Below are 125,814 nucleotides of genomic sequence, written 5' to 3' on the forward strand. Positions count from 1 at the left end.
ACCTACACGGGAAGTTGGAGAGTTAGTGATGAGTGAGTCAGTGAGTCAGTCAGTCAGTCAGTGAGGGCTTTGCCTTTTATTAGTATAGATACTAGGGGGCTCCGCCCCCTGCTCGCTTCGCTCGCCAACCCCTGGCGTTGGGACATGACAAAGAGTGAGATGTATGAATTAGATATAGAATAGTGTGCAGCTTTAGATGATGCGCATAGAAATAACAAATTGAGTGTTTGGCATATGTTAATGTTTTATTGGAATATTTCTTTGTATACAACATTAGTAGTAAAGATGGTGTCTTGTCCTTGAATGAGTCTTCCTTGGCATGGATCATTTATAATTTTAACTCTAACGTCAGATGAACGTCGAACACGTGAGAAGGCAACATAAAGTTGTCCATGTCCAAAAATGGGTTCAGAGAGGTAGATGCCAACCTTGCGTTGGAATGTAGGTGTGTTGTTTTTATCAGGACGTAAATGTAGAACAATATCTCTGTGAAATGGAGGCTCACCATCTTTACTTTGAAAGACAATTGCCACTTTATTAACGACGGGCAGATTGTATCGTCTTGGATCTTGTTCTTTGTCCTTTATCAAGACCAAAGCAATTGTAGTTGCCGCTATACCTTCTGCATTTGCTTTTGTATTTGCCTCCTTTTCAACTTCATGTAGCATTTTTATAGACTTAGCTAATGGGTGATTGTTTATGACATGAGTGACGTTTCTCATTATAAGCTCTGTGCATTGTTTGTTTTCAGGAAGGTTCATGCGTTGATAGATTGCCTCATCTGGATCTAGGATGTAGATTTGTGCAGATTTGCATTGTTGATTTGTTTCAGGGTGCACTGTTCCAATGCGATGCAATATTTGTCCACATATGCGAAAGCAGTATGGGCCATTGCCTTTTGGTGGCCTGATATGTACTCCGGTAGATGCAAAAGCAAATGAACTATTGTAGGATCTAATGCAGTTCATAAAGTTTTTACTTTCAGGCACATCGTTAGTTAGAAGCTTCTTTAGATATTCAGGATATGAATGTAAAGGAGGCAGTCTAATCTCACCTTTTTGACAACAACGTGTAAATTCATTATTTGTATTGCCAGTTGTTTCTTCTGTGAAGTTAAGTGAATGACAATGATTGTAAATGACATTCATCAATCCCAATGAATTTTCCTCAATAGTGGATTCCTTATTGAAGGCGTTTTCAGCCATTTGGCGTAAGCGTTTAACAGGTGTGTGGCGTTGATGTCCGCGACGGGAATGTTTTGCTTTTTGCGTTTGATTGCCTTTTTGTTGCATGTCCATTATTTGTGACGCGCTATTTTTTTCTTTTTTTTTATTCGCCTCCGCTTTGCGCAAAGTCCGTTTCAGTCTACGCCGTGCATTGTTTGTATCGAGCCTTGTCCGTTTTTGTATGTCAGTCATTTGAGCTTTCTGCTTTTCGCGTCTTGCTTTTTTTTTTCTGTCAGTTCATTTGCGCGTTGTACACGTCTCCGTTCATTTATTCTGTCTCTTCGCTCCCTTTTTTGTATGTCTGATACGCGAGCTGTTTCGGTTTGAAATCGTGCTTCTTTCGATGTAGCACTTTGACACGCGCGCTGAATGCGTCTACGTTCATTGTGTCTGTCCATTTGGGCACGTCTCTGTAACGGTGTCACTTGTGCTTTGCGTTTTTTGATCCGAGACATTTTTTCTCCCGGTGTTTCAGAAGCGCGTTTTATGCGCCGCCGTCTATTTTCTTGTTTCTTTCGTGTTCATGTGTTTGTTCCCGTTATCCTTTCCGAATCGTTTTGTACCCGTGACCGTGTATTCATGACTTGTTTCTTTCTCAGCATGCGAAATATGGATAAGTAATAAGAAGGATCGCACTCACTGTTAATATGTAGCCTTTTCTGCAGTCGAACGGTTAATAGTGCTTTATTGAAAGGACATCCACCTATGCTGACACGTATGCCGACACCTATGCTGCCTAGTGTGAAGGTGTCGACGTTCACTTTAGAATATGTGGCTTTGGGTGTCACTTGTTATGGATGTGTGGGGGGGATTGTTGTTGCGCGAGCGTCTTCTTTCTTTTTGTGTTCCTGTGTCTTGTTTGAATCCCCCCTCTTTGTGTGTGTCCCGTCCCTTGCTTGTAGGGTCTGTGGGGTGGTTTTGTGTTCTTTTTTTTTGTCTTCCATGGGCTTGTTGAATCCCCCTCTTGGTGTGTGTCCCGTCCCGTCCCGTGCCTGTAGGGTGGGGGGGGGGGGGGGGGTGTGTGGTCGTGCCTTGCTGTTGTGCGCTCGTCTGTTCTTTTTTTTGGGGTGTTTAGTTAGTTTAGTTTAGTGCTTGTTGAGCCTCATCTCTGTGACTCCTTTTTGTATGTGCTCACTCCTTTTTTCTGTGGTCTTGTCCGCCTCTCGCGGCCCCTCATCCGCCTTTGTCGCCCTCTTTTGTCCACCTTTCTCCGACTCTCGCGGACTCTTTTTGCGCCTGCGCCTCTCGCGGACCCTCATCCGCCTCTCTCGCCCTCTTTTGTCCGCCTTTCTCGGCTCCTCAGCCGACTCTCGCGGACTCTTTTTGCGCCTGCGCAGTACGTCTTTTTGCAGCTACGGCCCATGGCCGGATGTCCCTGCGTCCATCATCTGGTTTAGCATTCTCGGTTAGTAATATGGATACCTATATATATATATATCTATAGGTATATATATATATATATATATATTATATATATATATATATATATATATATATATATATATATATATATACTGTATATCAATAGATATATCAATAGATATAGATAGATTATATATATCTATATGTCTATATATATATATATACAGTGCATCCGGAAAGTATTCACAGTGCATCATCTTTTCCACATTTTGTTATGTTGTAGCCTTATTCCAAAATAGATTGCAGAAATCCACCAATCAGGCCTGTATGGTAGAGTGGCCAGACGGAAGCCACTCCTTAGTAAAAGGCACATGGCAGCCCGCCTGGAGTTTGCCAAAAGGCACCTGAAGGACTCTCAGACCATGAGAAAGAAAATTCTCTGGTCTGATGAGACAAAGATTGAACTCTTTGGTGTGAATGCCAGGCATCGTGTTTGGAGGAAACCTGGCACCATCCCTACAGTGAAGCATGGTGGTGGCAGCATCATGCTGTAGGGATGTTTTTCAGTGGCAGGGACTGGGAGACTAGTCAGGATAAAGGGAAAGATGACTGCAGCAATGTACAGAGACATCCTGGATGAAAACCTGCTCCAGAGCGCTCTTGACCTCATACTGGGGCGACGGTTCATCTTTCAGCAGGACAACGACCCTAAGCACACAGCCAAGATATCAAAGGAGTGGCTTCAGGACAACTCTGTGAATGTCCTTGAGTGGCCCAGCCAGAGCCCAGACTTGAATCCGATTGAACATCTCTGGAGAGATCTTAAAATGGCTGTGCACCGACGCTTCCCATCCAGCCTGATGGAGCTTGAGAGGTGCTGCAAAGAGGAATGGGCCAAACTGGCCAAGGATAGGTGTGCCAAGCTTGTGGCATCATATTCAACAAGACTTGAGGCTGGAATTGCTGCCAAAGGGGCATTGACAAAGTATTGAGCAAAGGCTGTGAATACTTATGGACATGGGATTTCTCAGTTTTTTTATTTTTAATAAATTTGTAAAAACCTCAAGTAAACTTTTTTCACGTTGTCATTATGGGGTGTTGTGTGTAGAATTCTGAGGAAAAAATGAATTTAATCCATTTTGGAATAAGGCTGTGACATAACAAAATGTGGAAAAAGTGATGTGCTGTGAATACTTTCCGGATGCACTGTATATGTATATATATATATATATATATATATATATATATATATATATATATATATATATATATATATATATATATATATATATATATATATATATATATATATGTATATATATACACACACAAGTATATATATATTTTCCACCTCATTCATTACGATGAATGTGATATGCTTTCTCAATACAATGAAGGGTATCTAAAAAAGTGCTTACATTTTTGGCTCAAGAGAATTAACAGCAGATACTTAGATAAGTAGTGGTATACTTATATAAACATCAAATAACAAATTACAGATAACAACAGAAGATTTAGAGTCAATACAGATTTGTAAACCTGTCCACAGCTTGTCTAGACTTGCACTACAGTATTCTCCAGACAGACTTGCTGTCCACAGCGGTTTTCACCCGGCACTGCCTAGAATGCATAGAACTAGCAATACGGTGGCTCAGCAGCCAGGTCCTTGTATATTTTTGAGGTTCAAACTTGGAAGAAGGGGGGCCATTGATGTTAATCATCATCAAGTTTGATATTTTTGAAACCAGTAGGACAATCCTTTTGTCTGTGTTTATATTGTTCATAAGGCTGAAGTTCCTCTCACACTCTGCTGTGCTGACAGGGAATGTTTTCATACAGTTAATGAGTGGAGTGGTTTTAGGTCCTTGGGCTTACTGTTGGGCTCTTCCAGCAAGTGCCACATCCCATTCAGTGCTTGGTCTTTGCATAACTTATATCGCTTGCAGAGTCTCTTAATTTGTCATTCACCATGGCGAATGCTGGCATTTGATGGCCATTTACTCTGATCAAGGATGCTGAGGTCCTTGATGATCTCATCTTCAAAAGACAAGCATTTTTCAAGATTGTTCACAATGCATTACAAGAATTGTCTGGGATGGATAGAGATGAGCTCTGCATTTTGTTTCAAGGCAACAGACCGATACATTCCCCTGTCTTTTGCTTCTAAAGCCTCACTGTATTTTTGCCCTGGACTCTCTTTAAATGAATATATCACTCTTATTGTGCATTTTAGTAGATGGTCTGCTCTAAGTAGAGTAACAGAACGAGCCTGAAGTTCCTGTAACAGGATACTTAGTTCATGAAGTGTGTCATACATGAGCCCAAGATCACACAGAAACTCACAACTTTGAACATGGTCTAATAGACCTCTGTACATTTGCTTCTCTTTGTTGGATCTTGTCTCATCATGTCAAGCACTTTTAAAGTGCTGTACAAGAGCTCTCAGTGATGTCCAAACTGTGCAAACAGTCCGAAAGCTACCGGCCACCCAGTGTACATCTAAAACTCTGCCAATATGAAGAAGTTGTGAGTCTACTTCAGCTGCCACATCTTTAAGTTCATGCTCATTTTTGTTTGACATACTATACAGAGAGTACAGCTTCTGCATAAAAGCTTTAAAGTGACTGACAGAGTTTACCTCATCAACTGCATCTGACACAGCCAGCTCAAGTCTATGGTTCATGCAGTGCCCTACAAAAAGCTCTGGGAATTTCGAGGTCAGCCTTGTTGCTACACCTGACTTTTATCCTAACTTGACACTGGCTCCATCACATACAAATGTCACCCACTGTACCTAGCTAGAAATGCTTTAATGTCCAGGCCATTTGGACACCGACAACGGTGTAAGTATAACGTTATAAACTCTCCCTAACACCTGTTAATCTGTCTATACTCAAAAATAAGCACTGATGTGAAAGTCAGGTTGAAATATCTGCGTTTTAAAATGCATCCAACCGAAATTATTGACAGCTAGCAGCTTTGATGCTAATGAAAGTCAAGGAAGCTAACTTAACACTAGCCAAAGCATGAGCAAATTGGAACAACAAAAAGTAAACGAAACGAAATAAAAAAAGCTGCTAGTTAATGCTGTAGAAACGCTGTATTAAAATAATTTACAAATTTTGCTATTATAAAGTACTCACCATGGTTGACGTGTTCTTCCATTGAATTTGCAATGTCGATCGGAGATTTAGCGCCTCCACCGTCAGCGCCCCCTCCAACTGGGGTTGGGGACTGAGAGGCTGTGGCTACCTGTCCGGCTGGATAGTAGCAATAATGTAGCTTCACGAGGTCGTTTGTTTTGAAAGTTAATTTTGGTTTGTATGGTTCACTTCATTTTCACTATTAACTTGGTTATATTAACTTTTCACGTGAGGACACCTTTTGGTGTGTAACAATGGACTGACAGGAAGGTGGCGGCAAAGGATATTTATCCCGGTTAAGCAAAGGAACAGCATGTCCCACCCTACTCTGCCTCTGATTGGCGTAATCCATTTGCCCTAACCAATCGTTAGTTCTCCCAAAACACAACCAAAACAGACAACAATGGCAGAAAAAAATTGACATGCTTGCAGCACATACAGTAAATACGTATCAGCGTGTCAGTGTGGACGTAGACTGTCACAGTGTGTGGACTGAAAAGTGCCGTATACCCGCGTATACCCTGTATTACACTGCAGCGTATAGGCTACCCATAACAGGGGGATTTAGAAGTGGGTATACACTGTGATGACCTAATAAGAAGTGGGTATACGCCGTATCCCTGCGTATACCCTGGACTAGAAACTGCCTCTGTGAATGACTCCCCCTGTGTCACCACACTTCTGTCTATCGACGCCATCCAGTGACATGTCTGTTCCACTGCGCCTGAAGTATGAAACTCAAAATGTAGCTGTGATAATACAAAAAAAATGTTTGTACAACTTTATTGAAATTCCAGGTGTTGTGATGTAAAGCCAGAAATCACAGGGTGTTTATTATGATTATTATTAACTAATCTAATTATTGCAAAATATAAGTGCAGCAAACACAGCTACAAAATCTGATTGAATAAGTGTGCATTATGTATAGGTCTAATGAGAGAAATATTAAATTTTTTGGCCATAATCATAAAACATACGTCTGGGGCAAAGGCAGTATGGCTCATGGTGTGTCAGCATCACAGTTTGAGATTCCTTCTGCTCAGTTCAGTCAGTCTAAACACAGTAGATGGGATAAGGACTCACTCCATAGATCAATATACAGTACATTGGCACAGAACCAGCTGGCTTCTGTAAGAAAGCCGCAGACACATTTCACCTTCCAACGTGACAATCAGAGCACAAAACTAAGGCAAACAAGGAAGAGCTTCAGAGACCAAACATCAAAGTCTTGGAATGACCCAGTAAGGGACTTACAGCTTTATAAATGTGCAACATGCTTCCAGAAAGTGTTATCATTTGGAACATGTACACACTTACACAACGAGTATTTTTTTCCAAATAATTATCTATTTGTTTTCTCTTAAATTTTGTTTCTTGCACTTTAAATATGGAAAAAGTCTTTATTTGTGGTTTGTACATTATGAAACACTGCCACTTTAATAAGTGTATGCAGACTGTACAATGAGAATCTTACTTCAAAAATAAAACAGCATGCCTACCCAGGATAATCAATCAGGGACTGTCAGGTAAAGTTCTGGACCTCTCAATTTCAGCAACAGAGATAGAATCCTGTAGGCAGCAAAATTTCTTGTTAAAAAGAAACAAAAGCAGTTTTGTTGACTCAAAGTCAACATCATGCCATATGCACATGCCAGTGTGCCAGTCTCTGCCAGTCACCACTAAGGAGGGTGAGAAAGGAATTAAAGAAGATGTGAAGAATAGGACAGTGTAGATGGCCATATGGCAGATAACTGTTTTGTGTTCTTTCTCATGTGAGATCCCGGAATAGTAGGGGAATGAAACGGTGAGTGCACCTCAAGATGACTTCATTGTAACCCAGACTGTAGACATCAGGCACATACAACCATGGCAAACTGAAAGAGGGAGACAATGGCAGAGCCCAATGGACTCCTGCACTTGACACTCACAAACACCATAAAGAAAAGAGTCCAAAAAGAGGACCGTAATTGAGGGCTACCTCAATAGGGAAGGACCCCTGGAACTATAACTCACATATAACTCAACAGCCCCCTGGCAGTAGTTTCAGATATGCTGACATCAAAGATAGAGAACCAGAAAGAACACCTGGAGTACCAAAACCTATTCATCACTCTTTAAAATCTCAGTAAAGCACTCCACAAACATTTGTGTCCCAATGTACTTTTTTTCCAAGTCGCTACACAGTACCATCAAAACACAACATTACTGTATGTTAATAGGAAGGCTTTACTGCTTAAAATGTTTTACTTGAAAATACAAGAATGAAAACCCTGTACACTTACCTCTGCTCTTTAAAGTGTGCCCTTACTGCCCCAAGAACATGGCGAGGTGCCACACTGCTGTTTCTTCTTGTCAGTGCCGCCTTGACTGCCTCATTGGTAGGATTCTGTCTGAAGAATTCCATGATGATTCTCCATTGTTTCTCAAGGGCTGCTTCTAGTTTTCTCAAAATATTAATACCTGTTAAAGTGTCAAAATGAGCACACATACTTCTCGGAATACACAGGTAAGGCCACTGAGATTTGAAATATTCAATGGAGTGGCCTTGTGTCGCATTTATCGTCTTGTGCTGTGAATAGTATGTTGTTGCCATGAGTTCCTGTAGCTCTCCTCTTTCAGTTCCAGATAATCCTTCATGTGAGTAGATCTCCAGGATTCTCTGCTTTTTCTCTTCCAGTGTGCTTTCTGTCCCTTCAGGTGGAAGGTCAGGTTGCCATCGTGTGCAGCCTTCGCTATCTGTGAGTAATGTTGTTTGCTTTGCTCCAGTGCCAACTTTAACAGATCTCCGCTGTGCCATTGTGTTATTCCTGTTTAGATGCTCCACATGAACCTGTACCTGTGTCAGATGGGATGAATATCCTCCCGCTGCGTAACAACCATCTTCTAGCATATCTACAAAGGACTGTAGAAACTGCTTGATCATTTTTTCTGCAATTATAAGACACTGATATCTCATTGGATTGGCCTCCTACTTCTGCATTTCACCAACCAACACCCAAACCATTTGCCTTCTATCTGATAGTGAGGGTCTCTTCCCACTGGAAGTGGATACACAAATTCCAGGTGGCATTTTTTCCCAAGGGACCTGGAAGGTTTCTGGCCAGTTTCATTTTATTGAAGGTGAAGGAGAAGACAAAGGGCTTCTAGACACTGAGGAGCTTGAGAATGAAGTGCACGTTGAGGACGGCTGGAGAGGCGTAGAGCAATCTTTGGAATCTGAAAACAAACAAAAAATAAGAAGTATGAGCAGTGACAAAAATAACCACATAAAACCCAGAATATTTTTGATTATTTCAATACAAAATAAGCAAGTGCATACATTAACATTAATTTACCTGAGAGACTTCAGCAGTAAATAAAGGTTATTATCTTGTAATTTCCATGCTTTTAACAGTTTCCTGCATTGGACTGGTCGAATAAACTCAACAATGTCCTCTTCTCTGATAATTTCTAAATCTTCTTGGCTGTCCACTCCCTGGTTTAAAATCTTTTCAACTAACTGGCCAAGTGTTTCTTCTGGCATACTACGGAGGACAGATATTATGGCCTGCTTGATGTCCTCACTTATGTCAGACATCAGAGTGGTGCTTGGCAATAAGAGAAAGGCCAAAGACATCACCGCACACTAGCAAAGGCGAATAATCGTGCAGATCAGCACGTTCAAGGCAGAAATCATTTGAGAACGGGGTCTCTGAAATTGTCTTTAAACAAAAAGGAAATCCGAATGTCACTTCTCGGTGACAAAATAAACAGAACTGTTGCAAACAAGAATCCATTTTATGTTTCCAAAGACCTGCAGTCCCTCGTCATCCTTCTCTAAGACAACACACATGCCTTTCTTGTTGCTTGTTCCTTTAACTCTGATTTCATGACAGCAACAGTGTTATCTGACTGGAGGCCTAGATGATGCACCGAGTTTTTTATGTTGTCATTGTAGTCATTTGGAAAGAAGACAGAACCGATTTTTAAAAGCAACACATTGTGAAAAAATCTCACCAGCAGAGAGATAAGCTTGCAAAAGCTGACGACACACAGCTGGTGTGGAGCACAAGTTCTTAAAGTTGTGCAATTTGTGAGTACTCATCTCAAAATAAGTGTGTTTGTTTTCAAACTTAAGGGTCCATAAGCGAATAAAAGACCCAAAGGAAAGTATCAGTTCTGGGTAGTGACATAAATAATGACATTTTGGCTTAAGAGGGTGGTTTGAAAACGTCCCGTGTCGACTCTGCAAATACTCCTCAACAAGGACTTTCGAGTAGGTGACCTTGCTAGTTGAAATGGCAGGAGCACAAATGAATTCAACAATTTTTCTGAGCTGCAACACAAGTTACCAAACCTCATTCTGCACTGGATTTTCAATTTTGTCCCCAATTAAGAGTGGAAGAAGTTTAAGGAAACACCAATTCTGGACAGCATGCCCGCTTAGTTTCTCACTTCCAGGATTAAGTTCACTAGGCTTCTTGCTGGCATCACTACCAAGGTATCTGAATAGATTAAGCGTACCATTCAAATCTTTATATGTGAACGGTTTCTAGTTATGACAAGATCTTCAGGTCATATGCCACAACACCCTCAAATAGGTCATGGCCCAAACAAGGAGGAAGACCAGGCTGGCACACATGGAAATGCATTAATTCATTAAATTCTGAATCAAATTTGATTCCCACAGATGAGTCTGAGCCACTTACATCAAAACACTGTACACTGGAGTTGTATGACTCTTTAGTTCTCTTTTCACCTCTTGTAAAGGAATGATGATGTTGCTCGGTCTTTATTACAAAATCTGCAGAAATAGTTTCTTTTGCTGAAATATTCATTAAAGCCACCGATGTTGTTTGAGCCAAGGTTATCACCAGCAATAGCACACAGTGTGCTCGGCCCACATGTCCATCAGGATGGTCTATGCCATTTTGTTCTTTTTGTTCATTTTGTCTTTTAGGTCTGAGATTAGTGAATTAAAGACTGCATCAGGACCAGAATACTTGTAATCTAGGACATGGTAAAGCATAACCAGCTGCCTTTGATCCACAATGGATGTGTTGTGAGATGGTATGTCCACTACAGTCAAGCAGACAGCCAGCACTTTATGCTTTTTCTTGCCAGAGCCCAGTGGATTTACCACTTCAAAGGCATCCTGGAACAGTAACAAACCCAGTGATCCCTCATTATTCTGAAAAGTTTCATTTGCAGCCATATGTCTTCCAAGACACCTCTTGACTTAGACCAAGACCTCACCTGTCACTTAAAGTAATGAAATTGCTGCATGACCGACTCACACTGAAAGAGTGACTTCAGTGTCTCTTTTATTGCAACGTACTGTCCCAAACATTCTTATCCTAAAATATTCTGATCAAGATAAAGAGGTCCTGGCTCTTATAATTAAACTGATTTTTAAACGCTGGTTTTCATCTCTAATTGATTTTCAAAACCCCAATGTTGCATGCCCAAAATAAATCGTTTGAATTAAGAATTTCTACAATATTCTCTTTCTCCATTAGAGACGCCCAATGCAATAAGCTTTTCATCCAACTTATAAAGTAAAAAAGATTGACTGATGTCATCTACTTCTTGAAAGTCTTCAGTAATGGACTGTATGACTGATAATAATAATTCTTTGCATTTATATAGCACTTTTCTAACTACTCAAAGCGCTCAGCAATTGCAGGTTAAGGGCCCAACAGAGCAGAGTCCCTACTGGCATTTACGGGATTCAAACCTGCAACCTTCTGATTGCCAGTGCAGATCTGTAGTCTCAGAGCCACCACTCCACCTGATGTAGGCAGTAAGAGTTTTGCTTGTAAGTTTATAAAAATAGAGTCAAACTATCCAAGAAAATGGACTCTTCTGCTCTCTCCGGTGTGATTTCTGCTTGGTCTCCCTCTTTATCGGAATTTATAATCCTCCTCCACCACTGAAGGATTCTCCACTTGTTCATTTGTGTCTGCCACTCTTGTCATTCTCATTTCTGTTACTGACAACTCACGGGTTAAAAGATCAAATGTTGTACAGGACTTACGCACTCTTGACAAATGAGAAGTAAAAGAATATACAACGGTAAAGGTTGTATGACATTGCTGAAATGTGCAAACTACTGCCTGGCCCTCTCTGATGTGAGACTTCAAATGGTATGTTAAATTGGACAAATCACACTGCACAGTCCTACATGGCAATACACGAGCTCAGTCACGGGTGCTTCTGGCTTCCTCAGATCTTGTCGATGGTCTCTCTACATATATATGATTTTGTGTTTTTGAACAAACAAGTGCATTTAATAAGGGGACATTTAAACAAGACGTTCGGGAGACTCTCGTGGATTTTTACATGCTGAAAATACGCGTACTTTGTAGTGCACTCAAAATCACAAAACTGACACATCACCATGTTCGTTTAGCCATGTTGAAGCAGCGTTAATAGTATCAGTACTGAAAATGTTAACATTACATTTGCATTTACTTTTTTTTTTAATTTCTTTTAAATGCAGACACTCATGGCCTGTGTTCGCTGCTAAAATAAATAAATAAATAAAAATATAGAATATTACAAACAGCTTAAATCAAAAAAGAAAAAGTTCAATAAAATTGCTTTGAAATGTGTTAGTATTACATTAAAATCGAATAAATTGAAAAAGATTTGGATTTATTGCAGTTTTTGTTGTAGCTTCTTCTTTTTTTTAAAATTTTATTAATTTTTTTATAATCATTCCATACACATAGATCAATTTTTACAAAAAAATAAGATTAAAAACAAATCAAACCCCACCCCTGAGAAGGAGAGCATAGCCTAAGGAGTAATACTTAAAGCATGTAAACATACCTAAATTGTTGAGTTTAATAGGGTAATAAAGATAAATGGAGAAGGAAAAGAAATGCGGAAACAATTATTTCTTTTTATTCTAGAATATTATTGATTAGATCCTGCCAGGTTTTGAAAAAGTTCTGTACAGATCCTTTAAGTGAGAATTTGATTTTTTCCAATTTCAAATAATATAAAACATTGGTTTCCCACTGACTTATCAGAGGAGAGTTAGGATTCTTTCAATTTAATAAAATAAGTCTGCGTGCCAAAAGTGTAGTGAATGCAATCACCGTTTGCTTGTCCTTCTCCAATTCAAGTCCATCTGGAAGAACACCGAACACAGCTGTTAATGGGTTAGGAGGGATTGTGACACTAAGGCTGTCAGAAAGGCACTTAGTACTAGGGTGTTGTACCGCGTTAGCCATTATGAATGTAGAGAAAAGCCAAGCAAAATGACACCTTTTATTGGCTAACTAAAAAGATTACAATATGCAAGCTTTCGAGGCAACTCAGGCCCCTTCTTCAGGCAAGATGTAAACCAAACACAGCTGTTAGTGGATTAGGAGGGATTGTGACACCAAGGCTGTCTGATAGGCATTTAAAGATTTTGGTCCAGAATGATGTTAATTTGGTGCAGGCCCAAAACATGTGACCCAGTGAGGCAGGAGCTTGGTTGCAGCATTCGCAGGTTGGATCTTGCCCTGGAAACATTTTGGACAGTTTTAAGCGAGACAGATGAGCTCGATATATAATTTTGAGTTGAATAATTGTATGCTTTGCACATATGGAGCTCGAGTGAATTCTCCACATTGCTACCTTCCACTCCTTTTCTGATATATTAATTAAGAGATCTTTTTCCCAATGTCCTTTTGGATCTTTGAAAGGGGGGGGTTCTAGCTGCTTCTTTGTCTCTTCACGTGTTTGTTCTCAACATTCATTGCCATCCCCAGTTAATTACTGTATTTGAAGACAATTTGAATGAATCGCTCTAATAACACAGAAGCTACCCATAATGCTTTTCTCTTTACAGTGATATGCAGTATTTCAACAAAACAGTATACTGCTGTAAGAATTTCCTGTAAATTTACATTAGTTGGTTACAGTGTATGCCACTGGCTTCCATTCTTCTCTGTGGACCTGAAGTAAAACTCCACCAACTCCATAGCTGCTTGCATTAGCTGAAACTGCTGTGGCTCTGTTTGCATCGTAGTAAAGAAGAACTGCTGCTCGTGTCAACAGCTCTTTAAGGCACTCAAATGCTACTTGCTGTGCTTTATCTCAAGTCCACGCTTGGTTATTCTTCAAAAACTCAAGCAGTGGCCTTGTTGAGAGATTCAGGATATGCTTCCCTAAATAATTGACCATGCAGGCTTTTTCAGCTCTTGGAGGTTCTCTGGTGGAGACAGTTGCTTAATCGCCTCAACTTTGTCTGGATCAGGTCTTACACTGGTCTAATGAATTAGGCGACCCAGGAAGTGTAATTGTTTCTGTCAGAGACCACACTTTTCTTTATTCAGCTTCAATCCAGCTGACTCAATCCTCTGTAAAACCTTTTCCAGATAAGTGTCATGCTCCTCTGTGGAATATCATCCATGAAAACAGTAACTCCCTCCACACTCTCTAGTGTCTCTCTCATTTTCCTTTGAAAAATCTCTGGAGCGCTTGCTATTCCAAATGGTAACCTTTGGAAACAGAATCTGGAAAATGGAGTAATAAATGTGGTCAACTTACAGCTCTCCTAATGCAGGGGTATTTGCCAAAACCCACCCACTACATCCAATAAAGGAAACATAGCAGCTCCATTAAGTTTTGCAATAATCTCCCCTGGGGTGGGAAGAATAAATCTTTCTCTCTTGACTGCTTCATTTCGTGTTTTCAAATCCACACAAATGTGCACCTCCCCATTTCTCTTTAGAACTGGCACCATAGGTGCACACCAATCAGTTGGCAGTGTTACTTGCTCAATAATGCCATTGTTTTCCATCCTACTTAGCTCCCCCTTAACGTTTTGCACTGCATAAGGTTGTGCCCCCTCTTTTAAATGAATTTTAACAGGCTCAGTTTTTAGTGTCCCATGCTCACCAAATATCTTGTGGACCTCCTGAATTCTTTTTACAAGGCCCATTTATGCTGCTGTGGACCTGCTTAGTAAATTATTCACACTGTGTCCTTGAACCACATAGACTGGGAAGGAGTAAAGATTGCCTTTAAACTCTTTGCTGACTTGGAACTGCCCTAAGTACTCCAACGGACCCCCAGGGCTATAAAGTGAGATGCTGGATTGCTGCAGTGCTCTTTCTGGAATAAGCATGTTGAAAGTCTCTTCACACATTATACTGGCATCAGCCCCTGTGTCACTCAATCTTGAAACTCACTGGAGTGACACCAATGAGAAGCTGCACTGTGCACTGCTCTTCACTCCTATCCAAATTAGTCACAGATCCCAAGGAGTACGCAGGTTCTTCTGTATGCTCCGTGACTTGCCTCACTGTTTTGCTGTGACACCCTCTTGACCATGCAGTGTCCAATTTTGTGACATTTATTACAAGTGGACATCATTGCAGAGCACCTTTCCTGCTTTCTGTGTTGTATTTTCCCACATTTACTGTATTTTCTTTCTGTTTAGTTTCTGGCATGACTTTACTATGACTTGGTCTCCCAGAGCATTTTCCTATTTTCCCATAGATGCGTGCAATTTCATGCACAGAAGCCGACGCTTCTCCTTGCAGACTAACTTGATAGATAGATAGATAGATAGATAGATAGATAGATAGATAGATAGATAGATAGATAGATAGATAGATAGATAGATAGATAGATAGATAGATAGATAGATAGATAGATAGATAGATAGATAGATAGATAGATAGATAGATAGATAGATAGATAGATACTTTATTAATCCCAATGAGAAATTCACATTCTTCAGCAGCAGCATACTGTTACAATAAATAATATTAAATTAAAGAATGATAATAATGCAGGTGAAAAACAGACAATAACTATGTATAATGTTAAATGTTAATGTTTACCCCCCCCGGGTGGAATTAAAGAGTCGCATAGTTTGGGGGAGGAACGATCTCCTCAATCTGTCAGTGGAGCAGGACATTGACAGCAGTCTGTCACTGAAGCTGCTCCTCTGTCTGGAGATGATACTATTTAGTGGATGCAGTGGATTCTCCATAATTGATAGGAGCCTGCTGAGCGGCCTTCGCTCTGCCACAGATGTTAAACTGTCCAGCTCCATGCCAACAATAGAGCCTGCCTTCCTCACCAGTTTGTCCAGGCGTCTTTCCTCTTAATGCTGCCTCCCCAGCACACCACCGCGTAGAAGAGGGCGCTCGCCACAACTGTCTCATAGAACATCTGCAGCATCTTATTGCAGATGTTGAAGGACGCCAGCCTTCTAAGGAAGTATAACCGGGTTTGTCCTTTCTTGCACAGCGCATCAGTATTGGCAGTCCAGTCTAATTTATCAACCAGCTGCACTCCCAGATATTTATAGGTCTGCACCATCTGCACACAGTCACCTTTGATGATCACAGGGTCTATGAGGGGTCTGGGCCTCCTAAAATCCACCACCATCTCCTTGGTTTTGCTGGTGTTCAGGTGTAGGTGGTTTGAGTCGCACCATTTAACAAAGTCATTGATTAGGTCCCTATACTCCTCCTCCAGCCCATTCCTGATACAGCCTAAAGAACAGTTATAAACATTTCAGAACTTTCAAAGGCTTTTATTTGGCAAATAATCAAGTTTACTCAAAGAGTCAATATTTACAGTGTTGACCTTTGACACAAGGCTGTTATCCAAAAGTCTTCACCTCACTCACAGCCACTGAGCCAGCTCTGCATGGGCGGCAATGCCATTCTATAGCGGGCTTCACAGGAGGAGACGGTCCTGACACTTACTGGGCACTTTGTGTCAGCTGATCATTTTGTGCCAGGGGCAAAAGAAGTGAAAATGCTAATAAAGCTCTTGGCAATGATCTGATCACTCTGCATAATAATATAAAAACAATAGGAATTGGCACCACAAAAATTGAAGCTGTAAATTTTGCAAAGCACAACATTCGTGTCACTGCCAAAACTTCTGGCCACTACTGTACATGTGTGTGTGTGTGTGTGTGTTTATACACTCACACGCTCACTATATTTAGACTAATTTAGTAGCCTATCCCAATAATGTAATGAAAAATCATATTATTCTAATATTTATAGCTTATTTTAAATGATTTTTTAGTTGTTGTTTTAATAATCAATATATCCGAACAGCAAGTCAAACAAAAGTTCATGTGTGCACACTTTCCTCTGTGTGTTTTTTTAAGATTAGAGGGTGAATTTTGAATGCCATAATCTCGTGTTGTTATGGCTGGCATTAAAGGCAATTTGTTTTTGTGCCAGCCACTTGTACGGAGGCCTATTTTCTGACCTTCCTGTATCTTTGATCTCATTAATAAGTCCAAAGTTGTTTGGCTTTGGTTTCACGATATCTTCACTGTTTAAATCGTCACCATTGCTGCCTGTGCTGTTCCTTTTGCTTTTCTCTCGTGTGCGTAATATTTTATATACGAAGAAATCAAAGATGTAAAATGTGCAAATAAATATATAATAGGAGAGTCCATCAGTTTTGCATATGTATGCAAACAATTTAATACAATTTTAGCTGACTTAGTTTCCCCTATTTTTCAGATGCAGAATCCTGTTGGAAAGATAGTAAGTTGTGGATATTTTTGTTATTGTAGGGGGCAGAAATTCTTTCTTTTGAAATGTAGTTAGTTAAATTAAAAAGTCTCAGAAAAATAAAATACTCAAAGATACAGATAGCCTACATAAATTCTACCTAAGAATAGTAACGGAGTTGTTTTACTTTGTTACTTCCCACCTCTGATCCATTGCAACTTTGTGAATAAATGCTTTACTTTTATTCTGTGCACAATTTTTCCTCTTCGTTTTTTCTGATAAGCTTTTTAGATGCCATCTTAGGTATCAATGTGGCTTTGGCTCCTGTTATTGTCCTCCTGACATGATGTGCGGCTGTCATTCCATCACACCTGTGGGTAAACGTCACGCGATTTTGAGTTGATTTGCCCACAAACACAAGCCCCAAGCTTCCTTATCACTGCAGCTTAGTTTTGTTTATATCCTACATGTAATTTTTAAGCATATAAGTGCTTCATTAAACTAATGATACATCATTGTTGGCTACAAACAGACAGGTAATTTTAATACTCCACAAATATATTGAGAGTGAACTTGCAGCTTGAGGAGCCCATAGTAGCTTCAGGGGCCCTATGCATCTGTGTAGTCCACATAAAGCAAGAAACGGCTCTGCAAACAATTCATTCACAAATTCTCCTTAAAAATGCCTGAATGATTCTGATTAAACCCTTTCAAATGTGTGGGTTGTAACAGTTTACACCCCACTGAGTGGGAGCTATAGGGCCATACATGGATCCCAAAGGTCAGCGGACCCTCGTGAAAGTTAAAATCACTAAGTCTCTTTTTACCAATGTAGGAAGCATTTTAAGATGGAGAATCTTTTATCTGTGGCACCTCTACATGAGTACCACCTTTTTCAACCCTCACAAACATATGCAGTTTTTAATGTCTTGAAAACATTTGGGATTAAATCACTTAGAGATCTGTACATAGACAACATCTTTGCATCCTATGAACAATTACACTCTAAATGTAACTTTCCAGCAACACATTTCTTTCACTATCTTCAAATTAGAAACTTTGTTAAACAGAACCTGCCTGATTTACCTCATCTCGCACCTTCCTCTATGCTGGAAAAAATATTCAGTTTCGAGGACTCAGACAGTATTTCTACAATATATAAAACTAGCCAACCCGCGGCGTAGCATACACCACATAATTATGTATTGATGGGTGAACACTTCCTGAAACACACAGTTGTCCAAATGAGGTGGGTTTGAGAATACGACTGTAAGTGAATGAAAAGATGGCACTCTGGAGAGAGCAACATACAATTGTCCGTGACTGAAAACTGGGTTTGGCAGATACAGGCATAGCGTTTTGAAAGTTTGTCCCTGCGCCTTATTAATTGTCATTGCAAAGGCCAATCTAACAGGAAATTGTCTGTGTGTAAACGTAAAAGGCAAATTTGAATCTGATGGGGTCAGGGATTCTCTCTCTCGCGCCTGTGTGTGTGTCTCTCTCTCTCTCTCTTGCGTGTGTGTGTGTCTCTCTCTCTGTCATGCGCCTGTGTGTGTGTCTCTCTCTCTCTCGCGTGCATGTGCCTCTGTGTCTGTGTGTGTGTGTGTGTGTTTCTCTCTCTCGTGTATGTGTGTGTGTGTCTCTCTCCCTCTCGTGTGTGCGTGTGTGTGTGTGTGTCTCTCTCACTCTCGCGCACGCGTGTGTGTGTGTGTGTGTCTCTCTCTGTCATGCGCCTGTGTGTGTGTGTCTCTCGTGCGCACCTGTGTGTGTGTGTGTCTCTCTGTCACGCGCCTGTGTGTGTGTCTCTCTGTCTCTCTCTCACTCTCACTCTCTCGCTCGCGCGCCTCTGTGTGTGTGTGTGTGTGTGTGTGTGTGTGCGTGTGTGTGTCTCTCGCGCGCACGCGCACGCCTGTGTGCTATAAGTGAATGAAAAGATGGCACTCTGGAGAGAGCAACATACAATTGTCCGTGACTGAAAACTGGTTGTGGCAGATACAGGAATATCTTTTTGAAAGTTTGTCCCTGCGCCTTATTAATTGTCATTGCAAAGGCCAATCTAACAGGAAATTGTCTGCGTGTAAAAGTAAAAGGCAAATTTGAATTTGATGGGATCAGGGATATCCGGGGAGGACAGTTTGTGAAGTAGGAGCTGCGATTGTTTTACACTGCAGTACATTGCGGTGAATGCTGAGAACAGTCAGTCTAGTGCCATTACAGAGACTTCTTGCTGGCATGAGGTTTCTGAGAAGCATGACAACTGAACCAATTTTAAGTTTGACTTTATGCGGAGGCATGCCAGTGGGAGTAATGGCTGCCCAGCGGGTCATGGGAATAACGCCGCCGGATCGCCAGTCAGCATCGTTTATGGTCGGAACTACGACGGTATGTGATCTTCTTCGAACCTCCGACTTTCGTTCTTGATTAATGAAAACATTCTTGGCAAATGCTTTCGCTCTCGCACGAATTGTTGGCTCTGTAGTGTATGTGCCATTGTCGGCTGCTTAGTGAATTGTTGGTGGGTGGGGTTCGGTCTTGCGTGCGTCTTGCTTGCCACGGACTTTCGGAAACTGTTTTACACACCGCATACAGCAATTCACATCCGTGAGAAACATGCCTCTTCTTAGATGGTCCTGCCGCGTCCACCCTCGTTCTCGAAGCATACACACCGCGTGGTCATGTGCCCACTCGCAAGAGAAACTCACAGAGACCTGCCCACCAACTCTAAGACCATGGCGTGTAAAAAAGTTTGCGATGGTGGACGCGGTCATGCGTCATAACTGAAAAGAATACAGTGGAACCGAAGCAATTTCTCCCATAGAATTGTATGTAAATACAATTAATCAGTTCCAGACTGTACGAACTGTATGTAAATGTATATTTTAAGTTTTTAAGCACAAATATATTTAATTAAACCATAGAATGCACAGCGTAATAATAAACTAAATGTAAAAACATTGAATAAACAGTGAGAAAACCTTCAACAACAGAGAAAACTAACACTGCAATAGTTTGCGTTATAGCGCTACCAACTGCTGGCTAAAAACTTTTTTTTTTTTATGAGTTTTAAGCACAGGGAAAAAAATGAACATTTGAAAAAATCTGTAATTTAATAAACCACCAAGAAAAGTAACATTGCAACAATGCACACTACGAACTGATCGCTGGAAACAGAAGTGAAAACAAAATCAAGCCCAGTGCATTCTTTAACTGCCTTCCTACATTATGAGTCCAGCCCTCTCTCTCTCTGGCGCTGCCTGTGTGTGTGCGCGGCTCTCTCTCTCCCGCTGCCAGTGTGTGTGCGTCTGTCTCTCTCTGGCGCTGCCTGTGTGTGTGCGCACCTCTCTTTCTGTCGCTGCCTGTGTGTGTGCCTCTGTCTCTCTCTGGCACTGCCTGTGTGTGTGCGTCTGTCTCTCTCTGGCGCTGCCTGTGTGTGTGCGTCTGTCTCTCTCTGGCGCTGCCTGTGTGTGTGCGCGGCTCTCTCTCTCTGGCGCTGCCTCTGTGTGTGCGCGGGTCTCTCTCTCTGGTGCTGTCTGTGTGTGTGCGTTGCTCTCTTTCTCTGGCGCTGCCTGTGTGTGTGCGTCTAACTCTCTCTGGCGCTGCCTGTGTGTGTGCGTCTAACTCTCTCTGGCGCTGCCTGTGTGTGCGTCTAACTCTCTCTGGCGCTGCCTGTGTGTGTGCATCTAACTCTCTCTGGCGCTGCCTGTGTGTGTGCGTCTGTCTCTCTCTGGTGCTGCCTGTGTGTGTGCGCGGCTCTCTCTCTCTCTGGCGCTGCCTGTGTGTGCGCGGCTCTCTCTCTCTGGCGCTGCCTGTGTGTGTGCACGGCTCTCTTTCCGCTGCCTGTGTGTATGCATCTGTCTCTCTCTGGCACTGCCTGTGTGTGTGCGTCTAACTCTCTCTGGCGCTGCCTGTGTGTGTGCGTCTAACTCTCTCTGGCGCTGCCTGTGTGTGTGCGCGGCTCTATCTCTGGCGCTGCCTGTGTGCGTGCGTCTGTCTCTCTCTGGCGCTGCCTGTGTGTGTGCACGGCTCTCTCTCTCTGGCGCTGCCTGTGTGTGTGCACGGCTCTCTTTCCGCTGCCTGTGTGTATGCATCTGTCTCTCTCTGGCGCTGCCTGTGTGTGTGCGTCTAACTCTCTCTGGCACTGCCTGTGTGTGTGCGTCTAACTCTCTCTGGCGCTGCCTGTGTGTGTGCGTCTAACTCTCTCTGGCGCTGCCTGTGTGTGCGTCTAACTCTCTCTGGCGCTGCCTGTGTGTGTGCATCTAACTCACTCTGGCGCTGCCTGTGTGTGTGCGCGGCTCTATCTCTGGCGCTGCCTGTGTGTGTGCGTCTGTCTCTCTCTGGCACTGCCTGTGTGTGTGCGCGGCTCTCTCTCTTTCTGGCGCTGCCTGTGTGTGTGCGCGGCTCTCTCTCTCTGGCGCTGCCTGTGTGTGTGCACGGCTCTCTTTCCGCTGCCTGTGTGTATGCATCTGTCTCTCTCTGGCGCTGCCTGTGTGTGTGCGTCTAACTCTCTCTGGCACTGCCTGTGTGTGTGCGTCTAACTCTCTCTGGCGCTGCCTGTGTGTGTGCGTCTAACTCTCTCTGGCGCTGCCTGTGTGTGTGCATGGCTCTCTCTCTGGCGCTGTCTGTGTGTGTGCGTCTGTCTCTCTCTGGCGCTGCCTGTGTGTGTGCGTCTGTCTCTCTCTCGCGCTGCCTGTGTGTGTGTGTGCGGCTCTCTCTGGCGCTGCCTGTGTGTGTGCCTCTGTCTCTCTCTCTGGCGCTGCCTGTATGTGTGCGCGGCTCTCTCTCTCGCGCTGTCTGTGTGTGCCTCTGTCTCTCTCTGGTGCTGCCTCTGTGTGAACCAAGGTTCCACTGAGGTTGACTAATGAAAAATCAACGTGGCTCAGAGGTGTATGTGGAGTCTAGCAGAGACGGATGTGAATGATACCCTGTATTGTGAGTTGCTGCGTCCGAGGTGGTGGGCGTGGCTCGGCGAGTTGTCGTCGTATCCAATGGTCTTAGAGTTGGTGGGCGTGGCTGTCTTGCGTGCTTTCCATGGGTGGCTACTTGTCGGCGGCTTAGTGAATTATATACATAGATTATTTTACAGTCCCTCCCTTTTAAAAATCCAAGAGGACAATGGGAAAAACATCTCTTAATATATCAGAAAAGGAGTGGTATGTAGCAATGCAGAGAATTCATTTGAGCTCCATATGCGCAAAGCATACAATTATTCAACTCAAAGTTATATATCGAGCACATCTGTCTCGCCTAAAACTGTCCAAAACGTTTCCAGGGTGAGATCCAACCTGCGAACAGTGCAATCAAGTCCCAGCCTCACTGGGTCACATGTTTTGGGCCTGCACCAAATGAACATCATTCTGGACCAAAATCTTTAAATGCCTATCAGACAGCCTTGGTGTCACAATCCCTCCTAACACACTAACAGCTGTGTTTGGTGGGCTCACAGAGGGGCTTAAAGTGGAAAAGGACAAACAAACTGTGATTGCCTTCACTACACTATTGGCATGTAGACTTCTCTTGTTAAACTAGAAGAATCCTAACTCTCCTCTTTTAAGTCAGTGGGTAACTGATGTTTTATATTATTTGAAACCGGAAAAAATCAAATTCTCACTTAAAGGATGTGTGCAGAACTTTTTCAAAACCTGGCAGGATCTGATCAATAATATTAATAACAATAAACTCTTAAAGCACTGAGGAAGCAGATTCTCTTCCCATTTCTTTTTCTTCTCCATGTATCTTTATCCACCTATTAAACTCATCAATTTTCTTATTTTTACTAGCTTTAAGTTGTACTCCGTTAGCCATGCTTTCTTTCTCAGGGGTGGGGATTGATTTGTTTTCAATCCTATTTTTTGTAAACATTGATCTATTGGTATGGAATGATTTCAATAAAATAAAAAAAAAAAAAAACACTCAGTCTCAGAAGTTGAAGTCAGGTGGTGAGGACTTCTCTAGCTGTGATTTCTAACTGTATTTAGACCTGCTCATTGGCCATTGTGGACCATGTGACCTCGGGCTGCCCAAATCTGCTCATACTGACAATGGCATCAGCGTCTCATATTTGTTATCTGATGTTTCACTTCATGCATTAGCTGTTGTTTGTTCTACACTCCTGTCAGTAGCCAGTGGGAGACATGCCAGTAAGTATTTGTTCTATCATACACTGTATATATGAGAATAAACTTAAATTGACCTGGAAGTTTAAGAGGTTTAGCCCTGCCATATCCCCTGAGATGTTATTCTGTGCCACTGTATGCTGCAATACTCTGCATGGATGGAATGACAATAAACCACTTGACTTGACCAGCAGTCTAACAAAATGCCAACCGATTGCCAGCATCAGTCTCGTTGTTCATATGGAGGACGCTTTGTGTTGAGGTGTCTTTAGAAGATGTCACCAGCCACATTCATGTGAGAGCTGAAGAGATCATGTCCATCAGCAGGCCTCAGAATGACTGGGCATCACCGAGCAGGATGAGGGTCTGTTGGTGTGGAGGAGGACATCTGGTCTGACAGTTCATTTTGTTAGCATTGTGTTAGCACTCTTATAATTGTATCTCTGGTTGGCCTGTAAAAGAGGAGCACTGGGTGGTAAAGTGGCACCCAGGGGGACTGAAGCGGACTCACCAAACAACATTTCTGTTTATATTTTAATCACAAGACTGCGCTTCCTGCTTTCAGTTTGTTGGAATGTAGAAGAACAGCCTGAGAGCTGACAGACAAGCTGAGCCCAGCCACAGTCTCGGGTGCGGCTTCACAACTAACAACACCTGCCGGAGTCGAGGGGTCTGCTGCTGCTTCACGGCTGTAAGTCAAGTCTTTCAGTTATTTTTTCTGGAATTTCTTTGAGTTGCTGGAGTTTCTTTTGAGGCAATGAGGATGGCACAGATGTGCTGCTAGGATTGGAGATGAGGTCTGTGCTGCAGGGGGTGTAAGCAAATGTCAGCTCAGTTGGATATAATGACGCGGCTCAGTGCTTTATTAACAAACTGGCTGCTGCTGATGTTACTTAACACAAAGTTCACCAGCAGTAAAGCACTACAACAGTCAGATTCCTTTTGGGTTGTAATGTTGATAAACTTGATGAGCCTGCATCTCTGAATGAGGCGACAGAATGCGGGCCTGTCCTCCTCACCAGTCTTTATTCTAGTGGGTAACTCTAATTTAATCATTAATATCTCTACATATAAGCTGCAAAAATTGTGTTATTTATTCAGTGTTTTCTTCTGGCAATTTCTAGCTCTTTTAGCAATTTTGATTATTTTCCCAGTGTATTGTTTCTAATTCTAATTCAGAACTTTGTCTTTCACGTGTTTATTTGTATGTTTTTTGTTGTTTAATGTTTGGTATTTGTCTCTATCCTATGTTATTCAAGTGATCTTTATCTTTGCTTTTATTTCTACTGTACTTTGAGTCTTTTATTGATAAAGAAGATCAGTTATAAAGGGATGACAAGCAGGACAGCTTTAGGAGATCTTAAGAAACCATTTCAACATTTAGTTTTTTAGAACATGCTAATCTATATGTCGAGATGAAAGTGCTTTACAAATCGAAAAAGTAAAATTAAAATTAAAAAGAGGTCAAATGGAGGAATCCCTAGTTAGTTTAGCTTATGGTAATCATCACATCTAGAGAGTACAGTGACATTCACACGTGCGTGTTTAATCACTGCTCCCTGCTGAGTGTTTAATGTTTTATAGTGTTGATAGGGAAATAATTATATAAACTATGTAAATATAATATATACATGATGATTGTTTAAATAATAAATGCCTTTTGGGACAGAAGCCATCATTTTCAGTGTTTATAAAGGCTTACAAAATAATTTGCTTCTCTTCTGCAGTAAATAATGAATAGCATTAGATGAAAAAATATATAGGACAAAATTACTTTCTGCTTTATTATATCTATCTAGTATATAAAAAAAATCTTGGGTCGAGACGTGATCATCTCGGAGAGACACTTTGACGTCACGCGAGACTAGACATTACAACCTTAGAAAGCAAGACCTGTGAGACGGTGACTTTTGCACGTCACATCCTACTTAAAAAACAATTTAAAACAAGTTCACTGACGTCTAATCTCACAGTTGTTTGGAATGCTTCTGGTAGACACACTTCATGTAAAAATGTTATACGTTCTAGATCAGGGGTCCCCAACCCCCGGTCCGCGGCCCACTACCGGTCCGCAGCCGTCTGACAGCCGGGCCGCGAGAGAACTGCCGGCAACGGCGACTCACTCAGACTTTTCAGAACGCTTGGCGCGGGGCTTTGCAGCGGCGCAGAGAGAGGAGAGAGACCGAGGTGAGAGACTATTACAACAAAGTATTTTTATGGTCCCGACAGTTTCCCCATATGACATGAGTCTATAGAAATCGCGTTACTACGAAGTACATTCAACAGATGTCAACAAAACAGAAGTCAACCTCCACTGCATAAAAAAAGGAAAGCCAAAAAACAAATCTTTTCACCCTTATGTTGTCATATGAAAAAGTTTGGAAACCCCTCTCAGCCTGCATAATGCTCTCCTTTCAACAAAAAAGATAACAGTGGTATGTTTTTCATTTCCTAGGAGCATCTGAGTACTGCTGTGTTTTCCAAATAAAGATTTTTAGTGAAGCAGTATTTAGTTGTATGAAATTAAATCAAATGAGAAAAACTGGCTGTGCACAAATGTGGGTCCCCTTGTCATTGTGCTGATTTGAATGCCTGTCACTGTTCAATGCTGATTACTTGGTTGGATGAGCTTGTTAAGCCTTGAACTTCATAGACAGGTGTGTCCAATCATGAGCAAAGGTATTTATGATGGTCAATTGCAAGTTCTGCTTCCCTTTGACTCTCTTCTGAAGAGGGACAGCATGGGATCCTCAAAACAACTCTCAAAAGATCTGAAAACAAAGATTGTTCAGTCTCATGGTTTAGGGGAAGGCTACAAAAAGCCGTCTGAGAGGTTTAAACTGTCAGTTTCAACTGTAAGGAATGGAATCAGGAAATGGAAGGCCACAGGCACAGTTGCTGTTAAACCCAGGTCTGGTAGGCCAAGAAAAATGGTTACAGATCACCTCCAAAGACATGCAAGAACATCTTGCTGCAGATGGTGTATCTGTATTAATTTGCACAAAGAACATCTGTATGGCAGGGTGATGAGAAAGAAGCCCTTTCTGCACTCACGCAACAAACAGAGTCGCTTGTTGTATGCAAATACTAATTAAGAAAAGCCAAATTCATTTTGGAACAAAATGCTTTGGACTTATGAGACAAAAATTGAGTTATTTGGTCATAACAAAAAGCACTTTGCATGGCAGAAGAAGAACACCGCATTCCAAGAAAAACACCTGCTACCTACTGTCAAATTTGGTGGAAGTTCCATCATGCTGTGGGGCTGTGTGGCTAGTTCAGGGACTGGGGCCCTTGTTCAAGTCGAGGGTCAGATGAATTCAACCCAATATCAACAAATTCTTCATGATAATGTTTAAGCATCAGTCACAAAGTTGAAGTTACGCAGGGGTTGGATATTCCAACAAGACAATGACCCAAAACACAGTTCGAAATCTACAAAGACACATGCAGAGGGAGAAGTACAATATTCTGGAATGGCCGTCACAGTTCCCTGACTTGAATATCATCGAAAATCTATGGGATGATTTGAAGCAGGCTGTCCATGCTTGGCAGCCATCAAATTTAACTGAAGAGATTTTGTATGGAAGAATGGTCAGAAATACCTCCATCCAGAATCCAGACACTCATCAAAGGCTATAGGAGGAAAGCGTCTAGAGGCTCAAAAGAGAAAAAGGAGGCTCAACTAAGTATTGATGGAATATCTCTGTTGGTGTGCCCAAATTTATGCACCTGTCTAATTTTGTTATGATGCATATTGCATATTTTCTGTTAATCCAATAAACTTAATGTCACTGCTGAAATACTACTGTTACCGTAAGGCATGTCATATATTAAAAAGAAGTTGCTACTTTGAAAGCTCAACCAATGATAAACAAAAATCCAAAGAATTAAGAGGGGATCCCAAACTTTTTCATATGACTGTAAATGCAGTTTCTAAAATTTTATTAATTATATAGTATCGTTAAAATAAAGTTTTGAACAGATCCTCCGAGTATTTGATTTTTTTCAATTTCAAATAGTATATGTCACTTACCACTGACTTATAAAAGATGGACTGAGATTCTCCCTGTCAAGGAGGATAAGTCTATGTGCCAGTAATGTGGTGTAGGAAATTACCATCCTTCTCCTTCTCCTTCTCCACTTAAAGCCCATCTTGAAGCCCACCACACACAGATGTTAATGGGTTAGGAGGGATTGTGACACCAAGGCCATCTGGTAAGCATTCAGAGATTTTTGTCCAAAATTATGTTAATTTGGCCCAAAACATGTGGCTCAGTGAGGCTGGAGCTCGATTGCCACATTCACAGTTTGGATTTTTGCCCTGGATACATTTTGGAGAATTTTAAACAACATAAGTGTGATCGATGATAGACTTTAATTTGAAGGATTGAGTGTTTTGCATATATGGAGCTGGAGTGTATTCTGTGCATGGCTGACTTCCACTCTTTTTCTGAGTTGTTAAGTGAAGACCCTTTTCCCACTCTACCCTGAGATCTTTAAATGGAGCAGACCTCGAGATCTTTTTACATGTTACTAAGATGCTGTCTGAGTCTTCAAGACTGATCAGTATTGCCTCTGGAATAGAAATGGGTGGGGGGTGTGGAAAATTGTGCAGGTTCCCTTTAGTAAAGTTTATGATTTGAAAATTCCACTGGGCTGAAATCAGGGCCTGCTACTTTCCCACTTTGGAGTGAGTTTACATATTCTGGTAGTTCTGCAGACTGTTAGAGGTTTGTCCAGTTCCCCTGCACTGAGAGTATCAAGCTGTGAAATTTGTATTGTGTCAAAAAACTCTCATCTTCTTTAAATTGAATAGATTATAAGGACTTGTAAAACTCCCTATACATTTGAGTTATATTTGTCAAGACTTCTGTTAAACCTCCAAATTCTACTCACCCACAAAAACCACGCTTAGTTACATTAGATACTGCATTCATTCATAAAGGTATGTTAAAGAAGAAAAGATAGAAAATAAAACAATACAAACATATACTCATTTACCAATTACTCTTTACATTTTCTCACCTCCACTCCAAATACAGATCCTTCCACAATGCTTCCCCCTCTACTACTCACAACCACACACAGATACATCAGAAATGACTAACAAAACTGAAAACAGTAGTGAGTACAAACTCCAGGGATCAAAAGCAGTCACAAAGCTTTGATAAATTGACAACAGTGGTGTAAAACATCTGAATAAAATGATTGCAAAATCAACGGACCAGAGAACAAGTGAACAGTTTGATCATATGATTTTGTGGTACAGTGGGTCCACAACTTAACTGTTGGTCAGACTTAGTGCTGTTATTATTTGATTTGAGTGCAGTGACAGGGCCACACCACGGACCTGTGCCAGTAGTTGTACTGGTTTGGATGTGGAATGGAACCTTCCCATGCATCTAGTGGATTAAGGAGGGGGAGGTATGTGGGATGGTAGATCTACGAATGAACTGTTGGTCAGATTTTAAATAAATATTTCTTCCGCAAAAAGTTCAGGCTCCAATCAGGCATGGGTGTGCGTGAGTGTGTTATGCTCTGTGGGTAATTGGGGTGCTGACTGATCGTGCTGTAAACATGTACAGAGGTGGGAGGAACAGTCAAGTGTCTCAATAGTGCCACGGAGGAAGCAGCTCCTCGCAGCTGCACCCAAATAGGCAGGCAATAAAAGGGGGATTTGAGCACTGATGCCTGTAGTGCTCATCACTGCACAACAGTCTAGACAACAGGTCCGACATTTGATTTGTATGGAGATTTATTAAGTGTTCAGAAGACTTTTAATAAGTATGCCTTTAATGTTTCATTAAGACTTTTATAAAGTATAGCCAACCCGCGGCGTAACATGCGCCGCATAATTATGTATTGATGGGTGAACACTTGCTGAACGACACAGTTGTCCAAATGGGGTGGGTTTGTGGATACCACTGTGAGTGAATGAAAAGATGGACCTCTGGAGAGAGCAACATACAATTGTCCGTGACTGAAAGCGGGATCGTCTGTGACGATGGAGGCCATGCTGGTGAAAGTTACTTCGTCGGTAGGGATAAGTTTCAGCACTTGTTCATTAAGGTGTAGTGAGTCTTCGTTGTTGACGCTTAATATAGCTTGCGTACTGAGTTGTTCCGGAGTCACAGTTGAGAAACACTTTTTTAATGTCTTTTTAGCACAGGGAAAAAAATTAACATGTGAAACATCCGTAATGTAATAAGCCACCAAGAAAAATAACTTTGCAGCAATGCACACTACGATCCGATAGCTGTAAACAGAAGTGAAAACAAAATGGAGCCCGGTGCATTCTTTAACTGCCTTGTAGCGCAATGGTAGTGCTGCTGTTTTGCAGTAAGGAGACTGTGGAAGATTTTGGGTTTGCTTCCCAGTTTCTTCCTGTGTGGATAGCGCTTGGAATACTGAAAACACCGGTATATCAATGTAATGAAGTATTATTATTCTTATGCATCCAGCGCGCTCTCTCTCTCGCGCGCCTGTATGCGCGTGTGCGTGTGTGTGTGTGTGTGTGTGTGTGTGTGTGTGTGTGTGTGTGTGTCGCTCGCTCGCTGCACGTGTTCCTTCAGGCATACCAGTAAGTGAATGAAAAGATGGAACTCTGGAGAGAGCAACATACAACTGTCCGTGACTGAAAACTGGTTTTGGCAGATACATGCACATCTTTTTGAAAGTTTGGCCCTGTGCCTTATCAATTGTCATTACAAAGGCAAATCTAACAGGAAATTGTCTTTGCTCAGATGCACACGCAGGCTCTCTCTCAACAGCACAGGAGCCTTCCCAGCCCCCCAAACACCCAAAACCCAATGTCTTTTTCCTCGGTTATACTGTTGAATAAAAGCGCACTTGTTTTGTTATACGTGTACCTTTTGTGAAAGTGTTTATTTGATATTTGGACTTCAGTCTTCACACATCATACACTTCATGTCAAGCTTTTGTTGTTAGTACTATATCATGAAAAAAGTTTCGGTTTTAGGTATGTGTTCAATATTTCTTGCATTTCTCGCATTTTCTGTCATCCTACATTTACACAGATTGTTGTAGACATGAAACACACATGAAATACATGTGTTCCAAATAACAATAAATTACTTACTCTCTACAGCTCCAGGTACTTCAAACCGAGATAAACAGACTTGAGGTAGGAGAACTTTTTGGCCTTTCTGTGGCGGTGGGGGGATGGGATAGCAGTCTGCTTGCTGCTTGTGCTGATCGACACATTTACAAACAAAAGATGCTGATGGAGAGGTGTGAAGGAATTTAAAGTGACCCGGGATTACAAGTTTTTTGGTGCGCTTCAGGGATTCTAGTGTTAAAGACCTGAGGTGCATTAGTATACAGAACAACCAGCTATCAATAAAAGTTTTTCTTCATTATATCCTTGTTCTTCAATAGCTGTTGAGTTCAGCTCTTATTCTATTATGAAAACTTTATATGTGCCAGCTAGCAAGTCTTACTAGGTGTGTGTTACATTAGCTAGTTTCTTGGGCCACCCCCCACCCCGGAACATTCTGCTTTTGACCATTTAACAGTCTCTTCGTGACATTTCTAAGACAAATGCTTATATATTTCACTGTGTACTGCAAAACAAAATACTTAACTACTGTTACTTCCAAATTGTTCTGTCACACCTTTGAGCTTATTATGGTCTCTACTGTTAACAGTGAGAAAATGGCAGAGCAACTCGTCTCCATTACAACTGCTGCTCTTGGACGGCCATTCCAGTTGGGGATGCTTTATGACTGTCGCAGTGATCAGCTTGTCCCAGGTAACGTATGTCACCTCTGGTTTATAAATGGTCAGAACTGAAAACATTTCTAAAAAGAAACAGCAGACTGGGTTTGACGTCTAAGTTATACAGATTGGATGATATGCTTGTATACAAATATCTCTGGGTTTTAGGTGGGGTGCTGAAAAGAAGGTGGTGGCATACACATCATCAGCTTTTGTTTTATAAGAATGCACAAAAATTCAGAAAGGAGAAACTGACCTAGTTCACGGTAAAGAAAAGGTCTTCTTGTTCTCTTTCCACCACTGTTTGGTTTGAGTTAATCTCAAATTATACCTTGAAAGGACATTTGCAAATAGATGCAGCACCTTCAAAAAGTATTCAGATTTTGTTTTGTTTCAGTCTTGTGCTAAAATCATTTCAATTCATTTCTTCCTCAAGCAACACTCTAGAATCAGAAAATGAAAACAGGATTTTAGAAAGTTTTGTCAAGTCATGTCACTATCTAACCCATTTAGTCCTGAACAGGGTAGTGGGGGGACAGTGCTGGGGCCTATCCTATCCAGCATCCAGCCTAGGGTGCAAGGTAGACACAGACATTGGACAGGGCATCAGTCCAACGCAGGCTGAACACACACACATACACACTAGGTCCAATCAGGCATCACCAATCCACCTAACTTGCATGTCTTTGGTCAGTGGAAGGACACGTGGGGAGGAGAACATGCAAATTCTATGCAGGGAGGACCCAAGATGAGAACTCTTGTCCCTTTACTGCGAAACAGCTGCAGATCTTATGGTTTGTTAAAGACCCTTATAACTATCATGATCACAAGTTCTACAACTTTAAATAATTCAAAAAGGCTTGAATACTTCAAGTAGGCCTTAAGGCCAACACCCTCCAAAAGTCCAAGGCATACAAAACAATCATGTAAGGGAGAGAGGAACTGGAAAATCCCTAGCAGAAAAATCAAACTATTATTCTTTAAATAATACATTTTTTTAATTGGAAACATTTAAAAGTAATAAGACTCCAAGGATGAATGATTTTGAATCAGTAATTCAGAAAGGTTCCAAATGAACAAAACTAGAATGTAAGTAAAGGGAAAATTTCTAAAAACTAGAGAAAAGATCAAAATACCAACAATACTTGCAAATTTGTGAACAGATAAAAAAAAAAAAGGGCGTCAAACTCATCATAAGAAAAATTATAAGAAAAAGACAAAAACTAAAATGGGAATTTCAAATGAAACCTAAATTCACACTTAACCAAGAAGTGTCCTTTTTACTTGGCTGTAATAATCTTCCATGAATGACTCTGTCCCCCCTTTTGTACATTTTATCTGTCGCTGGCAGAGGTATGATAGGGGATGCAAGGTTATAACAAATCCTGAAAACAGGGTACCTTTACGCCACCGGATATACTCAGGTGTCATACATGAACACTCCAGAGAGAGTGACTAGGTCACTAAAGTGTGTCACCACGCTGGTTACCATAATACTAACATGCAGGACATTTTAATGAAGAGTATTATAGATCAATGCTGAAATATAATATATACAATTAGTTCATACAGGATTCTGTCAAACTACAAATATATTTGCTTCCACAGGGGTGACACTCTGGAGTAAGTCCAACCTGGAGAAAGACATCAGCGTTAAATCACAACGTCTTACGGAGTATTCACTGGAGACCTCCAACTCTCTGACTGATAAGTCCAAGGCACTTGAAATAAACGCATCATTGAGGGGGAGTTTTGCTTGCGGCCTTGTAAAGGTTGAGGGTTCAGCCAAGTACCTGTACAACAGCAGCTCCTCCAAGAATCAAGCTAGGGTGACCCTGAATTACTTCATGACCACCGTGTTTAAGCAGTTGACAATGAGTCAGCTCAGTAGAAACAACGTCACATATGAAGAAGTGTTCAGGCAGGGGACAGCGACTCATGTGGTTACGGCGATTCTGTATGGAGCTCGGGCCCTCATGGTGTTTGACAGAGATGTTTCAAAAGATGAATCTACTCACACCATTGCAGGAGAATTAAAAGCATCGATAGAGAAAATCCCAAAGTTAGTCATTCATGGCAAAGGATCACTGGACTTGTCTGCTAAAGAGAAGGAAGAAGCTGAAAAAATCCGGTGCACTTTCCATGGAGACTTTTATATTCGTGAACTTCCAGTTGACTATTTAACATCCCTGGATGTGTACAAGAAACTGCCCACTTTCCTGGGTGAAGATGGTGAGCATGCAGTTCCCGTCACTGTGTGGCTGTACCCGCTCAGTCTGCTGGACTCCAGCGCTGCCAGGCTGATGTATGAGATCAGTACTGACCTGGTCACCCAGGCAGAGCGTGTGCTGGACTCTTTACTAGAGGCAATGGTGATGTGTGATTATCTTTTAACAGATCCCACAGTCAAGATCTTCTACAACATAGAAAAGAAAATCAGTAAATTCAAAACTCTGATTGAGAGGTACAAGCTGTACTTTCAAAAGAGGTTTGCTCAGATTTTGCCATCAGTTCGGGGAGGAACAACAAATGCAACTGCACTTGGTGACATCCTTGAGGCACACCGGACATCACCATTCAGTCAGCACAAGTTAGAGGGCTGGCTGTGCTCACTGCAGACCGAGATTAGGGTGATTGAGGCCGTGATTAAGGGTATGGAAGACAGCAATGTATCACTTCTAACTGGAAGGTTTGATACAATAGAGCCTTTGATTTTTAAGCCAAACATTAACTACATTGTGAACTTCAATTTGAACTTGTTAAGCAAAAAAAGCAAAAGTTTAAACACAATGGAAAATTATTTTATATCTGAAGATCAAAATAGTATTAGAATTACTGATATGAAGAACAATGACGAGTGGGTACATTCACAGGCAGACTGTGACAAAATACGACTGAGAAGACAACTGTTTCTTGATTTTGCAAGTAACAACCAACAGAATGAATCCATCAAGTTTGTGGTTACTAGCAGGCCTGTTGAGACACAAGAAAGCAGTTCAGTTCTCTTGTATTGTAAAGGGGAGCTGCGTAGTTCAGACTTTGAGCCCCCTTCAACTCCAGATGTTCCTAAAGTATTAAAAACATCGAGTCAATCAGCAGAAATAGAGCTCTCCCTCCCGCCTCATGGATCAAATGAGACAATAAAGTACCTGGTGCAGTTCAGAAAACACACTGAGAGACAGTGGAGGTCACAGGTGACGAGAGACACAGAGAAATGTTGCACTCTGGAAGGTCTTCAGAGGTCTACACAGTATGACGTGAGATATGCAGCCGTCTGTGAGGCCGGAATGGGACCTCCTAGTGAAATCATCTCTGTGAAGACTGGAGAACCAGGTATGGTTTTGAACTACCTTGATGACTTTAGAATTGCTAGAAAATGTTTATCTTCATATAGTGTCTTTCAATAGTAAAGGTGTTTGATAACTACTGGGATGAGGGCAGCTGTGTCCATCATCACTATGACTAAAAACACTTATAAAATGCTGGTTATTCAAGGACGAGTTTATGTGATCTCTATACAGTATGTTAAAGTTAATATACAGTCAGTTAGTTGTAATTAATATAGTGTTTATTGCTTTTATGAATTGATTGATTGTGATTGGTCTGAAAGCTCAGCCTTATTTTTTATGGTTAGGGTTAGATGAATTAAAGATGAGTACATTACTTGGTGAGCAGACATAGTATAAACTATAAAACATGATGTTAAACTTACAAGTACGGAGAGCTGGAGTGTTTGTGAGCGGCAATCCCAGTCAAAGGAACACACAACATGAGGAGTGCAGTGAAGAGCAGGTTAGGAGCCCACCATACGATTGTGCAGGAGGAGGGGATGTGAAGTCCACTGGCTTTGTTTGCTTAAGTTTACCTTCATTAATCTTTCAAGTAAGTTGGAAGGAATGAAGTTTTGATGCCTTTTATATTTTTTCCCCTTTACACTTTCTTTTTTATTATTATTTTTATTTATTTTCTTTTTTATTTGTTACCTTTATAAAGAACATTGTCCATTTATATTTATCTAAATTGAATGTCCTAGGCAGGAGAATGAAAGGGATCCTCCATAATCAAGTCCATTAGTTTATTGGGAGGGTTCTTCTGTTTGGTGTTCATCTTTTCTGATATGTGGACATTTATATCTGAGTGGGTTTTGAAAGAGTGACGTTTACTTGAACATTCTGAGCAGGCTGAAGAACAGTGTAGTTAATGACGGCATTTGCTGTGAGTGCTTAAAACACAGGGTGTCCGTACTGTATATGGCAGAAGCGGTCATTTCTTCTTCCTAATTAACAGCCATAGCATCTGCCCTTCTACCACAGTGCGGCTGTGCAGTTAAAGACATATTTTACTTGCTTGACTAAATATGAGAACACTTTTGAGAGTGGGCCAAGGGGATGAAGTTATTTTGACAGGTGTTTGAAGTTGTAGCCTTCCTACAGCTGTGAGGCTTTCCTTAATTCCCATCGTGATGACCCCACACCCTACTTTGCTTAGTTAATGTGGAATTCCAGATTAAAAAAAAATCACATTTTTCATGAACCTGAAGTACACACTAAATTTATTAAAAGTGTTTTGTATTTCCCCAAAATGCAGTATAACTGAAAAAAATGAATTTTTGTCTGATCAGGCAGTTTTTTATTTTATATTAAGGACAGAAATTATAGTTCAACATTATTTCTCATCCCAGACAATTCAGCTTTCTTACTGGAAGCTTCCACTTCAAAAGGTATTTATGTTAAATCCAACTTTCTGATAACAAGAGAATGCAGCATGTAGGCGATGGTTGATGTAGGCTGTAGGGTGACCATGTTCAGTGTGGGCTCCGGGGACGCCATCTAAAATGTAGGACACAGGGCAGCCACATTGGTGACAAGCCACATGGAGGCCTTGTTGGAGAAAGACCATTTAGGAAGACAAGCACTCTCTTATGAGAGGAACGATTGCTGGGGAATGCTGGGATAGGATGGCATCAACGTCATAGGCAGCACATGAACAGAGGTTCATGAAGGTAGAACAGAGATTTGACCCATGGTGACAAACCCAGAAGACGTTAGAGAGATCCTATTACACTCCTAAGGGTCCTATTACTATTAGTGGTGTGTCTCACATCACACACCTCTACCTCTTACCTCATCCACACAAACACCTACACCCACCCATATGTGATCAGCACCAACGCTTTTATTACAATGCAGGAAAAGTGACAACAATTTTGTCTTGAAAGACAAAACTTTATTAAAAAACTCAACTACACACTACTCGACATGAATATTTTACCCTCACATATACACATATAAGGCCTGTTTTTGGCTTTATTATTAATACAGAAGGAAAAGTATCTCAAGATGCATTGAAAAGCTAGTTAAGGTTAACAGTCTAAGTCTTGAGCAGTAAATAAATGTCCCTACTTAACCAGAAGCAAAACTGAGGCACGTATAAAGCAAAAGAAGCTAAACTGCGATGTCATTTCATTAACAAAGGAAAGTCAGATGGAGGAACTGCTGTGAGAAATTAAGGCGTGAGGGTTACCCTGGACATGACATAAGCTGCATGGCCACAATGCCATATGCAATAACTTTTACACAAACTGGGACAGCAGCTCCTCAAGAGGAAGGTAACAATGCTTAGCACAATAAGGAAAAATAAGCCAGAGCTCCCATCTCAACTGCTGGCCACACGGAATAGGCCGGTGAAGACCTTAAATTTTTGTCTAAACAAATGACACATCCTTGGTGAACAATGTGATCTGCACTGGGATAGGAGATTCCATGGCCAGAAAGGATAATGGACTATAATGCTACAAAAAGAGGAGTGGAGAATTTAGACAAAACATCACGCTGGATGCTGGCCACACGCAATTTTTTCAACATATTGAACATCTCAGAAAAAAATACTTTTGTCATCTCGACAACCTTGAACTGAGACTGGAACAGGGAGAAGGAGACAGAGCCTTCTTGAGGAGCAGAGTACACCACTGGTGACACCTCACATGCTACTGGGACGACATGTGCCAAAGACCCCAGCATGCACAGCCATTGTGTCGATTCAACAGTCCAATCCACAGGGGAACCAATGACGGCACCAGTAGTGTGTGTGTATAGTGAGTGTGTTTGTGTGTCTCACTGTGTGAACTGTACAGTTATTACAGTATTGTGTAGAAAATGAAAATATTCAGTTCTGCTTGATAAACACACAGAATGTGATCTGAGAGTAAAGAGTAAACAGGTTATTTTTTTATTTTTATACATTGCTTTTTAAAATAAAGCGACCATCTGATTTAAAAACAAAAGTCCCTCAATAGTACATTCGTAGCAAAAATGTAATCATAAATTGAGATTCAACTCAATTATTTTTCATGCTTCTCAAAGAAAAATTAAAATACGATGTTTGTAAACTACTGCATCTGTGAAGTGTGAGATGATATCTAAAACTATCATTGAGTGTATTTCAGTAATTTGTGTAGTGACTTCTAAAACCACAATATTACATTAAAATATACTGTTCAAAAAATAAAGGAACACTTTGTAATGAGAGTATATCATCAAGTCAATGAAACATGAGGGCTATTGATCTGGTCAGTGAAGTAGCAGAGGGGCTTGTTCATCAGTTTCAGCTGCTTTGGTGCACTAGAGGGGCAACAATGAGACGACCACCAAAACAGGAATGAATGGTTTAACAGGTGGAGGGAGCCCACGGACATTTTTCCCTCCTCATCTGTTTTGTCACTCGTTTTGCATTTGGCTACGGTCAGTGTCACTACTGAGGCGATACCTGGACCTACAGAGGTTATATAGGTAGTCCAATTTCTCCAGGATAGAACATCAATAGGTGCCATTGCCAGAAGGTTTGCTGTGTCTCCCAGCACAGTCTCAAGGGTATTGAGGAGATTCCAAGAGACAGGCAGTTACTCTAGGAGAGCTGGACAGGGCCAGAGAAGGTCCTTAACCCATCAGCAGGTCTGGAGGAACAGGATGAGCTGTGCCAGAACATACAAAATGACCTCCAGCAAGCAGGCCACTGGTGTGAATGTCTCTGACCTCGGACAAAAAGAAACAGACTTCATGAGGGGGGCCTGAGGGCCTGACATCCTTTAGTGGGCCCTGTGGAGCTTGATTGGCATTTGCCATAGAACACCAGAATTGGCAGGTCCACCACTGGTGGGCACCCTGTGCTTTTCACAGTTGAAAGCAGGTTCACCCTAAGCACATGTGACAGATGTGAAATGGTCTGGAGAAGCCATGGAGAACGTTATGCTGCCTGTAACATCGTTCAGCATGACCGGTTTGGTGGTGGGACAGTGATGGTCTGGGGAGGCATATCCATGGAGGGACACACAGACCTCTACAGGCTAGACAGCAGCACCTTGACTGCCATTAGGTATCGGAATGAAATCCTTGGACCCATTGTCAGACCCTATGTAGCTTATATCATGTCCAGGGCAACCCTTATGCCTTAATTTATAATAATTAAGTTATCTTAATTTTATAATAATATAATCTTATATCACAGCTCCAGCTGATTCAAAACTCAACTGCAAGAGTCGTGACACGGACCAACAACAGCGAGCACATCCCAGCCATCCTGCTGCACCTTCACTGCTCCCTGTGTCTTACAGGACTGAATATCAACTTCTGTTCTTGACCTGCCACTAAGGTCCTCTGATTCTGTGCCCCCCACTAACCTGCACTCTGTGGTTGACAGCAGGGCCTTCAGCTGTATATAGCGCCCTGACTGTGGAATGACCTCCCGACATTAATGACATCAGCTGACTCCATTCATTAGTTTAGGAGGACATTAAACAGACCTGACATTCTGCCCCTTCTTTCAGTTTACCCCTCTGTCTGTCCAGGTACTCAGGGTTTGAATTTTTATCACAATTTATGTTATTGGCTCAAGATTTTTTTGAAGTATTAGATGTTGTATTTTAGTCTTCATTATTGTCTTTTATTCTATTTGAATGTTTTGTATATCCTGTATTCATCTTTATTTAGCGAAGATATTATTTGTAGCCAATGTTATATAGGTCCTGTTGTTCTTTTTGAATTTTGGGCATTGTGCTATATAAATACTGTAAATTGTGTTCTAATTAGTATTTTTATTTTTTTTCTTTTGATGGCCCATTGTTTATAATAATAAGTGACAAAAACTAGAGCAGTTCTATATAAGGCAATTAATATATTGCATAATTCAGTGTAGAATATGTATTGCTGTTTTCTTCACATACATGTTTAAAAATATTAGATTGGCTTAAATATTTATTCTAAATTGGTTTAGAACAATATTGCACACATGCAAAGTACATTTTAAAAAACGTAATCACTTTTATTATTAACGTTTTACTAAACTCTAACATGGTGTGAACATTATAATTATATTGTATAGTTCGTTTCATGAATGTACAGATTTTGATGATTTTAATTTTTTCGACATGTTAAATGGTTCCCACAGACCCGAACACAACGTAAATGTTAATAATGTATTTCACAGAAACGATCCGTATTGTTTAGTTTGATGTATGTCACGACGTGATGGCAGAAACCCTCTGAACTTCACAATGATGCGTATTATTTGGTTTCTAAACGGGTCATTGACCCGACATTACTTTCCGGGCTTTGCCGAAACCTTCCAAAAGTAATTTTACGAAGTCAGTCCTGAAACGAAGGTGACCGCACTTCCGGGACTAAAACTGCGGGTCTACAACTGCGGGTCTGAAACTGCGGTGACGTATGGTGCTGTGGCTCTGCAAGTGGATGCTACTCGAACAAGTAGCCTTCACGTCACCAAGACAGACGGGTATGCGCATGCGCGTGCAAGCGAGTGCAGGAATGTTTAAACAGGGTGGACTGCACCTGAGCAGGTGCTGATTAATATTTCAGCCTGTCCTTCGTGAACCGTCTTGCAGCTGGTCGAAAGAAGAGGAAGAGAAGTTGTTTTTGTTTTTACATTTTTGTTTTGGAATCCACAGTAAATGTTGTAATATCCCTTCCCAGGCGGGCAAATAAATCTTGCAAGCAAGTGGTGGTAATTGTCCAAAAAAACCAATCAATGGTTTTATTTATTTTCTTCTGACTTCACAAGCCGAAATACAACGTAGTCAGGACAAATATAAGCACAATGAAACTCAAAAAAATATCCCACACCAAGAGTTAAACACTTCTCTTCTTTTACCTGCAGCTCCTTTTTCAAAAGTCCGTCCTCCCCAGCACCCCGAAGGCTGCTTATTAAGAGTGGCAGTTGTGTCTCTGCCTGCCCCTCTTTTTTTAACATTTTAGAACACACTGCCTCAGTGTCAATTTCTTTCCCAGATCGTTACACTAACCCCCATTCCCTCGCCCCTCGCCCCCGAGGACACTTCAAAATGTTGATAACGAGCTGGTAATTGGATGACTCGTCTAGGCCGCTCAGGGCACGTGACGTCGTCTGTAGAAGGCGTTTCTCTTCCTACCGTCTCCAGCGCCAAATCAGGCTGTTCTTGATTTACATCCCGGTCGGCTGGCACCTCAATCCTTTCATCAACACCAAACGTTCCCCGGTAAGGCACCAACCGATCCTGAGGCAGAAACACCCGACGTCCCCTTGGTGGCATCTGCACCCAGTACACCACTTCGCCCACGCTTTCGAGCACTTGGCAAGGACCCACCCACGCACTGTCAAGTTTGGGGGAGCGACCTTTCTTCCATCGGGGACTGTACGGGTGTTTCCTGGCTCTGATGTCATAATGCCGCTTTTAGGTAAGGCCAGCCTTGTGTAGATGCTCCCGTGCAAACACGTGAGCCCTGTCGATTTGGTCCTGAAGACAACGGGCATAATCTGGTCCAGACTGCTGTTCTCCCCTTTCCAGTGGCAAACCATATTCAAGAGAGACCGGGTTCTCAATTCTCGGCCCAGCATTAACATGGCAGGGGTGCATTACGTAGACTCCTGCACTGCTGTCTGGCATGCCAGGAGAACCAAAGGCAGTTGCTGATCCCAGTCACGTTGGTCCTTGTTTACCACCATAGCCAACTGAGCCAACAAGGTACGGATGAATCGCTCTGGGGGTGAAGCGGAGTGGTACGCATTTTTCGAATGTGTAGGAGATCGCACACATGATGAAAAACTTTACTTTCAAAATTACGTCCCTGGTCTGAATGGAGTTCTAGCGGTATGCCAAACCTACTAAACATGCCCTCAACCAGGGCAGTAGCCACGGTTTCCGTATCTTGGCTAGGAATAGGGTACGCCTCCGGCCACTTGGAGAAATAGTCTACCCAAACAAGGATGTACCTTATCCCCTGATGAGAATGAGGAAAAGGCCCCAATATGTCTATCCCAACCCGCTCCATAGGCAGACCAACTTTATATTGTTGAAGAGGAGCCACTAATCCTTTTCGCACAGTGCACATATTGCAATGGCGGCAATGATCTTCAACATCTTGTCAGCACTGTCCCCAGTAAAATATCTGTCGGAGCTGCTTCAGCGTCTTACTGACCCCAAAGTGGCCAGACCTCACACCCCCATGCTCCGACTTAAGAACATCATCCTGTTTCCCCTTTGGCACTATCACCGGCCAAGTGACCTCTCCAGCGGAAGGGACTCACTATCTTCTCATCAGCACCCCATCCCGAATGGCCAAATTGTCCCACTGAGCCCAGAGACCCTTAACAGTCATACCCTCTGGGACTACGTCCTCCCAACTAGGTCGGTGATTGTATTTCACCCAGGCTCTCACTTTCTTTATCTCTGGATCCTGGTTCTGCCAAAACCCCCAATCGCACTGCCCCTTAGACAGCGCTAACATGGAGTAAATGAGTCTCACCTCCCTTGTTCGCTCTCGGTCTTCCTGACGGTGGCAGTAGTCACAGTTCGTCTCAGCACACGGCCTGCGGGATAGCGCATCTGTGTTGTGATGTTGACCCCCCCGGCGATGTTGGATTTCAAACTGAAACGACTGTAGCCATTCCAGCCACCTTACCACTTGCCCCTCTGGATCCCTAAAAGACATCAGCCATTGTAAGGATGCTGTGGTCGCTGCAATGTGTAAATAGTGTTGTAAGTAGTGTTGAAAATGGCGGATTGCTTCCACTACTGCCAGGAGCTCTCTCCACATGATGCAGTAGTTTCCTTCTTCTCTGCTTAGGGCTCTGCTGAAATAAGCAACTACTCGTTATCCCTGGAAGTATGGTTGTGACAGGACGGCCCATAGGCCTACAGTGTTGGCATCCATGTCTAAAACAAAAGGCAGGGCAGGGTCAGGTGGGGCCAACATGGGAGCCTGTCATAAGGTATCCTTCAGGGTTTGGAAAATGGACTGTTCTTCTGCTCCCCAGCAGAAATACTGACCTTTCTTTGTTAGCCAGTGAAGGGGTGAAGCCACCGTAGCGAACCCAGGAACAAAACGCTGGTAGTAGGATGCCAATCCAAGGAATCCACGGATTTGCCGTACATTAACTGAATTTGGCCAGTCACAGATCGCTTGACTTTTGCTGTCTTCTGTGGCCACCCCCCTTTCACTTACTCGGTGTCCCAAGTAGGTGACTTCTCGGCGCAGCAATTGGCACTTATCAGGGTGTAGCTTAAGTCCTGTTTCCCGCAATTTCGCTAGTATGGTTCTAAGGGAGTGCAAAGTAGCTTCAAACGTGGGTCCATGTGCCATCACATTGTCCAAATATACCAGGCATCTGGGACGAGGGATGCCTGAGAGGACACGGTCCATTAGCCGTTCAAAAGTTGCCAGCGCATTGCACAATCTGAAGGGGAGCACTCGGAATTGCCAAAACCTGCCCCGGTCGAAAATGCAGTTTTTTCCTTGTCTTCCAGAGCCAACTCCACCTGCCAGTAGCCACTTCTTAAATCTAATGTGAAGAACCAACGTGACCCAACATCAGATCAAGGACCTCGTCGATTCTAGAAAGCAGATACAAATCTTTTCACGTAACTGCATTCAACCAGCGGTAATCAACACAAAAACACCATTCTCCTGATTTCTTTTTAACCAAAACAACAGGGGAGCACCAAGGAGAATCTGATGGCTCAATAATTCCAGAACTCAACATCTCGAGTACCAACCGATCTGCCTCGATCTGTCGTGCCAGGGGAATGCGCTGCGGATGTTGTTTGATCGGGTGCGCATCTCCTGTGTCGATGTGATGATGGATGAGGTGAGTTCGGCCAATGTCCTTAGAAGAGGTGGTGAAACAGTCTCCGAATTCCTCCAATACATCCTTAAGTCATTGCTGAAGTTCCTTTAATCCCTGGCAGCTTCTTTCCCAGAGGCCTTCCAGAGTATCATTCCATCACCCACCGTTATTGCTTGCAGGGGTGGGGGAGGCTCTCAGTTGATGGACAGAGTGGGGAGGTGATCCCAACTGAAACTGACAGCCCATCATTTGACAGGGTGCACTGCCAGGTATCAACAGGGTCCTGTGGCCAAAGTCAATCTGAGCCTGGGTCTTAGTCAAAAAGTCTACACCCAAGATGCAAGAGTCTCTAATTTTTGCCAGCCAAACAGGGAATGTCCAAACATGTCCTCCTATTCTTGGAAGAGCGGTGGTCCGGCCCTCCATCATAGCATGCTCACCCGTGGCGGTAAGGAATTGGCCAGGAATGGCTTGTAGGGAGCAGTTTTTAGGTAGCAGATCGCGTCGCACTATAGTAGACGTACCCCCGGTATCTATTAAAGCCTTCACATCCGTGTCCCAAATTCGAATAGGCAAATGACAATAATCTCCACAGCCTAGCTCATCCCAGCCTGCATTTGTTGTTGGTTGCAGCGGGACTACTAAAGGGTCTGGAAATGTCCCGCTTACTCCAAACCCTGGCCGTCTCCTGGCATTTCTCTGGAGCTCAGAATAGTTGCTGGACGGAAAGGACAAAATCGACGAAGATGCCCAGGTTGGCCACAGCGCCAGCAAGTAGGGGGTGACACAACACATGGTCGCGCGGTGGCTGGCAGCACATCCTTTCCAGCTCCCTCTCCCGACCCTCCGTATAAGCCGATTCCCCCTCACATACTAATTCAAACTCTACACCCCGCTCGAGCGCCTCTTTTAGAGTTGCTGGTCGGGCAAGTTGAGCATGGTGGCACAGCGCTTTAGGTTCAAGTCCGCGGAGAAATGTGTCAAGTGCCAACTCGTCCTGAACTCCATGGGGGAAATGTGCATAGGCTCATCCCACCAGTCCCTACACTTCCGCGGCAAACATTCCTAGACGTTCTCCAGACCTCCGAGTTTGTTCGTGCAGTTGTCTTTGCAGCCCTAATATGGTTTCTGTCCTCCTGAAACGATGCTCAATGGCCTTCAAAAGCAGTCCTAAGTCTGTTAAATCCTCCCACGGAACATCCTCAAGGGTTTTCAAAGCCACTGAAACTCAAAAACCATCCCACATCACGAGTTAAACACACTCTTCTTTTACTTGCACCTTCTTTTTCAAAAGTCCCTCCTCCCCAGCACCCCAGAGGCTGCTTATTAAGAGTGGCAGTTGTGTCTCTGCCCACCTCTCTTTTTTTTAAGTTTTTAGAACACACTGCCTCAGTGGCAATTTCTTATTATAAATAACACCTGCACTCATTTTTTTTTGAAAGTGTATTTAGAAATTTACCAATTAATAATTAAAAGTTAAAAAACAAAGCTGCAAACAAGGATTCAAAAGAACAGTGAAGCTGCACTAATCCAACTGTGTTTATTTTATATCATTTTATTTCAAATGTTTTCTCATGTTGAATGAAGGCAATCAGCAAGCAATCCATCTTAACAGGTAAGCTGAGCATTAAATGTGACTCAGTTCCTCAATGTAGAGTGGAGGACTTGGGATTTTCAAAACTTGACTTGATGTTATTTTGGAGAAGTTAAGTGGACAAGACTGGTGAGCTTTCTTGAGCCGAACGGCCTGTTCTCATCCAAACCCTTCTGATGTTCTCACAAAACAAACTCATTGACAGCAACATCTTTAATTATTTGATGTCTCATACTTACTGTACCTACAGTACGGGTGGTCTCATGGTCTGGTACCCCTGCAGATTTTATTTTTTTTCTCCAGCCATCTGGAGTTTTTTTTTTTTTTGTTTTTTCTGTCCTCCCTGGCCATCAAACCTTACTCTTATTCTATGTTAATTAGTGTCTGATTTTAATTCTTACTTTGTCTTTTATTTCTCTTTTCTTCATCATGTAAAGCACTTCGAGCTACATTATTTGTATGAAAATGTGCTATAGAAATAAATGTTGTTGTTGTTACATTTCCATCACCACACACACACTCAGAATTTGGAGCAAACAGTAAACCTTTGACTATATTTGAAGTGGTTTGTCCATTGACACACCATACCTCCCTCCTGTGATAGTTCAGCCATCCTAAACAAAAGATGTACACTCACAAAATGAAGTATCTCATTCTGGCTTTGGTGCTTAATGGAGTGATCTTCTCACAGTGAATGATACAAGACATTTAGTGAAGCAGTGAAGCAGGAAGAAAGTGTGGGTTCCACTGACAAAGACAGAAAAGTAACTGAATGACATGACAGCACAGCCTGAGCCAAACAGAACACCAGCACTTTCATATAGAAATCTGAGTTAACACCATTTATAAAACTGGTTCTGAAGTCACCATTCTAACTTTTCTATAAAATGCCCATCAAATATTTTTTATTAACCTGTTGGGGGTTTAGGTGGCATGGTGACCCAGTAGTAGTGCTGCTGCCTCGCAGTAAGGAGACCTGGGTTCACTTCCCGGGTCCTCCCTGTGTGGAGTTTGCATGTTCTCCCCGTGTCTGTCTGGGTTTCCTCCGGATACTCCGGTTTCCTCCCACAGTCCAAAGACATGCAGGTTAGGTGGACTGGTGATTCTAAATTGTCCCTAGTGTGTGCTTGTTGTGTGCGTGTGTGTGTGCCCTGTGGTGGGCTGGTGCCCTGCCAGGGGTTTGTTTCCTGCCTTGTGCCCTGTGCTGGCTGGGAATGGCTTCAGCAGACCCCCATGACCCTGTGTTAGGATATAGCGGGTTGGATAATAGATGGATGGATGGATGTTGGGGGTTTACATCTAGAAATGATTTGGTTTTGGCATAGAAAAAAGTATTGCAATTTTGGAATAATACTGCTGAAATCCTCATTATGCCTTTCCAATTTTGAAAATTAGAACAAATGATGAAAAAAAAAGGCCTGAATTTCTGACTCTTCTTGACACTCGTCTGTTGGTATAAACTCCAGGTGGAAAGCTGTGATGATATGGTAGGATTCAGAATGAGTAGAAGGCCGTGGTGGCCTTGGAGGGGTTCAGAGCATTAAATACAAGCTGACCATCTCTCAAGTGATATCTACGACACATCTGGGTGGGACAGAGAGCTTCGTAGGTGTATTAGCCCGCTCAGGAGACAGGATGGCTGGCAGCTGCTTATTAAACTGTAGTGAGCCCTCAACCCTGAACCTTAATGATCATTCATCATTATTTGAGATGCACCACCATCTGATTGTTAACAGTATTCTTCTTAATGTTTGTGTGAAACTTACTGTATTATTGTGGTATTTCCCTCTACTTACCCTTTACCGATTTTCTTCAGAGATAAGTGTACTCATCAGATTTGTTGCCGGGTTGGTCTACCGTTGCACCTTAAGATTAACACACACATACATAGATTTACGCACACACACAGAAACTCAACAGTGCCCCATGAATGACACACACACGCTGATTAATCTCTAGCACTTTAAACCACACAAGTGCTTCAGGAATAACACAACCTGTCACTCTCTCAGCACTTCACGAGACTTACTTATTATCAGCACAAATAACATGCAATGTTTTAAATATGTCTCAAATGTAAATATTACTTTAGTCTCTATGAATATATTCAAACATACAAAGCCTTGTCTTTGGATATAGGCCATTTATCAACCAAGAATGCCTTACTTTACATACTGATTACTAATATTGGGTGATGTTCAGTAGTAATATGTCAGACACCTTCTGTCAAACTGTCAATCAAAGATGACTGATGACTTGTTGAACCAGCCCCCTTTCCTCTGATTGGTGGATTTAAATGATGGCCCTGTCCCCCCTGTCTGTTGATTGGTGAATTACAATCTGTCCCCATCCTAATGTGAATTTCCCCCTGGGATTAATAAAGTATCTATCTATCTATCTATCTATCTATCTATCTATCTATCTATCTATCTATCTATCTATCTATCTATCTATCTAATCCCACCTTAATCCCACCCCCTCCACCTGATTGGCCATCCTTTGTGTCAAGAGCAGTTTGATGGATGTCGGTACCACCCAGACTCCCACCCCTCCACCTGATTGGACATCTTTTGTGTCAAGAGCAGTTTTGATGGAGGTCGGTCCCACCCCCAGCCCCACCCTCCTGATTGGCTAGGCATTGTGTCAAGAGCAGTTTGACGGGTGTCGGTCCTCCAGCCTGTCAACACCTGTTTGTTGGTTGGCCCCCCACCTCCCTGACCCTTCTCCCGAGGACATGTCCAGACAGGTTCCTTTAGATCAAAAGAATGAACTGGCCATGAATCTGAGGCTCGATCGACATGTCCCAGCATGAATGGCCTGCCTGTGACAGGTGAAAGGAACACGTTCAAATAAGTCCCCTCCCTTCTGAAAGTTGTGTATAAAACAGCAGTTCATCTTCTTCGGCTCTATCTATTATTTTAATATTATCATGAGATTAAAGTATCTATCTCACCTTTGCTAACTAATCTATCTAACCTTTTCTATCTAAGTACACTTATAGATCCAGCTCACAGAAAGGCCCTTTTGCAGTCTTAGCTGTGATTCTTTCATCTCACAGACATGAAGTGACAGGCTCTGCGTGTGCCCACCCCTGCTACTGCGTGGAGCGCACACTCGCCTGCATACATCTGTGTGCAAGCTTTCGAGCCACCGCCCCTGCTGTGTGTAGGCTCGTGAGCGCTCAGCCCCTCTTTCCATGATGGGTGGTGCTTTTTAAGGATCACGTGTAAAGCACAAGACAAGTAGTTCGATATAAGCCTTTTAAAAATCACACAGAGGTATACAGCAGTTCCCTTTTAAATCACTATCCTTTGCTTTATAATTTGTATAAAAAGTATATCTAAAACAAACCCTTTTCTATCAAATACCTCCCATTTTAAACAATCAAGTACAATTATGTATTTTCAGCTGAGCTAAGGACTCTGAGTTAAGCACTCTTCGCCACTCCATGAAAACTGGGATCTTTCTTTCAGCTCCATTAAAAACAGATGGGGACTCCTCTTCCGACACGGGAGGCCAGAAGGGCCGTGGGTCCTGCTCAAACATTTTGCTGATACGTGTAATTGGGCAGCTGACACAAGAAACAGGTTCACACATACAGGCCTTTAACATAAGTTCATATCTTCCTGTTGTCAATGTAAAGCAGTCTAAAAACGGATTGTAATGGCTTCATTATTAAAATTTGATTTAGGATTAGTAAAACTGCCTTATCTTCGTTTTTCTTAAAATTAAATGATTTAACTTAAATGGTAACACTAAGATCTGCTACAGCTATTTTACACCTTCTGTCCCCTTAAGCTCCTGTGCTGTTCTCCCTCTCAGCTGCCTGCTATTTGTCCATCTATGAGGTTAACTTTACTTTTCTCTGTCTCTTCTTCTAACTTTGTGCTCCTCTTACTTATAAGCTCTCCACTCGCACTGTTTGTATTTCCCTGTATTAACTCTTTGAGGGCTGAATTATTTTTCCAAAAAAGCACACAATGGTTTCACACATAAATCAACATAAAACATCTGTTGCTATGTGCTGTTGTTGGCACATGTTTACCATTACAGCAGCAGGGCTACGGTAGTGGTCTCAATGTGACACAATCTAGTTTGTACCTCTTGTCATCATAAGAGGTAGTCCTCCCAGGTAGATTGCTGCTGTAGGGGACCGATCAGAAGATGCCAGCACCTCACTTTCATTTTTGATATCCACCTCCAGATCACTTGCATCAAACTTAGAGTCTGACAAGTAAGAGTCCTATTCAACAAAATTATGTAAAATGTTCACGGAGTATTTTGCTTTGCACATTCGCTTTGGACTCTCGCCAGATGTTGATGCCATTTTAGAGGTTGTTTGCTCTTCGCTACTCCTGCCCGCGTAGGGAATCGAGGTTAAATCAGCAAAGCTACGTACAGTAACTCTCCTTCTAGCAAAGAGAGTTGAGCTAAAATGTAAAGGTGAGTTTTTTCATAGTTTACAGCTGATTACCATCCTCTACCCCTGAATTTTGACAAAAGTCAACATTAGCCCTAAAAGAGTTAATGAACCCTTCCACAGTCATCGACTTAACTGTTTTACCTCAGGACCGCTAAGAACTGTTCAATCTAAAATAAACAAATAAATAAAACTTTACTGCCTTATCTGCTCCTGCAGCCCCTTGTGCCTGATTGGCATCTTAACGCTGGCCGCTGACCTGTGCACCATTGAGCCTTCCCCCTTACTGCTTTGAAGTCAGCCATGGCCTTTTTTAATTTTCATTTAAACTATGGAGTCGCTGTTTCATAATGGTTATTTGCTTACAAATGCTGATTTCAGTCACTGCTGCTTTCTACCTTACCTCCTCGATGCTAATTCAAATACAGATAAGAAGGAGTACACGTACAAGTACAAGCAACTTTTGCAAGTACACCTCCAAACACCCGGCTACTTTTGTTCTTGTGCGGGTGAAAAAAAACAAAAAAAAATCCCTTCTAAAGCATTCTGAAGGACCAGTATGTCAAGAGTGCTCTGGAGGTGAAAAGAGTGTCAGACAGAGTGATGATTATGAAGCTGGAAATTGGAGGTGTGATGATGAATGTTAGTGCATATGCCCCACAAGTTGGGTGTGCAATGGATGAGGAAGAAGATTTTGGAGTGAGTTGGATGAAGAGATGATCAATGTACCCAAGGAACAGAAAGTGGTGATTGGAGTGGATTTCAATGGACATGTTGGTGAAGGGAACAGAGGAGACGAAGAGGTGATGGGTAGGTATGGTGTCAAGGAGAGGAATGAAGAAGGTCAGAGGATAGTGGATTTTGCAAAAAAGATAGATATGGCTGTGGTGAATACGTATTTTAAGAAGAGTGAGGAACATTGGGTGATGTACAAGAGTGGAGGAAGATACCCACAGGCAGATTACATCCTATGCAGAAGAGGCAATCTGAAGGAAATTGAAGACTGCAAAGTGGTGGCAGGGGAAAGTGTAGTTAAGCAGCATAAGATGGTGGTCTGTAGGATGACGCTGGAGATCAAAAAGAGGAAAAGAGTGAGGGCAGAGCCAAGGATCAAATGGTGGAAGTTAAAAAAGGAAGACTGCAAGGCTTTCCCATGGGCTCACCACCTATGGGAGGGGCCAAGGAGGTCGGGTGCAGTGTGAGTTGGGTGGTGGCCGAAGGCGGGGACCTTGGCGGTCCGATCCTCGGCTACAGAAACTGGCTCTTGGGACGTGGAATGTCACCTCTCTGAAGGGGAAGGAGCCTGAGCTAGTGCGCGAAGTTGAGAGGTTCCGGCTAGATATAGTCGGGCTCACCCCGACGCACAGCTTGGAGTCTGGAACCAATCTCCTTGAGAGGGGCTGGACTCTCTACCACTCTGGAGTTGCCCCCGGTGAGAGGCGGCGAGCAGGTGTGGGTATACTTATTGCCCCCCAACTTGGAGCCTGTACATTGGGGTTTACCCCGGTGGACGAGAGGGTAGCCTCCCTTCGCCTTCGGGTGGGGGGACGGGTCCTAACTGTTGTTTGTGCGTATGCACCAAACAGCAGTTCGGAGTACCCACCCTTTTTGGAGTCCCTGGAGGGTGTGCTAGAGGGCATACCTTCTGGGGACTCCCTCGTTCTGCTGGGAGACTTCAATGCTCATGTGGGCAATGACAGTGAGACCTGGAAGGGCGTGATTGGGAGGAATGGCCCCCCTGATCTGAACCCGAGCGGTGTTTTGTTATTGGACTTCTGTGCTCGTCACGGATTGTCCATAACGAACACCATGTTCAAGCATAGGGGTGTTCATATGTGCACTTGGCACCAGGACACCCTAGGCCTCAGTTCGATGATCGACTTTGTGGTCGTGTCGTCGGACTTGCGGCCACATGTCTTGGACACTCGGGTGAAGAGAGGGGCGGAGCTGTCAACTGATCACCACCTGGTGGTGAGTTGGCTTCGATGGTGGGGGAGGATGCCGGTCAGGCGTGGTAGGCCCAAACGTGTTGTGAGGGTCTGCTGGGAACGTCTGGCAGAGCCCCCTGTCAGAAGTAGCTTCAACTCCCACCTCCGGCAGAACTTCGACCACATCCCGAGGGAGGTGGGGGACATTGAGTCCGAATGGGCCATGTTCCGTGCCTCTATTGTTGAGGCAGCTGACCGGAGCTGTGGCCGTAAGGTGGTCGGTGCCTGTCGTGGTGGCAATCCCCGAACCCGCTGGTGGACACCGGTGGTGAAGGATGCCGTCAAGCTGAAGAAGGAGTCCTACAGGACCCTTTTGTCCTGTGGGACCCCGGAGGCAGCTGATAGGTACCGGCAGGCCAAGCGGAATGCGGCTTTGGTGGTTGCTGAGGCAAAAACTCGGGCGTGGGAGGAGTTTGGGGAGGCCATGGAGAATGACTTTCGGACGGCTTCGAGGAGATTCTGGTCCACCATCCGGCGTCTCAGGAAGGGGAAGCAGTGCAGTGTCAACACTGTATATGGTGGGGATGGTGCGCTGCTGACCTCGACTCGGGATGTTGTGGGTCGGTGGGGGGAATACTTCGAAGACCTCCTCAATCCCATTAACATGCCTTCCAATGAGGAAGCAGAGCCTGGGGACTCAGAGGTGGGCTCCCCCATCTCTGGGACTGAGGTCACCGAGGTGGTCAAAAAACTCCTTGGTGGCAGGGCCCCGGGGGTGGATGAGATACGCCCGGAGTTCCTCAAGGCTCTGGATGTTGTAGGACTGTCTTGGCTGACACGCCTCTGCAACATCGCATGGACATCAGGGACAGTGCCTCTGGATTGGCAGACCGGGGTGGTGGTCCCCCTCTTTAAGAAGGGGGATCGGAGGGTGTGTTCCAACTACAGAGGGATCACACTCCTCAGCCTCCCTGAAAAAGTCTATTCAGGGGTCCTGGAGAGGAGGGTCCGTCGGATAGTCGAGCCTCGGATTCAGGAGGAACAGTGTGGTTTTCGTCCTGGTCGCGGAACAGTGGACCAGCTCTATACCCTTAGCAGGGTCCTGGAGGGTGCATGGGAGTTTGCCCAACCAGTCTACATGTGTTTTGTGGACTTAGAAAAGGCATTCGACCGTGTCCCTCGGGGAATCCTGTGGGGGGTACTCCGAGAGTATGGGGTACCGGCCCCCCTGATAAGGGCTGTTCAGTCCCTGTACGATCGGTGCCAGAGCTTGGTCCGCATTGCCGGCAGTAAGTCGAACCCGTTTCCAGTGAGAGTTGGACTCCACCAGGGCTGCCCTTTGTCACCGATTCTGTTCATAACTTTTATGGACAGAATTTCTAGGCGCAGCCAGGGTGTTGAGGGGGTCCGGTTTGGTGGGCTCAGGATTGGGTCACTGCTTTTTGCAGATGATGTTGTCCTGTTTGCTTCATCAGGCCGTGGTCTTCAGCTCTCTCTGGATCGGTTCACAGCCGAGTGTGAAGCGGCTGGGATGAGAATCAGCACCTCCAAATCCGAGACCATGGTCCTCAGCCAGAAAAGGGTGGAGTGCCCTCTCAGGGTTGGTAGCGAGATCCTGCCCCAAGTGGAGGAGTTCAAGTATCTCGGGGTCTTGTTCACGATTGAGGGAAGAATGGAGCGTGAGATCGACAGGCGGATCGGTGCGGCATCCGCAGTAATGCGGGCATTGCATCGGTCTGTCGTGGTGAAAAAGGAGCTGAGCCGCAAGGCGAAGCTCTCAATTTACCAGTCGATCTATGTTCCTACCCTCACCTATGGTCATGAGCTATGGGTAGTGACCGAAAGAACGAGATCGCGAATACAAGCGGCTGAAATGAGTTTCCTCCGCAGGGTGTCTGGGCTTTCCCTTAAAGATAGGGTGAGAAGCTCAGTCATCCGGGAGGGGCTCAGAGTAGAGCCGCTGCTCCTCCGCATCGAGAGGAGTCAGATGAGGTGGCTCGGGCATCTGATCAGGATGCCTCCTGGACGCCTCCCTGGTGAGGTGTTCCGGGCACGTCCAACCGGGAGGAGGCCCCGGGGAAGACCCAGGACACGCTGGAGGGACTATGTCTCTCGACTGGCCTGGGAACGCCTTGGGATTCTCCCGGAAGAGCTAGAAGAAGTGGCCGGGGAGAGGGAAGTCTGGGATCTCTGCTCAAGCTGCTGCCCCCGCGACCTGACCTCGGATAAGCGGGAGACAATGGATGGATGGATGGATGCAAGGCTGAATTTAGGGAGAAGATGAGAAAGGCAATGAAGAATTACCAGACAGCTGGGAAACTACAGCAGATGTAATAAGGATGACAGCAATAAGGGTGCTTGCTGTGAAATCTGGACAGAGGAAGATGAAAAAGGAAACCTGGTGGTGGAATATGGAAGTACAAGAGAGTATACAGAGGAAGAGGATGGCAAAGAAGAAGTAGGATAGTCAGAAAGATGCAGAAAGTAGACAAGAGTACAAGGAGATACGGTGCAAGGTGAAGAGACGGGTGGCGAAGGCTAAAGAAAAGGCATATGAGTTGTATGAGAGGTTGGACACTAAGGAGGGAGAAAAGGACCAATGGACTACACAGAGGGACCGAGCTGGGAAAGATGTGCAGCAGGTTAGGATGATAAAAGGAAAAAGATGGAAACGTACTCATAAGCGAGGAGAGCACATGGAAAGAGTACTTTGAAATGCTGATGAATGAAAAGAATGAGAGAGAGAGAAGGTTGGATGATGTGGAGATAGTGAATCAGGAAGTGCAATGGATTAGCAAGGAGGAAGTAAGGACTTCTATGGAGAGAATGAAGAATGGAAAGGCCATTGGTCCAGATGACATATTTAGGAATAAGGGGGATGTGCAGGATTGTAATAACTACAGGGGGATAAAATTGATGAGCCACAGCATGAAGTTATGGGAAAGAGTAATGGAAGTTCGGTTAAGAAGTGAGGTGATGATTTGTGAGCAGCAGTATGGTTTCATACCAAGAAAGAGCACCACAGATGCAATGTTTGCTCTGAGGATGTTGATGGATGTTGATGGAGAAGTTTAGAGAAGGCCAGAAGGAGTTGCATTATGTCTTTGTGGACCTGGAGAAAGCATATGTCAGGGTGCCTCTAGAGGAGCTGTGGTACTGTATTAGGATGTCAGAGTGGCAGAGAAGTATGTAAGAGTGGTACAGGATATGTACGAGGGAAGTGTGACAGTGGTGAAGTCTGCGGTAGGAGTGACGGATGCATTCAACGTGGAGGTGGGATTACATCAGGGATCGGCTCTAAGCTCTTTCTTATTTGCAATGGTGATGGACAGGTTGACAGATGAGATTAGACAGGAGTCCCCGTGGACTGTGATGTTTGCTGATGACATTGTGATCTGTAGCAATAGTAGGGAGCAGGTTGAGGAGACCCTGGAGAGGTGGAGATATGCTCTACAGAGGAGAGGAATGAAGGTCAGTAGGAACAAGACAGAATACATGTGTGTGAATGAGGGGGAGGTCAGTGGAATGGTGGGGATGCAGGGAGTAGAGTTTGTGAAGGTGGATGAATTTAAATACTTGGGATCAACAGTACAGAGTAATTGGGAGTGTGGAAGAGAAGTGAAAAAGAGAGTGCAGGCAGTGTGGAATGGGTGGAGAATAATATCAGGAGTGATTTGTGACAGACGGATATCAGCAAGAGTGAAAGGGAAGGTCTACAGTACGGTAGTAAGACCAGCTATGTTATATGGGCTGGAGATGGTGGCACTGACCAGAAAGCAGGGGATAGAGCTGGAGGTGGCAGAGTTAAAGATGTTAAGATTTACATTGGGTGTGACGAGGATGGACAGGATTAGAAATGAGGACATTAGACGGTTTGGAGACAAAGTCAGAGAGGTGAGATTGTTTGGCCATGTGCAGAGGAGAGATGCTGGGTATATTGGGAAAAGGATGTTAAGGATAGAGCTGCCAGGCAAGAGGAAAATTAGAAGGCCTAAGGGAAGGTTTATAGATATGGTGAGAGAGGACATGCAGATGATAGGTGTAACAGAACAAGATGTAGGGGACAGGAAGATATGGAAAATGCCGAAACAAGAAGAATGGCTTCTTTGACTTTCATTTGCACAACTGTTGTCCTGATGTTGAACAATTGCAACTAAAGTATCCAAAGGGTATGAGCAGGCTGAGGTATGAAGCAATGAATCACATCTGAGGAAACACAAACACCTGTGATGCCAACTGTTCCAAAAGTTATGGTGCCTTGACATAGGGGGACAGTGTAGAAAAAATGTTGTGACCAAAATGTATGCAAATTCCCTTAAATGAAGGTCTGCAATGTGCACTTCAATACATAATAATAATACATTTTATTTATATAGCACTTTTCCCATGCTCACTTTAATTATTTAGATTTTTTTGATTTATCATTTAAATTGTGGAGCAGAGGAGGAAATCAAGGAGAATGTGTCTTTGTCCCACACTTTATGGAGGTCACTGTAGTTATAAACATAGCCCAGATATACTTGTGGTGGTTCAATAGTTTTATAGACAGAAGAGACCAACTCAAGTGATATCAAAAGGGCATCGATTGATGTCCTGTTATTGATGTGGGGGGTCAGAGAATAAGGTTAGAAATTCTTAAACATTACATTTTTAAAAGAAGAACCCAATAGAAAGTTAAAATCTCTGTTGAAGTCTCACTAAAAAATTGTCAGCTACTTCAGACCAGGAGAGATAAAGAGCTGGGGCCTCATGCATAACGCCGTGCATAGAATTCACACTAAAACATGGCATAAGGACAAAAGCAGAAATGTGCGTACGCACAAAACAATCTAGATGCATAAATTAAGTATTTATTGTAGCATTCTAAATATTCAGAGAGCAGGAATATCATGAAGTGAATGTATTCTGTGCAGCGATTGCTGCCTGCGCCTCCTCAGTGCAAGATGAAGTCAGTTTAAGAAGCACGTAGCCATTAACTGAGCCAGGAAACACTTAACACAAAGCATTTAATGTTCTACATTAACTTATGACAGGGTTTGAGAAAATCTAGTAAATTAAACATTGATTTTAAGATGAAGTTTAGTTTATGACATTCTACTTTAATGACAAAATAAACTATGAGAATAAAGTGGAAATGTTGATTTTAATCTCGAAATTTCCACTTTAATCACGTAGTTTATTTTGTCATTAAAGTAGAATGTCATAAACTTCATCTTAAAATTGCTTAATTTACTAGTTTCTCAGTTCCCATCGTAACTAAAGTAGCATGTTAAATGCTTTGTTTTGTATGTGTTTTTCTATTTGCTCTATGTGTGTGAATCACTACATGCTTTCTCTTCCTCCAACAGGACACAGAATCCATTACATTCATAATATTACAGCTCTCTGAATAATTAAAATACTAAGATGTATACTTGATATCATTTTCATGATGATAGGAGTTAAAGTATGTTATTAAACATGGGAACACGGTGGCGCAGTGATAGTGACGAGCTGGCGCCCCGTCCAGAGACTGCCTCACGCAAGATGCTTGCTGCGCCGTGTGCGACCTTCGAAGAAATACTTTATTGTAGCAGTACTGTCTCTTTCAAACGTACTAACCTCCAATTCCTGTCCTTTCTTTTCTTTCTCCAAATACCCAATCGCCACACAATCAGCTCTGTAATAGACATTAAGCCATCTGTAAGCTTAGAACGCAAATTCTTCAAAACTTTTAAGGAACATTGAAATATCTTTGTAGCACATGTTTAATTGACTATTAGCGCCTTCAACACCATCCAACCTCTGCTCCTTAGGGACAAGCTGACAGAGATGGGAGTAGATTCATACCTGGTGGCATGGATCATGGACTATCTTACAGACAGACCTCAGTATGTGCATCTCGGGAACTGCAGGTCTGACATTGTGGTCAGCAACACAGGAGCGCCACAGGGGACTGTACTTTCTCCAGTCCTGTTCAGCCTATATACATCGGACTTCCAATACAACTCGGAGTCCTGCCATGTGCAAAAGTTTGCTGATGACACTGCTATCATGGGCTGCATCAGTAGTGGGCAGGAGGAGGAGTATAGGAACCTAATCAAGGACTTTGTTAGATGGTGTGACTCAAACCACCTACACCTGAACACCAGCAAAACCAAGGAGCTGGTGGTGGATTTTAGGAGGACCAGGCCCCTCATGGACCCCATGATCATCAGAGGCGACTGTGTGCAGAGGGTGCAGACCTATAAATTCCTGGGAGTGCAGCTGGATGATAAATTGGACTGGACTGCCAATACTGATGTTCATTGCAAGAGAGGACAGAGCCAGCTATACTTCCATAGAAGGCTGGCGTCCTTCAACATCTGCATTGAGATGTTGCAGATGTTCTATCTGACGGTTGTGGTGAGCGCCCTCTTCTACGCAGTGATGTGCTGGGGAGGCAGCATAAAGAAGAGGGACGCCTCACGCCTGGACAAACTGGTGAGGAAGGCAGGCTCTATTGTAGGCATGGAGCTGGACAGTTTGACATCTGTGGCAGAGCGACGAGCGCTGAGCAGACTCCTTTCAATTATGGAGAATCCACTGAACAGGATCATCTCCAGACAGTGGAGCAGCTTCAGTGACAGACTGCTGTCACCGTCCTGCTCCACTGACAGATTGAGGAGATCGTTCCTCCACCACACTATGCGACTCTTCAATTCCACCTGGGGGGGTAAACGTTAACATTTTACAAAGTTATTGTCTGTTTTACCTGCATTGTTATCACTCTTTATTTTAATACTGTTTCTTTATCGGTATGCTGCTGCTGGAGTATGTGAATTTCCCCTTGGGATTAATAAAGTATCTATCTATCTATCTATCTATCTATCTATCTATCTATCTATCTATCTATCTATCTATCTATCTATCTATCTATCTATCTATCTATCTATCTATCTATCTATCTATCTATCTATCTAATTATTCCATCCATCTATCCTTCCAGTGTCATGCCAGTCCCAGCAAGCATACACTGTGAGGCAGGAACAATTCGTGAACGGGGCACCAGGTCGACGCTACCGCTGCAACACAGTGTCCTCACATGTTTAATTATTAACAATAGAGATTATTTAAATGATGTTAACATTTTATCTGTATAATGTAATAAACATATTTTGCTGCATTTCATCTTAAAAATGATATCGTCATCATATGTTAATAAGCGCTTTATAACGTGGCACAGGTTGTGCAATATTATAACTGTGTCACAAGTTTACAGTGAGGTGATTGTACTAATAAGTACAAACAATTCTACAATGAGCACTCGATGGACTGATTGAGTGTATTTATAGTTCTTGGGATGAAACTGTTTCTGAACCACGAGGTCCATACAGGAAAGGCTCTGAAGCATTTGTCGTAGGCTTTTCATGCAGTTCTTCCCTGTCTCTGTCTTCACATGCACATAATAATTGAGATACAGTCACATAATGGGAGGCGTCCTTCAAATAAAAGAGTGAGCTGAAGATTCCTTCCCTTCTCCAGCATTGTTCTTATATGCCTTTATGAAAGCCCCTTGTGTTTCTGGTTGTTTTGTGGTTGTGGCGACTCTAATGACTGACTTCTGAGTTTTGCCTTTCTTAACATGTTGGATCTTCTTCTTAACCATACTTGATTTATATATTTTTTCACTTTCTGTCATTTTTCTTTGATTACTGTACTTTGTTTATTTACTTTTAAGATTAGCACTGCTTACTCAAAAATCCTACGTCATGGGTTAAATCCCAGATGGACTCATTGACTGTGTGAAGGTTTAATGTGCTGCTCACCTGAGTTCTACAGGCTCGTCAACGTACGTGCTGACTGTCAACCCAAATCTAAAAGTGGGCAGAGGAATCCCACCATTTAATTAGAGGATGGGTTTGGACGATTTGTAAAAACCATACCTTAGTTTGGATTAAACGTAGCTAGTAAGTTAAAATTGCAGAGAAAATACATTACTAGAAAAACTTCCAAAAAATATTCATATTCAGTCCATTAATTCTTTAGCATTTTTATTGTATCACAGGGTCACTGGGGTCAGAGTCACAATGGCTATGTAGCCAGTTTATCTGAGGACACTCACTTAGGACCAATTTAAGGTATTCAGTAGTGATGAGTGAATCCTGCATTAGGTGAAATCACAGCAATGTTCTTGTAATTCGCCGAACTCCACAAAAGTGGCGACGTGGAGCTGGCTCATTCCATTGTTTAAAGCCGAGGCTCCATGCACAGCTGGAATGTCTTTTTTGTTTCCCATGTATCTGTGTGGATACTCCACACTTTTTAATTCAATCAAGAAGATACAAACACCTTTTAAATAATGATTCATTTTTTGTTACTTATTATTAATAATAATAACAATAATGATGATGATAATAATGATAACAATAATAATAATAATAATGTTTAATCACACAATGACATGTTTTTCCTTTCTCTGGGAGGGTGAGGACTCCTTTAAGGCTTGTTTTAGATTGTAGCTGAGGCACTTGGCTAATTATGCGTTCAAACATACGTGCACACGGATCAGTGTTATATATCCACTGCACAGCACTTCTCTTTGTGTTTTATTTTTAGAAGTCACTATGGAGCCAGGCAGCACTTTCAATGGCTTTTTATTATCCTCTATAAGAGGATAATTTTTTATTTTATTTCAGCTTCCCATTAGCAAAGGCACATTGTGAGTGAGTGCTGTGTGTGCATCTCAGCAGCAGATGACGTTATGGTGTGGCGGGTCAAGTAGCCGCAGTGGTAAAAGTGATGGAGAAGTCAGACGGTGTTGTGCAGCTCAGCAGTAGAACATCAAGTCATTAACTAGTCTTGAATCTGCTAATATGAAGTATGTGGCACTTGGAGAACAAAACACACACAAAAATGCAGAGTGCTTAAATAGTTATAACGTAGATAAAGACAAAAACACATTCAGCAGGCAGCTTACAGGCAAGGTTATTATAGTTTTGCCTTTTTACATTAGTTTTTATTTCAATATTTTTTCTGATCTTATTTGGAAATTGAATTCAGTTTTAGTTTTCCTTCATCATATATTTTTAGTTTTAATTTAGTTTTTATTTCACAAAGGCATTTCTATTTTATTTTTATATGTCTGATAGTTTCAGTTTTAGTAATTATGGTCTGGTTAAAGAGCTACTATGGAGTTTTGTTTTGTGTCACAATCAGACAGAACTTTACATTTAACGAGTTTGAATATAATACGAGTTTAATGTTAGTAGAAGCTTACTTACTACACTACATGGTTTACTATCTGGTTTTGTTTTTGTCTGATAAAAACAAGCATGATCAAAACCAGGTACTGAATATAAACAATTTTATACACTTTCATAATTTTAAAAATATTTCCTATGTTTTTTGTGCTGAACAAATGTGCACTGACTGTTGACCAGTTATCCAGTGGCAGTACTCATAATATTCTCATTATGATCAGCTAATGTACCCCTCAAGTGAAAATACAGCATTTCTTTTTAATGAAATCAGGGGGAAAGGCTGATCGGGTTGTGACATCATGCATGCCTGATTACAATAATTTAATAGTATGCATGCATCAAAGTCCTGTACATGGCCGTGTTATAAGAGGTCAGTGGCGAGCTGCAGTTTTAAATAAATAATCGCATCTCAGAGCATTCAGGTCCCAAACGGGTATGGGTGTGTGGGAGGATGTGCTTCTCTGGGTTGATGGGGGTGCTTGGCTGATAACTCACTCACATGAAAATGCAATCAGATCAGTCAGGTGTATAAAGGAAGCCTACAAGGCAGAGAAGGGGATCTGAACAGAGATAACAAGAAACCACAGGAAAAAAGAAAGATCAAAAACAACAAAAGAAAAGATTAAGAGGGTTAAAGAAAAGAACAGAAGAAAGTACAGAGGTTACACAACGAAGGAAAAGACGAAGGGCAATGAAGAACCTGTGTTATCTGGAAAGGAGTCAGGTAGTCAGGAGTAAACAGCATGGAAGTGAGTAGCAGGCCTGATCTTGATTGTGGGATTGGAGAAGAGACCTCCTTAGACCAATGCAGAGGAGTAGTTCGGCACTGTTGTGTGGTGTCTCCCAGATAGACACCAACAGCCTGTGTATGGGAGACATGCATGGAGTCCGGAGGAGTGTCCTATAACTGCTGAGGGACTGCCGGTAGGACCCCAAACCAATGTTTAAGGGAAGACTGCAAGCCCCTGATGAGATTAGCTGAGTAGACACCAGATTTTACAAGTAGTCATTTGGATTTGTGTCTGTTTTTAGATGAGGATCCTGCTGTGATTTTAACCTTGGATTTACTGGAATTATTTATTGTTTTTAACCTCCACTGGACACTTATTTATTTATTTATCAAAGATAATTTTTCCACTGCACCTTTTGCACTTTTGCTTGGACTTTAATAAAAGAACTGAACACTTTTGCACAATAACTTGTTGAATGTGTGTATCCTCATTTGCTTGGCTTATCTCAGTACATGACTATTGATGGTTAAGGATTTGAGAGCCTCCTGGAAGCACGAGGAAGTATGGAGGCAACCTGAACCATGTACAGCTCTGTGATGTCACACTGGCCTTGCAAAGCATCATGGGCCGCTTGGAAAAAAGATTTGTCTAAGCTGACCATGAGGTGAATTTCCAGGAAAATAACACGGTCACTGGCAAATACTGCACATTCACTGTGAAAAACGCTTTGACAAATTTCACCGATCACCACTTTTTAATCTGAGAGGTAGAAAACACAAATTGAAAATATGGGCCAGGATTACAGCAAAGGACAGGACTCTGTTTCTCTGAGACAACAGTGCTAAGGACAGCAGAATTGTTTTGCCAGTATAAAAAAAATCTGCAGAAAGAAAGAAGAATGTAAATGTCAAATTAGGGAACTTAAATTGTTGCTTGAAATGTGTCTTATAAAAATAAACAGGCAACAATGCAGTAGTTTATCTAATTTAACCTTTCATTAGTACACCCTGGGAAATGAATTTCAAGTGATTTCTCTTTTGTCAGAATCAGCCAGCTGCTGCTGTGAACAACTGGAGGAACTTGACCTGTCACTTAAAAATATCACTGAAGACTTCATGAAAATACTGGCTCTAACACTCCACCTCTACAGACGTGTCAGGTGAGTAACAAATTGTGGTGTTATGGGTCCACAGCTCTTCCATCAAAGGCCAGTTCGTTTTTAAATAAATAATCACCGCGTTCACGTCTTAGCAAGGGGGCGTGGTGGCTGTAGCGAGCCACAGGGTGATCTGTGGTGTGGGCATTTCTCACCTAAGTGCACAGGTGAGGGACTGCCCACATCCGTGATTGTTCTTGTGGCTAATGGGCTGCAGCTGCAATGTCCTCTCTGCATATATAGAGAAGCGCAAGCCGGTTAAGGGAAGTAAAAGAGAGACGAAGAAGGAAAGAAAGACGGAGGTTACAGAAGGAAGGAAGCATGCATGGAAGGGAGAGAGGGCGAGTGCGTCGGTGCGAGTGAGTGAGTGAACAAGCTCGCAGCAGCTGAATAGGCAACCTGGGTGTGAGGCCGACACCCCAGATATAGTAGTTGTTGTCGCTCCCGCAGAGTTTTATGAAGGACGGGAGTGTCTGGAAGGTGGAAGATTCTCCACAGATGACCGCGGGAATCAGGACTTGGGAACATAGTGTCCTCGACGTGAGAGCCTTGGCCGTATGGAGGATTTCCCAGGTCACTGTCAGGGGGAGCCTACCGGAGCCAAGGATCGGAAAGGCGACTGACAGTTGCAGTAGGAGTAGTCAGAAGGTCAGCTGCAATGAGAGCGTCTCTCCTGTAGAGCAGCCCAGATAGGCGTAGCAGGGGAGCCGCCAGGCTAAACAGAAGACACCGGGCTTTTTGGTTTTAACATGTTGCTTCCTGTGTTATTTTACCTCATGGTTTTTAGAAGAGTTTTTCTATTGGTTTTAACCTCCACTTCACAACTGTTTTATGGATTATTTATTTAATGAAGTTTATGAAAGAGCTGCAGAGCACTTTAATTTGAATCACTGCACTTTGTGGACACTGTTTTGATTTGTCTTTTAATAAAAGCACTTTGCACATTTTATACATCATCCCCTTGCTCAAATGTTATTGCCTCACTGTCTAGCTCATCGGTGACATTACCGACGGTGTTGAGTTCAAGGGCTCCCTAACAGCCGATGGGAGCGTGGAGCAGAACCCGCATCGTCACACAAATCTTCAAGAGTTTAATTCTACTGTCATTAAACACCACTTGATGTCACTTAATCCACTTCTAAGATCTTCTAGCAGAAGTGATGTCACTAAACACATTTAAAATTTTCTTCTTCTACCTACCCATTAATCTTAGTTAAAGATCAAAAATGTGGAACCTGCCCTGAGATCATGAGGCACAAGGCAAAAACCAACCTTGAATGGCTGACCAGTCTGTAACATGAGTAAATTAAATTGTTAAATCTTCGACAGGTGTATTATTGAGGTGCTTCTTTGTATCAGGAGATTGTGACAGGAGACTGTTCAAGACAGTCCATAAGCCACATGCCAGGTGAGACATTACTTTAACTTAGCATCTCATCTACTGACAGGTTCGCTCCATACCTGACTCAAGCTGGTGATCCTTGGCTAATGTGCAGAGCAGGTACTGACATTAGTCTTGTCTATGGATTGTGCTGAGAGATGAGTTATGTGTTTTGCTTCTGTATGAAACCTGACCAATGCAAAGCACTTCTCCTTACATTTTGTTTTTGGAGTCACTATGGAGCCGGGCACCACTTTTTAATGGCTTTTTATTCTCCTCTACAAGAGTTTAGAAGAGGTTTTTACTCTTTTTATCATCTGCCCAGTAGCAAAGGCACATTTTGAGTGAGTGCTGTGTGTGCATCTCAGCAGCAGATGACGTTGTGGTGTGGCAGGTCAAGTAGCCGTGATGGTTAAAGTGATGGAGATGTCAGAAGGTGTAGTGCAGCTCAGCAATCTGCTCATAGTAGCACTTAGAGAACAAAATGCACATAAAAAAGGAGAGTGCTTAAGTGCATATAGCATAGATAAAGATAAAAACACATTCAGCAGGCAGCTTACAGCCAAGGTTATTAGAGTTTTGCCTTTTTATATTAGTTTTTATTTCTATATTTTTCTGACCTTATTTGGAAATTCAATTTAGTTTTAGTTCTCATCGTATATTTTTAGTTTTAATTTAGTTTTTATTTCACAAAGGCATTTCTATTTTATTTTTATATGTCTGATAAAAAAAAGCATGATCAAAACCAGATACTGAATATGAACAATTTTATACAATTTTGTAATTTTAAAAATAACTATTTGTGCTGAACAAATGTGCACTGACTGTTGACACTTTTCATCATTTCCTTTAATTGCCCAGAATGGAAGAACTTGTGATGAAATTTAGGTGAATTTTAACATTTGAGGGTTAGGGCAGTGGTCCCCAACCTTTTTGACAGCACGGACCACTTTACTAGAAGCAAATTTTTCCAGGGACCGGTGGGGGGTGGGGGGGGGTGCGAGGTATGGGGTTTGAATGGGGGGGGGGGGTCATAGGGCAGTTACTTTTAAGTTATTAAGCAGTTCGCATACGTTTGCAACCCGAGATTTTTCTTCTTTTTTTTTGCATATAACAAAGACATATGCATTGCATTTGCCATTCCAACAGATTGCACATCACAAACATTAACACTGTTATCGTTTTTTCGTGTCTGTCGTTTTTATAGGAGGGTGACAATGAGTTAAATTCCAATGGATGTTTATTAAATGTTGACAAGCAATAAGCAAAAGGTATCACTGAAAACCACAGAAAACAAAAACAGCAAAAAAAAAAAACAGTACGAGGAAAGTTCAAAGAAATAAATTTTTTTTACAATGTTTCTATTTGGGTAACTGCTCTGTGGATGATTCATTCAAGCATTTCAAGGTCACTTTGTTGTAATAAAAGTATCTGCTGAATGTACTTCATAGTAACAAGATTTCTATAGATTCGTGTCATATGGGGAAACTGTCAGGACCATAAAAATACTTTGTTGTAATTCTCTCACACCTCGGTCTCTCTCCTCTCTCCGCGCTGCTGCAAAGCCTCGCCCACCAAGCGTTCTGAAAAGTCTGAGCGAGTCTCCGTTGCCGGCAGTTCTCTCGCTGCCCAGATATCGGACGGCTGCGGCCCGGTAGTGGGCTGCGGACCGGGGGTTGGGGACCCCTGGGTTAGGGTATATCCTGCTCCAGGACAATGTGCTTATAATGAAAGCCTTCAATATTGCATTCAGAAATCTCCTATACTGGGCTTTGTTATTGTCTACCAGCCATATTGATCTCTCATTCTGTCACATACACATTCAATTTATAGACAGAATTTTGCCACCTGCAGGCCTGAAAAGATGTCAATAATTAGAAAACATATTCTATTGTGTTCTGACAGGTGTGATCATGAAAATCATGGGGGCTTAGTAAGAACATGACTCTTAGGCTTGAATCAATTTGCAGACCCCACCTGGCTCTACTCTACTGAGAGAAACAAAGGAAAACAAGCAATGTAATGTGAAGGTAGTGACACTTGAATAGCCCATGAATAAGAACAGTAAACCATTAAAGAGCAGAACAAGAGTAGGTAATAGGTTTATGGTCTGGCAGAAAATGACAGAGACAGCATCTGAGATTAGGAACAATATGTACATTATCTAAACCTGTTTATCCAGAGCAGAATTGCTGGAAAACTGGAGCCTACTCCAAAAGGATGTAGGCAGGATGCAAGGCAGGAAAAATCCTTAGTATGCAATATGTCTGATATGGCTGATGTTAAGAACAAAAAGAATATGATATTTCTAGTATCTATTTTAAGAGAGAGAGAAAAAAACTTGAAAAAGGGGGAAAAATATTTTGAAAAGTAATTCTGCTACTGGATTATTTCCATAATATCAGGTATTTTGAGCTGTGAATATAAAATAAAAAAATATATAAATTAATAAATATAGAATAAATAAAAAACACATTAGTTGGTTTAGTTTTTCACCATTTGGCAGACTCTCTTCTCCTGCCTACTTGTAGTTCAGTAGAGATATTGCCAACTCAGGAATTTTATAAGGTTTGTATGGCTTCATTGTTAAACGACTTTTTTAAAGAAAAAGTGATTGGTCAGTAAAAATATGCTTATCTTGTACGATGACCTAGTCAGTCTCTCGATCAGTACTGTTTTATTTTCAAAAAGGATTTCTACTGTGCAAAGTAGCAGGTGAATTATTGTCAACAAAAAACAGCACCTGAGAAATAAACTGAAATGTTACACACTCGTGATTCTTCTATCCAAACGATAAAGATTTTGTTGACCAGCACATTCCAATTTCAAGTATTTGAATTACATATTGATTTATAAGAAGTGCAAAGAAAGGCACCAGAGTAAATCGCTTTCTATTTCACATGCTTTACATGCTTTACATTCAGCTTGCTCTGTCACCGCAAATGCTGTGTGAACACCGGCCCTCCGTCACCAGCTGCCATTCACTGGTTGAATACATGTGGGTAAGTCATGGTGGATTATTTTCTGTTTTAGTGTTAAAAGTTACGCGAGATGGACGTCCGAGGTGAAACTCCGTTAGCAGCTGTGTTATTTTTTGATTTTTATTTTTATAATTCCGAGATATCCTGTATTTATTCAACCTGGGGTATTCAATTACAGTATATACAAGCATATATAAGCATGAGTGGCAGAAAAAAGCCTCCAAAAGAAACAGAAAAGACAGCTAAAGCTTTATCCAAATCTAAACAAACGTCAAGTTGAAGCTCAAGGTACGGCCTGTCAGAGACTGACCTGGAACAGATAGTAGAAAGCACAGATTTCCCAGGACTTGTTTGCACTGCTGCATCATCCCCAGTCGAGAGCAAAAGTGAGAGCGAATGTGCAAGTGATTCAGGCCAAGATAATTCCAGAAGGCTCAGTAAAACTAAAAATGGCTTTACCTTCCATACTGTCATCTACCCCTCGCAAGCAAATAAAATTGGCTGCAATTGTGCATACTGCTTCATCTGTGGAGTTTGGGGAAGACCGAAACAATCTGTCCGAGCTGAAGGCAATGATCGCCACAATGGCTACTGCTCAAGACATAAAAGATTTCAAGGATAATATAAAGAAGGATATAAATGATATAAGGAAAAAGGACATAAATTATATAAGGAATAAAATTAAGGACATACACAAGACAAATGAGAAGCTGTTTCAGGATATTAACACTAGAATTACCAAAGCCTATGAAAAAACTCGTAATTCCTCGCCACCTTAAATCCCTTCGCACCCCTCTGTCAGCATCTATTGTCTTATAAATATCTCGATCAACACAAGTAGCAAGCAACTTACTATTCCATCCCCTCACCACCGCAGAAAAGGCAAAAAGTTCTCTCAGCTCAAACCTTGATTATCTCGGAGTGTGTGTATAGAGTAAATAATATATCGTTATACGACAGTTTCTATGGTTCAGTGGTAAGAACTGCTGACTTGTAATTAAGAGGCCGCCGGTTCGAAACAGACTGCCTCGCAAATTTGCTGTTTTGAGTAGTGAGCTGCTCTGTACATACATTTGATTTGCATCTGTAACAGTCGGTGTAAATTTATAGTACTTGCAAAAGTTAGCGTTTTTTTTTTTCGCTTTCATTCAGTCATGATCATGATACAAATTAATTAAACAGTCTTTGCATTCAGAACTCAACCTCTTCACAACAAAAGAAACAGAACAACTCACTTTTAAATCACAACATCATTACTGTGAACATGGAGAGAAAGCTTACAAGATCTTAACTCAACAAATCCACAAGCAGGAAGCTCGCAATGCAATCCCAGCAATTACCAACACAGATGGAGACAAAATCATTGATCAATAAAATATAATGCACACATTTAGAGACTACCATAAGGCCTTATGTTCTACTCAGATTAAAGAAGACAAGACACAACCTAAGGCATTGTTGGATGCATTACAGATACCACAACTAGATACTCTCAGTGCAGAAGAATTGGACAAATCTCTAGCACCATCAGAATTACTAGATGCTATGAACTCACTTGAGAGCAGTAAAGCAGCAGTCCTTGATGGCTACCTGCCGAATTATTCTCAATTAAGTTAGCTCCATTTTTATTAGCAACATTTAGAGAAGCTAGAGACAATAAAATTCTACCTTAAACTTTTTCGCCAAGCATTAACTCTGTTGGGGCGGATGTTGATTTTTGTCAACACAAGGGGCAGAGGGTAAAAGAAAGCTGTAAATGCTGATAACACTCACCGTCACATTATAGGTAGACCCTCTTTCCTCGGAGGACTATTAGACTCGTTGACTTGACGTTGAAACCCTGCATGTGCATGACTAGCATAGAGTAAGCAACATCTAGAATGGCATTGACATCGGGTGAGAGAGTGAACAAGAAAAAAATGCTATTTGCATATTATTATTTATTTTTTGTGTGTTATTGCTGAATCGATCTCTGACTTACCGAACTCCAATTTTAATATCAGTGATCTGGAGATCGAAAACGAAAGTCAGGTGCCTGCATCAGCTGACCGGTCGCCAGCTGATCGTAGTGCTGGACACGCTCAAGCAGCTGTCGCGCCAACAAAAATGTTTGTCCCGGGATGACTACACACACATTGATCTGTGAGAGACAAGCTGGCAACTGGACTTCACTAAACAACGCGGCCTGCTGGTGGACACTATGGATTAGCAGCCCCTCAACTACTTCAAGCCGTTTTCTTTTATCAGAAAGTGCCTTTCAGCTTATGAGTAATGAGACAAACACGTATGTAATAAATATGTGAATATGCCTATTGTAGGGGCTCCTGGAACATAAAACAGAGTGACATTTGTCATAGATAAGTATTTTATGTTGATTTATGCGTGAAATCATTGCTTTGTGAGCTTTTTAGAAAACTTTAGTTTTTTGGAAAAATATTCAGCCCTGGGGCAAAAAGAAGAAAAAATAATTAGCCCTAAAAGAGTTAATTACCACTTCTTTCAATGTTATATTAAAATACACTCCAAAGTCCTTGCCAGTAGGATTGAGAAAGTTCTTCCTTCGATAATATCACAAGACCAAACTGGATTTATTAAATGCAGACACTTGGCTTTCAATCTTCGTCGCTTGTTTAATGTAATATATTCATACCCATAAAGTCTAATACTCCAGAGATATTATTATCGTTGGATGCAGAAAAAGCTTTTGATATGGTTGAATGGAACTACCTTTTCACGACATTGGAAAAATTTGGGTTTGGCCCGAACAATTGTGCATGGATTAAACTACTGTATACCAATCCAGAAGCTTCAGTTTGTATTAACAACATTATTTCAAACTACTTCAAAGTAGAACATGGTATCAGACAAGGATGCCCCTTGTCACCACCGCTTTTTGCAATCGCCATACAGCCACTGGCAGTTCACTGTTAAAATGCTTATAAGATAAAGGGGATTATCAGAGAAGGACTTGAACAGAAAATATCTCTATATGCAAATGATATGGTACTGTATATATCAGACCCACAAAATACTGTGCCTGCAGTCCTAACAGCACTAAAAGAATTTCAAAAGATTTCTAGTCTCAAAATTAATTTGACTAAAAGTGTGCTCTTTCCAGTGCACTCTCCAGCACACAATATTAGATTGGACACCTTCCCTTTTATCATTGCAGATCAGTTTAAATACCTAGGGGTAAACATCACAAGTAAACATAAAGCTCTTTATCAACAAAATGTTGCTGTCTGCTTAGAAAAACTTAAACAAAACCTGTATAGATGGTCCACCATTCATCTTACTTTAGGTGGAAGAATTATCATTGTCAAGATGAATATCCTTCCTAAGCTTCTATTTCTATTTCAAAACATTCCAATATACACCAACAAATCATTTTTTAAGAAATTAGATTCACTCATAACCTAATTTATTTGGAATTCAAAACATCCACATATCTAAAGGGTGACCCTACAACGACCTCAGGCAGAAGGTGGCATGGCTCTACCTAACTTTCAGTTTTATTACTGGGCAGCAAATATACAACCTATAAAAACCTGGACATGGACAGAAATAGATGAACATGCACAGGCTTGGTCCACAATAGAAATAAAATCCTGCAGCACTTCACCTTTGCATGAGAACCACCTTTTTCCACCCTCTCAAACATACAGAGCTTTTAATGTCTGGAAAACATTTCAGATTAAACCACTTAGAGACCTGTACATAGACAACATCCTGTGAACAATTACACTCCAAATTTAACCTTCCAGCAACACATTTCTTTCACTACCTTCAAATTAGAAACTTTGTTAAATAAAATCTGCCCAACTTACCTCACCTCCCACCTACCAAGTTCTAATCTGGAAAAAATATCGATCAGTCTTGAGGACTCAGACAGCGTTTCCTGTAACATATAAAAACATTTTAAAGTCCCTCCCTTTCAAAGATCCCAGAGTACGTTGGGAAAAGGATCTCTGCGAATGTTGCAATCAAGTTCCAGCCTCACTGGGTCACATGTTTTGGGCCTGCGCCAAATTAACATAATTTTGGACCAAAATCTTTAAATGCCTTTCAGACAGCCTTGGTGTCACAATCCCTCCTAACCCACTAACAGCTGTGTGTGGTGGGCTGACAGAGGGGCTTAAAGTGGAGATGGACACACAAACTGTGATTGCCTTTACTACACTATTGGCATGTAGACTTATCTTGCTAAACTGGAAGTATCTGAACTCACCTCTTTTAAGTCAGTGGGTAACTGATGTTATATATTATTTAAAATTGGAAAAAAAATTCACTTAGTGGATCTGTGTAAAACGTTTTTCAAACCTGGAAGGATCTATTTAATAACATTTTAGAATAAGCGTTTAAATTGAGGAAGCAGATTCTCTTCCCCTTTTTATTCTATTTATTAACATACTTATTTTTTTCTACTATTAAAGTTTCACTATGTTGGCCTGGCTCTCTTTCTCTTCGGTGGGGGTTGACTTGACTTGAGTCTAGTTTTGTAATATTTGACTTGCTTCTATGAAATGTTGTTTGATTTTATTAAATTCAATAAAACATTTTAAAAAAAGTTACAAGGGTTGAAGACTAAAGGCAAGAATTTTCATTCAAAAATGAAAACTAAAAATATTTTTAATAAAATAATTATTTTATTTCATTTAGTCTTTCCAGCTACTTTAATAGTTTTAGTTTATTGTTTTTGTTTTGTTAATTATTTTATTTCAGTTTATGAAGTTTTTTTAATAATAGTTTCAGTTTTGATTTTAGTTGTTGTTAACTATAATCACCTTGTTTGCAGCATAGAAGTAGCAGCAGAAAGAAGGCGTGTAATAGAGAGAGCATCCTAAACAGCAAATACAGAGGCTTAGAGAGGGCCAGTTTACTTTGTTAAAAGTACTTAAGCGCCACCCAAACGTGTTTTACTCATTACATCAACACAATGCTAGTCCTTTATGATACTGAAGTTCTTGAAAACTGGCTTTGATGAAGTCTGCTCCCAGGAGGCCTGTATCTGCAGGAGATGCCAGCAGAACTCAAGAAGGAAATCACCGAGCTGCTTTGTAATTAGAAATTGGCACATTTTCCCCAGGTGTCCTTTAATGAGACAGTATGGACCTCCAAAGTGAGGTGGGAGGAGACTTCATATCAGAGAGGTAAAAACAGGTGGGTCAGGTACTCTCTGGGGGCATCAACCTCAGAGTTTTATTGTCCAACTGATTTCTTTACATTCCTGAGATGGTCAGAGATTCTGATTACTCTGAGGTGATATGTGGGAATGACGAGACCAAATGGGCCATCTCAAAATCAGTCCACAGAAAGAGAGAAGTAGTGATAGTGGGGGACTCACTCATTAAGGGGACTGAGGCACAAGTGTGCTCCAGAGTCTGGAAGGGTGGATAGGCTCCTGGCCAGAGTAGAAGTGAATTCAGTTGTCATTGTCCATGCTGGAAAATATTGACTTAAGTAAGGTCAGGCTGTCAGTTCTACAATCCGAATTTAAAGAATTAGGTGCCAAGCTGAGAGGCAGAACTGAGAAGGTGGTCTTCTTTGAAAGTCGACCTATGCAGGTTTGACACACGGCTGAAATCTTGGTTTTACACAGAAGGACTTTGGTTTATGGGGTATTGGGACTCTACACTTGAACTGGAGGGGCACTGGGGAGGCGTGTGAGTAGTTTAGTTGAGGAAACAGGGAGTTTAGGACAGGCCTGGTTTAGACCTTCACATAAAGAGAGACCCAGTAGTGTAAATAGAAATAAACAAGTCCACTGTTTAAAAGATAAAGTAAGTAAGTAATACATTAAAATATGCTTGACTTAATGTTAGGAGAATACAATGAGTGAGTTAGGTTTATATGTAGCTGCACATACTCTAAGTATGATACAATAGAAAGAAGAGAAATGTGGCAAATAACAGAGATGGGAAAGATAAACAGAGTGGGTTACATTACTTTTATTTGACAGTGGCGTGTTCATGGTCAGGGCGGCACGGTCATAAGTGGGATATGAACTCACAATCTCAGAGTGTAAAGTCCAAAGCCTTAATGACTACAGCACAATAGAATTGTGGGTGATTGAACTGCTACGGTAATGTTATTAGAGTAAATATTGAGCCAATGCAACAAAGTCTAAATAAGACTTTAAATATGGAGACAGTTGAGAACCAATGGAGTATTTTTAAAATTGTTTTTCATATAATGCAGGACAAGTTCATCCCAAAGGTCATCAGAAAAATCAGATTGGAATTAAAATATAAAGACAGTGCAATAGCCAATACTACATATGTGAAGTAATGGAAAACCACTTAAAAGAAAGGAATAGGCTCAGTCAAAGGGGTAGATGCACTAATTAGATTAAAGAGACTGAAATCTAACAAATCACCTGGGATCTCATTTATAAAACTAAAAAAAACGCTATCTGTGTTCAACAGCATCTGGGTGCTCTGCAACTGAGATCACTTGCAGCATTATAGCACTTCTCTGTGTTCTGGAGATCCAGGAAAGGTGTAAGATGTCAGGGTTTGAGTGGGTACCCAATGTTACCTGGCACATGTAATAAGATGATTGCTGATACAACAAACAGTACAGGCCTAATGAAAAACAACGGTCTACTAAAGCTAGTTTCCCTCAAAATAAATGAATCACAAGTAGACTGAGGCCATGGAGACATGATGTTTGTCAGCCTCATCATTGCATCACATATGACTTGTGCATTAATGGTGTGTATTCTCACTAGATTGTCCTTATTGCAATGTGAGTGCAGTAAAGTGACTCAGTTACGTTAGGAGAACCAGACCCAGTTGACTTTTTATATTAGTAAAATGTGTTATGTTTAATATATGTACACCCACACCATATGAAAACTGAATGTAGTGCCTCGTGAGTCAGCTAATGGCTTTCAGCATTGCGGGTGTGACGGAGTGAAGCTCAGTGCAAATACGTAGCATTGGCCCTCTTAAAAGTGAACTAAAATAGAGTCTGTGCATCAGAGCGGTGATATTTCAGTTCTGATATTAATTGTACTTTTACTTTTTATTTTATTTTTTAAAATTCATTTTTATTTTAGTTTTCAGTGGAGTCAACAATTTTTATTTTTACTGTATTTAGTTCTGTATTTAAAATTTTAGCTTTTATTTTATTTAATTCTTGCTTTTTTACATTATTTTAGTACAATGTTAATTTTTTTTTTCTGTTGCAAGCCCACAAATGCCGGCCTGCACATATTTCAATGCAAGTTATGTTTCAGTCAACAAAATACACTCATAGTTCATAATGCCGTTAAACACAGCCTGACGATCAATGACCAAAATGATTAAGTGGCCTAATGAGTACTGTGAGCAAGATCAAATGTTTCAACCCAAGAAACCGGTCTGTGCAGCACGTTGCTTTTAACCTTTAAACAAGCACGCATTTCGAAAGATTTGTTCATGCTGCAACAATGTCCACTGCACAGATAGCCACATAGTGAAAATATTCGCTTGATGAGCTCCTGTAATGCAGGTACACAGACGAGGTCCTCGGCCACTGGCACCAGCAGACTGTCCATTGACGATTTCTGCTGCCAGTACTGAAGGGCAGTGACATGCGGTGAGGTTCATGGCTGGTGACTCCTTCAGAGTTTCAAATATATGAACCCCAAAGAGTAGCTTATTCCCTATTCAACTGGCAGCATGCACATTGACTACTGGTTGTGTTTCAAATCTCATCAACATTCTTTACACACACATATGTAAGGTACATATTTGGCTAAGAAAGAACGTTACATTTATAGTGGCAAGAAAGAGCAGAGAGATCGCATTTGCTCCGTACCCTCCATGTGTTCTAAATTTACCGTTGCAATTCCACAATTCATACTTATTCAATGCAAATGAAAGTATAGAGTGGTGTACAAAAAGAAAGTGGATGTCAATTTTGACCTTAATTGAAATATTTAGTTGTTTTTTAAAGCTTTTAATTCTGATGCTTTAATCTACGTATTTTAATACAGACTGTTCAACAAAAGGATAACAAGAAAAGCAAAAAAATATTTTGTTTAAGGTCAAAATGTAGTTTTTAAATATTGGATTTTTTTCTTAGTCTGATCCCATTTGTTATAAAATTGATTTTTTTATGGTCTTTCCTTTATTTGACATGAAGCCTATCCTTCCTTCCGCAACTTTCTTGTTAAAGTCCTCCCTATTTTCCTTTAGTTTTAAAAGTCTTAATCTTCCATTTTGGCAGTCAGTCGGAACAAAGAATAAAAATAAACGGCCCGCTGTTGTGCACTTGACTTTCTGATATTGCTAACTTATTGGCGCCTCTGCGTAGAAGAACAGCAGCAACGAGCACATGTCAGGCTCACAGGCACCTCTTTCGGTGTGGCACGGTACTGTCTGCCATACCTTGTGCCTTTTCACCTCGGTTTTATGTCCGATCAGCAAGACTAAATATATTACATACTTTCATTAAAGATAATAGCCAGACTGTGGAAAGTCAGGGTGTATAATAAACGTGTCTTCACACATTATGTTGGTGACATACAGAGAGACAGCAACAGGCACGTGCCAACTGCATACATCAACCCAGTGCGTGAGGGAGAGCACAGTCCGAGGTGAGGCTCGTGTCATCTCATCGCAGGTGCACCTTGCGTTTCTCCCCTGTATTTGAACAGAAAATGTTCCAATTCAGCGATTTTAATATAAAAATGATCAAAATTATTGGACCTGCATGACTCTAATTTGGAGAGCCAGAGTCGGGGTGGGGGAAGTGGATAAAGAAAGAAAGAAAGAAAGAAAGAAAGAAAGAAAGAAAGAAAGAAAGAAAGAAAGAAAGAAAGAAAGAAAGAAAGAAAGAAACTGTGTTTTTGTTTTGCGGACATTGTGTTCTTCGTATGGAGAAAAGAAAGTGCTTCCCCACCTATTAATAAAGGTGTGCTGTGTGGCAGTTTGTGCCCAGCATGTCTGTGTTGTTGTCAGGACGGCTGTACACACCCCTGTGATCCACAACAGTAGAGCTGCTGCTGTCCATTTTTACTGATGGCTTCTGTGCTTCCCTTAAAGGTCACTGAGTCTTTAATTGTCCTCAGATATTTACAACTGTCAATTATCTCCACTGCCTGCTCTTTGGTGATTATTTCTTGTTGGTGACTGGTGCTGCTTCTAAGTTTGATTATTAGTAGAAAAGGCTCATCACACCAGTTCACAAAGTCATCTCTCACTGGACCAGGACTGGTTTCATTCACACTCAGTAGGCTAACAGTCACTGAGTCATCAGCACATATTGAGATGAACCTGTCCTCAAATTGACTGACACCACTATTAGTGTAGAGGAGTACAAAAGAGGAGAAAGAACAGACATGTTAGGACCTGTGGATGAGGACAACATGTCAGACAGACAGCCATTGACTTTCACTCTTCAGTTCTTGTCTCTTAAGTCAATCAGCCATCCTACCAAACTGAAGTCAAAATTAAATTCTTTAATATGTCTCTGTGCAAGAAGGTGAGGCTGAATGGTGTTAAAGGCTGAAGAGAAGTCTACAAACAGGAGCCTCACATGAGTCTTGGTGCTCTACAAGGGGTCATAAAAGAGATGAAGCAAAATGATATAAGAACATAAGACATCTGACAAATGAGAAGAGACCATTCAGTCCATCAAGCCTGTTTGTTTAGTTAATAACTAATCTGTCCCAATGTCTCATCCAGATTCTTCTTAAAGGTCGTCAAGGTTTCTGCTTCAACTCCATGTCTTAGTAGTTTGTTTCAGAGTCACGCAACTCTTTGCATACTGAAGTTCTTCCTGACTTAAGTCCTAAATGCACTTCACCTTAATTTCCATTGATTTCCTCGAGTATGAGATTCACCCTTAAGCTGAAAAAATTCTGCAGGATCTCCTTTATCAATGCCTTTGGGGATTTTAAATACCTGGATGAGGTCACCACACAGTCTCCTCTGCTCAGACTAAACAGGTTTAATTCTTTGAGTCTGTCACAGTAGAACATGTCCTTCAGTGCTGCTGTGTCTTTCTCATATCAGGGTGACCAGAACTGCACACAATACTCCAGATGTGGTCTCATTAGTGCATTATATAGTTTGAGTATAATGTCCCTGCTGCTGGTCACTACTAGAGCTGCCAGTCCTGAGTAGTAAATGACAGACAAGAATTCCAGTTTGTCATCGTCACCCCGTGGTCACCTGTGACAAGTCCGTCTGGTCACCTGAGTGCAGGACACCGTCAGTCTCATGTCTGTGACGTTCTTATCCAGTGTTGATGTCCACATGTCAGTCTGAGTGACTTGGCACCAGTCAGTCCAGCATGAAGGCAGGAGACCCTGTCAGGTATATAGCGCCTTACTTTATAAGAATGGCAGTGGTCTCTTGTTCACACTGCACTTCAGTGAAAAGTCAGAATACAAGTGGCCATTGAACCTTTGTGCTGTTTGTACTTCTGTCTGTCTGTCTGTCTCTCCTCATGTCCTCACTTCTCTCTCTTCTTCTCCACAGCCTGTCTGAATGTGATCTCACCTCCAGATGTTCCTCAGCTCTCTCCTCAGCTCTTTCTGCTCCACACTCACGACTGACTGAACTGAACCTGAGAAAAAACAACAACATGGAGGATTCAGGAGTGGATCAGCTGTGTGAGGGGCTGAGGAGTGAAAACTGCAAATTAGAGAAACTGAGGTAAGTGAACAACAAGTGAGTGTGTGTGAGTGTGTGTGTGTGTGTGTCTGTGTGCGTGTGTGTCTGTGTGTGTGTGTCTGTGTGCGTGTGTGTCTGTGTGTGTGTCATTAATTTTATTTCTTGTCACATTATCGCTCTGAATTTTCCACTCACACAACACAAACGCTTTGTTTAATCAGGACAGACTGCAGTGTCCCTTATGGACAGACAGATGGACATGAGGTGACACAAATGCAGATTTTCTTTAATAATTCAATTCATAAAGACAGCATTGTGACCCTGAGCCCCTCCACCACACTGGTCACTCTCCTCATCCTCTCTGTCCAGACAGTTGTTTTATTTCTTGTCCCACAGGCCCATGCTGTCCATTCTTTATTTTAATCTCGTACTTGTTCCTGTCTTCCATTGTCACTTTCCCCCTTACACTCCTCTGATGTCCTCACTAAAGTTTGTTAAAAATCACTAAAACAGAATAAGGAGGAGAAACACAGTCAGTGTGAGGAGAAGAGACGACTGAAGTGACAGAAGACAAAGAGGAGTGGACAGCTAGAGTTGGACTGGAGTGACAGATTAGGACAAGGAGAATAGAATAACAAAGATAAGGAGAGAGAAGAGAAGGAGATGAACAGATGGATGGAAAGAACGAATAAAAGAGGAGGACAAGGCAGAGGATAAGGAGAGAGAGGAGGACAGACAGAGCAACAGGAGGAAAGGTGGACAGCAGCAGTAGAAATGACCAGCCAGCCATACATAGAAAGAAAAGATGACAGGGAGGAGAGGAATAGGACTGAAGGCAGTGTGGACAGTAAGGTGGGAGACACAGGAAGTGACCGCCATTATAGCCAAGTGGACTGAACAGGCCGACTTCATTCTACAAGACATGACCCCCAGGTCTACACAGGATATCGACATATATCTGTCAGTGGGCTTAGTGACCGACAGGTGGACACACACATCATGTGCAGTAGATGTCCAGAGACACTGAGAGGATTCTGGGAAGGTGACCTCAGTGGGGGTGTCAGTGAGATACTCCAGTGTGAGAAGTGGCGCCCTCTTGTGTTTTTAACTCACAATTGTTTCTCTTGTGGGTTATTAAAACAAGAATCTCACCACTTGATCAGTGTAGGCTGTCACATGACTTTCTCAATAATCCAGTATATAGCGCCTTTCTGATATTTTTATACACACATGGTCTTCACTGATGACATCACAGGTCCAAACGCTCTGCCTCACAAATCCTTTTTTTGTCGTTTCACTCAGTCAGGGTCTTCCTCAATGCCAGCAGACAATCAAACGGTCGACTGGAGATGTGAATAATTTGACGTCACTAAGGACACCTGTCACACTAGTCCTGTGCCCCACTGGTCACTCTGGTCACTGCGTGATTCTCTTTACTACTAAATACAAAGCTGTGTGGTGACACATGTCAGGGGTCAGTGGTTGTGTGCAGGTTTTTAAATTAAAATGGTGGACTCAGAGGGGCGTAGGTGGATGTGGTATGTGGGGGAGCAGAGCAGCCCTGGAGTGTTGGTGGTGAATTGGCGGAGTGCACTTTACACCTGCAGACACGTGTGGTTCAGCCAGTGTCCTCATTAGTGTTCTGGGGTGTGGAATTAGACACCTGCACCCCATTGAGTTTAAAATGAGCCTCAGCAGGATAGTCAAGAACAAAACTGAACAGGAAAGAAAAAGGAAAAGATGGAGATGGAGGTTAAATAAGAAATAAAGTAAATGTAGAATCGTTGCTGAGCTAAAGCGGTGGAGTGGAGACAAGTGGTCGTGAAGTGGGCCTGAGAGAAGTGAGAGGAGTGAGCACACAGCACTCAAGGGCCAAGGGCAAAACCTGCCTCTTTTATATCAATGGATTATTTATTGACTGTTTATTGTGATTTTAATCTCCACCAATGAACACTCATTTTATTGGGGAATATTAATTTATTTATTTATTAACTTATCTATTGAAGAAGCACTTCACTTTATTTAGGTTTTGAACACTTCATTTTGTTGTATTGTCAAGCTGTTAAGCACTTACCATCTCCTTTTGCTCATTTGTGTCCTTATTGTTCGGCTCATCCTCAGACTTGACTATTGATGTCTCAGTTTCAAGGGCGTGTGACAGCTGTAGGCCACCAAGGCCATCACAAGCCAATTAAGAGCACGTGGATCAGAGAGGCCACAGAGAAGTCACAGCACGGTTTAAAGTCAACATATTTCAATGTCTTTAAAATGGATAAGTGGACATTAGCACAACAATTGCTAAGTACAACAAGAACAAACTCGGGTAAAAGCCTGACCTCAGGCGACTGGGCCAAGACAAAGATCTGGGAGGACTAGAAAAAGGCCGAGCACAGCCTGGAGAAAAGGAGGAGAGGGGATAACAGGAAATGCTGAGACACGCTTTGGGACAATTCTGTGCACATGGCTATGTGACAAGTGACAACTAGTAACCCACAACAAGAAGAAAATATAAAGTTGCTCAACCCACCTGATATACCAGCTGGACCAGTCAAATGGCAGATAAAAAAGACCACCAGACATTCAGAAAGCTGCTGTTCACTTCTACTCTACCACATTAGGGGTGACTCTGGAGAAAGTGACACCATGTGACTGCACTTTCATGACATTTCCTATCCAGTAAGTCATGAAGAAAAGGATATTGTAATTGTAATGTGATGAGACAATGTCAAGATATCTCAAAATCACTTTCTGTAAAACTGCCTATTCTTTCAAAGTGACATCCTATCTATTATAAGATATATTGAAATATATTTCACATGTCTTAATTTGTATTGTAGATGGGTGAAAATGCTGTTCCGATACTTTGAAACAAGTTAATGTCTTTTTAAGGCTATCTCAAGTTGTTTTTGAGATACAGTATCTTGGAATACATTCTAAGATATCTCAAGTGAAGTAGAGATCCATTTAAAGATATCATGAAATGAATTTGAGATCTTTAAAAATGTATTTTAGGTCTTTCAAATAAAAGTAAATTTCAAGATATCTTAAAATAACTTCCCATAAGGTGGGCCAAATGAACATTTAGAGATATCTGGAAGTGCATTTTAGATATCAGTCAGTCAGTCAGTCATCATCCAACCCACTATATCCTAACACAGGGTCACGGGGGTCTATTGGAGGCAATCCCAGCCAGCACAGGACACAAGGCAGGAACAAACCCCGAGCAGGGCGCTAGTCCACATCAGGACACACACACACACCCACACACCAAGCACACACTAGGAACAATTTAGGATCGGAAATGCACCTAACCTACATGTCTTTGGACTGTGGGAGGAAACCCAAGCTGACACGAGGAGAACATGCAAACTCCACGCAGGAAGGACCCGGGAAGCGAACCCAGATCTCCTTACTGTGAGGAAGCAGTGCTACCACTGCGCCAATGTGCCACGCATTTTGGATATCTCACAGTGAATTTGATATATGGAAATTAATCTGTTTTGTCTTGGTAGAGAAATATTTTCCCCTTTTCTATTATTAACGTGTAGCTAGATCTTACAGACTTACCACAGTTTATAAGGTATTGTAACATATAACTTCTCCCCACCTTTCCTTCTACATTTATAACCTCAGGCAATTAGGTGTAGTAAAAGATAAGCAGGAGTTCAGTTACTCTTTAGATAATGTATTATTGATAATATTCATAAATAATAACAATAAGAAAAGTACAAGTGAGTTCTGGCAACCATACAACCTGATAAATGCTGCTGTGTAGTTTCAGGTGGCACACAGAATTGTTAGTTACAGTAAGTGTCTCTAGTTAAGTCCTCATTTGTGGTCAGCTTTCTTCAGAACAGGCCGCATGCCTGTCTCAATATGGCTGCCGAGCTGTGCTCTTCATTGTGTTTTCCTTTTCAGTTCATGGTGTGAGATGCTCTTTCATCAGATATTTGTGACAGAGAGAATGAGGGGTAAAGCAAGCAAATTTATAGATTTTCTGTCCACACCTTACAGCCAATAGGGCGTCATGGTACTTAAAGGCTTTTGATACAATCCAGTTCCAAACAGCCACATTTCAGACCAATGGGGCACAGAATAAGTTCACACCTACACCCGTGAAACTTGGCAGTTAGGGAGCCTGGCTTTCCTGTGGGGACTGACTGAGAGACTTCAGCAGAGAAACACTTACTAAACTTGTTTGAGGCACTTCACACAACCCTGTCGTAAAATTCCTAAAATGGAGGGAGGGGTGGATGGGTTCTTAAACCATCAAACCATTGTTGTTATTATCAATAATGTAACACTAATATTCCATTGCTTTCTATCAGTTACAGATAAAGACATACAAAATATTTCTCAACTTGTATGCAAAATTTCACATCACAGCAGCATCTAGATTTTTAAAAATCTCAAAATCACCTCCTATTATTCTTTCACTAGGACTTCCTGTCTATGTTAAGATATCACAGATTGCACAGGAAGTTATTTTAAGATATCTGAAAATATAATTTACATATCTTAAAAAGTATTTGAGAAATCTTGAAATTCACTGTTGTTTGAGTTATGTAAAATACATTTTTAGATACATCAAATTCATTTCATGGTATCTTAAATTGGGTCCCTGCTCCACTTGAGAATTCTTGCATTTGAAGATATCTCAAATTAAGATTATTTGAGAAATCTTTAAAAAGACGTTAAATTGTTTCCAAGATATCTCAATAGCATTTTCAGATTTCTACAATACAACTTAAGATACCTGAAATACATTTACGGATACCTTGAAACAGCTTCCTGTCCACTTTCAGATATGTGAAATACATTTCAAGATATCTCAAAATGACATCCTGCGCATTTCAAAATATCTGAAACACATTTTCAGATATCTCAAATAACTTCCTGTGCATTTCAAGATACAGTTAGGTCCATAAATATTTGGACAGAGACAACTTTTTTCTCATTTTGGTTCTGTACATTACCGCAATGAATTTTAAATGAAACAACTCAGATGCAGTTGAACTGCAGACTTTCAGCTTCAATTCAGTGTGTTGAACAAAACAATTGCATTAAAATGTGAGGCAACTAAAGCATTTGTTTAACACAATCCCTTCATTTCAGGGGCTAAAAAGTAATTGGACGATTGACTCAAAGGCTATTTCATGGGCAGGTGTGGGCAAGTCCGTCGTTATGTCATTATCAATTAAGCAGATAAAAGGCCTGGAGTTGATTTGAGGTGTGGTGCTTGCATGTGGAAGATTTTGCTGTGAACAGACAACATGTGGTCAAAGGAGCTCTCCATGCAGGTGAAGAAGCCATCCTTAAGCTGCGAAAACAGAAAAAACCCATCCGAGAAATTGCTACAATATTACGAGTGACAAAATCTACAGTTTGGTACATCCTGAGAAAGAAAGCAAGCACTGGTGAACTCAGCAACGCAAAAAGACCTGGACGTCCACGGAAGACAACAGTGGTGGATGATCACAGAATCATTTCCATGGTGAAGAGAAACCCCTTCACAACAGCCAACCAAGTGAACAACACTCTCCAGGGGGTCAGCATATTGATATCCAAGTCTACCATAAAGAGAAGACTGCATGAAAGTAAATCCAGAGGGTGCACTGCAAGGTGCAAGCCACTCATAAGCTTCAAGAATAGAAAGGCTAGATTGGACTTTGCTAAAGAACATCTAAAAAAGCCAGCACAGTTCTGGAAAAACATTCTTTGGACAGATGAAACCAAGATCAACCTCTACCAGAATGATGGCAAGAAAAAAGTATGGAGAAGGCGTGAAACAGCTCATTATCAAAAGCATACCACATCATCTGTAAAACACGGTGGAGGGAGGCAGTGTGATGGCTGCCAGTGGCACTGGGACACTCGTGTTTATTGATGATGTGACACAGGACAGAAGCAGTCGAATGAATTCTGAGGTGTTCAGAGACATACTGTCTGCTCAAATCCAGCTAAATACAGCAGTCAAATTGATTCATGATACAGATGGACAATGACCCAAAACATACAGCCAAAGCAACCCAGGAGTTTATTAAAGCAAAAAAGTGGAAAATTCTTGAATGGCCAAGTCAGTCACCTGATCTTAACCCAACTGAGCAGGCATTTCACTTGTTGAAGACTAAACTTCAGACAGAAAGGCCCACAAACAAACAGCAACTGAAAGTCGCTGCAGTAAAGGCCTGGCAGAGCATTAAAAAGGAGGAAACCCAACATCTGGTGATGTCCAGGAGTTCAAGACTTCAGGCTGTCATTGCCAGCAAAGGGTTTTCAACCAAGTATTAGAAATGAACATTTGATTTCCAGTTATTTAATTTGTCCAATTACTTTTGAGCCCCTGAAATGAAGGGATTGTGTTAAAAAAATGCTTTAGTTGCCTCACATTTTTATGCAATCATTTTGTTCACCCCACTGAATTAAAGCTGAAAGTCTGCACTTCAACTGCATCAGAGTTGTTTCATTTAAAATTCATTGTGGTAATGTACAGAACCAAAATTAGAAAAATGTTGTCTCTGTCCAAATATTTATGGACCTAACTGTATCTCAGATGCATTTTGAGATATCTTGATATAGACTGGATGTCCCATTGAAAGAATGAGACATTTTGAAGGAAGCGATTTTGAAATATCGTGAAAGGATTTTGAGATGTCATGAAATGCCCAAGAAATTATTTTGAGATTTCTGAAAATGTATTTGAGATGTCTTGAAATTCATTTCAGATATCCCAAGCAAAATGACACCTTTTATTGGCTAACTAAAAAGATTACAATATGCAAGCTTTCGAGGCAACTCAGGCCCCTTCTTCAGGTTAGATGTAATCATTGTAAGATGTAATCATTACATCTCGCCTGAAGAAGGGGCCTGAGTTGCCTCGAAAGCTTGCATATTGTAATCTTTTTAGTTAGCCAATAAAAGGTGTCATTTTGCTTGGCTTTTCTCTACATTCATAATGGCTAACACGGTATAACACCCTAGTATTTCAGATATCCCAAATTTAATTACAAATATCTTAAAATGTTAAGGAACTTATTTTAAGATATCTCAAGAAAAGGTTTAGACATCTTAAAAATTAAATTGCATTTTAAGATATCTGAAATGTATTTTGAGATATCCCTAAATGTTATTTTGGGTTGCCATATTAAAATAGACAGATAGTCCCATTGAAGAATAAAAAGTTTTACAAGAAGGGAGTTTGAGATATCTTGAAATGCACAAGGAGTTATTTTAAAATATTTGAAAATGTATTTTGGATATCTTGAAAGGCATGTGAGATATCTTAATCTTTATTACAGATATCTTACAATGTTAAAGAATTTATTTTAAGATATATCAGAATGACTTTTAGATATCTTATAAAGTAAACTGTATTTTAAGGTATCTGAAATTAACTTTCAAATATTTTTAAACGTTAATTTGGGATGCCATATATAAATGTATTTTAAGATATCTTGAATTGCATTTCAGATACCTTGATCTCAGTCAGTAATTTGCCAACTTGCTTAGTCCTGAATTGGGTTGCAGGGAGTGCTGGAGACTATACCAGCTTGCACAGGGCACAAAGCAGGAATAAACATGAACAGGACGCCAGTCCATTGCAGGGTTAACACCACCCACCCCAACCACACACAAGCCAATTTAGTATCACCAATGCACCTACCATGCACGTCTTTGGACTGGGGGTGGGAACCAGAGCACCCAAAGGAAACCCACACAGACACAGGAAAAGCATACAAACTGAGTGCAGGGGGGACCCCGGAGCAAACCCTGGTCTCCATACTGAGTGACAACAGTGCTACGCTGTGTCACCGTGCTACCCACATCTTGCAATGCATTTCTAGATATCTTGAGATCTGTCTGAGATATCATACAATGCATTACCAGATTTCCTAAAAAGCATTTCGAGTTATTTCTAAATGTTAATTTGGCTTGCCATAGTAGTTGCATACGTTACCCAGGTTGGTGAATCTCCAATTCTTTGACACAAGGATACTTGTCCATCAACACCCACCACAAAAACACCCCATTGTGCACATTGTTGATTAAACAGCAACCCTCTCAAACACCAGCAACCATCTAGCTGAGGATATGCAGACGTTTTCATTTTTTTAGAGACTTTTAATTAAAAAGTAAATAACAGGCAGAAACATTCAGAATTATTGCAAGAAAAGGTCACCCGTTGGACTAAACTTATTTCTTCTTGTGTGAATGAAGTGAATTTAGCTGAAAGCAAAACACCATTTATTACTGTTTTTTTTTTTTTTTGTTATAAGTGAAACATTGAGATTTGCTCCAAATTCAATTGTTTAAAATGTGTCTGAAATTTACCAAAAGTAATCTTCATGAATGGAGAGTGGTTTGGGAACTCAAATAGCCAACTGCTGATTGTGAGCTCAATGGCTTGATGGACTCTCAAGATCTGGAGGGCCCGTCGGTGTCACTTATGCCCTGTTGTCCTGCCAGAGGTAAGGACATTGAAATTCACAGAGTTGTCAGCTCTGTACCACAGATGTGTGTTGTTACATGACATTACATGACAATTGGACTGGACATAGAGCTCAGACTGAGACGTACTGACGTCATCCTTGAAAATGGAAGAGAAGCGGCTGAGAAATTTGTGCTCTGAGGTGTGAGAGTTAATTAAAAATACATTTTGATCCAAAAAACTGTGTGTTTTGGTTTCCACTAAGAAGCCATGCAGGAATTTTTAAAGTTGTTTTTCCCTTTAAAAAGGTTTATTTATGCCTTTCATTTGCCTTCACAGGAGTAAAAAGTGCTGAGAGTTTGGGGGAGCATTTGGAAAAGTTACTTGTACTTGTTCTTGTTATTTGTATTTCAACTTCTGTCACCAAGGCAGGGCAGTAAGCAGCAGTAGTTGGCACTGACAATTTAATACAAAGAAATACGAAGGAATACAAATAGTGTGAGTGGGGACCTGGTAAGTAAGTAATAAGAGGAGCGCAAAGTTCAGAGGAGAGACGGAGAGAAGTAAAAAAAAAATTTTTAGTAACCCACAGTCAAATTTTAATAATGAGGCCAGCGCAGTGTAACTTTTTAGAGGACGGTTGGAGGATCCTGTAGTCTTCTATGATGGCTACATCTACTGGAGATGCCAGCTGATCCAGCACCTCAAGCTCAGGGTCACTGAACTGGAGGAGGAGATGGCTGGCCTGCGTTGTAGTAAAGAATTGGTGGCCCTGGCCCAGGTGTCCTCTAGAGAGATAGTGTGCACTAGGTGACACTGGAGGAGACTCCAAACCAGAGAAGTAGAGAAAGGTGGATCACAGTCACAAGGTGCAAGGTAAAAAGTTCACACTGTCTGGGGGCATCAACCCCTGAACTGGAAGTGTGAAATTGTTTTCAGGGCCTTACAGAGCTAGATGGTGCCTCTAAAGTGGTAGACAGGCATGAGGATCCCCAACGGTCCACCTAAAAAACAGTTCCTGGAAAGAGAGAGGTTGTGATAGTTGGAGACTCAGTCATTAGGGGGATTGAAGCGCCTTGCATACAACGTGATTCCTGACTTTAAGAAAGCCCTCCCCTTCCTTTTGATTGCTTTGGTAAAGTGCATTATGGGGTACTTGGTGTTAAGAGTTTTTACTTTAAAATGGTGTGTCAGGCTGGTGGGCATGGCAGCTCCTATGTGAAGTGATGAATGAGCTGATTGTTTGTTACATGCAGGCAGAGTCAGCTCAGCTCCATTAACATTATGCAGGTTGTTTGGCTGGGAACCTGTGCTCACTGGGATAAAAGGAGCCTGAGTAGGTTAGATTGGGAGGAAGAGTGAAAAGGAGAATGGCAGGAGGTGATAGACAAAGATAAAACACCATTGATGTTAGAAACAAACTTTTATTACTCACTTATCAGCACACAGACATGTGTTACCGAAAAAGCCCACTTACTCTTCACAAGGGCCTTAATACTCCCAACAGTCACACAACACCACAATGTTACAAATAGGAGCGCAAGATAAAGAACTTAACAACATTATCTCTTTTGGATAAGAAAAAACAATTAAATGGCATAACACACCAAATATCCATTTAAATGCACAGAACTAATTATTACGCTTCAAGTCAAACAAAAAAAATGTGGCTATGCTAGTCACTTACTGTGATATATTACGTCTATAAGTCCTTTTAAATGTACAAAAGGAGACGTCTCTTTTTTCTTAAGACAGTCAGCAAGCTGGTCCTTTGCAGGCGACCACAAAACACATTGGACGTTTTGATCTTGAAGACGCTCTTTTATCCCACTTAACTCTTGATGAAGACTTTTCTCTGTTACAGACTTGATGAATTGAATCACCCCAAGTAAGCAGTAGATGTCTGTAACACAAATGACCTGAAGACCTTTGTGTCTTGAGGCACTGACTGTGATCTCTGAAAAACGTTTACAAAGTCAGATTGCTCTCACGATCCATTCAGACATTTCTTGGGTTTCTCCTCCCCAAGTACTCCATTCTGCTTTTTTTATTCTTTCCGACTGCCAACAAAGGGATGAGAATCTTCCTCCACCTCCTGCCAAAATAATCGGGCATCCTCCTTGTGTGCCACCATCAGGAAGAATCCCAAGTGAGACATCACCAAAAACAACAAATCTCAATAACTCGTCTCTTTCCAGGTTTTGAGACTTCAAGGCCATTTTTCCCTAATGACCTTGTTGGCTTTGTGTATTGTTTGAACAGTAGCGTGTTTTGTGCTGGATGCTAAAACGTGTCCATCAAATGAGACATCAGGTCTGCTTTGGTTGACAACCCTGAGAGTCTGCCCTATTTTTGATTTTAGTTGTTCCAGTTAGGTGAACTGAGGGGATTGTCCCTTTTTAAGGATCTAGAAGAGACTACAGTAGTAGGGTGAAGTGCTCATACCCTTCATCACCATCCTGGAAAGCTGATCTGAGGTATGGAATGACTGAGATAGAAAAGTTACGTGCGCCTGCCCATATAAAGTCATCAACATGACATACAAGAATTCCATTCACAGTACCATCTTCATCTAACCAATAAAAAACTGCAGGGTCCACTTGTGCCACATTTCCACCCATCTTCAGCATGATCTCCTCGACTTTATTATACCAGTAAAGTGGCACATCTATGAGACCACACACACATTTTCTGAGCCTCCACAGTTTTTCCTGACACAGCGTCATACCCTGTAGGAAAGCACATTTGATGTCCAAGGAATGGACTCTCCATTGTCTTTTACAGATGAAAGTTAAAAGAACTTGGAGCGGTTCTGATGAACATGTCGCTGAATCACTTTTGAGCCCATTTCTGTTTAGTTCCTCAAACTCTCTTGCCACTTTGGTGTGCTTTGGGTTTTACTCCTTCTGAAGTCTGTTTTGAAGTGTGTATCCATCAGTGGTGACCAGCTAAGGTGGCTGAGGGCAGAAGCCGATATGAAGGGAGACTGCTGTTGATGGTGGTCTCTTGGCTTGCTGACGAGAACTTAAATGGCAAGTAGTTTTAGAACGTGGAACAAAACTCTTGTTGTATTTAATGGACTGAATCTGACTGTGATGTTCCCCTTATTTTTATCTATGGATTATTTAATGACTGTTTACTGTGATTTTAACCGAAGAACACTATTTGCATCGGGGTTTATTTATTTATTTATTTATTTATTTATTTATTTATTAACTTCTTTATTGAAGAAGCACTGCACTTTATTTTGGTTTTTGAACACTTTGTTTTGTTGTATAATAAGACTACTAAGTACTTAGGCATCTAATCTTAGATAGATAGATAGATAGATAGATAGATAGATAGATAGATAGATAGATAGATAGATAGATAGATAGATAGATAGATAGATAGATAGATAGATAGATAGAACTTTGCTTGTCCCCAGGGGGACATTTGGCCGTAGAGATGATTGAATATAACAGGAGGGGGATTACAGTAATAATATGTGAAAATATTAAATGATAACACACACTTTTAGCATATTAAAATGTAAAGAGTACTGATTAGATTAAACAAAAGTAATACAGCAAAAAAAGCATATATAATCAGTAACAAAGTTACATTTTTGTTGCCCTATTATGGGGAACCCTTCACAATCATCAATTTTAACAAATATTATTATAATGTTTTAAAACCCTTTCTCATACAGTAGACATCCAAACTAAAGTACCATTTGAGCTCTGAAGTTTAAACTTCATTATTTTCATAGTAGTTCCACCTGTATATATAATAGAAATTAATTGACAAAGCGAAATACATAGAATATAAAGAAATAAACATAAAGAAAGAAAACACTTTTAACCAGATAATGAAGAAAACTAAGAATAGGTAAAAAAAGTAAAATTATATTAAACTTTCTATAAAGTAATAGATAAATGAAATGATAAACATACAGTGTATAATGGACATTATTAAGGACAATACACATAATCCAAACAGACAATATTGGTCTGCTGATATGGTTACTGGAGGACAGACCTGCACAAGTTGCTTTGTAATGTCAGGGCACCAACTGGGTGTCCCCCTTTAATGAAGTCAAATGAAACAAAACAAAAGTGGACGCGATGGCCCAACAAAACACACCTTTACAGCCCAATAAACAAATTGACTTTGCAGTTGTGTGAACACGATGGCGCTTGCTTCATGTTGAGTTTCTGGGTCCAATAGCAGACTCTATCTATCTGGGTGGTCAGCAGCTTATCAAGAGTCCCACCCAGAAGGACAGGGGCAGCTCAGTTAGTGTGAGCGCTCCCTCTCGTCTCAGAGTGGTATCACTTACCTCACAGAGACAGAATGGTAATCTCCAGGTACACGTGCAGGACAATACATATAACTGTTATGTTAACATGTATTCTTCATAATTTTTTTAATTATATATGTTTTTATTGGTTGTTGCATTTATCAGGAAGTTTTTGTTGTGATGCAACTGTATTCTTCGTTATTTAAAAAAATATTCACTGATTGTTTGTTGTAGCAAAATCAACTCCACACAGTCACAAAGGTTTGCGGCAGCCACCCGTATAATTTGTTCCTGGCTGCAAAAGGTTTGAAAAAAGGTTGAGATGTTTACAAGACAGAGTCCAAAACAGAACTGCCCAAGTGGAGGTAAGATGGCGGTTTTAAAGGTAGGGAGAGGAAATTAGGTCATCCAGCCCGGAACTGGAAGTGACATCCATGGGACCGGAAGTGACATCATCAGTGTTGCCGGAACCCGATGGGATTTCCCTGGTCTGGCATAGTATTACCATTACTTAAGCATGTGTGTGACATTATATTGTATACTTTTTGGTTTATTATTTCTTTACATGTGTATGCATTCTCCTTAATAATTAATATCTATTTTATATTTTTGCTGTTTTATTCTCTTATTACTCTTTACAATTTTGTTATGATACCACTGTGTTTTATAAGTTATTCTAATTTCCTTTGTGTTCATTTCACTTATTCTGTCTGTCATTGAGTGACACAGTACCAGTGCTGGTGCCTTGCAGTGTGGAGATGACGGTTCAAGCCCAGTGCTCTCTGTGTGGAGCTCATGTGTCTTCCACAGTCAAAGAACATGAAGGTTATAGGACTTGGTGTCGTTGAAGTAGACCTGTGTGTGTGTGTGTGTGTGTGTGTGTGTGTGTGTGTGTGTGTGCGTGTGTGTGTGTGTGTGTGTGTGTGTGTGCGTGTGTGTGTGTGTGTGTGTGTGTGTGTGTGTGTGTGTGTGTGTGTGTGTGTTCACCTTGTAATGGACTGGTGCCCTGCCCTGTCCAGGTGTTGATCCTGCTTTGTACCTAATGACTGATATGACAAACCTTGTCCGCTACAAGAGATGGACGTCTGAGGTGAAATCCGTTAGTAGCTGTGTTATTTATTTTATTTATTTTTTTAATAATTCCTAGGTATCCCGTATTTACTCAACCTGGGGGGCGTTCAATTATAGAATATAAAAGCATATATAAGCATGAGTAGCAGGAGAAAGACTCCGAAAGAAATGGAAAAGACAGCTAAAGCGTCATCCAAATCTAAACAGATATTCAAGTTCAAGCTCAAGGTACGTCCTGTCAGAGACTGACTTGGAATGGATAGGGGAAAGCACAGATACTCCAGGACTTGACACTGCTGCATCATCTCCAACCATGAGCGAAAGTAGGAGCAAATGTGCAAGTGAATCAGACCAGGAGAACTCGTCGATTCTAGAAGGCTCAGTAAAACTGAAAATGGCCTTACTTTCCGCATTGTCATCTATCCCTCGTGAGCCAATAACATCGGCTGCAACTGGGCTTGCTACTTGACCCGCAGAATTCGGGGAAGACCAAAATGATCTGTCTGAGCTGAAGGCAATGATCAACAAAATGGCCATCGGTCAAAACATAATAGAGCTCAAGGATAATATAAAGAAGGATATAAATGATATAAGGAAAGAAATAAAGGACATACACAAGACTAACAAGAAGCTGCTTCAGCATATGAAAGACCAAGAAACTCGTTTAAATAAACACTTTGAGGCAGCCATTAAAAGTATGCTAGAAAAAAACGAAGGAAAAAATACAGGAAAATGCATCTAAATTTGAGAATAAACTAAGAGCAGACCCCTGTGACCCTGTGTTAGGTTATAACGGGTTGGACAATGACTGACTGACTGACTGACTTGGAGCATTTGGTGCTCAGTTAGAAGACGTTAAGCAAACGTTCACGACTTGAAATAGCGGAACAACTGGCATCTAACCTGACAAAAAAGCAGCAGCTGCAAATTCCAAATGCAAAGTGTTTGGAGACAAACTCACTGCACTGGAAGATGGATGCAGAAGGAATAATATCAGAATTGAAGGTCTTCTTGAGAATCGTGAAAGTCCAAACTCAGTGAAATACGTAGCTGAGCTATTCTCTAAAATAATTGGAGAGAACTTCAAATCAGACACCAAGATAGTAGCAGGTTACCACATACGTGGATCGAATATCTCAAAGCCTAGGACTCTCATCGTGCGCTTTGAAAAATTACAGTTTAAATTACATACATACAATGTTACTTCTCAGACAGAAACAAGAGATTATACTGTATTTGAAAATATCCACATTCGTATTTTCCCTGATTTCTCACCCCTAACAGCTACTAAAAGTGACACATTTTACAGCATTAAACAGAAAGCCGAGATCAGATAGAGCCTCTTGTATCCTGCCAAACTGAAAGTGGACATTCAAGGCAAGTTCTAAGAGCTAAGAAAACTGATCTCGTCACTTTTTGAAAGACGATTGTGAGTCGCATCGTGTCTTGTCATGTCAAAGAAGATCTTACCAGCTGTAGGACCCATTCACAACGAAACTCATTCCATAATTATACATTCTATTTCATTATCTGCCATCTTTTATGTTTTAATTACAATTATATGAGTGTGTGTATGTATGTGGAAATTTTTTCCTTCATAGTGAACTGTTTAACATCATATGCTTGGCTTATTGTATTAGGGCTTATTATCAAACATTATCTGCTTATCCAGGTCTAATGTTTAACATCATTCCCTGGGTTTACTCTCTCAAACTGTTTTAAGATTACATTTTATGTTTATAGTATTTGGACTGAACTGTCAATAGATATCTTTATTTTAATCATCATGAGCCGCTGCTGGGTGGCTTGTTTTGTTTTGGATGTGCTCTGTCTCTAAGTATGTCAGAGGACTGGGACTTTGGGAAGTGTGGTTTAGCTTCACGTGAGGAGACAAAATGGGGTGGGGGTGGGGGGGTGGGGGGGGACAGGGGGCCTAAAGAAAGAGAGCAAGCTGTTACTTATCTGTCCTTTTAATCCAAATAGTGATAAGTGCCAATGTAACAATAGGCTTCATGTCAATACCTCCTGGAAAAATTGGAAATTAAGGTTAAATCTGTCTTATGTAATAATGTACTACAGTCTTAAACTAAGACTACAGAATGTCAACAAAAGAATTTCAAAAGATCTCTGGCCTCAGAATTAATTAGACTAAAAGTTTGCTATTCCTATTGATCTCTCAAGCACACAATATTAGATTGGACATCTTCTCTTCTATCATCGCAGATCAGTTTAAATACTGATGGGTAAACAACAGAAGTAAACATAAAGCTCTTTATCAACAAAATTTCACCATCTGTATGGAAAAACTTAAGCAATATTGATAGTCCACCCTTCATCTCACTTTAGCTGGAAGAATTAACAATGCTAAGATGAATATCCTTCCTAAGCTTCTTTTTTTATTTGAATTCATTCCAATATACATCAATAAATCATTTTTTTAAGAATTTAGATTCAACCATAACCTCATTTATTTGGAATTCAAAATCCACTTATCAAAAGAGCGACCCTACAAAGACCTAAGGTAGAAGGTGGCATGGCTCTACCTAACTTTCAATTTTATTACTGAGGAGAAAATAAAAAAACTATAAAAACCTGGACATGGACACAAACAGATGAACACACACAGGCTTGGTCCACAATAGAAATAAAATCCTGCTTCACTTCTTTATATTCCTTGCTTTGTACCCCAATAAGTACAAGTTATCACCAATATGCTAACAACCCAAATGTGCTTCACTCACTCAGAATATGGAACCAATGTAGGAAGTACTTTTAAGATGAAGAAGCTGTCGCACTTCTGCACGATGACCGACTTCTTCCTCCTTCTCTCAAATGTATGCAGTTTTTAATGTCTGGAAAACATTCAGGATAAAATCATTTAGAGATCTGTACATAAACAATGTCTTTACATCCTATGAACAATTACACTCCAAATTTAACTTTCCAAGAACACATATGTTTCACTACCTTCAAATTAGAAACTTTGTTAAACAGAACCTGCCCGATTTTCCTCTCCTCCCACTTACTTCTAATCCGGAAAAAATATTGATCAGTCTTGATGACTCAGACAGCATTTTTTTAATATATAAAAATATTTTACAATGCCTTCCTTTCAAAGATCCCAGAGTACAGTGGGAAAAGGATCTCTCACTCAACATCTCAGAAAAGGAGTGGAAGGCAGCAATGCAGAGAATTCACTCAAGCTCCATATGTGCAAAGCATAGAATTATTAAACTCAAAATTATATATCAGTTGCATTTGTCTTGTTTAAAATTGTCTAAAAAGATACAACCTGCGAACATTGCAATCAAGTTCCAGCCTCACTGGGTCACATCCTTTGGGCCTGAACCAAATTAACATCATTCTGGAACAAAATCTTTAAGTGCCTCTCAGACAGCCTTGGTGTCACAATCCCTCCTAATCCACTAACAGCTGTGTTTGGTGGGCTCACAGAGGGGCTTAAAGTGGAGAAGGACACACAAACTGTAATCACCTTTACTACACTATTGGCACGTAGACTTACCTCACTTAACTGGAAGAATCCTAACTCTCCTCTTTTAAGTCAGTGGGTGACTGATGTTACATATTATTAGAAACTGGAAAAAAATCAAATTCTCACTTAGAAGATCTGTGCAGAACTCTTTAAAAACCTGGCAGGATCTGATCAATAACATTTGAGAATAAGCATTTTATTTCAGGAAGCAGATTCTCTTCCCCTTTTAATTCTATTTATTTACTTACTTATCTTTTCTACTATTAAAGTTTCACTCTCTTGTCCCAGTTCTCTTTCTCATGGTTTGACTTGAGTTGAACCCAGTTTTGGAAAATTTGACTTGCTTGTATGGAATGTTGTTTGATTTTAATAAATTCAATAAAATGATAAAAAAATAAAATCCTCAGCCGCCTTTCCCTGATAAGCGGGTTGAGAGAACAGACAGACAGACAGATGGACAGATCTCTGATCTCACACTCATATGATTTGTGTTGTGTATGTCAGTGTTTCTATTTGAGGTGTTGGTGCTCATGTTATATTCATACTTTTTTAATAGAAATCTTTAATTTCATGTGAAGTACACAGGCCTGCTAATTTGTTTGCACTGCTTGTATTGTAACATTCAGCGGCACTTTAAGAATTGTTTTGCGTATTTGCACTTCATTTTTCTTCATCCTTGTAATAACATGGAGTTGATAGTTTAGAAATGTAATTATAAATGTAACAAATGTTTAAAAACTATTTATGATTCCTGTAAATTTAAGAAATAGCAATAAATTTGGTGTAAAACACATTATGACTTTTTTGGGACTTGACATTTAAGACTCGTAACTTGCCCTTCTTGACTTGAGACTTACTTGTTATTTGACAAACAGGTGATTTGTCCCAAAATCCATAAAGAGTCATTCAGACGTCCTGCTGGATCCACACCTTCAGAGAATTCCAACTGACACAGAGCTAAATGGTGAGGGTATCACATTGGCGACTCTAATAAAGTGTCCCCTGAGGGTCCGCTCTCACATTTTTGAGGACTTTGCACTGATGTTACACACCAGCTGAGCAGATCTGCTCTCCTTTGTCCAATTCACAGCGGCCATGTCCCTTTGTATTTGCACTCCCACAGGCCTCTCACCCGCTGTACACACAGGGGTCCCTGTTACAATAACGCTTTGTCTATGATGTGGTCATCAAACGTGTAATATTTAAATAGGTGTGGTGTGTTAATGTTGGATATTATAGCTAAGATGAAGCTTTTTAAGAGAGTAAAATACGTAAATAAGTATGTGGAGCTCATAAGGAAAGGCTGACATGGTGTGTGATGGGCACTCATTGCTGCCCTGAGACTCAGCTCAGAATAAGAAGGAGTGGAAAATGAATGTTTATTTCAATATTCATTTGAGTTAAACAAACATCAGAAACTTCACTCAAACTAACAAATACATTATTGACTGGTCAGCAGAGACACACAGCATGATGGGAGGTCATTAAGATTGGACTGTCCACTGCTTGTCATTTTACTTCTCCATTTTCCAGTTTGGTTTAATGTTTTTTAGTTTTTGACATTAAGATTTCCAAACCAGGCTAGCAGCTTATACAGTGAGGACATAAGTATTTGAACACCCTGCGATTTTGCAAGTTCTCCCAAGTTCTCTGTATTGCAGTGCTGCACATAAGTATTTGAACACCTGGCAATCAGCAAGAATTCTGGCTCTCAAAGACCTGTTACTCTGCCTTTAAGAAGTCCACCTCTACTCCACTTAGTAATCGTAATTAGTAGCATCTGAGCTCTTTAAAGACACCTGTCCACCACACAGTCAGTCAGACTCCAACTACTACCATGAGCAAGACCACAGAGCTGTCAAAAGACACCAGAGACAAAACTGAGACCTCCACAAGGCTGGAAAGGGCTACGGGGCAATTGTCAAGCAGCTTGGTGAAAACAGATCAACTGTTGAAGCAATTGTCAGAAAATGGAAGAAGCTATAGACGACTGTCAGTATCCCTCGGACTGGGGCTCCATGCAAGATCTCACCTCATGGGGTATCACAGATGATAAGAAAGATGAGGAATAAGCCCAGAACTACACGAGAGGAGCTGGTCAATGACATGAAGAGAGCTGGGACCACAGTTTCAAAGGTCACTGTCGGTAGAACACTATGCCATCATGGTTTCAAATCACGCATTGCACGGAAGGTTCCCCTGCTCAAGTCATCACATGTCCAGGCCCGTCTGAAGTTTGCCAATGACCATCTGGATGATCCAGAGGAGGCATGGGAGAAAATCATGTAGTCAGATGAGACCAAAATAGAACTTTTTGGTCTAACCTTCACTCACCGTGTTTGGAGGAAAAAGAAGGAGGAGTTGCATCCCAAGAACACCATCCCTACTGTGAAGCATGGGGGTGGAAACATCATGCTTTGGGGGTGCTTTTCTGCGAAGGGGACAGGACGACTGTACTGTATTAAGGAGAGGATGAATGGGGCCATGTATTGTGAGATTTTGAGCAACAACCTCCTTCCCTCAGTCAGAGCACTGAAGATGGGTTGTGGCTGGGTCTTCTAACATGACAATGACCCGAAGCACACAGCCAGGATAACCAAGGAGTGGCTCCGGAAGAAGCATATCAAGGTTCTGGAGTGGCCTAGCCAGTCTCCAGACCTAAATCCGATCAAAAATCTTTGGAGGGAGCAGAAACTCCGTGTTGCTCAGCGCCAGCCCCGGAACCTGACAGATCTAGAGGAGATCTGTGTGGAGGAGTGGGCCAAAATCCCTGTTGCAATGTGTGTACAAACCTGGTCAAGAACTACGGGTAACGTTAATTGCAAACAAAGGCTTCTGTACCAAATATTAACACTGATTCTGTACAAATCATACAATGTGATTTCCTGAATTTTTTTTTTGTTACATTCTGTCTCTCACAGTGGGAATGCACCTACAATGTGAATTTCAGACCACTCCATGATTTCTAAGTGGGAGAACTTGCAAAATCGCAGGGTGTTCAAATACTTATGTTCCTCACTGTAAATACAAACAGACTCAATACAAGATTTATAAAAGAGTGTCATCATTGAAGGACTCACATTACAAAGATTCTGTTTCCTTAAACAGTGGAGCTGCTGCTGTCCCTTTGTGCTGATGGCTTCTGTGTTTCCCTTAAAAGTCAGCTCAATGTCTTTCATTGTCCTCAGATATTTATGACTGTCAATGATCTCCACTGCCTGCCTTTTGGTGATTGTTTCTTGTTGGTGTCTGGTGCTGCTTATAAGTTTGATTATTAGTAGAAAAGACTCATCATACCAGTTCACAAAGTCATCTCCCACTGGACCAGGACTGGTTTCATTCACACTCAGTAGGCTAACAATCACTGAGTCATCAGCACATATTAATATGAACTTGTCCTCAAATTTACCGACAGCACCATTAGTGAAGAGGAGTACAAAAGTGTTGAAAGAACAGACATGAGGGGACCTGTGGATGAGGACAACATGTCAGACAGACAGCCATTGACTTTCACACTTCAGGTTTTGTCTCTTAAAAATTCAATCAGCCATCCTAACAAACTGAACTCAAAATTAAATTCTTTAATAATTTCTGTTCAAGAAGGTGAGGCTGAATGGTGTTAAAAGCTGAAGAGAAGTCTACAAACAGGAGCCTCAGATGAGCCTTGGTGCTCTACAAGGGGTTACAAGAGATGAAGTAAAGTGACATAAGAACATAAGACACTTGACAAGCGAGAGGAGACCATTCAGTCCATCAAGCCTGTTTGTTTAGCTAAGCTCATGCAGATTCCTTCTTAAAGGTCATCAAGGTTTCTGCTTCAACTCCATGTCTTGGTAGTTTGTTCAGAGTCCCACAACTCTTTTTGTGTTCTTGCATCAATTTTAAATGCACTTTCTGTTAATTGCCAATAATGTCCTTGAGTATGTGACTTACACTTAACTTGAAAGAATTCTGCTGGATCTCCATTATCAATTCCTTTGAGGATTTTAAATACCTGGATGAGGTCCCCACACAGTCTCCTCTGCTCAGACTAAGCAGGTTTAATTCTCTGAGTCTGTCACAGTAGGACATGTCCAACCACAATAACAACATTTATTTATAGAGCACATTTTCATACAAATAATGGAGCTCAAAGTGCTTTATATGATGAAGAAAGAGAAAAAGACAAAATAAATAACAATTAAAATTAGGGAACACTAATTAACATAAAATAAAAGTAAGGTCCGATGGCCAGGGAGGACAGAAAAAACAAAGAAAAACTCCAGGTGGCTGGAAAAAAAATAAAATCTCCATGGGGTCTGAGGCCATGAGACCACCCAGCCCCCTCTAGGCATTCTACCTAACATCAATGACCTCAGTCAGTCCTCGTGGTATTCAGGGTTCACATGGAAGAACTTGATGATGACGGCCCCATAATGCACTTGGTTGCTCTGCTCTTCATATCTTCAAATGCTGTTATGTCTGAGGAGACCAGAATATTCAACAGTTTTTATGATATAGCCTCACATTTTAAATTATCTTTTTAATTGCTTCTGTACATTACTTAGACAATGAAAATGTTGTGTCAACATAAACCCCTAAATGCTTTTCAGAGGTCTCCTCCTGTAGCTCAGTGTCTCCCATTTTGTATTTATATTTGGCTGAACTGAATCACTCAGGTGAATAGAAGACGCATCGGGACGACAGCAAGTGAAGTGAAAAAGTATCACCAAAATAATACAAACAAATAAAAGAGGAGGCTCCATAACACTTCAGGGACACAGATATTCCTTTATTCTTGTTCAGAAAATGAACTCATAATAAAAATTAATCATAAAATTAAAAAGAAACTTCAACAAAGACGAAGACAAACAGACCTGCTGCTGGTCACCACTAGAGTTGCCAGTCCTGAGTGGCAAATGACAGACAAGAATTCCAGTTTGTCATCCTCACCCCATGGTCACCTGTGACAAGTCCGTCTAGTCACTTCAGTGCAGGATGCCGTCAGTCTCATATCTGTGATGTTCTTATCCAGTGTTGATGTCCACATGTCAGTCTGAATGACTTGGCACCAGTCAGTCCAGTGTGAAGGCAGGAGACCCTGTCAGGTATATAGCGCCTTACTTTATAAGAATAGCAGTGGTCTCGTGTTCACACTGCACTTCAGTGAAAAGTCAGAATACAAGTGGCCATTGAACCTTTGTGTTGTTTGTCCTTCTGTCTGTCTGCCTGTCTCTCCTCATGTCCTCACTTCTCTCTCTTCTTCTCAACAGCCTGCCTTCTTGTGGTCTCACCTCCAGATGTTGCTCAGCTCTCTCCTCAGCTCTTTCTGCTCCACAATCACGACTGACTGAACTGGACCTGAGGGACAACAACATGGAGGATTCAGGAGTGGATCAGCTGTGTGAGGGGCTGAGGAGTGAAAACTGCAAATTAGAGAAACTGACGTAAGTGAACAACATGTGTGTGTGTGTCTGTGTGTGTGTGTCTGTGTGCGTGTCTGTGTGTGTCTGTGTGTGTGTGTCATTAATTTTATTTCTTGTCACATTATCGCTCTGACTTTTCCACTCCCACAACACAAACGCTGTGTTTAATCAGGACAGACTGCAGTGTCCCTTATGGACAGACAGATTGACGTGAGGTGACACAACTGCAGATTTCCTTTAATAATTCAATTCATAAAGACAGCATTGTGACCCTGAGCCCCTCCACCACACTGGTTACTCTCCTCATCCTCTCTGCCCAGACTGTTGTTTTATTTCTTGTCCCACAAGCCCACACTGTCCATTCTTTATTTTAATCTCGTATTTGTTCCTGTCCTCCATTGTCACTTTCCCCCTTACACTCCTCTGATGTCCTCACTAAAGTTTGTTAAAAATCACTAAAATAGAATAAGGAGGAGAAACACAATCAGTGTGAGGAGAAGAGACGACTAAAGTGACAGAAGACAAAGAGGAGTGGACAGCTAGAGCTGGACTGGAGTGACAGATAAGGACAAGGAGAATATAAAGTGCTGCGGATTTCCTTTGTCATCATTTTGATCAAATCACTTATGGGCAGAGTTGGAAATGGACAGCCGTGGCCAGAAGTCATGGGGTCTCTTCACAATCCACTCAGACCACCTGTGCCCACTGGACTGGACTTTGGACTGCTGACAGTCCATGTGAAGCTCATCCTCCTGTTTTATTAAAAATTAATAGAAGGAATAAGAAAACTGAGCTCAACATCACTGAGGTGTTTTGTGGACAAAGATCAGCTGATCAATGTCACAGATCAGTGTGTGAGGTCTGAGTGGCTGAGGACAGAAGTTTCACATGTCAGTCTTGCCCCCCATGTCCATCATGTCATCATTCCTAAAGTCAGGTCCAGTGTTTGTCCTTTTATGCCAACAGTGTGTCATCGTCATCATCTAATTACTGTGACATGAGGAGAGTCCATCGTGACAAACAGCTGAGTGTTAAGCTCTGCAGTGACCAGAATGTCTAACAGTTGTCTTTCCATGATGTCCTACAAATCAGACAAAATGTCTACACATCCTGAGTCCTGAATGACACAAAGAAATCCCACTTTGTCACAAAATCTCCCCCCCAGAAAAAAATTTCACCTTCTACAAGTCCATGCGGCCTCTCAAGTGCAGGATGCTGTCAGTCTCATTTCTTTGAAGTCACTCACAGCTGACTGAACTGAGCCTGAGCTACAACAGACTGGGACATTCAGGAATGTGTCAGCTGTGTGAGGGTCTGCAGACCCCAAACTGTAAATTAAAGACACTGAAGTGAGTAAACAGGGTGAGGTGTGTGGGGTTATGAAGTCACAGCTGACCACCTGATAGACGGACTGATCACAGAACACCACATGGACTGACTAATGGAAGGAGAAGGACAGGCAATGGGACAGGAAGGACAAAGAGCAGTGGACAAGTGGAGCTGGATGGAGGCGACAGACTGGGAGGACAACAAAAATAATGAGAGACGACAGAAGGAGAACAACAAAGAGGAGGAGTGTGAGATGAGCTGAGAAAAGGAAGAGTAGAAAAGGTGGGCAGACAGAGGGACAAGGACACAGGGAGGAGAGGTGACAGGATCAGGACAGCAGGCAGAGTGGACAGGAGGAGAGGGTGGACAGTGTTATGGTGGTCACTTGGAACTAACAAGACAGAGAAGAGCCAATGTCAGTGGACAGGGTGATGAGGGGACAAGAAGAAGAAACAAGAAGACAGAAAATGAGAGAAGACAGGAGAGTGAGGAGAAGTGGAAAAGAAAATAATAAAGAGAGAGACTGAACATTAATTAAGAGACCACAGAGGGGTCAACACCATGTCACCTGGACAGACCACCTTCTGTTGTGATTGCTCTAACAGCACAATATAACAAATGGATGAGGCGTCTAGAATAGCCCACCAAACAAATGTCACCGTCAGGCAGGCCCACCTCAGGCAAACAGGAGGCTTCAGAAAGGAGCTCAGGCTTTTAAATTGCAAATAAAATCAAAAAGAGTCTCAGAGGCGTGAAGTGAGTCTGACCAGAGGGAGAACTGTGAAAACTCCAGCTGGAGCAGAGACAAGTCCACAAGTGGTCTTCATAAAAAAAGAGCCAAAGGGGCTGCCAAAGGCAATCCAAAGCTAACAACATTCAAAAAGCACAAACTGTAAGAGAATCTAAACTCAAGAGCCAAAGGTTCAAAGACAATAATCAGAATTAAAAACAAAAGAGCAAAATACTCACAAAGACCACCAATCACCAGAGCAGTCAAATGAGCCGCAGCCTTTAGAGAGTTGGGGGGGCAGGTGGTCCTGCGTCTTGGGATCAAACCACAAAATACAAGGAACGTGAGAGAACTGCAAGACACACACAGAGATACTAAATAATAACTAAATAGAATAAAAATAACAGATAATACAGAATTAAATAAATAATAAATGAACAGAACAACGTTATAAAAACAACGGAAAACAAGGAAGGAGAATAAAAAAAATAAAACTGTCAGCAGGAGCCACGGAGGACCCCCGGCCTGACTAGAACACCAGCACTGAGATGAAATGAAACCAAAAGGCCATCAGAGGATGGTGACCTGACTGGACAGTGAACTGAGTGACCAGCAGGGTGACACACATGTCATGTGACTTAGGGACACTGAGGAGAATTCTTTTTTTTTTTAAATATTTTTATTTTATTAATTTTCATTGTAATCATTCCATACAAACAGATCAATTCATAACCCAACAAATTTGAAGACAAATCAAACCCCACCCCTGAGAAGGAGAGCTTAGCTAAAGGAAAATTGCTTTAGGCTTTTTAATAAGGCAACATTAATCAAAAGAAGGGGAGAAGTAAATATCTATATAAATAAGAGATGGAGAAGGGAGTTAAATGCAATAATAGTTATTTCTCTTATTCTAAAATAATATTGATTAAATCCTGCCATGTTTTGAAAAAATGTTGTACAGATCCTCTAACTGAGAATTTGATTTTTTCCAATTTTAAATAATATAAAACATCGGTTTCCCACTGACTTATCAGAGGAAAATTAGGATTCTTCCAATTTAACAAAATAAGTCTGCGTGCCAAGAGTGTAGTGAATGCAATCACAGTTTGCTTGTCCTTCTCCACTTCAAGTCCATCTGGAAAAACACCAAACACAGCTGTTAGTGGGTTAGGAGAGATTGTGACCCCAAGGCTGTCTGAGAGGCACTTAAACATTTTTGTCCAGAATGATGTTAGTTTAGTGCAGGCCCAGAACATGTGACCTAGTGAGGCAGGAGCTTGGTTGCAGCGTTCGCAGGTTGGATCCTGGCCTGGAAACATTTTGGACAGTTTTAAGCGAGACAGATGAGCTCGATATATAATTTTTAGTTGAATAATTCTATGCTTTGCGCATATAGAACTCGAGTGAATTCTCTGCTTTGCTACCTTCCACTCCTTTTCTGATATATTGATTAAGAGATCTTCTTCCCAATGTCCTCTTGGATCTTTGAAAGGTAGGGACTCTAATAAGAATTTATATATTGCGGAAATAGTGTTTGTTTCCTCGAAATTGAGCAGTATTTTTTCCACCATTGTGGAGGGTGCAAGGTGGGGGAAAACGGGCAATTTCTGTTTAACAAAATTTCTAATTTGAAGATAGTAAAAGAAATGTGTAGTTGGGAGGTTGAATTGTTCAAAAGATGTAAATATGTTGTCTATATAAAGATCTCTGAGCATTTTAATCCCAAAACTTTTCCAGGTATTAAAAACTGGATATACTTGCGAAGGTTGAAAGAGGTGGTTCTCTTGCAGAGGTGCCACTGATAAAAGATTTTCCATCTTAAAATGCTTTCTAATTTGGTTCCATATTCTGAGTGAGTAAAGCACAATTGGGTTATTAGTATATTTGCGATAACTTTCATTTATTGGAGCGCAGAGCAGGGAATATAAAGAAGTACTGCAGGATTTTACTTCTATTGCAGACCAAGCCTGTGTATGTTCATTTATTTGTGTCCAGGTTTTTATGGCTTGTATGTTTGCTGCCCAGTAATAAAACTGAAAATTAGGTAAAGCCATGCCACCTTCTGCCTGAGGTCTTTGTAGGGTCGCTCTTCAGATACGTGGGTGTTTTGAGTTCCAAATGAATGAGGTTATTGTTGAATCTAACTGTTTAAAAAACGATTTATTGATATATATTGGAATGTTTTGAAATAAAAAGAGAAGTTTAGGAAGGATATTAATCTTAACAATGTTAATTCTTCCGGCTAGAGTGAGATGAAGGGTTGACCATCTATGCAAGTCTTGCTTAATTTTTTCCATACAGACGCCAAAATTTTGTTGATAAAGAGCTTTATGTTTACTTGTGATATTTACCCCTAGGTATTTAAACTGATCTGCTATGGTAAAAGGTAGGGTGTCTAATCTAATATTATATGCTTGTGAATTCACTGGAAAGAGTATACTTTTATTCAGATTAATTCTAAGACCAGATATCTTTTGAAATTCTGTTAGTGCTGTTAGAACTGCAGGGACAGTGTTTTCTGGGTCTGATATATATAAGACCATATCATCTGCATATAGAGAAATTTTCTGTTCCAGTCCTTCTCTGACAATCCCCTTTATCTGATAAGAATTTCGGCAGTGAACCGCCAGTGGTTCAATGGCGATTGCAAACAGCAGTGGCGACAAGGGACATCCTTGTCTGGTACCACGTTCTAGTTTAAAGTAGTCTGAGCAAATGTTATTAATACAAACTGAAGCTTCTGGATTGGTATACAGTAGTTTGATCCAAGCACAAATATTCGGGCCAAACCCAAATTTGTCCAATGCAGTGAAAAGGTAATTCCATTCAATCATGTCAAATGCCTTTTCTGCGTCTAATGATAGTAATATCTCTGCGGTGTTTGATTTTGCTGCACTATCACAGTGACACACCCACTCAGGTCAACTTCCCAGAATTCTCCTCAGTTTCACCTGAGTGGGTGTGTCACTGTGATAGTGCAGTGTGTGAGGTGGGGTCCTCTTATGTTTGTAACTCACACTTGTGTCGTTTACAGGCTGCATGGTAATGAGGTCAGTGAGAGTGAGAAGAAGAACCTGAGGTCACTACAGGAGGAGCTGAATAGGACTGGACGGCAGGTGAATATCGACATATGAGAAGACTGGACATGCTGATCAACTGACCCCAGTGATGATGCCCCCTGTCCACTCTCTCTGAATTCTTCTCTTTATTCTTTTATAATCTCCTCAGCTCTCCTCCACATTTAATAAACTCTCCTTGTCTTCTTCTCAGCCTGTGTGCTTCTTCTTTAAACTCACTTGTGTTTCTCCACCCGGTCACCCTGAACTTGTCACCAAACTCCACAAGTTCAGACCAGAGCTTCACCAGCCAGAGAACCACAGTGGGAATTGTCCTCTAAAACCAGCTGGGGTCACAACGCCCACTGAGGTGAGCAGCAGGAGCAAACACGGGTGGACAGTCAAGTTGTAGGATGATGGAAAGTGAGGCCAATCCTGGCGTTGGTGACAAATTCTGGACAGGCACTAGGCCATCAAAGGTCAAGCTGATGGTCCTCTGAGCAGAAACCTCATAAACCTACTGTTCCTCAACATCATGTGTTGTTGTATGAACCTGTGTCTGCTCCACTCCTTGTTCACTGCCTCATTTGCACACAATTCACGTCTTCTTCTGTTTGTGACTGAACAGATTCTACCATGTGCTGATTTGGACTTCTGTGACACTTCAACACACACAAAGCTCAGGTCTCTTTGTCTTCTTTGTGATTCCCTAATTGTCACCTCGCTGCCACTTCTATTCATGTCCTCTTTAGAGAGCAGTGGCCTAAACAAGTGAGACAATTAAATAGAAATGAGAGCAAAAGGACAAGACGAGGAGAACTCAGGCCTGCTGGTCTAGAAAGTGCGAGGGACTGGAGGCCCACCCAGGGTTGAATCTTATGCATTGAACCCGCTGTTGACCTTGAACTGGACTGAGTGGGTTCAGAAAATGGAGGGATGAAGGACACCAAACACATAATAAGAAATAAGAGTGGAACTGGGATGAGAGTCCAATTACTGAGGGCCTGGATGATGGAGCGTGAGACCTCAGCTTGAAGGTGGGCATCTCCTAGACAACTGGACAAGGAGCAGAGTTTGGACAGATGGACTTTGAGTGTGACAGAGGAGAAGAGACAGAGAGACAAACAATGGTGCATGAAGAAGAACTACAAAGAGAATGATGGTTAGAGAGATAGGATAGATATGGGACAGATGGGGACAGAAGGGTTGAGTCAAATAGGACAGAGGGGGACAATAAATGGAGGAGAGAAGGAAGAGGCCATCGTAGCTCTTTTAGGGCGGGTGTTGACTTTTGTCGACAGGAGGGGTTGAGGGCGAATGTCGACAAAAGTCGACATCCAGGGATAGAGGGCGACAATCAGCTGTTAATGGCGACAAAACTCACTGTCACGTCGCAGGCATTCCCTCTGTGCTTGGAGGAATGCTAGACTCGTTGACTCGGCAGCTAATCCTTGCGTGTGCGTGAGTTGCGAAATGTTAGCAATGGCAAGATGGCATCGACATGTCACAAGGGAGCGAAGCGCGTGCAGAAAAGGAAACACTCGGCAGACAATGTTTTGCACATTATCGCGGAGATGGACTCTGATTTTTCAGAATTGGATTTTATTGACAGTGATCAGGAGATGGAGCAAGAGAGTGAGAAGCCAGCATCAGCTGATCCGCTGCCAGCTGATCGCATTCGCGCAGCCGATGCATCTACGGCAAGGTTCGCGTGGGAGGAATACACAAACATTGATCCGTGGGAGCCGAACTGGCTACCGGACTTCACAAGACAGCATGGCTTGCTGTTGGACACGACAGATCACCAGCTGCTGGACTATTTCACGCTGCTCTCTCCTGATGCTGCTTTTCAGCTACTGTCAGACGAGACAAACAGGTAGGCAGGGAATTTTTTTGAATTGCAGGCTGCGCTTGCATCGCATTCTCATTTTTCAAAATGGAAACCCACAACAAAAGACGAGATGAAACGCGCTGTGGCATTACAAATAGAGATGGGACAGAACTGGTGATATAACTTCAGGGAGCATTGGTCCAAATGTGCTTTGTCCCCTGGTGGCTTTGGACAGGTTATGCAGCGTGATGATAGGTACGTGATGCTGCAAAGTTTTATTCACTTCTGTAATAAACAGAAGCAAATCCCACGGGGTGAGCCAGGCTATAATGCCATGCATAAAGTTCAGCCCCTGCTTGACATTGTGGAACCAACATAGAAACAATTTGATCAGCCTGGCTGTGATTTGTCTGTGCATGAATCTGTGATAAAATAAAAGGGACACCTTTTTTTCTGCAAATATACAGTATGCCAGACAAGCCCACAAAGTATGGCATAAAGGATTTTGTACTGGCAGAAGCAAACACTGGTTTCTGCCTGAAAGTAATTACATATACAGGAAAGTATTTCTTTCAAAGAGAGAACTGTCCCTTGACAAGTCAGGTTGTGCAGGAGCTACTTCAGGGCTATGAACATTTGGGTCATGTTGTGTACATTTGGACAATTTTTATACATGCCCAGAATTGTTCATGGAGCTACAGAGCAGGGGAATTGGAGCTTGTGGCACAGTGAGGGTGAACAGGAGACACAGGCCAGACAGGCTGAAGAGGAAAAGAGGTGACAATACGGTTTTCATGCGGGCAGAAAACTTGGTGGCAGTGGCATGGCACGATGGCAAACAGGTGACTTGTCTCTCTACAGTACACACTAACAATATATGTGAGAAAGTGCAGCAACAGACAATTGAAAAATAGGCACCAAAGCAACACGTATGGTAAGGAGTGCAATGTGGCAATGACTGAAATTGGCTGCTTTGAGCGAGATCAGACTTTGCTGTGTAAAATGTACAGTGGTGTGAAAAACTATTTGCCCCCTTCCTGATTTCTTATTCTTTTGCATGTTTGTCACACAAAATGTTTCTGATCATCAAACACATTTAACCATTAGTCAAATATAACACAAGTAAACACAAAATGCAGTTTGTAAATGGTGGTTTTTATTATTTAGGGAGAAAAAAAATCCAAACCTACATGGCCCTGTGTGAAAAAGTAATTGCCCCCTTGTTAAAAAATAACCTAACTGTGGTGTATCACACCTGAGTTCAATTTCCGTAGCCACCCCCAGGCCTGATTACTGCCACACCTGTTTCAATCAAGAAATCACTTAAATAGGAGCTGCCTGACACAGAGAAGTAGACCAAAAGCACCTCAAAAGCTAGACATCATGCCAAGATCCAAAGAAATTCAGGAACAAATGAAAACAGAAGTAATTGAGATCTATCAGTCTGGTAAAGGTTATAAAGCCATTTCTAAAGCTTTGGGACTCCAGCAAACCACAGTGAGAGCCATTATCCACAAATGGCAAAAACATGGAACAGTGGTGAACCTTCCCAGGAGTGGCCGGCCGACCAAAATTACCCCAAGAGCGCAGAGACAACTCATCCGAGAGGTCACAAAAGACCCCAGGACAACGTCTAAAGAACTGCAGGCCTCACTTGCCTCAATTAAGGTCAGTGTTCACGACTCCACCATAAGAAAGAGACTGGGCAAAAAACGGCCTGCATGGCAGATTTCCAAGACGCAAACCATTGTTAAGCAAAAAGAACATTAGGGCTCGTCTCAATTTTGCTAAGAAACATCTCAATGTTTGCCAAGACTTTTGGGAAAATACCTTGTGGACTGATGAGTCAAAAGTTGAACTTTTTGGAAGGCAAATGTCCCGTTACATCTGGCGTAAAAGGAACACAGCATTTCAGAAAAAAGAACATCATACCAACAGTAAAATATGGTGGTGGTAGTGTGATGGTCTGGGGTTGTTTTGCTGCTTCACGACCTGGAAGGCTTGCTGTGATAGATGGAACCATGAATTTCTACTGTCTACCAAAAATCCTGAAGGAGAATGTCCGGCCATCTGTTCATCAACTCAAGCTGAAGCGATCTTGGGTGCTGCAACAGGACAATGACCCAAAACACACCAGCAAATCCACCTCTGAATGGCTGAAGAAAAACAAAATGAAGACTTGGAGTGGCCTAGTCAAAGTCCTGACCTGAATCCAATTGAGATGCTATGGCATGACCTTAAAAAGTCGGTTCATGCTAGAAAACCCTCAAATAAAGCTGAATTACAACAATTTTGCAAAGATGAGTGGGCCAAAATTCCTCCAGAGCGCTGTAAAAGACTCATTGCAAGTTATCACAAACGCTTGATTGCAGTTATTGCTGCTAAGGGTGGCCCAACCAGTTATTAGGTTCAGGGGGCAATTACTTTTTCACACAGGGCCATGTAGGTTTGGATTTTTTTTTCTCCCTAAATAATAAAAACCACCATTTACAAACTGCATTTTGTGTTTACTTGTGTTATATTTGACTAATCGTTAAATGTGTTTGATGATCAGAAACATTTTGTGTGACAAACATGCAAAAGAATAAGAAATCAGGAAGGGGGCAAATAGTTTTTCACACCACTGTATGTGATATGTATGTGAAATCATAGAGTATGCAGGCTCATACAACATGCAAGACAGTAACATTTGTCAAAAGTAAATATTTTTTGTTGATTTGATATGTTAAACAATTGCTTTGTGTTCTTTTTTTTAAAAAAAGTTAGTTTTTGGAAAAATATTCAGCCCTGGGAGAAAAGAAACAAAAAAAAAAAATTAGCCCTAAAAGAGTTAAAGTGAAACAAAGGAAAAACTGAGTCACATCAGAATAGAGCAGAGAGTTTGATTTCCAAGGTCATCTGCGTTGAAGGAGACATGATGTCCATCCGCACCCTCTTCTGTGCTGAGAAGGCTGAAGATTTTTGTGGACAAGAAGTTTATCCTCTGCGTCAGTTGTGGTTCAAGCAAATCCATGACATTAAACAGCCATTAAAGGTTATGCAGTAAAAAGATCCAAATAAAGACCGCAGTGGCAGAGATGGAAAGGTGTGGTGCATTCTGCATCATGGGGTATACCAGCCCAAGAAACACAAGGTGTGTGTGGTATTCAATTGTTCAGCTTCTTTTCAAAGGACCACACTAAATGAGCAGCTTTTTCAGAGGCCAGACCTTACTAGCACTCTGATTGTTGTCATTATGAGGCTCCGCCAAGAATCTGTGGCATTAATGGCTGATGTGGAAGCCATGTTCCTCCAGGTTAGTGTTCCTTCAGAGGATGTTGATTTACTCAGATTCTTACGGTGGCCAGATAGTTATATTAAAGGAATGCAAGTGCCATTGTTTGGTGCCACCTCCTCACCAAGCTGTGCTAGTTATGCTCTCAGACAATGTGCCGAGGACAGCAGGCATTTATTTGATGCTCCATTAGTAGACACAGTTTTGCACAATTTTTTTATTGACGTCTACATAAAGTGTTGAAGCAGATCAGGCAGCTCGGGCACTCTCAGCCCAAAAGAAGGCACTCGGAGTCTCAGGACAGGCAGCAGAATCAGACTTTATTGTACGGCGCACATACAAACTCAGCTCAGATGACTTGAGACCCAAGCATTCTGTGAGCTTCAGATTTATTACAATCCGCCCTTCACACAGATTCCCATCATCTGCTTTCCAGGGTTTCTCATGATGATGACCTCGCTCAGCACCTTTTCTCATAACAATCACCAGATGTTGCTGACTTTCTCATAATAATATCCTGCCGTCATAAACTTTCTCATAACAATTTACCCTTCACTATCTGTTTCTTCATTAAAATCCCTTTGGCTCATAAGACGTATTTGCCTCTTTGAGGTGAGCGTCACCTGATCACTCCTCTCTAATCCTGAGCTGTTAAAGATTGACGGCTTTTAGTTAATTAGTTCTCACCACTACTTTGGACTCCGTAGAACCCACCTGTGTAAACTGGACTGCTTAATTAATAATTGAGTTAATGTTTACTCATTGCATTAACATCTCTTATGGCTGACATAATGGATAGCCATGCCAGTTAGGTGGCAGCGCACAGCTTCACTGGTAAGGACTACACTGTGGACAGCTTGGCGTGGTGCCTCTTGACTACTTGAAATAAAAGCACAGGCCCATAACAATTAATTCTTACATAATTTAAAACTGGTTTAGTATACACTTCTGTAACTTTATTATTATTCATAAAGAGGCACACACATATAACCTTAAATGCTTCTTTAACCTACATATATATATAATCGTCGTAGTGAAACAGGACAAACTTTAAAAATCAAACAGGTATCGCTGGCTAAGCAGAGGTAAGGTACGCTCAGAAACGTGACCAGAGGAAGAGAGATTTGAACGGAGGCTGGTGTGTGAGTGAGGAGGGCCCCGCCTGGCTCCCCACTGCTGACGTCACGTCTCCCCCCACCGTCGACCCACAGCCTCAGTCTCAGATTAGCGGAATATATCCCTCCTACAAGTGAACTATGATTCTTAGCGCCATGAGACAAGTCACAAAATCAACCAGAATGTTCAAGCAAATTATAGAAAAAAGCCCGATCTAAATCCGTTAAGTAGTTCTCTCATTCGCTAGTTAAGCAGAGGCAAGGTAAGCTCCGAGGCTGGCACGTGAGTGAGGAGGACCCTGCATCTCTCCCCTCGGATTCACATAAATAAATCGGTACAGCAAGCGAACTATGATACTTAGCGCAATGAGAGACGTCACAAAATCAACCGGAATGTTGAAGCAAATTATAGAAAAAAAAACAATCTAAATCCAATAAGTAGTTCTCTCGTGAAAAGTGGACAGACATACAGACAGACAACGGATTTTATGTATTGTGTCGCTCTCTTGGCATCGACCCGACACAGACTGACAGCGGAGGCACGTATTAAAATGAACAAAAAGATTTTATTTTTGTCTTCCTCGTGTCCCACAGGCCCTACAGAGTCCCCAAAACACCACAAATGTCACTTGTCTTTCTCCTCCACTCCTCCTAGGCAGCTTTGTCCTCCTCCTCTCGACTCTGGCGCCCCAAGTAGTGGCTGCAGGCTCCTTTTATAGCCCACCCAGAAGAGCTTCAGGTGATAATTAACCTAATTAAGGCTGCACTCCCGGTGTGACTGTATTGCTGCCCAGATGGGCTCAGGAAGCCATTCAGCTCTCCCTGGCGGTGGCCACAGAGCCCAACAGGGATGAGCTCCGGTGTTACACAATGGTGGACCCGATGTAACCCGGGAGGGCTGCCTGCAAGTGTTCTGGGGGACGTAGTGTGCATTCCATGGCTGCTCCCCTGGATCCAGTGTCAAAGGGGCGTCCCGGTCCGCCACAATATATATAGAGATATTTATACTCACACTAATATGAAAGCTTGCCTGTAGTGTTCCCAAAATTGAGCCTTGAATGCTTAGAGAAACTTGCTTAATCTACAGGATGTCAGGCAGAAGGCCCAGCACTTGTGTTCCTAAAATAAAATCCCGCTGCTCGTCAGCTCACCTCCTTCACAGAACACAACGTCCTCGATTCACAGAAATTCAAACCAAAGCAAGTAAGAGGGCAGGCAGGCTGGTCTTTTATGCTAAAATCAGTTGTGGCCTTTCTTAATTAACTCCTTCATGGTCTAAGACTATACTAACGTGCACCAGGATATAAGGCTTATTTTCATATATGCTCCTGATTGTCTTTGAATATCTGCAGATCATCAACTTTAAGAATATACTTTTCTATAAAAGTCAGTGAAATCGGCTGGACAAAGTGTGTCTCTGTATCACAATCTGAACGCTGCCTCTGTGAGACAGGAGGCTTTAAGATATCAAGGTGGGTTAGCAACGGTCAAGTTGTGTTGGAAAACATCGCTGAAGATGACAGGGCAAAGGAAATAACAGACCTTGATCTCGATCGAGTTTTACTTCCTACTGAAAGAGCACTGGGGGTACAGGCGTGTATCCAGTCCGACTGCTTCAAGTTTAGAGTTGACATCAACACCAAATCTCTAAGCAGAAGTTTACTGTCCATGGTGAGCTCTGTATGTGACCCACTGGGATTCTTAGCACCAGTGATTTTGCCTACAAGAAGCATTTTACAAGAGTTGTGTGGGTTGAGAATAGGGTGGGATGACACTGTGCCAGGACACCTCGCTCAGCAGTGGTCCAGGTGGATGTAAGATCTCCATCTGTTAGGTGAATTTGGACTTGATGGATGTTTCAAGCCAGTATGCTTTGGTGAAGCGGTTTCTGCTCCGTTGCATCATTTCTCTGGTGCTAGTCAAGTAGGGTATGACACAGTCACATGTCTACTTCAACAGAACTGTAGCAAACTACTTTGTCAGTGAAAACGCTAGAGTTGGGCCAGTCCAGCTCATAACCATCCCATAATTAGAATTAACAACATCAACTTTAGCAGTACGCATGGACAGAATGCTAAGGAAGGAACTACAGCTGCCATTACAACATTCTGTGTTTTGGACAGACAGTAACTAAACATATTAACAATAAGACAACAAGATTCTGCACATTTGTGGCTAATAAGGTATCAGCTATTCTACAAACGTCAAAGGTGTCTAAGTGGAAGTATGTGAGCTCTCAAATCATTCCTGCTGATTATACATCTAATGGACAAAATGTGGATGTCTTTATGCAGAACAAGGTTTGACTGTTTGGGCCCGACTTTCATACCAAACCAAACAATGAAGGGCAGAATGTTGAGATCCCCTGGCAGACCTGACTACACAGACCCTGAGATAAAGAGAAGTGTCCTGGTTAATTCAGTTGTGTCTAATGAAAGGGTAGATAGAGTTAATCAACTGATAGAGTATGTCTTCTTATGGATGACACTTAAAAGAACAGTGGCATGGTCCTTTAGATTAAAAATGATATTACTTAAGCAATCCAAAATGAGAGAGGAGCTAACAGAGGAAACAGAGCACAGAGTGAAACTGACAAAGTTCCACAACAACGCCAGCTGCACCAAGGAAGGTTGTCTTCTCAAATGCAACTAACGAAGAACTGAGGAGCTTATGCAAGCGGAGATGGAAATGATCCATCATTATTAGTGTCAAGAGGAAATCTCAGCTCTACAAAAGAAGAAGAGTAGCTGGGAGCCTGCGCTGATAGCAGTAACATCTACAATCTAAATCTGATACCTCAAGATGGAATTCTTTGTGTTGGAGGGAGACTCAGTCTATCGGCCATGCCAGAGAAAGCCAAGTACCCTGCTGTCATGGCAAAAGACCATCATGTGTCACAGTTAATACTACAAGAGATTCCTAAAGAAATACGTCACGTTGGGTGCTATCATATACTTCTCGATTGCGTCAAAGGTCCCAGATTCCCGAAGCTAATTCTTGTAACAGGAGAGTCCTGTCCGAGTGTAAAACTTGTCACAGGCTGCTTAGCACAACTGGTCACCAACTAATGGCGGACCTACGTAGAAACAGAGTCCTTTCAGATGAACATGGATTTGTCTGTAAAGTTAGTGTGAAGACGATAACAATGACATTTGGTAGACAAATCACTAAGATCTATCTTCTGCAAGAAGCAGAATGAGGCATATGTCTTAATTTTCTAATGACTTTGATTTGTGTGTTATGGTAATTGTTTCTAGGAACAGAAAAAAATTAGGAGCCGGGTATGTGTGAGTCAGGATTTGCATTGACGTTTATTATGTCCTGTTAAGTTGAAGATATGTTAAGTTTACTTTGTAGTTCAAGATTAGCTTTTGTATTAAGAACAGGGGTCGATAATGATTCTGTTTTAATGGGATATTGTTTATTTATGATGGGATGTTGGGTTGCAGGGGTTAATGTGAACAGAAAGCTTTATAAGTTGGTGTGTGTGGATTAATAAAGCTGTGGAAAAACACAGTTTTCTTACCGTGTCTGCCTTAAAGTTTCATATTATATCTGTGAAAATATAAAACTTAGAAAATAAACGTCTGATTTACACAACAATGGAGTGGATAAATGTGAAGCCCCAAGGACTGGACATGTGTAAATTATAGCAGCAGCCACACGTTGTTTCTCACCTACACTCGGCTCATTTCTGATCTGCCATCCCACCTGTTACATTATTTGACTTTGCTACGTTAACTTTTGTTTTCTGAGATTGGGTTGTAAGGCCTGTGCTCAACGCACCTGGAGTGACCTGGAACACTGATTTTGGGGTGTTCTTCCCCTAGAGAGTTGTCTTCACCATGGCTTGACCACCATTTTGGAAATGGGAAAATATGTGCAAAGAAACAAGAGATGATGTTTTAGCAAAGTTTGGGTTTTCTTGTAAAGTTATAGCAGCCCTTTCTTCGTCTATCTCAACCACGGCAGAATGTTTCTATGGACTTTATCACAGATCTGTCTCCTCCTAAGGGGTTTACATACCTTTATGGGTTTACATCAGTTTCCTTCATCAATCATTGCAGGTTCCATCCATCCATTATCCACCACTTATCTGAGGTCAGGTCGTGGGGGCAGCAGCCTAAGCAGGGTAGACCAGACCTCTCTCTCCCTGGCCACCTTCTCCAGCTCTTCTGGGAGGACCCCAAGGCATTCCCAGGCCAGCCGGGAGATATAATCCCTCCAGCATGTCCTGGGTCTGCCCCGTGGCCTTCTCCCAGCGGAGCATGCCTAGAACACCCCCCCAGGGAGGCGTTCAGGGATAACTGAACTCTTCACCCTCTCTCTAAGGGAAAGTTCAGCCACCCAGCGGAGAAAACTCATTTCGGCCACTTGTGTCCACGATCTTGCTCTTTTGGTCACTACCCAAAGCTTGTGGCCATAGGTGAGGGTAAGAACGTAGATCGACTGGTAAATCGACAGCCTCACCTTTTGGCAGTAATGTGTTCCCAACCCGGAGAGAGCATTCTACCTTTTCTGGCTGAGAACCATGGCCTCGGATTTAGAGGTGCTGACTCTCATCCCCGCCGCTTCACACTCAGCTGTGAACCGCTCCAGTGAGAGCTGGAGGTCACTGTCCGATGAAGCCAACAGAACCACATTATCCACAAATAGCAGAGATGAGATTCTGATGTCACCGAACCAGACCCTCTCCGCTCCTTGGCTGCACCTACAAATTCTGTCCATAAAACTTATGAACAGAATTGGTGACAAAGGGCAGCCGTTGCAGAGTCCAAACCTCAACAGGAAACGAGTTTGACTTATTACCGGCCGTGTGGACCAAGCTCCTGCTCCTCCTGCACAGGGACTGACTGGCTCATAACAACGAGCCTTGTACCCCATACCCTTGGAGCACAAACCCACAGGATGCTTCGAAGGACATGGTCGAATGCCTTCTCCAAATCCACAAAACACATGTGGACTGGTTGGGCAAACTCCCATGCCCCCTCCAGGATCCTGGCCAGGGTGTAGAGCTGGTCCAGTGTTCCATGGCCGGGATGGAATCTGCATTGTTCTTCTTGAATCCGACATTCGACCATCGACCAAACTCTCTTCTCCAGCACCCCTGAATAGACCTTACCGGGGAGGCTGAGGAGTGTGACCCCCTATAGTTGGAGCACATCCTCCGGTCACCGTTCTTAAAAAGGAGGACTCATTGCAGATTGTAGATCACAATTCATGTCTTGGTTTTGGAGAAATGTTTGCGATTGCTTGAGTTGGAACAAATAACTGAAGAGTCAAAGCATCACTGAGAAATGTCCAGTCATTATCACCAAGTAGTCACAGTCCAATGTGTGTTTAATGGAGAATGCAAAAATGATAGAAATGAAAGAATTCATGGACACATTTAGCATAAAAGCCCACCAAAGCACTATACAGTATGTACCTCACTCTAGTATCTCATCAAACACAAAAGCCAGAAAAACTGTCACATTCTGGTGTCACATTCGTTATTTACATGTCAACATTTCTGACCAGCACTGTGGTCCTTTCTTCTCACAATCTTGTCTGTGGCATTCCCTCCATGTCACCTTTCTCATAAATGTCACCTCACTTTAATTATCTTCACAGGTTTTGAGATGGATTTGGAGGGAATATCGATTATATTTTCATACCACAGAAATTACATCTCTCTGTAATGTAACAACCGTGTCAAATTTGTGTTGAGAAAAATAAAGAATAGAAACATAAATATTATTATTATAAGGGCATACTGATACTCTGTGTTTTTACATGACAAGGTATAAAAGGTTTAGAATAATATTTTTCACACTATGTGCAAACAAAGACTTGTGATATTAAAATGTGTGTGGTGTGAATATAAAATTATTAGATGAGATTATTACTGTAGATGAGATGCAGCTTGTAAATGGATAAAATATGAGCCATCCTGCCGTGATGAAGCGATGAAGAGGAAGTTTAAACACTTAAGAGACAAGCCGACCGGGGGATTCAGTCGAGTTCAAGATCACCTACAAGTGATCACCGCTGCTGCTCCTCTACTACTCCATACTTGTTAGAGCGTTCTGTTCAGCGTTTGATTCCAAACCCGCTGATTGTTGTCCGTTGCTCAAGTTTTCTGTCTCCTTTAGTCATTAACACGTTTAGTGCACTTTAACTTTATAACCAACACTTCAACGTCTAATAACATGCTGTTCTCGTATATGTGAGTGCGCCAAGATAACCCCGTTTCAGGTTATTAATATTAATCACTGATAACACTGAAGAGCAATACGTTGTACTTAATTTGATCTCAGACGCTAATTTCGATTTGTTTCAATTGTACAGATTTGTATTTAAACGTAAGGCATTTCACTTTTAGTAGACGAACGCCGTCCTGAGCCTCACGGAGTGGCCGCATTGGGAAATTGGAGTAACAGCGCCATCTACTGGTCATTTTAACAAACAGCAGTTTAGGTTTAAAGAACTGAAAATGTGGTGGTTGTCATTTGTCTTCCTGGGTAATCTGTAATGGATCAGTGTTGCCATTTTGATCGTTTATGCTCATTGGTATTTATGTATTTAATTAATTAATTAATTAGTTTGTTTGTTTCTGTTTAGATACCACACACACACACACACATTATCTATTATCTTTTCTCCAGAGTCCCTATTGGTGTGCACACTACTCTCTGGTGTGGCTGCTGCTCTTTCTATCTGAAGAGTTAGTCCAACTGGGGTTCGATCAGCCAAGTAACGTCTAGCGGTCCCTCACAACGGGAGTGTATGAATATACCGAGGCATGTTTAGCATACAGCTGATGACGTGTTCATCTAATATAAATAAGGCCATATATGGACATCCTGTATTAAGTTACACAAAGAGTAGCGTATTGCTGCAGTGTTTAAATCAGCATCTATATTTTGTAAAATTTGCTAACTTTATTAACAGTTACGAGTATTTCGTAAAATATAACTGTTGCCAAACAAATTTGTAATTTAATTCATATTGAATCGAAGATTGGGGCTCGTGTTTTATTTTTGCATCTTTGGTCGATTCACTGATTTCTTCAAATATTTTACAAATTTGACTTTAATGAAAACGAATCGGCTTCACAGACTGAAATTTACATTCCCATCTAGTTGGTGCCAACGGCTTTAGCGTTAATTCATTCAAATGTTTCGTGAGAACAGACCATCTGTCCACTGACGCGGAACATATCGGATAAAGTCTTTGAATTGTCCTGAAAAAGTCACAGCAATAGGAATACATGAGGCCATATCTCTCAAGAATAAAGTTAAACGATGTGCCGTACATGGAACTAAAAAGGCCCAGGATGTTCATTCAAATTCTCGTTTGCACTCCTTGGTGCTTCACAGCCACATTGGCGCCGTTATCTTCAGCTTGTCCCCTGCAGTCTCGGAGAGATAACCCCGTATGGGCAAGATGGCCTCTGAGCCCTTCAGTTAGATCCTGTAGTTTAATAACTGATAGAAAATCAGGGAAATATTCTTTTATTGTGATGTCATCGTTTGGAAATTCCTCAATTCTTATTATAAATGTTAACTGTTCCTCGTGACTGATATCTGTTAGTGTCCAAAAGAACGGGAAGATATTTACGTTTCTGGTTGCGCTCCTTTATGTTGGTTTTATTTTTTGATTGATCGCTTCATGCTGAATTTCGCAACTCCGATATTTCCTTATTCAAAACTTTTTGTCATTATTTTCTGTAAATGATTTGTTGCTGGACCCACGAAAGGCGTCATTATGTTTTCCTAAATATTGAACACAATATTTGCTTACATGGCCGCAGTGAAAGACTTCACTTCCTCGGATTCAGCACGTCTATCAAATGGTAGTTCAGATTGTTGTCATTTCTATTCGGCCGCACATATAAAATACAAATAGTGATCTTATGCATCTGCCTTGTAGCTTACGGCGGCTCTGCTGTCACGTAGCGTGCAGTGACGACTCCCTAATATGATGTCAGAATTCTACGAAATAGACGATTATTACCTCACCATTATTCCAGTTTGCAGCATCTTCAGTAATTTATGTAAAGAATACAACATGACCACTCCAGTAACGCACGGTGTCAGTTTCTAAGTGAGATGGCAGCTACCGCGATATTTCTTTGCGTGCCAGGCACACTAATGTAGGTAGAGCAGCATTTCCAGCCGTTTTTCTATGTCGGAACACTTTTTGTAACCCAAATAATTCCCCAGACAGACCGCGATTCTACCACCGACAGAAGCAGTAAATGTCACACACGTGCTAAACTGGTCGAAGCGTCGGGACTGCCGGAGACGCCGTCAAAAGAAAATCAGTTTGGAGATCGGCGCTCGCAGACACAGCGCTGCACTCGTATGGCCCTGGCAGTCGGCTCTGCGAGAGTCACAGGCGAACAGGCCACCTGGCAGCTGGACCCCCCGGCACGTCTCCTGGCCGCTACTGTGCACACTTAGTGCTGCGTCTGTAAAACGGAGATGGCAGAGCTGCTTTTCTGTCGGCTTCTCCAGGGAGTCCCGTCCTTCTCAGACAGGTCTCGACCACCTGAGCAGCGCGTCTCTCTCAGGTCAGGACTCAGGGGGCGCTACATTATTATTACCACAGCGCACCAGTCAACGAGCACTTTCTCTACGCGGAAATGACTACTGCAGCACACGTGCATCTCCTTCGTTTATTTTAACATCCCATAATATGCGCTCTCGTGCATGCTGGGAGGTGCACCTTGAAATGTGAGCCGTGTCTCCTTATTATTGAGATCTCTCTAACAAGCACATCTCCACCTCTCCAGGGTCTCCTCAACCTGCTCGCTACTATCGCTACAGATCACAATGTCATCAGCAAACATCACAGTCCACGGGGACTCCTGTCTAATGTCGTCTGTCTGTCAGCCTGTCCATCACCACTGCAAATAAGAATGGAATAAGAATTGAAAAATAAGAATTGTGTTCATATTAAATTGTTTGCGCATATATGGTTTATTTTAGAACCAATAAGCTATTATTATATTATAGTATATTTTTGAGAACTTTGTTTCTGTAGTTCTTATAAGGCACCGTTAACTCAGAATATTTAATTTATTAATAACGTTATTTTTTGTTACTATTTGTAATTTCATTAACTCTGTGAAACGCTTCTCAATAGTGTCTGTAGTAACAATGGTGCCATCTAGTGACCAACTTTAGTTTTGTCATTTTCTGATTCATATTTTTACAAGATTTTGCAACGTTATCTATTTTCCTTTATGTGTAATTTGTGATCTGAGACTCGTTCTACTTTAACTTTTAATTGTATACCTCACACACACACACACACACGTATATGTACGTCTATATCTGCATATTAGACTTTGGATCTGAAATCTACTTTCCAAGTGTTTTAATCGACACCCTGCTGCGAATGCCAACTATTCCTGCACAACCAGAAGTTCTTCAGATGTTTCTCTCCAATGTGTTTCTTTAATATCAGAAGGTGAATTTTGAACGCCATCACCTCTTGTTTCCCTGGTTGGCACAAAAGGCGACGCGTTCACCACCAAGGCTCGTTTTTGTGCCAACCACTTCTTAAGGGGCGTATTTTGTGACCTCCTTGTATCTTCGATATCATTAATAAGCCCAGCGTTGCTTCACTTTGGTCTGACGATATCTTCGCCCTTTAAATCATCACAGTTGCTGCCTTTGCTGTTCCTTTCGCTTCTCTCCCGTGCGCTTAATGTTTTGTATTCACAGAAATGAAAGACATACATTGTGCAAATAAATATAACTAGCCGACACCCGCCGTAGCACACAGCGGTGTAAGAATAGGAACGGAAAACGGTGAGAAAGGAATTCAGAAATCAAGAAGAAATAAATACTCCTTGAAAGACGCAGTTGTGAATATTGTAGGTGTTTTGGTGGAGACGACAGATAATGAGTCGAAAGATCTGACCCTAAAAAAAGCCACGAACAACTGACCGGGGCTGAAGAGTGGTTGTTAGAATTATTGTGACGAGTAAACAGCATGTGGACATGAGGAAGGCCGCGCTTCTGAAATTCGATTACGTAATCAATAACAACCCCAAAAAGATGATGTTGTAGAATGTCTGTAAGTAATTCCTTCATCTTAATCCAAAAGACTCGTACTACAATATCAGGTCTGTGCTCCGGTCTTTGGCTATCCGACAGTCCATGTAGAATTACATGTGAAAGTGATAAATAAATCAGGCTTTCCGAATTTACGTACTATGGCCATGACATCCTGGTAGTTTTGTTTCATGTATCTTGGACTTCCTGTAAATGTGGACGGTAATCTGATCATTATTCCTACACGTATGTTGTTATTTTCAGCCTTTTCTTGCGGTGTGTCTGATAGTCCTTTGTGTTGTTCCATTCGCAGATCTTGTTGATGTGATCTGAGATCGTTGAGACGCGCGCCCTCTGTTTTAACATACGCATCTACGACGGACTGTTGGAATAGTTTACCGCTGGAGTGTAAAATACTAAATGTATTCCTCATTGCTAATCTGTACGCGTACAATTGGCGTTGAGAAATCCTGATTCGCTTGGCGGTTCTTTTATCGGGAACATGTTGTAAATCTTTATGCCAGCCAATGTCTCCATAAGGGAATAAAAGTGTGTAAACCATAGGATCGCAATTCATATTGAGCGTGGAAATCTGTTTACAGGAGTTGCCTATGGGATAGATGCAAATGTCCCTTTCGGCAGGCGGTTCGCCATCTTCTCTGATGAAAATCGCTGCAATATCGGTGTGACATGTCGGGACATTGTATCGTCGTAAATCCTGCTCAGGGTATTCCTTGAAAAGCATTCGTACAGATGCTGTTGGATTGGACTGAGCGATTTCATGCGTGTGTTTGTGTGATTTAGGGAAGGGGTTGATGGTCCTGAGCATGGAATCTAGCTGGACTCTGGAGAAGTACATTTTCGCTGCATGTAGAGTTTGATTTATTTTGTAAGCGGACTTCAGTAGCTTGTTGAGAAATGCCATGTCGGCTGGGGACCGGTTTTGAAATGGAAGCAGGACGAACCAGAAGAGAAATATATATAGGAGATGGAATAGTCCTTCAATTTTGCATACACATGCGAATAATTTAACCTTCCTCTTGTGTTAGCTTTCTGTTATCATCTCCTATGTTAACGGGTCGGTTTTGACCCGTGTATTAAATCAGTATAAAATACACTAAAAACAATAAGCTATCATCCAATTTGTTTCTCATCTCTTGGTTACCTTGTTAGGCTTCCTTATCCATGAAAATGTTGGTTTTAATACTTTTGGTGTAGGCCTCTGGGCCTTTTTTTGTCAGTATACCCCTTGATTTCAATTTAAAAAAATGGTAAAATGAACCTCAAGAGAATCATATTAATAAATAAAAGGTTCTTGTGTTACCTGACTAATACTGAGGGGTATAGAACACATCTCTTAAAAACATTTGTTTAATTTATTTTTTCATTTTAATATTAATAACTAAAGTAATATCTATGGTGTTATTGGTCAATTTTGACCCATAGATATTTACATCAAGAAAAGGCAAAAAAATATTTTTTTCAGCAATAGAACTTTAATATAAACTGAAAAAATGAAAAGCAGAACAGGTCATGACACAAAATATATATTTGCATGGTCAAATAAACAAAAACCAATCAAAGAAAATCAAACAAATAGAAACCAATTACAAGTTCCAAAACTAATACAAAGCTAAATCAGAGTAAAAACCTGTGTGTACAAGAACATGCTTGTGTATGTGTGTGTTTAGTGACACTTTTTGAGTGTTCTTTGCGGAGATATTTCTTGCAGTTGAAACACAATACATTTGTCTTTCTGTCCTTACTGCTTGGGCAGACCTGACACCTCTTTCTTTTCGAATCAGGCGGCCTGACTGGGGTTGTTGCTCTTTCGGTTGGTGTTGAGGCAGGGCTGGCTGAGGAGGATGCTGATGCAGATTCTCTCTGTGTTGCTGATGGTGAGGATGGAGTGCTGGGTGAGCTCTGCAGCTGTCTGGGTCTCGGAGCACCCGTTCCCTTCGCCTAATGTGTGCCTTGACAAGGGAATTTCCCAACTCCTCCGCTTGTTTTTTTTGGTTGAGTTCCACCCTTGGTGGATGTGGCTCCACAACACAAATGCATTATATGCAGACACATCAAGGATGTTGTAAAACACAACCATTGGCCATTTTCTGGTCATTCGCTGGCATGTGTATGTGGCTGTCAGCTTGTCCAGGTTGTCCACTCCTCCTTTGTTTTTGTTATAGTCGTGGATAATTGTCGGCTTTTTGTCACCTCCTGATGATACAGCTGCGTCTTTGTGAAGAGTAGACATGAGTATCACATTCCGGTTTCTTTTTGGACAATATGAGACAACAGTGGTGGTGTCTGTAAAAGCAAACTTTGAGGAAAGTGGAGCCCTGCCCTTCACCTGCAAGATTTCAGCAGGCAACTCAGGTTTATTTTTCTTCACTGTTCCCACCATGGTAAGTTTCCTCTTGAGAAGTTCTTGTCCGAGGTCATAGCTGGTAAAAAAATTGTCACAAGTGATATTGTGACCCTGCAGTCCAGTGGTCATATCGAGGACCACACGTTTTCCTTGGTTTTTCTCAGGGATGCCACTTGCAGCTTTGCCTGTGTAAATCTGTAGATTCCAGGCATAGCTGGTTCTTGCGTCACAGGCTGCCCAGATTTTTATTCCATATCTCCCTGGCTTACTGGGTATGTATTGCCGGAAGGAGCATTTTCCTCAAAAAGGGACAAGACGTTCATCCACTGTCACCTCTGGCCCTGGGTTGAACATCAGCGGAAGGAGCTGCACCCATCTCTCCCAGACATCCCTGATGGGACCAAGCTTGTCAGATCTCACTCTGGTCTCTCTGTTGTCAAATCTGAGGACTCTTGATATCATTTGAAATGTCTGAAGTGACATTGTTGCCTGGAAAATATTTCTGCCTGTTGATGCGTCCCATAGACTATCAGTGGCCTCATTGCAGGATCTGTACACTCCAGCAAGAAGAAGAACACCAATGAAAGCATCCAGGTATTCCTCATCAACGTCTTTCCACATGTCGCCATGGACTTTTTTTCCTTCAAGGTTCGTCATAGTAATGATGATTCTTTTTAGTGACAATGGCATAAATAGCTCAAAACATGTTTTGATGTCACTGACTCTGGTCAGAGCAAACCTTGTGATTCCAGGGGTCATTTTGATGACATTTACAGCAGCTGCCCTGCCATGTACATCATGAGGTACTGACCTCCAAAAGATCTTACCATTTTTGGACTTGAATCTTTCAGCAGGAGCAGCTTCAGCACCAGTGACCTCCTCATCCGACTCATCAGATGCGTCTGTGTCTTCTGGATGATACTCCACATTGTCTTCCTCCTCAGAAACCTGCTCATCTGAATTGCTATGCTGCTCTGTGTCCTCTCCTTCATTTCACCAAAAATATGATCCAGAACTTGGCTCACTGTAAATCTTCTTCTCATTTTTGCATGCTGCAAATTGTAAATGTGCACTCTGCAAGTCAAATGGCCACTCAAATGAGTGAATTCACCTCACATGTCTGGACTGCCCGTCTTTGTGCAGGTCTACTGGAAAGCCACGCAAAATGAGAAAGGTCACATGATTAGGAGAGGAGCTGGTGGTCAGTGTGTCAGCTGACAGTGCCCTTAGGATTTCAGTTTTGGCTCGAATTATTGCTTTATCATCGTATTATCATAACTGGGTCGAAACCGACCCTAACAACACAAAGGTCATAATTTCAACCAGAGCATTTTATAATTTAGTAATAATATTTTTTTTTGCTTTATTTTGTTGAAATAGAGGTTCCTGACAAAGTCAAAAAGCCTTAATGCAATAAACAAATTTATGTGATTCTTGTATGCATTTAAAATTTAAAATGGGTCGGTGCAGACACTAACACAAGAGGATAAAATGATTGACTTTAAAATCCTGCTTATGGTTTACAAAGCCTTAAATAATCTCGCCCCGTCTAATATATCGGAATGTCTGACACCTTATAGTCCAAATCGTAACCTCAGATCCTCAAATGAGTGTCTGCTTAGAATTCCAAGAGCAAAACTTAAAAGAAGTGGCGAGGCGGCCTTCTGCTGTTATGAACCTCAAATCTGGAAAGGCCGCCAGTAGGAATTCGCCAGGCTGATACAGTGGAGCACTTTAACAAACTGCTGAAAACACATTACTGTAACATGACTTTCTGATAAGTTCACCTTCATTTAATCCTGATACTCTGTATATTCAGGTCATTATCATAACTATTCATGGTGGCTCTACAATCCGTACTAACCCCTACTCTCTCTTCTGTTTCTTTTCCCAGTTTTCTGTGGTGTTGACCTGCACCTCCACCACCTGATCAAAGCACCGTGATGTTCCTACATTGATGGATTAAAAGCCAGAAGTCTACATGACCGTCATCATCAAGTCCTTCCATGAGAACCCTAAATACAAAGAGGACTGATCATTTATGTGAGGTAGAATGTCCAGAGGGGGCTGGGTGGTCTCGTGGCCTTGAACTCCTGCAGATTTTATTTTTTCTCCAGCCGTCTGGAGTTTTTTTTTGTCCTCCCTGGCCATCGCACCTTACTCTTATTCTATGTTAATTAATGTCCTCTTAT

The 125,814-nt window shown here is 41.6% G+C and overlaps 1 protein-coding gene across 1 annotated transcript; it reads left to right on the plus strand.

Annotated features, from left to right (window-relative positions):
• The first annotated feature begins 23,917 nt into the window (after positions 1-23,917).
• LOC114669313 (stonustoxin subunit alpha-like) lies at positions 23,918-105,194 on the plus strand. Its single transcript, XM_051921885.1, has 7 exons — positions 23,918-24,009; positions 30,989-31,092; positions 32,667-34,391; positions 62,111-62,225; positions 77,057-77,233; positions 99,718-99,891; positions 104,964-105,194. The coding sequence occupies exons 2-7, from the start codon at positions 30,996-30,998 to the stop codon at positions 105,061-105,063; spliced, it is 2,388 nt and encodes a 795-aa protein (XP_051777845.1). The 5' UTR covers positions 23,918-24,009; positions 30,989-30,995; the 3' UTR covers positions 105,064-105,194.
• The last annotated feature ends 20,620 nt before the right edge of the window (positions 105,195-125,814 follow it).

The sequence above is a fragment of the Erpetoichthys calabaricus genome (genome assembly GCF_900747795.2).
Source record: "Erpetoichthys calabaricus chromosome 1 unlocalized genomic scaffold, fErpCal1.3 SUPER_1_unloc_3, whole genome shotgun sequence".
Classification (NCBI taxonomy): domain Eukaryota; kingdom Metazoa; phylum Chordata; class Cladistia; order Polypteriformes; family Polypteridae; genus Erpetoichthys; species Erpetoichthys calabaricus.

Excerpts from the sequence above, each read along its gene's own strand:
- LOC114669313 (XM_051921885.1), top strand. The coding sequence starts at position 30,996 with ATGGCAGAGCAACTCGTCTCCATTACAACTGCTGCTCTTGGACGGCCA. Across the intron at positions 34,392-62,110 it reads TGTGAAGACTGGAGAACCAG|AATCAGCCAGCTGCTGCTGT; the intron begins GTATGGTTTTGA and ends CTCTTTTGTCAG. Across the intron at positions 77,234-99,717 it reads TGCAAATTAGAGAAACTGAG|CCTGCCTTCTTGTGGTCTCA; the intron begins GTAAGTGAACAA and ends TCTTCTCAACAG.